The sequence below is a fragment of the Pantherophis guttatus genome, chromosome 5 (genome assembly GCF_059756535.1).
Source record: "Pantherophis guttatus breed Tessera chromosome 5, ASM5975653v1, whole genome shotgun sequence".
In the NCBI taxonomy this organism is placed as follows: Eukaryota; Metazoa; Chordata; class Lepidosauria; order Squamata; family Colubridae; genus Pantherophis; species Pantherophis guttatus.
The window spans coordinates 49094678-49238856 of NC_142067.1; positions in this window are offsets into that span (position 1 = coordinate 49094678).

The following is a 144179-nucleotide window of genomic DNA, read 5'->3' on the forward strand; positions in this document are numbered from 1 at the left end:
ATATAAGATAGGGTCTTATTTTGTGGGAAACACGGTACCTATTGAAAAATAAGAGTGTAGAATTTGATGACTTATGACAATCATGGCTGCTAATGCATGTTAAACTGAAATCAGATTTATTATATTGTTTTCTGAGAAAACTGTCTACAACACTGTATAAATATGATCCTGTTATAAGTATGAAGTAAAGAAATCAAACGTTTTTGGATTTCAACTTCATTAATGTATTAATGAAGTTTTTTGTTAATTAAATTTTAAATTACCAAATATTCTGAAGTATTTGCCTCAAAAATGCATAGGAATTTTGAAATGTGTGCTTGCAGTAGAAAATATAAATATTATTTCATAGAAAATATATTTTTAAGTGTCTGCTTTAAGAAAACTGCCTTAAACATTTAAATGATATTTAAATATAATTTTAAACTGCACATGGTGTAGAAACAGGATGAAAGTGATTTATGAGTACATGCATTTGACAAAGTAATGAACTGAATCTAGAATGGTTGCTAGTTAATGAATATTTAGATAATTGGAGTTGTTCACTAAACAATGAAAAGGAATAAATGGGGAATAAAAAAATAAAGAAAACTGGATAAAATCACTTTGGTAAAATGGAAATATAATTGTACATGCTTGACACTTTTTGCTTGGGACTAAGGACTGAATAGCAGTCACACTTGTACACAAAAGAATTGAAATTACATTTCTCATTTCCTCAAATAGACTATTTTGTGCATAGATTATTTCTTATATCCTAGTAAAGTACCCTAAGTGTCAGGTTCTGACCGATGTCCTAATTAAATAATGAGCCTTGAGCCAAGCTTCAAAAGAAATCCAGTTATTTATTAGGAGCTTCATGTTGGCAGGTTCCAAGTGAAGCCAACTCTGACCTCACTTAATTCAACTCTGACCTCACTCTGACCCGGCTCTGACCCTGTTCCCCCCTCCCCCAAAAGTGTGTCATTGGTCACAATCCCCCAATGAAGCAATTTCACAGGTTGTAGAAGTCCCTCCCTCTGGCCACTGTGGGTCTCTGTAGAGATGGCCTTGACATAGAGATGGCTGGAATGTGCTTTTGTTTTGACTGAAGTGCAATTCCCTCACTGGAGCTGCAAGGCTCAGTTCCCCATCCCCCTGCCCATGGCAACTCGAGAACAGGTCAGGAATGCTTTGCGAGTTGACAGTAAGTTTTTGAGGGAGGAGTCCTATGCCATTTCCCATTTGTAATTATAAATGTGTGAGATACACACACAGACAAACACACACACTTCACTACCTGCCCAGGCATGCATTAACTTTATCGTCTAGTTTGTCATGGTGATAGCAGCAAGTTCATACCATCGAAATAACCTCTACTGTGTTGTGAATGACGAGTACAGATTAGTCAAATCAATTTTACACTCTATTCTGAGACATATAATTGATATTCCTAAAGCTTCACAGAAATATAATTGTAGCCCAAACTCCTAACATTGAATTCTATCATCCATTCATGAGAGATAGGCAGTTGAAATACATTCAAATGGTAAGTATTGAATTCAGGTAGAAAATCCTTTCATTTCTCAACAATACATATTGTTGGGAAATTGTTTTCTCTTCCCTCTAAAAACCATTTTCCAGTGCGCTGCATTTCATAACAACTGTCAGAATGGACTACATTATTTATTATTAGTCCATTATCAAAACAAATTTGCAAAATGCATACATTTTGTTGCCCTTTGCTTGTTCAGATTAAATTTAGATTTCATTATGCAATGCATCTGTACTTTGTTGCTCTATCCATGTGACTGAAAATTGCCCTTTTATATTTAGAAGCCAGGTTTGGGATAAGAAAGGAGATTACACATGGATCTGCTTAATTTATTTTTATAACCTACCATATGTAATCTTGTTGAAGGACTAAATATTGGCCTCTAACAAGTGTGGGATGGCTAACATACCCAGTATTGCCTTATGTTCTTATTCCCTGTTTTGCTAATTATTTCTCCCTGTTCTCTGTAGTGAGTTTGAATGCTCTAAAGCCGTGATGGCAAACCTATGGCATGCGTGCCACAGGTGGCATGTGGAGCCATATCAGTGGGTACACGAGCTCAGCTCCAGCACACACGTGCGCACTGGCCAGCTGATTTTTGGACTTTCTGGGCCCACAAGAAGTGAGGAAACATGCTGTTTCTGGCCTCCAGAGAGCCTCCAGAGGGCTGGGGAAGGCCCGTTTTTCGCTCTCCCTAGACTCCAGAGCCTTTCTAGAAGCCCGGGGAGGCCAGAAATGGCCCGATTCCCAACTGGGGAGAGAGAAAAATGGGCATACCAGGCATACCAGGCCATTGTGTGCCAAAAGCAGGGGAAGTGCGGGGAGGTTGCATGCGCATTCACGGATGAGGACGCATAGAATTATGGATGTGGCCACGTGTGTTCGACCCCCCCTGCACTCCCTCCCCTTTTGGCACATGATGGCAAAAAGGTTAGCCATCACTGCTCTAAAGGCATCTGTAAAATTAGCATAATTAATAAAGTTTATGTAGAGATCCAGTTTGGTCTAGTGGTTAAAGCATCAGACTAGAAAACAGAATGGGAGTTCAACTCCCACATTAAACATTTGGAGTAGTCACACTCTTGCCATCCATGATGTCAATTCAATTCAATTCAATTCAGTGTATTGCTGTTGTGCACCAGTACAAGCAGCATGCTCTATTTGTGTGGTTATTTTTTTTTAAGACAAAGTTAAAATACATTTATAAAATGACCAAACTAAATGAATCCTGTATTAATTTTTAATGTAAATACAAAAAATATATTATATATGATAACATCTAAAATTACAACAAAACGGTTATATCTAAAATTTAAATGAATGACAGTTACATAGACTCCATTGTCTGGAGTCTATGTCACTGGCCTAAAAGAATTCAACAAATATTTCATGCTGCTGCAGGTACAGTAACAAAGTAGAATAGAATAACAGAGTTGGAAGGGGCCTTAGAGGTCTTCTAATCCAACCCCTGCTTAGGCAGGAAACCCTACATCACTTCAGACAAATGGTTATCTAATCTCTTCTTAAAAACTTCCAGTGTTGGAGCATTTACAACTTCTGGAGGCAAGTTGTTCCACTGATTAATTGTTCTAACTGTCAGGAAATTTCTCCTTAGTTCTAAGTTGCTCCTCTCCTTGATTAGTTTCCACCCATTGCTTCTTGTTCTACCCTCAGGTGTTTTGGAGAATAGTTTGACTCCCTCTTCTCTATGGTAACCCCTGAGATATTGGAACACTACTATCATGTCTCCCCTAGTCCTTCTCTTCATAAAACTACACGTATCCAGTTCCAGAAACCGTTCTTTATATGTTTTATCTTCGAGTCCCCTAATCATCTTTGTTGTTCTTCTATACACTCTTTCTAGAGTCTCCACATCTTTTTTACATTGTGGTGACCAAAACTGGATGCAGTATTCCAAGTGCGCCTTTACCAAGGCATTATAAAGTGGCATTAACACTTCATGTAATCTTGATTCTATCCCTCTGTTTATGGAGTCTAGCTTGCAGTCTGGCTTTTTGGCAGCTGCAGCACACTGCTGCCTCATATTTAAGTGATTGTCCACTAGGATTCAAAGATCCCTCTCACGGTCACCACTATTGAGCAAGGTACCACATATACTGTACCTGTGCATTTTGTTTTTCTTGCCTAAATGCAAAAAGTTACTATTTTCATCATTTAATTTCATTTTGTTAGGTAGCGCCCAATGTTCAAGTCTGTCAAGATCCTTCTGTATCTTAAGCCTATCTTCCAGAGTGTTGACTATTCCTGCTAACTTGGTGTTGTCTGAAAATTTGATGAGTTCCCCATCTATCCCCTTGTCCAAATCATTGAAGAATATGTTGAAGAGTACAGGGCCTACCCCACTGCATACCTCCCTCCATGTAGATGCAGTTCCATTGAGGACTACACATTGAGTGTGGTTGGTCAGCCAGTTACGAATCCATCTGGTGATGATGCTGTCTAACCCACATTTTTCTGTTTTATCAAGTAGTAGGTTATGGTCTACTATGTCAAATGCCTTACTGAAGTATGAAGTAAATTATATTGACAGCATTCCTCTGGTCCACTAGTTTTGTCACTTTGTCAAATAATGCAGTAAGATTAATCTGGCATGATCTGATTTTGACAAAGCCATGTTGGCTTTTGGTTATTACTTTCTTGCTTCAAGGTGTTCACTGATTCATTGCTTGATTATCTTTTCTAAAATATTCCGTGGTATTGAGGTCAGGCTGATAGGTCTGTAGTTTCCTGGATCTATTTTTCCCCCTTTTTTGAAGATGGGAACTACATCAACTTTTTTCCAGGATCTTTGAAAGATATAGTTCTGAGATATCATCTGCCAGTTCCTTCAGAACCTTGGGGTGTAATCCATCTGGTCCTGGTGATTTGAACTGTCTAGGGTAGACAGGTGCTCACTTACTATTTTCTTCCCTATTTTAACTTGTGTTTTTTTGTGGTGCTGTTTTTGACAGGTTGGACTGTTTTTTCCCTTTGTGTAAAGACGGATGCAAAAAATGAGTTAAGTAGTTCTGCTTTCTTCCTGTTGTTTGTCACTTTCTTGCCACTTTCTCCCAGCAATGAACCAATTGTTTCCTTGACTTTTTTCTTGTTTTTAACATGTTGGAAAAAGCTTTTTTTGTTATTTTTTACTTTACTTTTTGTCACAAGCCTTTGTTCGTTGTGAACCTCATCTTTCCTCATTTCATCTTGCAGGCTCGGGCTATTTGCTGATAGTCTGCCTTAGTTATGTGCCCCTCTTTCCACTTTTTATACTTGTCCTTTTTGTCATCTAATTTGTCAGAGAGTTCTTTATGCAGCCATGCTGGTTTCTTTTGAGAGCTGTTATTTTTCTTCTTCAAATATAGTTTGTATATGAAGGCATAAACTGAATCTGGATGACCAGGATGTTTACTAATCAGAGGTTGGATGAATCTGGTTCAGGTGTCTCTCTAAAAAGAGCAACAATGAAGAAGTTTCCAGCTCTCTGGAATCACAAGGGCAAAGCATTTCAGCCAATGGTACATTTTTCTATTTACCATTCAATGCTGCAGAAGGGAGAGCATAGCATTGGGCAAGAGAGAAAGAAGCTTTCCAATAGCTGGCTGTTTCTAAGTGTGTAAGATAGTTTGTAATAATGACAATATACCTTCTGTGTACTAGTGACAGGAAGGCTGGGGACTTCCCTCAATCTGCCTGCCTCTATGTATCCTTTATCCTTTGCTTCAGGGTTCATTTCGCCTGATCATATTCCATCTTAAGAAACGAGGAGGGAGAGTAACCTACATTTAAAGGATTAGATTTAACAGCCTTGATCCATGTGGATTGAAAATTATCTTGAAGAATTAATGGTGTTAGGCCTTGAGGATAGAAGCTAAGCTTTAACCAAAGGTTAATAGAAGCTAGACACACTCTTTATTCAACTTTTATCTTGCCTGTTTCCAGTCATAAATATGCATTTGAGACACTGCGAGTTATCCTGAGAGCTCACTCTGGTAAATTTAGATTGTATCCTCTCCAAGGAAGTGAAACAAGAAACTGGAGGGCCAACCAGAGACCCATGAGGAACTGAGTTAGTGGGTTATCCTGAAAGAGCTTAAGTGTAATTGGAACATAATATCATCCTTTGGATGCCCATGATATCAAACTGGGGTGACAAGGTTAGTCAGTTCTTATCACAACCAATGAATCAACACTCGGTTGATCTGAAAACAAAACAAAACAAAAACAATATAGTAAGATATCTACCTTGAATTGTCAAGTATACTGTAAACCTTGGTTTTAAGTCAAAAAATAAACTTTGTAAATAAGAACCTGCAGGTTAATCTTAAAGATAAATGTGAAAATATATATTTTGATTTAAATAATACTAACTGCAAAAAACCAAAGCACTCCATTTTCATGCATCTCATTTTCAGTCATTAAATCCATTAAAGGTAAAGGTAAAGGTTCCCTTCGCACATATGTGCTAGTCGTTCCCAACTCTAGGAGGCGGTGCTCATCTCTGTTTCAAAGCCGAAGAGCCAGCGCTTCCGAAGACATCTCTGTGGTCATGTGGCCAGCATGACTAAACACCAAAGGCACACGGAATACTGTTGGCTTCCTACCAAAGTTTTCCACTTGCATTTTTTATGTGCTTTTGAACTGCTAGGTTGGCAGAAGCTGGGACAAGTAACGGGAGCTCACCCCGTTACGCAGCACTAGGGATTCAAACCACTGAACTGCCAACCTTTCAATCGACAAGCTCAGCATCTTAGTCATTGAGCCACCACATCCATTAAGTCACTATTATTCACATTTGAATTGTGAATGACTTTTCAAATCATTGCTGAATTTCTTTTAAACTCATCAGTCTAAACATTGTTTTTATGCTTGTTTTCCTAGTTAAGTGCATTTTTGTCCCACTTTAAATAATTTATAAGTGTACCACTTCAATTAATGACATTCAAAATTAAAAATCAATTTAATAAGGGACCAGCAAAATGAATTTGACATTTACAGAAGTACATTTAAAGTGCTGCATTTCCTGGGTGATCTTGCTAAAATTATGAAGTTATAGTTTTAGAAATATGATGGATGAGATCACATCACTGTTTGAATAACTGTGGAGAATAACTCCAAATTCATACATACTGTTTTGTTTAAAGTTTTGAAATATTAATTGATATATTTATGGGCCAAGGGATAATAATCATGATATTTATTGTTATGTTCTGAGGAATTATTTGGCACATAAACATCCATCTTCTGCTTCAATAGTGGATCCAACTTGTAGCCACTTGGCTATCTTTCTTCAGTTGTTTGCTCTCTATAGCATACATATTATATTGCTTTGAAATTATTTTAAAGGGCATCTTCTTGATAAATAATAAACTGATTATTTTCCAATTGTTCAATCTCCTTAGTTCTGCTCAAGAATCTTCCTATACATAAATACCAAACTAATATATTATTCACTGGGTTATGATTATCATTTACATGTATAGAGCAAATGGCTCTTAGTGTATAGGAGTAAGACACATAAGATACAATGTGAAATAAACAAAGTATATAAAGAAGAGTTCCACAAACTAATAAAAAACAAATAAACAATGAATAAAATAAAATAAACCAAACAACATTAACCAAACCAAGATAAGATCAAGGGCCAAATGTACTCTGTCAGTTTCTGGAAGTAATCATAATGGGAGCCAATGAATATCCAGTGGGAGGCTACTCCAAGAAACACTGCGGCTACTGCTGACCTTTGACCCGCCTTTCACTTCCTTAAATTGGGGAATTTCTAAAAGTACTGGTACATCAAATGAACTCCCTTGATTCTAATGGGAGAATGTGGTCCTCTAGTTAAATAGGTGCCAAAGTATTTATGCATTTGTACCAATACTTTAAATTGCACCTGAAGCTTACTGATAACCAACAGGGGACTACAGTAATGTGCTTCTTCTGGCAAATGACAATCAGTACATGGACCAGTGCAACATCTTTGTTTTGTAATGAAAATATTTCAATAAAACAGTTTATAACTGGAATTGCTGCGTGAGCATCTTACTTGAGATCTGTATGGTCACTCAACACATGACAATTATTATTTTTCTGTTTATGTAATTAATGATAGTTGATCCTTACTTGTGGCTTCTTCCACCTCTAAAGAAGTTATCAGCAAGCAACATTATGGATCTCCTTTGCTTAAATGATTGCTAGGGTTGTTTCCCCCCTCCACCTTAAAATTTGACAACTCCCATCAATATATTGTATTTCATTGGGACCTGAATGCTATTAAGCATGGGATCCTTATTTACAGCAACATGGAATCCCTATTTTGTTAACTTAGATAATACTTATGTGCATAAATTTCTATCCAAACACAAAAATTTATTTCTTGTTCATTAGACTATTGCTTTTTTCCTTGTCCTTTCCTGTATAAATCCATGTTCACACATAGTTAAAATTGAAGATAGATAACCTTGTATCTATACAGTTCTTTAGAGTTTAGTCTAGGATTTAGACAGTGGTGGGATTCAAATAATTTAACAACCGGTTCTCTGCCCTAATGATTTCTTCCAGCAACCAGTTCACCAAATTGCTCAGAAAGTTAAAAACCAGTTCTCCTGAAGTGGTGTGAACTGGCTGAATCCCACCACTGGATTTAGACTAAAATCTAAGATTAGGATTTATTCATATACTATGTGCTAACACACCACACAACTTTCAAGATAGCCTTCAGGCAACAGAAAATATGTACTGTTGGTTTGGTGGAAGTTTCATCCTGTCCTTCCTATCATTCAATAGGCAGTCTATGGGAGGCAAAGTTACTCGCATCTGTGGAAACCCTTAAGCCATATGTGCCTCCTGGGTGGTGCTAAATGAGTAACAGACGGACTGGTAGCCAGACATCCATGAGGATCTCCAGGCTTCACACACAATCCCATGGTCCTTTTAAGGACCTTTTAAGTACCAAAAAAATAGTAGTAGTAATAGGCCGTCTATAACTTTTGTAAAAATATTTTCTTTAAAGGGTGATAGGAAGTATTTCAAAATTTGTATCCCAAAGCAAGAGTGTCATTTATTGGGAAAGCTTTTGTTTTATCAATCTTTCTAATTCACTGATCAGCATGAGGCTAAATTTCCAGAAGATATACTGAATAGTGATTATTGGTAAGCTACTATCTATTGCTGTGCTGTCTAAGTAGTCAGCGTAGTCCAGTCATGTATTGTTAATAGCAAGAAAGGATGAAAATATTTATATCTAATTTCTCTTGAAGTATTATAAAAAAAAGCCACCAACAATAACTGCCAGAGAATATTTTGAGTCCATTAAGAGTAACAAAAAAAAAAAAAAAAATCTATCGTCTGTTTATCTATATCTTCACTATAAATGAATTTAAAAAATCATATTTCTTCCTTTATTTTTCAGTACCTTGCCATTTCCTCTAAAGTTACAAAGGAAAAAAACAACTTCTTCCCATTTTTTATTTCACATCTTTAAATAAATGTTTTAAAACTCATCATTCAAACTTAATCAAGAAAAATTCCATTAGGAACTGACAGAAACAACATTTAAAAAAAACAACACCCAATTTTAATCTCTTCCAAAGATATCTCACAAATTAATTTCTTCTCATCTTCTCTTTATCTATAAATTTTAATACTATATCTTATCACATCCTCTAAAAGTGCAATAAAAACTCTCTTCTTCACATATTTTATCTATAAATAAATCTTTAAACCCTTATCATTCAGTCAAGAAAAACCCATTAAAACTGTCAGAAGAAAGAAGAATCATATACATTTTAAACTTAGTCACATAAGTTAACTATGAAGATTTGAATGCCTTGGTGTTTGTTTGTTTTAGGTAATGCTCTGAGAGCTTATTTTCTTTCTTCTCTCTTATCTTTTCTCAGAAATTTGGAATATAGCACATCTCTTTTGTAAGTCCAAAGTAAGAAAAATGTCCAGGTTTTCTGAATTGGAATCCACACATCCAAGTTGTTCTTTTGATTATTATTTTGTGTACCTTTTAGCTATTAAAACTCAGTTGATTTTATTTGTACCAGTATATTTTTGTCAGTATCATTCTTGTACTCTGTCAACAATCCATATACAAAACAGCCCTATTTTAAGTTATATTCTCCTGTAACCTACAAGCAAACAAGCTCAGAGAGCACCAAGGATCCCTCATTTCATCCCTAAGTTATAAATATTTTCCTTTATTGGTCTCCTCTGTCTCTTCTTTCAGGCCATTTTTATTGTATCAGATGATCTAAAGAGAAAGTTCTGGGATACTGTTGCCAACTATCCTTGAATTCTTCAAGAATTAAAATATTTTTTTCTCCATTCTGTATTAGTGGGTGTTCTCCTATAGTTATAAACCTTAATTACTTCAGGTTGCCTCCTGAGTCAATTCTTCATTTAGATTACTGCAATATGGCTTTAACATGGAGCTGCCCACTGAAAGTTACAACTGGTCCAGAATTCAGTGGTAATCACAGTATTCATATATTTATTCTTGTAACACCTGTATTGTGCAAGTTATACTGGCTCTAAGGTTCCAGGTACAATTCAAGAAAAAAGCATCTTTGAGACAGCCATGATTTGGATGACTGTGAATCTCCACAGACATTTGAAGTAGTCTTTAAAGACCTACACGGCACAGGATCTTCTTATTTGCAGATATACTTGCTTTTCTCTAAGAACATCTGCTCATCTAACTAGGTCACACAGTGTAGACATGCTCCAGGACTCTACCCTGAAATACTAACATGTAGTGGGTCCTTAGAAGCATGCTTTTTGCATTGCTGCCCCTACCTTATGGGACATCCTTCCTCTGAATATTCAGCAGGCCCCATCATTTCAGCTTTTAGAAAGTCATCAAGACCCGACTTTTTACTGAAGTGCTGAGACAGATTGCATAAATAGTATGGAATGATGCCAATTGGTGTTTGCTGTGGAACATTCTAAGGCGATGATTAAGGCACAGGATCCCCTTCCCTTTGCTTAAACATTTTATTTTGCATTGTTTTATGCTTATGTTTTATAGCTATAGTGAATGATCCAGAATTAAGATGGGCATCATATAAAAAAATAATAAAATAAAATAGTAATCACATGTCATTTTGGTTGATTACCGGTACTTAGGAAAAGATGCTATATATCATGTATATGTCTGCATGTCTGACAAAGTGAAGAGAATACAAGCTTAAAAGCAATATTTTATTTCAAGATACAAACCACAAAACTACATAAAAATTGATCAGTCTTGGATGTGGTTAGTCTTTTTTTCATTTTTTATTGACTTAATATTCCAAAAAAGCAATATAAAATTGATCTACAATGCAAGAAATTATCATAACTCATCTTTTTATATATTTTGCATAAGAGGAAAATGAATACTGTTGTAAGATATTAAGATGAATGAAGTGATATCATATACATTCCTGTTTTCCGAGATAAATTAAGACAATTACCAGAGTCTAGCTCTATTGCTTTATGAAAATTTCCTTTGTAAAATATTGTTTTTCTTTCTATCATACTATGCCAAAATGACCTTATTTATGTCTGCAGCAATAAATCCATATGTATATAAATGTTTAAAGATGTTAGTATGAAAAAAAATCTATACAATATAAATAATATCAATTCACCATTTTAACATCTCAAAAGAATCCAAAATATCTCCTAATACCTGCATTTGGTATGCTTTTAGTTTTCTAATATGCAGACTTTATGTTCATTTTTAAAATTAAGGACTGCAAAATTTGAAAGGTGTGAAAATTTGAGGAGTATAAATACAATGAATTTCTTCTGCCAGATAGGTGAATTTAATTAAAGTGCTTCACTGATTTCACATTATACAGTATTAAGAATCACTGTGACAGGACCCATATAATTTGGGGCAAGCTGGTATATGGCAGACTGTCATATTTTATTCAGAAGTAACTCTGTCTGGTTTTCCTTGAGACTACTACTGGAATTTTTATTCCTTCTAGCTTTATTTCCTACGATGTACTAATCAAAGCAACAATATTTATTTAATCATAAATATCTTGTTTATATCTTCCCTGAACATGGAATCATTTATATCCTCCTGAATCTACAGACTCAAATGGAACTATTAATTGCTTTGAACTGTGAGTTGCTTGATATTGAATTTAATGTATTGAAAGAAAATGCTGGATTTGAAGGTAGCTGGATTCCCATGGGACACACAGGGGCAGGTCACTTGGAGCAGAGGCAAGAGTTTATTCCCATAGCATGGTGTGTGGAGTATAGCAGTCAAAAAGTAGGCTACAGGATTAGGAAGCACAGGAAGGTAGGGTTTTTTTGTTTTGTTTATGTTGATGTTTTGGTAACAAATGGCTTTGATCATGGAATGTTTTAGTTGTACGCATTGAGATGTTCTTGCCTGGGGACATGTGAAATCTGGGAGAGGTAGATCTGTTCCTTGTCTTGTGGGACCTGAAAATCTCTTCCTAGATGTGGGATTTTATGGGCATCTGTCATCAAGGTGCAGTATTATGATGAAAGATATATCTTGAGGGGACTCCATTTTATGTCTGTTTGCCAGTGCCGGAGAGGAATGATTTATCAATTTCAGCCCAAGTGTCAACTTCATTTTGAAGCTTGCTGGCAGATCAGAGGTAGCCATGTGACCTAATTAAAAGGGGAAAGGGGCTTCTATCTTCCAACAAACAGAATAAGTTTTTTTTTCTGTAAATCTGAGTTATAAGTTTAATTTATTTCTATATTAATTCTATATTTACTTATCGGTTGAAATGTTTTAGAAATGAATTGTTTTACAATGTTCCTGTTATTTAAAAAAAACAAAAACAAAATCTTGATATGATCCTCAAAAATGAGTGATGTTTTATTAATGAAATAATAATTTATATTCTACTTAGAACTAACAGATTAAAAGTTATGAGCAAAGTCTCCCCCTGTTCTGACCCAGCCTTAGCAGAAGCAAGAAACAGACTCCTTGTCACTAAAACCCCCTCTTTATTTACCTCTCCTGAATTAATTGCATTCACCCACCGAAAAGTCCAGGCAATAGTCCTTCAAGGAGTTAACTGCAGTAACACTTATCACTTCCTTGCGATAATTGCAAGGCCATGAGCTCACAACCGAAAGGCTGCAAATTAAGTTCTGGCAAACAGTCTTTGTGGCATGAAACACAATGAGGAAAATCTTCAGAAATATGAACTGTTGTCTCCTACAACAACCATTCCCCTTTCCTTCTATTTATTCCCCAGCCAGGGAGGGGCCATTCAGCATCCATGTGTGCTTTGCTTCCCGAATCGACTCCTTGTCTTCTGTTGTTTACCTCTCCTAACTGCTCTGCACATACGTGCATCTGGAACAGGACCCAGCTGTTCTTCCTCCTAACTCATATCAGCCTCCAAAGGCAGCTGCCTCTCCGGCAGCTGGGAAATGTCAGACGCAGAGCATCCATCAGAGCCTTCCCCAGACTCCAGAACTGGTCCAAGTTTCTCAGTGGTGGGATTCAGCCAGTTCGTACCACTTCTGGAGAACCGGTTGTTAACTTTCTGAGCACTTTGGCAACCTAGTTGTTGGAAGAAATCATTAGGGCAGAGAACCGGTTGTTAAATTACTTGAATCCCACCACTGGAATTCCTCCCCAACCTCTTCATCATCTGAGTCTGCTGCCAGCAGAGCTGGCAGACCAAACACCCCCAACTTGGTGACTCTTCAGATGTTTAGGTGTCTCTAGCCTGTTGTCAGGTTTCAATGTCATCTCAAATAAGTTGCACTCCCAAACAATTAATCTTTGCTGAAATATTCCATTTATTGAGTACGACAGATCTGGCCCCGACTTCGTCGTAGTGGTACTAACCCTCTGACCCCCAAACCCTTCCCTTTCCATTCCCCAATTCTCATCTTCTCATTGGCCATCTTCCAAGTCAGTCTCCCCAGCTTCTGACCTAACCCCACAGGAATGTTCCCCCCTCCCATCCCATCTCCTAGGGGATATTATCTACAGAGAAAATAAGTAGGTGAAAAGTCAAGCCTCGTCTCCTCCTTTTTATGGCAGCATCAGAATGCTGACATCTGTATCATTGCTGAAAATTCTGAGAGTTGAGGTCACATGTTTGGAGAATATGTATGTTATAGAAGACTCTACTATATTGAACAAAGAAAGAACATGGAGGAAAAACTGCAAGATATTACTCATTTAAAAAATATATACTTCATAAAAATATATGCACAAGTACCTATAATTAAATTAAATTTGTTAAAAGTAACAGGAATAGGAAATCTTGTTTATTCTACTACAAATATCAAACATACGATCATAAAAATTTCTCAACTTATCTAATGTTTGGCATCCTGACATTTTATTGGTTTTCATGTTAAAGGCTTTCAGATCAGATTGTATAAATACTATAATTATAGTATTAACTAGAAAGATAATATAAACTTCTTTTAAGCTTGCTTTTTCTGTTAAAGTCAGCCCTCTGAAGCTAATCAATATCATGATGTATACCCATTGCTGCAGATCATAACTGCAACAATATAAAGTACTTTGTTATTTTTCAAGGTATATTCACATCCATCAGAAGCTGTACAAATAAACTGAACCATTACAGATTAATAGATAATTTGTAAAAAAAAAAAAAAAGTAGGGTTTAGTACATAGAATAGAGGGAAAAATAAAGAAGGCTAATCTTATGATTCCGTATCTGATATTATACAAAACAAATATTTTTTTAATAAACTACTTATCTACCATTTTCTTAACGTACATAAATTTCCTACAACTGAACTATACTTTTCATATGAATACACTATCTGGGTATTCAAATGACAACAATTATTGTATCATCAGTCCTCATTAGATATAACATAAGGATATCTAAGCAGTATAAAAAACGACTACAAAATTATCCTTACATTAAATACAAGATGTTCTGTATTTCCTAAACCTTTATAAATAATATTAATTCCTTATAAGTGGAGAACAGGGTGCTCAGAGAGTAGGTGTGGCCCTGGGAACCCGGACAGCAGTGGTGGTATTCAGCTGGTTCTCTCCGGTTTGGGCGAACCAGTAGAGGTGGCTGCAGGAGGCTCCGCTCACCCGCCAGACGTCATCACATCCGATTTTTGACACTCTGAGCATGCACGAAAGGTCCTGTGTGCATGCACTCACATTTGCGAACCGGTAGCAAAGGTAAGTGAATAGCACCCCTGCCAGACAGGCAACATGTAAGCTGGGGAGGTACTGCAGTATGGGTCTCAGCCTTCACTAGGGTTCCTAGAACTTACCCTATCCCTGAGGCACCCCATGCTCCACCTAATGACTGCAGCAGGCAGAACAGACATTGCAGTCATTAAGTGAGATCACATAGACTCCATTTTGGACATAAGTAAAGGACTAACTATATTATACTTTTGTTAAATTTAACTTCTATCTTCACGGCCTAGCACTATTAATTCTTCAGGACATTGTTCAATAAACATGGATCAAGATTATTGAATCTAACCTTTTAAATGCAAGTTACTATCCATCCTCAGTTCTTAAAATGGAATAAAATGAGGTGAAACAAACCATATATATATACACAGTATATTTAACAGCTTCCCCTGCCCCAGTCTTGCTTTCTACCTCATCATGGTCCATGTTCCTAGAAAGGATAAATTAAGCAATATTGAGACTACATACCAAAAGTATATATTGCCAACAGGGTCACCCAAGGCATAAAGGCAATCTCATGGTATCTTTACCATGGTAAAGGAAGCAAATACCTATATTGGACACCACCAATATAGGAAAATGTTGGAGGCAGATTATCACTTTAGTAACAATAGCAAAGACATTCATATTCTGTAGGAGAAGATAAACCACTCCTGTGTTTTTACCATGGAAACCACATGGATAAAAAATATAAAATAAATCTAACGATGTGGCAGTTAGGAGTAGAAAAAGACTTAATGGCACATAATCAATCAATCCTTAGTGTCTATCTTGACTCTTAGTTAATGCACTCTGTATATTTGCTTTGCAAGTGATTCAGAAGTAGTGCTTTGGAGTACACAGGACTATCTGAACCTGGAAGAAGATAGGTGATAAAGCCATGATGGCACAGTGGTTAGAGTGCAGTATTGCGGGCTAATTCTGACCTTAGACAGAAGTTTGATCCTGACTGGCTCAAGGTTGACTCAGCCTTCCATCCTTCTGAGATCAGTAAAATGAGGATCTAGATGTTGGCAATATTTTCTTAAGTAGCTGTATTTTTACTTCTTTTTGTATTTGTATATCCTTCTTTTGTATCTGAAGGTGCTTTATATGAATCCAGAGATACAAGCATTGTATATTAACATGAAATAAGATGGATTTTGAAGAAAAATAACCATTTTCCATAAGTCCAATTCAGTCATATGTATGGCATGAACAAAATGAAATTGTTTATAGGTTTTGTTTGCATCACCGATCAGGTGTCTTAAAAGCAAGGCAGTATGACTGAAAGGATTCCAGCTAATCATTACTGATTCTATCCACAGTAACAGCTGCATTACAAAAAGTGTTAAGAACAATATTTACAATTGATAGTAGTAAGGTGTATGACAAATAATAGAAAAATAAGAAACAACCTGGTGGAATAAAATGAAATAGAAGTCTTTATTATGAACATAACAAGACTCAGCTGTACATGTGCCTATGCATATTTCATTTTTAACAATTTGCCTATAGCAATAGCAATAGCATTTAGACTTAAATACTACTTCACAGCGCCTTACAGCCCTCTCTAAGTGGTTTACGAAGTCAGCATATTGCCCCCAACAATCCTGGTCTTCATTTTACTTACCACAGAAGAATGGAACACTAACAATATTGCATTCTAACCACTGCACCACCATGAGTCTATAGTTGCGTGTGCTACTACTTATTTTATTTTTTTATATTTATTTTTTATTTGATTTGTATACCGCCCTACTCCCGAAGGACTCAGGGCGGTGAACAGCCACAGGATAAAAAACATAAATACAAAATTTAAAACTGAATAAAATCGAATTAAACAATTTGGCCGAAGACAGATTTAAAACACCCCAATAAATTAAAAATGAATTAAAATTTACGTTTTAAAAAGGGAAAAAAGGGAAACAGTTAGGCCAGGCCAGCCTGATGGAATAAAAAGGTCTTGAGAGCGCGGTGGAAGGTGCGTAGATCCGGGATCCTCCGTATCTCCAGGGGGAGCTCATTCCAGATAGTAGGTGCCCCCACAGAGAAGGCTCTCCCTCTGGGGGCTGCCAGTCGACATTGTTTGGCCGATGGCACCCGGAGGAGCCCCTCTCTATGAGAGTGTACCCGCCGGTGGGAGGCTACCGGTGGCAGCAGTGCAGCTCGCGCAGGAGAGGTGTACTAAAAGTACATTAAAGTACATTACATTAAAAAAATTAATGTTTTTAAACAGATTTTAAAAGATATATAATTCAAAACAAAAATAAGAGGAAACAGTGAAATCTCAGTTGTTAAAAATAGCAGTTGTAATAATCATAATCATTATAATCAAATCATCATTAAATCATAATCAGGAAATCATTGTAGTAATGAAAGAAAGGAATATTTGCAATATTTATTAATGAAATGTATTTGAATATAAGTAGCTCGGGTTGGTAGTTAGGTTGTTGGGCTGATCTCTGAGCTTGGCAATTTGGTTACAAACATCTCATCATCATTTGAGGTGACATTGTCAGTCAGAGGTGACTTTGAATTGTGCTCCTCTGTCAGAGCACTGACCTTTAAGTACCTTTTTATATGATGCAAATTAGTGTGGCTCACACAGATGGTACTTAAAACCAAAGACTATGCCTCAGCAACAACACCCAGCCAATCAAACAGTTCGAAGTCAGATCATGACTCAGAAGTAGCTGAACAAACAACATCCATACTAATTTGCATCACATAAAAAGATATTTAACGGCCAGTGCTCTGACAGATGAGCACAATTCAAAGTGTACTGACAATGTCTTCTCAAATGGTGACAAAACATTTGCAACCAAATTGCCAAGCTTGGAGCTCAGACCAACAGCCCAAATAATTATTAATAGACAGAATAAATGCTGAAAACAAAAAAGTTGTACATGCTCAAGGACCCCAAATTATATCATAACTTTACTGATCACATGTCTAATTTGCACCAAATATTTTACAATTTAGCTATATTTTCACTCCATGTACACTTTAAAAATATATGTAACTAATTCCTGATTTTTCTTACCAAATAGTAATTGGCAGTGCCCTTACAATAATAAGGTACATGATAGATTATTGTTACATGGAATGCAAGCATCCCTTCATGAATCATTACTTAGTAGTGGTTACAATGCTTATTCATCCAAATAACGCTATGAGTTATATCTTCAGGAGCATGAAATCCCAGAAGCATCAGCCTTGATAAGCAGTTCGTAGTCAAGAACTGACATTACATATGAGTAAATGGAAAAGGAAAAGGCACACCACTGTATTACTTGGTTAAGAATACTAAATGGATGCTTGCAATTAGGCAATGTCAACAAAATCCTGGAAAGATCAGCATGTCAGGTCACGAAATATCCAAAGAGCTATTAAGGAAAAGCAGCTGTGAATAGCACTGATGTTTCTGAAGTGGCTAAATAAAATTGGAAGTTTAGCTGCCAATGTGTAGTCAGAGACAAAAAAGGTGTTTAATACCATAAATAAAGGTTAGTGAGGCAATAGATGTAGAAAGAATTAGCAGAGGAACTCTGTCTTCACTCTGTTTCCCTTCCTTACATATTTGAGTTGGTCCCATGTTTCTTATTTGCAAGTGAAAGAGTCTAATTTATATTGTAATCAGATTGCTTTTTTTTCTCCTTAACTAACAAGGTTCCACCATTTTTCCCCCATGAGTATGCAACTTATAGTGTATTAGATCTTCTGACTACTACTCTGGTTTCTCTTCAGATTGTGTAAATCTTTCGCCTTTTATTAAAATAGTAGCCTTAGCAACCAATTAACAGAAAGCATTCACCTGGACCGGACCAGGCTAAACTATTATAATTTTGGTAATTCTATTTAGCAGATAAAAGCCATCTACTTAGAGTATAATAACTATGGCATTGCTTTCAATATTAAATTGTATATCCAAAGAAGTTTAATGTGTTTTATAATTATGTTCAACCATGCAACCAGGCTATTTCAGCAGGCCTTTGGAACTAGGTAGTTGTAATGTTTTTCTTCTGGTATTAGACTTTAGTAATCCTCTTGGTGTGTATTTATGCTGATAAATGGTATTATGCTATAATATTTTTTTTGGTCTCTTCACCTTAATTTTCTTATTGATAGGTCCCAGTATGTGTGAGTTGGGACTAATATTTCTAACACATTTTCTTGAGCACGGGTTCTCCTCAGGGCTGTGTCCTAAGTCTGCTGTTTTTCATCCTGTTGACCCATATTGTGCAAGATTTGCCACCAACCATATTGAGAAATATGTGGATGATACCACAGTTGTGGACCTTATCCAGCATGATAAGCATGATATTCTTGCTTACCACAAGAAGGTAGTGGGTTTGGTGAACTGGTGTAATAAAAACAGCCTTAGCTTAAATGTAGGAAAAACTAGAGACCATTGTCAATTTTAGAAAAGGCAAGCCACACACCACAGTGTATTAATGATTCACCTATGGAGGTGGTTAGCAGCATCAAGTTTCTGGGTGTGCAGCTAATGAGTAGGCTAGCTTGGTCACTCAACAGTGAGACACTGGTGAAGCGGAAACAGCAGCGCCAGCATTTGCTGTGTTGTATGAGAAAAGTACATCTTCCTTCTCCTGTCCTTACCACTTTTTATAGAGGGACGATCGCAAGCATCCTGCCATATGGCATTACTATCTGGTTTGGAAGCATTACTTCTTTGGACAGGAAAGCTGTGCAGAGAGTGGTGAGGATGGCAGAAAAGATTACTGGTAGTTCACTTCCTTCTATCCAGGACATAGCATATAAACAGGGTCTGCAGTATTGTCTGGAATGCTACACATCCTCTTCATGACCTGTTTTCCTTGTTACCTTCTTGGAGAAAGCTTTGCGGTATCCGAAACATACATACATATGTTTGTGTATAGCATGTGTATATGTGTGTCATGTATGTGTATGGGTAGATATATATTTTCTTTTGAGAGCAGGCAACAGAATTTCATTTTTAATGTGTACCAGTGTGCTCACAGTAAAAAATGGCAATAAAGCTTATCTTATCATATCATCTAATCTCATATCATCTTATCTCATTCCATACCACAACCATTTTCATTCTCTCATTCCTCAAAAATAGTACATATTTCCTTTTGCTGATCTCAAAACATTGAAAATATAATGAGCCAACTCACTGTCTGACTCCTGAACAAAAATCAGGACTAGAGAATGCATGGGGAGTTTAACTATGTTGACTACTTGTAACACTTCCCAGGTGTTCAGAAGTCCAGACAAAATAATTCAAAAGAACAAAAAAAAAGTTTTATAGATATTTTTAATTTATTGCTTTATAATAATAAAATTTAATAATAATTAGTAATAAATTTTATACATTTTTGTGATAATTTTTGACATAAAATCAGAAATAAGACCATAAGAGAAAAAATTGACATAGAACCAATCTTATACTACGTACAAAATAAAGTGTTTGCTCACCTGGAGAGGATATCGTGGGATTCTATTTTGTACAAGGCATATACTAAAAGAGAAGAAAATCAAAGAACATGACCAGAAAAAGATGGTGAGACAACATCAAAGATACCCTACAACAACACCAGCAAGTAACAATGGTTGAGGCTGCCAAAAGAGCAAGAAATAGAAACTTGTATCTCCCTTGATACCCAAAGTGGTAAAGTAGAAGAAGTAGAAAGTAAAGAAGAAAAAGTATGAAGGTTCTACAAAAAAGTTCAGAAGCCAGAGAAGCAAGAGTTCCATCCAATGGGGAAACTGGACTTTCCATAAATTCAATGCTTCAACTCATTGCAAAAGAACACTAGCTTCTTTGTAGCTGAAACTTTGTAATTTCAAATATACTACAGTTGAACCAAAAATATTATTAGCTCAGCTTTTTTAATGCCTTTGATGTGGAATTGATGCAGACTTCTCATGCAGTAGTGCCTTGGGAAGAAGTTGAGAAAGAAATTTATGAGAAAACTCAGAAAGATTAGTTTTAAAAGATTAATAGTAAAATTTCTTTCATAAATGCTGAACCCTCAAGTTTGTCTGAATGGCCTAGGGCTCTCTATTTCTGCTCTTGTCATTATTATAACGTCAAGACAACTTTTCCATTTCCACAATGCTATTTTCTCATGTTGTTATCATTGTTTACCATCAGATGAGAGACAGGGAGGAAAATGTGCCTATTAAACATCAGTCACTGATCATTTGAAAAGGAGAGGACAATAAAAAAAGTAAAAACAGTAAAGGAATTCCTGTGGATATTACTCCACTAGTCATTGCCAGATGTTGGGCACAGTGCTCATCTCCGTTTCAAAGCCATTGAGCCAGTGCTGTCTGAAGATATTTCAGCAGCCATGTGGTTAGCATGACATCATGGAGCGCTGTTATCTTTAGACAGACATGATATCTATTTATGTACTTGCATTCATATGCTATTGAACTGCTAGGTTGGCAGGAGCTGGGGCAATGATGGGAGCTCACCCCATCGCATGTAGCTCAGGTCTCAAATCTGGGTTGCCTGCTTTCCAATCAACAAGCCCAGCATCTTAGCTGATGAGCCACTGAAGCACAAAAAAAATGTGGGTGGAAGGAACAAAATAGAGCTATTGGGTCAAGAGGACTATATGGAATTGCAGCTAAAGGAATGGAACAACCATATAAAAAAATGCAACACCAAAATTGCCAAAACAATAGAGGTAAAAGTATGAAAATAAAGGAAGTTGGGATGAAAGTAGGAAAAAAATATGTGTGTGAAAACAATTTACTGGAATATGAAAACTCCAGCATTAATAAAATATTTGGAGTTTGGGACTGTTATATTATTGTGGTAATGTTTTAGTTTGATTTTGAAAGTATGTGTATCTATTTAAGTCATCAGAATAGACCTAAATATAATTATAATGGTCTGTATTTAAATTTTCAGAAAGAAAACTGACATTTCTGTTGTGCTTCATAAAAGTAGTTTTCATAGGGAAAAAACATCTGACTTGCTGACTAGTAGTGGCTTTAATATGAGACAGGCCTATACTATGAAAAATGATACACTGAGTTAATAACAGATTAGAATTTTAAAATCAGGTTCTAATATATAATTGGCAATCATAAATTATGTACATAGTTGGGATACATTGGAAAACAATTAGATAAGTAGGTACAGATAAATATTGGTTTGAATTTTAGCCAGTAAAAAAATTCTCAGTTGCAAGTAAAGGAAATTGTGACAAACATCAAATGAAGGAAGGTAGGCGGTACCAGAACAGAAAAAAGATTGCTCTTGGAAAGTAGTCCATTAATTTAGTTAGTATAAAAAGGAAAGAAGAAAAGGATAAAGATAACTGTTTAAATGTTGACAAATGTTCAAAGAAATTCCCTGTTTAAAAGGAAGGGAAGTACCAACATTCTCAAACTCATATGGCATAGGACCCGGGTACCTCCAAGACTGTCTTCTGCCACCAATAGCCTCCCACCGACCAGTCCGTTCCCACAGGGAGGGTCTCGTCAGGGTGCCATCAGCCAAGTTATGTCGGCTGGCGACGCCCAGGGGAAGGGCCTTCTCTGTGGGAGCCCCAGCCCTGTGGAACGAACTGCCCCCGGAAATTCGTAAGATCTCCGACCTCTGGGTGTTTCGCTGCGCATTGAAGACCCTGTTGTTCCACCAGGCCGGACTATCAACACAATAGTTTTAAATTGGGGTATTTAAATTTATTGGGGTTTTAAATCTGAGCCAATTTATTTAATTATTTTAAATTTTATATTGTTGTTTTGTCTGTGTTTTTAAATAGGCTGTACACCGCCCTGAGTCCTTCGGGAAAAGGGCGGTATAGAAATAAAATTATTATTATTATTATTATATAGTAATATGAATTATTGGAATGTATTTATCTTTTGCATCATTGTGCTAGATGTAGATGAATAAGATTATTTTTATAAACCATCATGTACTGTGAATTCTGTTTAAAGGAAAAAGTTAAGAATCACTACCATGATTTTTTAAATGATACATATTTCAATTTAAAAGGCAGCAATATACAGTAATATATTATTACAACCATTAAATTCATTATGACAATTCACAAAAAATGTAGACATGGAACATATCTTTTATTACATACTTGTATCATGATTTTTTAAGTCATGAATTTGCATGATAATGTCATCATACATGTATCATTATTTGCTCCCTTTTGTGGATGTCCACTCCTTTATCATTGGTAAGAATCAGGTGGGCTGATTATAATTTGTTGGCAATACTCTAAGTTACATGTAAGGAAAGGTTGCAAAAGCAGTCTAAAATACTGATATACAGTGCATAAGGTAGGCCAAACATCACAGAAGAACCAGTACAACAATCTTGCCACTCATCCATATTTTTTGAGAAGTAAAAGTAAGGGCCAGTGCCTATATTATCCTTCTACCCATTCATTCTTTATCAAGAGATTTAAACTTCTCCAATTTAAAAGTACAAACAATCTTGAAACTATATTTTGATTATTGAGAGCTGAACTGAACTCTCAGCTGTCATAGCAGGACAGGCACAGAAGTATAACATTCTATTAGCTAGGTGGGTATACAGGAAAGGCTTGTTAAAGCTTATTAAACAAGATGAGAATGAAAAAATAAATAAATTAAGCCCAAAGTAATTTTAGGATTAAACTGATTGGTTGACTACTCCTGTATCATTCAGAGCCCCTCCTCCCAGCTCAAGGGAAATTAACATTATGACATGGTATATTATTAGTAACAACTACAGAAACTGCAGAAAAGCCCCTGAATCTTCAAAATGCTTCAAAGATATCTAATATGATATTTAATATGCTGACTCAGGTCCCCAATCTCCTTTAATGGGGTGATTTTTTTCTGAAGCTTTGTTGAAATGAAACTTTTTTTTTTTGAAGATTTGCATACCTTTTCATCCATCTTTCAGAAAGAACAAAAAACTAAGCAATAACAATTTATTGGGTTACCTTAAATCTTGCTGCTAGCAGTATATTTTTACATTTGTTCATCGTATTCTGTTGTTGCCTATCTCTCCTTGAAAGTCTTTTCTCTAATAAAAGTGAAATAAAAATCAAAGCAGTTCAGATTTGGTTACCACTTGTATACAGAATTAAAAGAAATTTCATAGAAGAGTTGAAACACATCCAGAAGTCAACAGCAAATTATTTCAATCTTATTTTGAAGAAATTAACATGGATGTGACAAATGAATTAGCAGGATTTGAAGAAGACTTCAAATTTACATTTTAGAAATTTATCAGGAGAACCAGGAAAAAGCTAATACAAAGTTACCCTGCTCAAGCTTAGCATAGTGAATACCCAAATATGAGAATTACAGATCCATTTTCTGAATCTCTTTTCTGACCCAGTACCTGTATTCATTATGTATGTATGTATGTATGTATGTATGTATGTATGTATGTATGTATGTATGTATGTATTGGAGTGGTGGCAATAGAGTGTTCCCCACCTCTGACATGTTGTGGTGATGTATCTATGTGTGCTGTCTAGTTATAATCTATATTTATAACTATATTTATGCTTGCATATCCTATTGATTAGGTAAATCATTATAACTGAGAGGCAAGAAACTGTAAATGTGCTGCTGTTCTTTTATATAATATTGATGTTAATTAAAGAAAATGGTGGTTATTTTTAAGAGTCATACTTATGTGAATGGAATAGCCATAAAACTTTTTACTTTTCAGCATTAACAAGATAATCAGAATAAGATAACAAAAGAATATTTTGCTGACAATGAGCTATTGATCAAATTCATGTTCACAGAAAGGAATATCAAAGTACTCATAACTGCATCATAAATTAGTTAACCATACAAGTAATTCATTTGGATTATTCTACCTTTATAGTGTTATAAGCAGATATTGTATTAAATTTATGTGTACAGTATTATGATCTAAATCTCAGACTTTGTGATTTAAACTTGAACTACCCAGATAAACATACTATTAGGCAAGACAAGAATATTTGCAATAGTGGTGAATATCTGTAACTCCGGTGTAGAGTGAGAGTGAAAGTTCATTCTCCAAACTTGTAGATTGGTTACCAGGCTAGATAAAATCCTCAGCAGAGTTTAGGGAATATCAGTGTCAGTGTTCTTCTGTTTATAAGGACTTCAGGTGTGGGTGTGTCAAGTGAGAGTCTTGTGATGGGTCTTGTGATGGGGAAATTACATCAGGTTTGCATGAGTTGGTTGAGAGTTAGTGCTTGGCTGTGTGGGTGTTGTGTGTCAGAACCCTAACCCTTTCTCCGTAATGGCTATCCAAAAAACTTTGTATTTGGACACACAGCACCCAAACCACACCACACCACATAGCCAACCACTATGCAAAAACTAACTCTACCATACACAAAAGGAAATGATAGCCAGAATTCTCCAATCCACAGCCACACTCCACTAGGAATTATCCAGAATCAAAGACAAAATACAGAAGGATGAAAGAAAGAATGTAATCTACAAAATCAACTGTAACCATTGCAACTGATTCTATGTGGGAGAAACATTACATCAATTAAAAACCAGGATCCACGAACACCAACTGGCAGTCAAACACCATGATCCCAAATCCTTAATCTCCACCCACACTGATACCAAACAGCACCAGTTCGATTGGAGCAACACAAAAATCATCGGCCATGCTATCACCCACCATGCTTGTGAGTTTATCGAAGCCTGGCACTCTACAAGCAATTCCATTGTCACATTGACATATAACCAGCCTATGAACCCTCAGAATCTGAATCAATTGCACAGTCAACCATCAACCCTCAACCAATCCACACAAGCCCCTCCAACCAGCATTTCACCTCCCAATGACCCTCACCTGATGTAACTTCCCCATCACAAGACTTTCATTGATAACACCTGACCCATCACAAAACCCATTTCAACACCCTCACTTGACACACCCACACCTGAAGCCTTTATAAACAGAAGAATACTGACACCCCTGATAACAAAATGTTCGGAAACCAACCCACAAGCTCAGAGAATGAATCTTCATCTTCACAATAATATTTTTTACATAGTACAGTGAACCCACTTGAGGCAATTGATTGCCTTCTGTTAATTACACTCCAATCTTAAATTAACAAGATCTTTTGCTTCTTTTTCCTATATTTTACACAATTTAATGGACACCTAGTTTTGAATTTCTCATGTTTAGTATTAGGCAATAATTGGTTGTTCTAATAGGCATTCCCAAAATTCTTAGTCTATCAAACAACCAAGGTTTTCATAAGCACAATAGGTAAGAACTCTTAATTTATTCCTCATTCTACATCTTGGGTCACGTCTGAAAATAGGAAAAAGCAAACATATTTATCCTTTTAACGCTGACCTATGAAATAAAACAATAATAGCCCCACTACTACCACCATCATCTGGTGAGATGTTCAGAAAACAAATCAATCAAACAAACAAAACAACCTATAATCTTGCTTAATTTTTGCTAGCATGTTAATATATAAACAATAGGTATCATATTGTGATGAAGTATAACAATATGGGGGAGGGGTAGCAACACAGAACTTTCCCAGAGAGAGGCCCAAATTACTATACAAACCCAAACTGGATGGGGGGAGAGGTTCTGGGTAGTCATACCCTAGAATCTTTCAAAATACTATATATATCTAGTAGGTTAGAAGGTTATAGCATTATTTTGATAAGATGATGCCCATTAGATGTAAGCAAAAACAAAATAAAAAATGGACTCATTTGGATCTCACTGTGCCATCTCTGGACTTGGTCCTGCCATGTATATACATATAGGAATATATAAAAACAATGGATATCATAATCATGAACAATACATTTCTTTTTCTTGCACAGATTCATCTTGTGTGCCAATTGTATTCTTTTCTGGTCTAAAGACTTATGATTACTCACACCTCGGTCACTTCCCATTTGTTTTACTATAACATGCATGAGGCTACCCTTGAAGATTACCTGAAAGCTAGAACTGGCCTAGAATGCCCAAAGTGTTTTGCATAACTAAGTTTGTTCATGTCACACTCCTGTTGTATCAACTGTACCTTCCAGTTTCATTCCAGGTACAATTCAAGTTGTTGATTATTAGTTTTTAAAGCCTCTATCACACAGGACCTGGTTATTACCCCTGCTGAAGGTATCTATCGAACTCCCTAGATTAAATAGGGTGGGATGCTCTAGGTCAGGGGTCACCAACCTTTCAGACCTCAGGGACCACTAAATTCATAATTTTAAATCCTGCGGACCACTAATATGATCTGCCTAATGACCGGCTAGGTGGGCATGTGACTGGGTGGGCATGGCCTGTTGTGGTCTGCCAGCAGCCTGAGGAGCTGGCAGCGGAGTCGGACAGCGATGAGGCTGAGGAAGAACGTGGGCCAATCCTGCAGGCTGGGGAAGGACCGGATGAGGGCTCTGCATCAGAGGCAGAGATGGGGCCAGGGCCATCGGGGAGTGAGGTGCAGACTCCAGAGCCTCCAGAGACTGATAGGAGTGAGGCGAGAACAGGAGGAGCCTATTCCTAATGAACACATGAGAAGAGCTGCCAGAAGGCAAGAGCAGCTCAAGCAAAGAGGACAACTCGGGAGTAGGGCCAAGAGATGATTGGCCCCTCCCATAAGGCTTAAAACAGACCAGCAATGGCATTTGGGCTTTGCCGGAAAACAACGTTGGTAGCTTCGTCTTCTTCTTAGTCTATGCCTTGTATTTATTTTTGTATCTGTGACTTCTGAATGTTTACCAAGAAATGCCTTTGGCAGTTAGCCTAATTGGACCAAGGTTTGCGATAGGACTGAGGAATTTGGTTTAATTTAGTTGAACGACGCTGGGAATGAAGTAATTCTCAGCTGTTTGAATAAAGTTTGTTTGTTTTTTCACTGACTGATTTTCCTACTACTTACTTGGGCCTGGGTCACAACATGATCAACTCAATGTCACTTGCGTCAAGGGGCGCCTCACTGGCCTCTCCTCACCCCTCCCCACCCAGCCATTCCTCGCCTGCCCGCCCAGGCTCCTTAGGGCCCCAACAGGAAGCAGTTGTTGGAGCTAAGCAGCACCGTGAGAAAGAGTTGGCAAAACAGCTGGCTCAGTTCAAATTGGATCTGGCCGAGAAGGAGGTTCAGCAGAAGCAGCTCACTGAGGACTATGAGCATAGGATTTCCAAGCAGAGGGAAGACCTGTGGGAGTACAAGGCCAGGTACCGGCGCCTGGAGGCTCAGCGGGCTGAGATGGTCAGCCAGTTCCAGGCCATGATGCAGTCCCAATGGAACAAGGTCCTCCGGCTCTTTGCCACCAGTGGCACTTCCCTTCAGCCTCCAGCCCTCACCCAAAGCCCCACACCAGGAGGCTGAAGCAGACCCCAAGTTGGAATTTCTGTCCCCTCTGACCGACACAAAAAGACCCCAAAGGGGGAGACTCTCTGCAGCCACACAAACATTCATTGCATGTATCCGGCCCAGAGGCTGTAGTTTGAGGACCTCTGATTTAGTGCAATATAAAAAATGCAAATAATTTTTCTATGGACCACCAAAATTTTCTCGCTGACCACCAGTGGTCCACGGACCACCAGTTGGTGACCACTGCTCTAGGTGCCTTCTCTAACATATTGCCATTTAGTGGAACCTAAAAGTGTGCCTTTTTCATGGCTACATATGGTTTTATTTTTATTTACATATAGCTTTATTTATTCTACATATTTTTATCTGTAAGACCACAAGCAAAATTTTGTGTCATGAGGAATTTGTTCAATAATTGGCAATATATATATATATATATATATATATATATATATATATATATATATATATATATATATATATATATATATATATATATATACACACACATATACATATACACACTATAGATTTATATACAATCTTTCACATTCACTAGGTCATCAAGTCTTGTTCCATTTGTAATGGAAATGTGTTGACACAGGCTATTAGCATCCTAACTGCTGCTTCACCTGATGCTTTAAATAATTCAGTAATATTATATCTGCAGTGGATGGAGCTGGTCTATTGCAGTTGGTCTATTGGCACTTAAACCTCACTTTTTACAGGTCAGCTCCAGAATATATTTTTTCTCTACAAATGGTTTTTCTATAATTCCATTCTAAGGGGTTGCAATATTATTAATGTCTTTTGCCTCTATTAAATTTCTTCTATAATTACCCTTGAATAGTCCTAGCTTAATTACAGCTTTTCTTGGGACTTTTCTGTTTTTCTATAACAATCCTTTCTTTGCCTTTTCTTCTATTTGTTGATAACTCTTTTATTGAGATACTGTGTTTTATTGTCTTTTCTGCATTCAGTCAGTGTACATTGTTCTTGTTGCCTAGGAATTTATTTTCTATCTTTCCCTCATTCACAATGATAGATTGTCATCTACTTAGGCTACTTAGATCTTTTACTCCTTGAAATTTTGGGTACAGGTGTACGTGTGTGTGTATATGTATGCAGGTTGCAATGTACTGTATATTTTCTCTGTCCATCACTCATCAGGTCCTGTTTCACATAAATTATTCTAATCATGTATCTGTAATTATATTGCTTGAAGCAGGTTTAGGGAGTTAACAAAGCATTCTCTTCATAACAAATTATTAATCTATCACCTGCATATTATTGCATGCAATCAATTCAAACTTTCCTGTAATACAAGATCCTTTATTTCTACAATTTTTGCTTTTCAATTGTTGTTGGATAGGAATACCTTACCATTCTTTTAGTGCAATTATAATTTCCTGCAACTTGGCTGAATTCTTTAGTGACTTCACTCCTGCTTCCGTGGCAGAGGATGCATAAACACGTATAACATTGGTGTTTAATGGATTTCCACTAATTTTAATAGAATCACAGAATACAAGGGAAAGAAAGGATTTGTAGTTCAACTAGTTTGACTTTCTTCCCATCTTGCCATGAATGGAGTTATAGATGAGCACATTCTTAGCAATATCTCTTAAATCTATTCTATTTTTATCACACCTTTATTATTATAAATAACAAGGCAGCAAACATACTAATTCTCCTTTCTCATCTTATTTTAATAACAAATACAATAACAAATCTGAGATATAGTGGCCTGAGCTGACAGAGTGACTGGCCCAAAGTCTCTCACTAACTTTCATGCCTAAAGTGAGACTAGAACTCACTCTCTCCTGGTTTCTAACTTTGTGCCTTGACCACTACTATTATACCTGCTCCATTATTGTAAAGAGTTTAACATCAGATTATAAAAGGTCATGAGATTTCTACCACCACACCTATGTGGTAGCTTCTTTTGAGAGTTCATTAACAAAGATATGATTTATACAACTCACAAAGGAGTATTGGAAACAAATCGGAATAAATTAATAAGGCAAAGTGTTGTACCAACTGACATTTTCTCATAGATGTGCTTGTAAATTACCAAATAACTAAGCTTAACACTACATCTGAATTACCCATATTGAAATTGGGGGTGGGGAGGAGAGAGACTCATTAGCCTTTGAAATGCAAGTAGTGCATTCTGACTTCAGAAGGACTATTATTTAGAGGCAGAAAAAGAGTTAGCTGTTGTTGGAAATAGCAATTAAGAGTCATAAAGGGGTTTACTGCTTTTTACTGCTTTCCAAACTGTTTATGACAGTTAACCAGAAGGAAAAGGGATCTGTAGATCTGTTTATTTGCTTTGCCCACATGCTGCTTACATAGCCATTTAGCTGCAATAGTAAAACTCCTACCAAATGCAATGTTAAAAATAAACAGTATTTTAATTCATTCACAACACCATTCTTGTGTGCTATGGTTTTGATTGTCCAATGCTGAGACCCTTCTGAAGTTCCCAAGACTTAGTGAAATCAAGGCTAATTAACTGCAACTGGATGGAAATTGCAGGGGTAACTTTGGTGTCAAATTTACCCTGAAGCTGTTTTGCCTGTTTGTATATAAATTCTTTGATTAGTCAACTAATTTATGACTATTCAGTTCATGGAATCTTGCATGGAAGGAGTATTTTGTAGTATAAATACAGATATATAGAAGTGTGCATGTGTGTATTTGTATGCACACATGCACATTCATTTTCTTGGGTTTATTGGATACATTTCTGTAAGTATTGTGTAAGACTAATTTAGTGGGTTATATTAGTACATTATATACATTAGTAACAGGATGGCAAACCTATGGCATGGGTGCCACAGGTGGCACACGGAGCCATATCTGTGGGCACCCAAGCATTGCCCTACCTCAGTCCAGCATGCATGTGTGCGCTGGCCAACTGATTTTCGGGCCTTCTGGGCCCACTGGAAGTCAGGAAACGGCCTGTTTCCAGCCCCCTGGAGGGCCTCTGGGGGGTGGGGAAGGCTGTTTTTGCCTTCCCCAGGCTCCTAGAAAGGCTCTGGAGCCTGGGGAGGACAAAAAATGGGCCTACCGGGCCCACTGTGCCAAAAGTGGGGGAGAGTGGGGGGTCACGCGTGCATGCGTGGGGGGACAGGGTGCATTGAATTATGGGTATGCATGTGCACAATCCCCCCCCCACTACCCCCGCTTTTGGCATGCAATGGCAAAAAGGTTACCCATCACTGCATTAATATATAACATTGCCTTATATCACGAGTGTCAAACTCAATCGCGTCACGGAGCGGATTGTGATGTATCGTGACTTTTTTTGCCTTTGTGGAGCCGGGATGGGCGTGGCCTGCACATGACATATCTGGCCCATGGGCAGCCAGTTTGACAGGCCTGCCTTATATTAAATGTATACCATAGAGTTCTCTTTTGAACAGAGAATATTCCATATATTTGTTTTTTTCTGACAGACTCGTGATCTTCAAATACTTAAGGAACCATAACAGGGGATATATTGTGATATATCCATATTTGTATTAAGCCAGGAATTTCCTGATTCAAAGCTATTAACTGAATGGAACTGAATGGAATAATGTCCCAATAGTGGAGATTTTGAAGCAAAGATTGGATCTGTTTATCTGGAGAGTTATGTGAGTTGGACTAGAAGGCTTACAATGTCCCTTTGAACTTTATTGTTTTGAATTATCAGTTTGGAAATCAGTGGTTAACTATTATATGCTATAAATCTGGAAAGTAATTCATTTTCCATTAATGACACATTTGACTGAAAATGTTAGCTCTCATCCCATTCCATTCTGATTGCCAACAGTGCAATTAGAAGACTTCATAGTAACTTCAAGGCTGTGCAAACCTTCATATGAACAAATCAATTTGAAAGTGATTTGATGAACCAAATCTAATTCTATGTTCCAAACAATTCTACAACTCTGAGTCAGGTCTCTTTAAAATTCTTTGCAGTTCTTTAAATTGAGTTTGAATAAATTGCAGGGTACAGTGAATCTATGGAACAATAAATAGATGAAAAACATAAATAATTTTGAAAAAAAAATAAGATGTTTTAACGTCCCTATTATAGCAAATGACCAAAGAATCTGGCTCAATTAATTTGATTGTTTTACATAATTTCTGAAAGTAAATAAGTCCACTACATTAAAAGGGTCACATTGCTTCTTTTCTCCCCTATTAAATTGATTGGCATATTTATTTCGTAACATCATGAGTAAGCCAAAGGACAAATCTGTCCTATAATAAAACATAATTAATGAATTACGCACAGTAGTAGCGTGATGAATACCTTAAATGATGTGAAAATGGATTTGGAGTCTGATTTAACAGAACTAAGGATTCCCAGAATATAGTACACTTGCTATTTTGCAGGAAAAAAAGTCACAAATTAATTGCATTTTTTTATTTATAGACACCTACATGGAGTTATAGACATTGTAAATATTTCTATGGTACAAGTTGTAGGAGCTTTTATTTACTTGATTCTCTCAAATCCTCCCTCCCTTCCTCCCTCCCAGAACACAGTATACCCTACTGTATATACAAAACAGTATATGATAGTGGTTCCCATCCTATGAAGTGATTTGCCCAGAAAAGCTTGCTTCCTACATCACTTTACCTGTAAAAAATCTAATGAAGATTTTCTTGACTTCTAATCTAGATCATCAATTATTAGAAGGCACAAAAATAATTTTTCATTGGTATGCTGTTCCACTCGAAGCCCAACATGTGTGTGTGGGGGGGTAGACATGGTCTATTCCACATGTTGGGGTAGATCAGGTGTCTTGATAGAAAAACACTTAATCTTTCCCCTGGCTCAAGCTGATGAAGGGAGGAGAACTTGTGACTCAGAAGGTTAATTCAACTGCCTAACATATATATATATATATATTTCTTCTAGCCAGGTTTTCCCTACGTAACCAAGGTTTTTTTGTAGCTCCAGCTCAGTAGAAAACCTGGCTAGAAGAAAAACACTCATAAACCCTACGAAGAAGTAAGAAAATTGATATATATGTATGTATATATATATATATATATATATATATATGCAAGTTTTGGTGTATTCGGGTCTCTTCCCGAATTGAGAGATTGAGAGTATCTTGGTGATGTTTCAATGAGGTCTCACTCATCATCTTCAGGCTGGTGTCTTCGGCTTCGTGCTTGTGCGAGGAAAGCGTGATTGGAACTGCCGTCTCTCCATAAATACTGGTGAGAGGTATGGGACGCTGGCCCTGTTGCTGTGAGAAGGTTGGTTGCCTGTGTTGTTACATCTTGATTGGTTGATGGAGTTAATGTTTGCAGATTAGTCAGCTGTTTCGTAACATCCTGTGTGGGTGAGGTCCTTGGTGTGTGCCCATTAGTCTTTTGTGTTTTAACGACCTAGGTAATGGGCTGTGTGTTAACATCCTGAGTTCTAGTGTTGTGATATCCTGAGTTTTTTGATGTAATGTCCTGAGCAGATGGCTGTGATGCCACATCCCGGGCTTTGGTTTGGCTCCGAGTTTGAGGTCTTGCCATGTGTTCATGGCATGTGTCAGTTTGCTTTGTGTGGGGATTGGAGGCGGGTGCAGCAGCTGGTGATGGCACCTTAGGACATACCATCTATCAAAAGAAGACACATACGAACCACTATCTCAATGCCAAATCACACCACCATCCAGCACAAATAAACTCTGTTGCCAAAACATTAACCACAAGAACTAAATGTCTGGCTGATGAAGCACATTTACAAACAGAATTATATACACTAACTAATGTACTGACATCAAATGGGTTCTGTAGAAATAAAATCATCAGTATGATCCAGCATGCAACACCTAAACAGAAGAAAAAACAACAAGAGGAACAAAACAATGGGAAAGCCATCTTGCCCTATATAAAAGGAACAACAGATAAAATTAGCAAAGTACTGCATAGACACAACATCAAAACCATATTTTGCACAGATAGAAAAATATCGTCCATTCTGAGAAACCCTAAAGACAAAATAGAATTAGAAGGTCAAGGCATACACGAAATCCCGTGTGCTTCCTGCCCATCAACATATATTGGACAGACCAACAGAAGAATGAGTGTGCGCATCGAGGAACACAAAAACTCAATACAAAAGCAAGAACACACATCATCATTAGTTCAACACATAAATACAACAGGACATAATATTAATTTTAATAACACAAAAACAGTTGCAAAAATAGAACATCTCTATGGCAGAATAATCAGAGAGGCCATTGAAATAGAGAAAAGACCATATTGCATGAATAAACGTGATGACACTTCCCGTCTGTCTACTATTTGGAAACCTGCTATCATAGATAGACGAATCTTAACACAAAATATAAAACATAGATCAAGGGTTCATCAAAAGGCCTGTATTGCCACAAGTTCCAGCCAAATCACATTCCAGCCAGCCACAAAGATGAAGCCCTGCCACTGGTGGAGAAAAACCGACCATACACCCGAAGCCAAGCCAATAAACACAGACTGGGACTCCCAACCAATCAGAATGAAAAGGTGGAGCCATCCCAGACTACTAGCACCAGATTTGAAATAGTAACGGCAGTTACTGCAAAAGACCCCTCACATAAGCCTGATGATGGCAGATGAGATTCTGTCGAAACGTCGCTTCTACCCTTTTAGGGATATGTTCACAATTACATGGGAAGAAACCTGAAATATTAACTGTACACACATATATACCCGTGAAAACTTACATAGACTTACACACACACAAACACACACACACACACGAGTTGAATTAAGTCTTTAAGTTCCTATTCCATTTTCTTTTCTTTCTATTTCACACTATTATCCATAACATAGAACAGTGATGATAATAGGAAGAATTGCCATTTAGGGCTGGATCAATTTTTTTTCTATGGGTTGATACTGTACATTTAATTAGAAGCATAAAGCAGCAGTAGCTAACCCATGGCTCCAGGGATGAATGTACTTTGTGGCTTAATTCTATAGATTTTTGGCTTACTTTCAAAATAGCTTTGCCAGTTACTAATCTATACCTTTGACAAGAGCTATCTCTTTTTTCCTTTCTTTGAAAGTTGCTCCTTGACATAAAAAATGTATTAGAAGGATAGGAGAGCTAGAAAAGTAAAAAGGATTATCAGAGAGTCATCAAGTGGTATTCCTTTTTAAGTAGTAATGAATGTTCCAGAGCTTTTAACTATTTCATATTTACCATCCAGTGATAGAGCTATTAGATGGAACAAGGAGTTCCTTGGGAAATTATTTAAACTAAATACCAAGGAACACCTTGAATTAGTTGAACCATAATTTGTTGCAGATAATAAATGAAATGCTTTCATTGTGATAATTATAGATTAATAGTTTCTGTTAAGCCTAAATATCTTGTTAGAGGCAGCAAGACCTTTACTGAACTTTGAATGGGTCAGATAAAAATGTATCACTTGTACACATTTCTTTGGGAGCAACAATGCTAAGATCCTCACATTCAAAACTGAAGCAACTTATAATACAGAACACTGATGCCCACTTTTCTGACTTTCCTTGCAGTATTATTCTTCAGAATTAACAAATATTTGCATTATTTATAATAATAGTGACAGAGCAGCCATATCAAATTGACAATTAAGCAAACAAGTTAAAATTATTTTTCATAATACAGAAACAAGATGCCCTTGTTACATGAAGATTCAGGTGCTGCAGTGCATGATAAGTCACTTAAAATATGGATAGTTTTTATTCATTATTTATTTATTTTGTTTGCCACCCATTTTGACACAAGGCAACAGTTGTGTGTGTGTATATGTGTGTTATACCTGCCACAAATTCTTCCACTCAAGTTCTAGTCTTTCACTGTATTTCTAACAAATAACCATTCACGCTTCTAATGAAGTATTCCCTAAATTTTCTTTGCTAGACAATAGGTACTTCTTATGGAGCATCACATTATCTTTTTTTGCATTTCTAACATTATGTTTACACCTTAGCTTTTTAGCATTGGAAAAACTGCTTCTTGACCTCCAGTGAAGACATGGTGACTTGAAGAAATCCCTAAAGAAGCAGGGATGACATTACAGTTGAAATTGATGGCTAGATATGGGATCCAGTCAGCAAAATCTCTCTGGAAAAAGGAGTGATCATGATATTACCCAGATATATTCCATATAGCAGCTCTTTAGGGATAGACAGCAGGAAGTGACATTTTTGAGAATTGTTTGTGAATCGCTTGGCTGGGAGTTAGGGGATTTTATCATATCCTCATAGTCACTGTGTAATATTTTTATTCAAGGTTTGACTGATTCTCATTTTTGAATGCTTTGGAATTAATTTTGTATTGCTTTTTAAACACTGAAAATCTTTGGAACAGCAAATTTTATGGTATACAATGGGTCAGTTTCCTTCAATTCTTTACAAAAAAAGGTGTAAGTACAAGTTTAGGGAAATTAATTATATATTTTGTAATTAAGAGCAAAGGATGGTAAGACTGTTAATTATAGAAAATTATAAATGGACTAAGAGTGTAGATGGATTTAATAACATTCTGAAATTAAGAATTCTTTCTATGGGAAATTATCCATCTTTTTGCATTCCGAAGAAAAATAACCTGATAAGATGGTACTTTAAATATACTAGAGGGTACCAGAAAGAAATAAAGACTATAAACTTGTATTACCTCCTCCATCTCCCTCAAATCTATTGTTTCACTCAGGTTTAAAGTCATTACATCTTCCACAGACAATGCTTTCATTGTGAAGAAGCCGATATGTAAACACCCGGTTGCTAACATATAGAAATCCTCTTGAAAGTTTCATTGGGTTACAATCTCATTCATTGCTCATTGCCTTGAATGGAAAATTTATTTTAATTACAATTTTAAGACATTTAGCCTTTAGGTAGTCTTTTGTGAACTTGTCCCAGGATGAAGGGATGTCTCAAAACCCTCAGAATAAGTTGTTTATAAGGGTGATGGTTTCTCTCTCTCTCTCCCTCTCCCTCTCCCTCCCTCCCACCCTCCCTCCCTCCCTCCCTCCCTCTCTCTCCCTCCATTTATTTCTTACACTTGAGGTAGTTTTTCAATGCCTGTTTTCTTCTTTGGCTTTCTGATTTTTCTCATTGAACTCCTGACTCCTAAAGCTAAGGTGTGTGTGCCAATTCAAAGCCAAAGAATAAAAGCATGTATATATTGAATCTTTCCCTTTTCTAACTGTAGATTCAGTCTCCTGATAGTCCTCAGAGATTATTAATGGCAAGGTTGTTCCCTTTCTTCATGAAGAAAAATTGTCTATGTGGTCGCTAACAATCACCCCCAATTTGATGGCAAATAATCAAACGATCCTCTCTTCTGTTTGAAATGTAATAACCCACTGAATTATATTTTACTTAGTAACTGCTACTTTTCTCTTCTTTTCCATTTTGCACTGATGTGTTTTCATTGTATTGTAAAATCAAACTTTTTTCCATAAGGTATATATATGGTCAATGTGAAATTTTTAAATAGCTGAAAATATGTCACTCACATATCAATCACTGTATAACAATCTCCACATTTCCCATTGTATCAATATACATAACAGTTGAATAAAAATAACCCTGATAGTTTTTCTTAGTAAAAGGAATTTGCCTACAGCCACACATAAAAAGCTGCCATGAAGAAAGAAACATAATCTAGTTTATATTTCAAATAGTCAGCTTGATTCAGCTCTAAAAATAGGAAGCTTATACCTGATTATGTCAAGACAATTATGATTAAACTTTTTTTCCTTCCACAGCAGATCATTTCCCTGTATTGTTCTCTGTTACATTTAAACCTTTTCCTGTAAATGTTTCAAGACACATATTAAAAATTATAGACAGGCATATCAACAGGCAACATTATTTTTGCCTCTGACTTATTGCTGTCATTATCTTGCAATAAAAAAGTCAGTGAAGATAAACTATATCCAATAAGGATAACTGCTTATTTTATACATATATAGTGATGTCATTTACTAATAGACTAGTATTAAAAATTCCAATTGCATCAGTTTTTAGCTTTCTCTCTATAAAGATCATGAAACATTCAGGGATTCTTCAATGAAATAAATCCCAGAAAAGAATAAAAACTATTGATGGAGATGTTGATCTCTTCCTTCCAGTGTAGAATTGATGAAAAAATGTAAATCATCATCATATCATCATCATAATTCTTTCAGGATGGCTCAATTATCACCTTATTTGTTGTTGCCATGATCCCACTTACAGTGATTTTGAATAAAATAAATCTTGGCTATTAAACAACAAAAATTAATTAAATCTCACACTTTTTTCATATTAATGATCTAAAGCTTAATAGAAAATCAGGAATCAAAATTCAGTCATTGACAAACAGTGTAAGAATTTTTAGCACAGATATAACAGTGGAATTTGGCCTAGACAAATGTACTATAGTAGCAATAAAGCAGAGTAAAATCATAAACAGTAATGGAATTAAAATGTCAAATGGCCAAACCATCAGGAACTCTCAGGAAGAAGCCTAGAAGTATCTGGGTATTTTACAGTTGAATAACATCAAGCATGGAAATGTTAAAAATATGATTAGTAAAGAATATACCAAAGAGTGAGAAAAATGCTAAAGACAAAATTCAATGGAGGAAACCCCAACAAAGGCATAAAAACCTGAGCCATACCTCTGATACAATATACTGCTGAAATTATTAACCAGCAACAAGCAGAATTGGACAGTTTGGACCAAACACAAAGGGGCAATAGCTTACAACTGGAACTTTAAAAATAAATAAAATGAAGGCTATTCAACAGCAATATATCCAAACTAATGCAATCAAGGTCAGAACTGAAAAATTATTAAATGGTTCAGCTAATTGAGCAAAGACACAGAAAAACATAACATAATAGACCAGTGACTGATGACTGAGAGTTCTAGTCCCACCTAAGGCACTAAAGCCAGGAGGGTGGCTTTAAGCCTCTCTCTCTCTCCCTCCCCCCCCCCCCTCTCTCTCTCTCTCTCTCTCTCTCGTAAGATTAGTAAGAGCGTAACCTGTTAGGATTGGCGAAAAAATGCTGGGAACTGGACATGACTAACAGATCTCATGTTTCCCATTCCTATCTTAAAATATTGCAACCAAAGAATGATGATATATATATATATATATATATATATATATATATATATATATATATATATATATATATATATATATATATATACACATATACATATACATATACATATACATATACATATACATATATATATATAAAACTTACACAGATATATATATATATATATATATATATATTCCTTTTTCGTAGGCTTTTATGTGCATATTCTTTCTAGCCAGGTTTTACCAGGGCTGTAGAACAACTTAGTTTACGTAGGTAAAACCTGGCTAGAAAGAATATGCATATATACACACACACACACACACACACACACACACACACACACACACACACCCTTCTCCGGATACTCAGGGCAGCTTACAACGTGTTAAGCAATAGCCTTCATACTTTTGTATATTTTATACAAAGTCAGCTTATTGCGTCCACAAACCGGGTCCTCGTTTTACCCACCTTAGAAAGGATGGAAGGCTGAGTCGAACTTGAGCCTGGTGAGAATTGAACTCGCAGTAATTGCAGGCAGCTGGATGTTAAATGCTGCCTTAGTAGGAGGCATTAGCCTCCTACGCCACTCAGGCTCATTATTATTATTATTATTATCATTATTATGATAATTTCAGATGTCTGTGGTTATTCTCCCCTTTCCCCAATGTTTCAGTTTTCATTTTGAAGTTATTGCACATTTTGCTGGAATCCAGATCATGCCAAGATGTTTCCCAATTTGTTGATTGGCATCAGGTGGTGATACAGTTTGAAGTTAATTATAAATAAAAGGCATGGGAAAGCATATATTTATTACTGGGGTATCATACAAATAACACAATCTTCTCCTTTAATTAAAATAATAGCATTTTAAGCCAAGCTCATGCAATTATTGCTTGTTTAAAAAGTAGAAAGAAGGAAGGATGACAACATAGTAATAGGAAATGAATGTTTCACAATGATAAAGCTAAATTTTTAATTAAAGCAATTGGCAGAACAATATAGTATACCTGAATGGAATAGTTGGTAGGAAGATCACCTGATGTATTTGTGAGTAGAAAATGATAAATTAAGTGTATGTCTAAAACAATTGCCATTTATAACTGAGACTTATAGTATCTCTTGAAAATTTATAGAAATATGCCACCAAGAATGGAAAATTGATTCTGATTATTACTTTTTTTAGTGTAATTCAAAAGACACATTAATAACCATAGTAGTAAAATGGTTAATTTTTGCTTCAGGGTAATCAAATTGATAAAGGGAGAGAGTAACAACTCTACTTGTAAAAGTAGCCAACATTAGTTATCACATGTAAAAGGATGCCAAAGACAAAGTAAGCAGCTGGATATGTCATTCATTCTGGCCCGGCCATTCTTATTCCAGTCTAGGTTTGTCATTTGTTTTCATGTTTTCTGTGAATATTGAAAAAGAATGCTCTTGAAACAACCATATTCAGCGATACATAATGAGACACACTATTTTAACGATGTAATTTAAAAAAAAAAAAGACTGCTATCTTTGCTTTGTATGGACATTCTGATTTTAGTGCTTGTCTTGGTTGATTTGGCAGTTATAAACCTCTATGACAGACAAAACGTTTAGGCTCATTTGCCTTCATAACAGAAGCTTTTACATAAGTTTGAGTCTGTTTGAGTTATAGAACTTCTTAGAGAAAACAAGGATCTGTCACACAGGTGAAATCCAGCCGGTTCTCACCGGTTTGCCCGAACCATTAGTAAATTGCTTAGGCAGTTCGGAGAACCGGTTAAAAATAAAGTGCAAGAGAGGTTTTTTTTCTCTCTCTTTCCCTTCAGTTAATAGCTCCACTTAACAGTTGCAGCTGGAATGCAGCTGATACAGCCTGAATAAAGTCAATAAACAACAGAAACTGACAGGATTAGAGCAGGGAAACCCATCAATCACCCATCTAGGGATGGGATTAACCTCTTCCCTTCAGGAAGAAGGAGAAGTTTAAAAATATTTTCATTATAAAGAGTATTAAATAACACTTCTGTGATCAGCTGATACTCCCTGGAGTTTCCCAAGACCTTTGATAGCTGTTGCAGTATTGGCTACTTCTTGTTTCTTCTTGGGAGGAAAGATATAGGAGGGGACAATGATGCAACTTGATAATAGAGGCTGTGAATTTAATGCATGTGTGGTCCAGCCAGCTGTATTACTTCTGCTGTAAAGCACCCAATTTAGAACATAGAGAACATAGAATAATAGAGTTGGAAGGGTTAATGGCTTTTGGCAGCACGTCCAGGGTTTCAATTATCCTGAACAGCTGCTCTTAGTTTTCCTCTCAGCTGCTGCATTTGCTTTGGGGTTGACTTTTTTAAAAAAGGGGAATGGCTGTTTTAAGTTTTCTGCATTGTTTTAGTGGTTCCTGGCACTGTCCTTTTGGGGTGTACTTCCCTCACTCTTTTTGAAAGCCTCTAATGATGGAGCACCCACAACTTCTGAAGGCAAGCTATTCCATTGGTTAATTGGTCTCACCCTTAGGAAATTTCTCCTTAGTCCTAGGTTGCTTCTCTCTTTGGTTAGTTTCCATCCATTGTTTCTTGTTGTGCCTTTTGGTGCTTTGGAAAATAGATTAACTTCCTCATTGTTGTAGGAGCCCTCAAATTTCCTGATGGAACAATTAATCAGTGGAACAACTTGCCTCCAGAAGTTGTAAATGCTCCAACACTGGAAGTTTTTAAGAAGAGATTGGATAATAATTTGTCTGAAGTGGTGTAGGGTTTCCTGCCTAAACAGGAGGTTGGACTAGAAGACCTCCAAGGTCCTTTCCAACTCTATTATTCTATTCTATTCTATTCTATTCTATTCTATTCTATTCTATTCTATTCTATTCTATTCTATTCTATTCTATTCTATTCTATTCTATTCTATTCTATTCTAAATATTGGAACAGTGATATTTTATTGTACTATTTTATTGTGAGTTGGACTAAGGAGAAATTTCCTAAGGGTGAGACCAATCAAGTTGGCACACCCACTTAGTCACATGACCCATTTCTCACAGAAAACACTGAGAGCCACAAAACCTGGGTAGGTGTGGCTGGGGGGGTGTCATGTGACTGGGTGGGAGTGACATTGAGTTGGACATACCCAGCCACTCACATGACCACCCAGCCATCCCCACCAAGCCACGCCCACAGAACCAGTAGTAAAAAAAACCAATTTCACCACTGATCTGTCTCCAAGTACCAGAAAAGTTAAATTCAAATTTACAGTACATACACTCCTTCCTTTTTCTCTATAGATCAAGGAATATTTCAGCAACCATTCTGAAACTGTTACCAAAGCAAATAGGACAAGAAGATTCCTCAAGTCCTGGGAAACAGATAACATTGAAAAAAACTCAAGGGGAAAGGGTGGGAAAAGCTCAATCAGATTGGCAAGATTCTGTTAGTTTAACCTAGTACTGTGATGGTGAACCTGTGGCACACATGCCACAGGTGGCACGCGGAGCCATCTCTGCGGGCAACAGAGCTGACGCCCAGGTCAGCTCCACCTGCATACCTGTGCACCTCCTGCCAGTCAGCTGATTTTCGGGTCTCTGCCAGGAGATGCGCATGCATGCATGGGGGGATCATATGTGCATGCGCAGAGGTGCCCCCACCCTGTTTTTGGTTCCAGGAGGCTTCAGGGAGGCCTGCTAGCACAAAATGGGGGTCACATGCACATGCGCAGGGGTGGGGGAGCATGGTGATCATGCATGCATGCGGGGGTGGCGCCTGTGGGGGGCATTGCATTATGGGTGCACGTGCTTTCTGCACCCGAGGAAAAAAAGGTTTGCCATCATTGACCTAGTGATGGCCAAGTTAGTATAGTTTACCAATAAATTATAGTACTAGTATCCCAGTGGAATGGATTTTCATGTCCTGTCTTGTAATGCTATTCTTCTGGACAGACTGGTTGATGGTTCTCCAGTAGACTTTCAGGTTCAATTGAAGGTTCTGAATGTTATCTTTAAAGCCTTAAATAGCATGAAGCAGGTTACTCATGGCCCTCCCTCCATGATGTTTTTGCTTGTCTCACTAGATTGGGCAGAGTGGACAATATGATATTGGTTTGATTAGTGAAGCAAAATTGTTTGGAAGTCTTTAGGAGCATGCTTTCTGTGTTAATGCATATGTCTTGTGGAACAGCCTCCTCGCTAAGATATTGATGACTCTGACCATGGCTATCTCCCTCCATAGTTCTAATGTCTGCATGTTGTTTGTGAGTTATTTTAGAGCCCTGGCTGATTTCCTTTTATGATATTTTTAAATCTTATGATTGTGATAGTTGCATTTATCTTGCTGTTACACAGAATGCCTTTGTTAGTGGGTGACTATATACACAGTTAATTCAGTAAATAATTGTTTATCTCTTCTTCTTGCATAGATATATGCAACGGTATTTAAATAAATGTGAAATACAACTATTCTGTCTCCTGAGCACCTGCTAAACTTTTCTTATGATAGCTTTAAAGTTGGTTTTCATAAATAAGATACAATATCACCACATATTTTTGGATCGGCAGAATGGTTATGGGTGATGAAACCTAACAGATTTTATCACATTAAGATTGTCATGGAATCATTGGAGTAAGGAATAAAGTGTTATTTTAAAAGTGATAAAGACAATCAAAGTTTGTCTCTGAACTATAGAGGAGATTAAGGAATATCTTAAGGAGGAAGCAGAAATACTAAGTTACCAGGTAATTTTTGAGCTTTAGTTAGATGCAAATATAGAATGACCCTACATTACCCACTAAATAGCATTGGTGAGTTTTCTTCTCTCCCCTCACCCCCAAAAAACTCCAACCCCTTTTCCAAGATCATTGTCTCTTAATTGTATCTTACTTCTCTCGTCTTTATCCAATGATGTATTTCACTAATCATACATGGCTGATAGCAGTAAGACATGACATCAATTCCATCAACACTTGTGTAGATAAATAATTATCTATACAATTTAGTTTGGATGGAAATATTAGTGACTCAAGTATAGAATCAGTGATCACAGACCAATGAAATGAAATAAATTCTTTCTAGAAGACTCTGACAGCTAATTTGATAGCTTCCTACTCCTTTACCTTAAAACTAGCCTGTGTAACTGTGACACAATATCAGAGGCAGAACAATGAAAGATGGCAAGATGCAGGGAGTTAATCATAAATTCCTTGTGTGGTTCTTAGATATGTTCTCTTGAAGCAATAAGGCTTCATAAAGTGGTTTAATTTGATATAAATCCAAGTTCAGAGTTTAAAAGAAAAATATCTTCATTATTATGCATGGCCTAAGCATTCTGTTCATAACACAGTTGTTTTACCCAACAAGCTGTTAGATTTTGAAATGCCCTATTGATTCTAATGATCAGAAGAAGTAAGGTAATAACTGCAGACAAAGTTTGATCAAAAAATTTTTAGAATGCAAAAAATACAATGTCTTATAAGAACATTTTATGTCTGTTTCCAGAATGAGTCATAAAATTATTTTCAATTAATCTTTTATTTATATGAAAGTCTGAATGAAAATAATGTGTCTATGTCTGTAACTTTAATTTTAAATAAGAATATTTTAACAAATAAATTATGAAAATAGTCATGGAAAATAGTTCTTCATTTACCTACATAATCACCACCATATGCCTACACACAACAGAAGAGCTTCTTAAAGCCAACACAAAAGAGCTAACTCTTTTGTGTTGGCTTTACTCTAACTCAAACAAGTCTTGGCAGTTCTTTCTACTTTTTCATTGGAGTCAAACAAATGCCCATGAGGATATTTCTTCAATATTGGGAAAAGTCAGAAGTTACATGGAGTCAAATTTGGACTACATAGCAGATGGGGTAAGACAGGAAGGCCCAACTTCACAATTGCTTCTTTGATGACTCTTGACATTTGAAGCCACAATTCAACTACTGAATGAAGAAAAATGTGGCACAGTAGACTGTGCTATCTTTAGACATTACTGATCTTACGTTCCCTAAAGAACTGTGATTTTTTAATGCATTAGATTAGCTGTATCATGAAAGGACATGTATTCATTTTATAGCACACTTCTGCATGTCTATGTTTCATCTATCTGTCTATCCATCTACCTTTTCTCAACCATCCATCCATCTATCCATCCATCTATCCACATATACAAAACTGAAAAAGTATTGGTTTAAGTGTGCTCTTCTATGGTAGACACCATTAAATCTAGGAGATAAATATTTTTGTATTCCTATCTAGCAGGCAGTTTGTCACTGCAACATCCTATTACAAATACAGTCAATATTAGGATTGCTTAGTTTAGCATATTATTATTAGCATTGCTTACTTTAGATTATTTTTACAGTATGGTAAAGACACAGGTTTGCTGTGATATAATTTATTCACTGAAGTAATCCCACACACAAAAAGATAGGTACTAAGACACGTATGAGTAATTGCTTTGCACTTCAGATTTTTCATTATCAATTCCACTTGCAGTAGCACTGTTTTGAAGAAAAAACATAACTTAAGGTATCTGAACCAGTATATTACAGAACAGAAGCAGCTAAAGTTCTTTAAACAAATTTTTGGGACAGATATTATTCACTGAGAATGAATACACACGTGCGCAGACACAAAATTAACTTGTGAGCAGACATCTAAGCTGTACATGAACATAGATTTAGGTATCTTCTGAATACCTTTTAAATGCTGGAAAAAATGCTAAATCTACAACCAAAAATTAGTCCAAATTGATAGGTCACATGTTAATTTAGGATGAAGAATGAGGGAGTTTTTGCAAGAGCCTATGCCTGCTTCATCTTATGCTTTTCCACCCTACATGAGACTTGTCCATTGGGCATAGGCTGAAATGGAAGGAAGAAATCAATAAATGCTATAAAGGGATGTCAGTGTCGGCAGCGAGTGGCTGCAACCAGGAAATCCTGGTTCTCCCATGTACCTGAGTTGAGCTAAAAGACAAGAAGAATTTTGTCAATTTCTTCAGAATTCAATAATAATCTATAAAGTCTAGAATTGATAATAAAACCATTGGTGAATAAAGCCAGATTAAATCCATATTCAGCAGAAAAAGCACAAAACTTGTAATGCTCTAATTTGATTTGTTGCCTGATAAAACAGACAACAAACAGGATAGTTGTTTGTTCAAAATTGTAACCCAATTTTCTTTCCTAATTTAAATCAACCACAGCACTTGACCTTCCCCACTTTTTAAAAACTGGTCGAGTGCACTTTAAAAAGAGCACTAAATATTTGTTGAAAAATAAGCAATTTACCAGAAAAGTGCTAAACCTATGCAATATATGTGAAAACCCCAGATAATGTTCATTCAGGCATTGCAGAGGCAGATTTATCTGCAGGAACTGAGTGTCTAGTTTATGTGACATCTCAAGCTAAATAAATAAATAATAAATAAATAAGTACCCAACAACATTTAAATGCCTAACAGGTGGATGGAAGGAGATGTGCCTATAATATTTTAAACAAGCATCTGCAGATCATTCATGTGGGTATAGCTTGTGTTGGGAAAATAGAGGGAAACACTGTTTTAAAACTGAAATAGATACTTGTACTTAGATTGCCCCTACAGTGGGCTGGGGATGATGTGAAGACAATATAATAAGATTGTGTCATCTAAAAAATGTTAGTGAGGTTTCTTCACACTGCAAAGGAGTCCTTTCTTTGAAGGAGAATATTTTTTTTCCAGAAAAACCCTCAGTATGCTATGTAAGAAAGTTACAGATAAAAATGAAATACTACGTTCAATATGGGCACCTAGAATTTATGCTTTTGACTAAAAATAATTTCTTTCTCTTCCTCTTCCTCTGTTTATGTGTATTAGGGATAATATTGCTGACAACAATGATATTGTGAAAAACAACAGTACTTCTCTGCTTCAAGGTTCTGCAATCTACATGCTTCATTTTTCTCTCTTCTTTCTGTCTTGGCCTTTATCACTCTTAGCCTTTGGCTGGTCTACTTACAGTAATTGGTTATTTTAGCATACCTCTCAGTTTTCAACTTGTTTCCTTGAAATGTAATATGAAGCAGTGATTTACTGCAATGTGGAGCAACTAATAATAAACATTATCACATAGCACTATTAATCCAAATGCTATTTTGCAATTTGCAAAGGGGCATATCCCTGATTCAAGAAATATGCAAATTACATTAAAAATAAAAACAATAGAGGAAGGGAACAAAGTGGAAAGAGGGATAAGCAGACAAGCAATATGAGGTTGGTTCATTTAAATGTGCCTAAGCTTAATTGAAACCAGAATCCAGTGAGAAGGATGTATTGGAGTGTTAATGAAAAAAGGTGAATTTTGAATTAACTTACCCATAGTTTATTCAAGCCAGTTTTCTGTGTTCTTACAATACAGTGAACCATAAATGAACCCACAGGTTTCCTTAAGGTTCAGACTAATGTGTGTATAGTTATTGTTCAGGTTACATAATGCCAATAGCCACTCTTTTGGGAGACTGTTTTAATCATATGAAATAGCAATAGAAAAGTCTTTTAGGGGAGATTGTCATTTTCAGACATTGCAAATTATTACATCTAGACAAGCAAAAAGCAGGGGAAAGCATGAACTGAGATTTGATAGCAGAGAGAAGAAGGAAGACAAAGTCTATATGGTTTTGAAGATAAAATAATAGTAATAATAAAATACAACCTGTGATAAAACCTTTACTATAATCAAACATCTACCTACCCAAGGTCCTTGGGAAGGGCTCAATAGGTGGATAAAAATGCCAAATCCAGTCTAAATATCTGGCTGACTGTGCAACAAACAGATTAAAAAGAAGAAAATGTGGATACTTGATATGGCAGCATCAAAAGATAGCAGAAGAAAAGAAAAGAATTGGAGAACATCACAAAGTATTGAGATCTGAAAATTGAAATTGAAAGTTTGTGCCATAAACCACCCATGGCAGTTCCAGTATTTATCATCTCACTATGTACCTACCAAAAAAATATTGGAAGGCACTTAGAAAATCTGTGCATTGAGAAAATTTTGATCTGCCATTTACAAAAGATTCAGTGGCTTGAATCACACATATACTATGCCAATACATTACAATATCCTAGATTTTTCAGAAGAACCTGATGCATATGAAGGCCAATACCAGCTAAAGCACGGGCAGCCGTGACTTCACACTATTGTGAACTGATTATAACTGAGAGTATTAAAATAGGTTGTGGGGATTGAAGGTTAAAATGGTTATCTATAGAGAGCAACAGGGATGACCTTGCAGAAGCTATGCAGTGACCATTATAAAAACATTTCCTACAAATGAGAAAGGGATAAGAAAAAAAAAATCAAGCTGGCTCTTCCATAAGTCCCTGGAGTATAGGAGAGAGGGAAAGGAAAATGCAATCTGTTTCAATACAATACAGTTGTAGGCAGACTTCTTCTTTCAGGATTGATTTCAACACCTTGAAGAAGTAAGCTTCATATGTTTCTTCCCCTTCCTCTTATATCCCACAGACTTAGGATAGAATCATTCTGTATTTCTTTCTATGCTTTTCTCATTTTCAGGGCATAAAGCATAGTTTTGTAATTGTTGCTATATAGTTTCTCCAAGGTTACTTCTGTGTCTCTCTACATTATCAAAAAGAGATAGTTCATAGTCCTATGAGGGAGTTTTTATAACAAACCCTTACTGATACTGAAATTCATTATATTACATTCCCTTAAGGCAGGAGTATCAAAGGCCCACAGGCTGGCTCTGGGCTGTTGAGTGCTTAGATCTGGCCCATGAAGCTGCCCTAGAAATAGTGAAGGATCAGCCCCCCGGTGCCTCTGCCAGTGAAAACAGAGCTCACAAGGGCCACGCACAGCCCTCCTGAGCTCCATTTTCTATGGCAGAGGATTGCAGGAAGCCATAGCAGCTGAAAACAGAGCTGGCAAAGTGCTTGGGCCAACATAGGCGCCCCTGACATAAGTGATGTCAGGCTGGCCATGCCCACCCTGGCCACACCCACTTTGTCCCCCGAGGTTAAACACAACCCTGATGCGGCCCTCAATGAAATTGAGTTTGACACCCCTGCATTAAGGTGATGTTTAAATATAGTATATTTTATATAATATTGTACCAATATATCTGTGCACTGTCACTTCTCTGTATATTTTATCTGCACTTTTTCTTAACAAACTAGCTAAAAAACAGGCCCAACAAATCTACATTAAAATGCATCTCTCTTCCCCTCCCCTGGTTCAGGAAATAAAAAAAATATTATCCCTTAATATTTCAAACCAGAGAGGGGAATGAAAAGAAAAATGAAATGAGCTTCTATTAATTTTTATGCTATAAACAAGTAACGGATTAACACTTTGGCAAGGCTGTTTGGAAGGCAGTCAACTTAACTCAACCATAATCATATAAGTGAAATAAGTATTTCCTGGACTAGCAGAAAGCAAAGTGTCTTGACCTATGCTGTTTCAATAATCAATATCCAGCCTGAGCTGACCACATTTTTATCTGAGTTTCAAAGTAGAAGAAAAATGGGTGTTGACTTCTATAGTCAAAGAAAGTGCCTTTTTTCCCCACATATATTTACTGTGCTATAGCAAGAATCACAGCTCCTTGCTTCCAACATTGATAAACTTATTTTACACTGTGTTATTTCTATCTATTTGTTTATTTTATTAGACATTTTCAAAATAGTCCAAGTTGACTCTATTAATTAATAGATGATATTAATTATCATCTACCTTCCAAATATTTTGCCTCAACACTATAGGTATTACTTGATAACATATAATAACAACACAAAACCTTTTAAAATATCTGAAAATAAAAATAGCATGGCAAGAGCTATGAAATAAATAATACAAAGTGATTTATTATTTAAATCCATGCAAATTGCAAAATATGCATAAAACTAAGGTCTTCTATTAAGGAATATATCAGTAAATTGGTTTCTGCTAAATTGTCAAGGTTGATCCATTTGCTTTGGGGTGTTTTTTTTTTTTTAATCAAACATGCATTTTAAACCACCAGTTTAATTAAAATCATTGTTTTGTACCTTGGAACTTTAATGATTTGAAAACTCTGCAAAACTTCAGGGAGTCCTATGGGATTGTGGCAGGGTATAAAGTTAAGGAATAAATTAATGAATAAATATTGAATTTCTATTTTTATCTATCTCTGATGCCAATATAGGTAAAATGCTTGGACTGGTAGAATCAGGAATGATAATATTATTTTATTTTGTCCTTTTCATTCCACTATAGAATTATCAGTACTAGAAATGGCAGATTTACTCACTTCCTTATCTTCTACAAATGTTTTCTGCTGAAGCAACTGGAAAGAGAAACTTATCAAAACCAATGGGGTCTCTATCTCAGTTTTAAAGTAACTAAATTCCCCCTCCCAACATTTATGATGATGGATCAGGTTGAAGAAAAAAAAAAAAAAACCAAAACATGCAGCAGAGATATCTTCAACAATATGGTCATTTGATACTCTTATTTAGATAATGAGAATACATTTAATGTTCATTTAGAAAAGTACAGTGACAAAAAAGCAATGAAAAGCTGTCTTTTAAAACAGTAATGCACATTAACTTGATTTTCAATTCACCCATGAGCCTGCTTCAGCATAAAGGATATATATGCAGAATCCCTGTATCATATCATTAACCCTTAACATCCTAGAATTTTAAAAAGTCCCATGCTGTTCTGCATTCATATGCTTGGTTTCCTCCATAATCACTGGAAATTTTATTCATATTAAAGAGAAAAATTATTTCAAGGACAGTAAATCAAAGAAGAATGAAAAGTATTTGTAAAAGAACACCTGGTAGATTCTCCTGCACTATCACTCCAGTTCATAAAATATATCTAGAATTTCTAAATTAGGAGACAGATTTATTACTACAAAGACACTCAATTGTATTACCTTTATGAAATGAAAGGTATATGTTGTTCAAATCTGTTTAAGTTTCAGTCTATTATATAGTCATTGAACATGTAATTACACTATCATTATAATTGCTTTGTCTTCTTAAGGCATGTGAATATAATTAATAAGACAGAGCAAAATAAAGTAGTTAACACATATTATACTAATGTATTATGATATCCTAGGTTCTTAGGAAGAACTCAATGTGTATGAAACTGACATCAGCTAAAGAACTAACAGCTGTGACTTCACATTATTGTGAACAGATAACAATAATAATAAGTAGTGGACTGGACCAAAGCAAAATTAAAAACCTTGACTAGGAAGACCAGAAAAATAAAGACAATAAATTATGCCCTTCATACAGTGACAGTGACAGAGTTTACGAATGCAAATATATATAGAATGTTGTTAAGTAAATCAGATAATTGAAGAAGAAAAAAGGGAATTGGAAAAATATATGAAGTACAGTAAAAATGATGCAGTGAATCTAGTACACCATAAAGGCTTACTGAATACTGAAGAGACCAAAACTGGCCTAAAAGAAAGATCAGCTGAAGAACAGAAAAGAGATATGGCAAGGCAAAATATTGCATTAGCATTGACAAAGTCATCAGATACAAAAGACAGCTTCACTTTGAACTGCTGACGTCTTGCAGTGATACTTTTAATACATCAAAGAACATCTGCCTATCCCAGGTCATTGGGAATATCTCAATAGATGGATAAAAGTACCAAATCTAGTTTAAACATCTGACTAATTGTGCGACCAACCATCGTAATAATTGCAAATGGAAGTAGAACAACTATGGAAACAAAAAGCAAAGATAGTACCAATAGTAATAAGCACCTTGGATGCAATCCCAAGAGCCATGGTGGCGCAGCAGACTAAAGTGCTGTTAAATAGCACTTAGCTGCCAGCTGCCTGCAATTACTGCAAGTTCAAATCTCACCAGGCTCAAGGTTGATTCAGCCTTCCATCCTTCCAAGGTAAGTAAAATGAGGACCCGGATTGTGGGGGCAATAAGCTGACTTTGTATAAAAAAGAACACCGCTTAGGAGGGGCCAAAAGCCCTACTAAGCAGGTATATACAAAAGTATGAAGGCTATTGCTTAACGCATTGTAAGCCGCTCTGAGTCTCCGGAGAAGGGCGGCATATAAAATAGAACCAACCAACAAACAAACAAACAAACAAACAAACAAACAAATAAATAAATAAATAAATAAATAAATAAATAAATATCTGGAGAACAACCTGAACACCATCAACATTGACAAAATCACCATCATTCAGTTGTAAAAGTTAGTTTTATTTGGAACAGCTCACATCCTGTGACAATACATTTAAAATCTTCAAATAAAAATATCTGCCTACACTAAGTTCTTGGAAGACTTGATAGGTGGATAAAAAGCCAAATCCAATATAAACATCTGACTGACGGTGCTACCAATTGTAATTGGTGGTCGTAGTCAGGTCCTTCTGCCCAAGTAAAGTTGCAATTAGCAGCACCAATTTGCATAAACTCCTGAGGGAAAACCTATCTGCTGCTTGAGCAGGGGCTGTAAATCTCAAAGGACCTCTAAATCATAAACCTGTTCCATGCTTTCATGTCAAGAAAGAATTCTACTGGTGACAAATAACCCTGATGGAACAGCAGCTCCATATTATTAGGGTTCAGCTTCACTTCTCCCATTCCGACCTGTTTACTGCACTTCACAAAACTAATACCTGCAATAATATCCTATGGGAAATTCTAATTATTCAGTCATTGGATGATGAAGGTTGTTTCTGAATATCCGAAAGAGTCTACAGCATAAAAATAAGCAAGCAAAATAACTGGAGGCAAACTAAAAGAGTTTCCATGTTTAAATTCTGTTCTTGTTCATCAGAAATTGTACAGGAAAATTGACCAATTATTGAGCTAATTCAAAATGTGCTTTCACAATTACTGTTTATGTCTTGACCTCAATTTTTGAAAGCCCAACTATATTTCCATAGGTTTATATTATGATCTAATACAGTTGTTTTATATACCTTAAGGACGGGAAAATAATTTTCATTCATGCTTTTCAATCTATTTGTATAATTTTCTTTCTTCCTAAATATGTAAAATAACTCTATTTGATTACAAGCCATGCCTTACATGAATAAATGAAAATATTACTGTTTTGCTCAACATTTTATAATGCTTAATATATATTTGATGAAATGTCACTGACCTTCACACATGGCCTATTTCATGCACTTCAGCTAGAAAGCAAAATGTCAAATAATAGTTCTTTCAGAATTACTTGTGGTGGAGAATATTAAATTGGATTGATTTATTTATTGAGTTTATGGGGCCCTAGTATGTTGCACAATTATACTTCTTTGAAACAGAAATTTCAGTAGAAACTTAATCTTAGAAACTACATTCACATAGCTGAACATAATTCAAATGTCATCTAGCTCAATTACAGAATATCTTTAATTTACAACCACAAAAGGGACTGGAAAAAAGTGTTGTAAAGCAGTGTGGTCATTAAATGAGGGGTTACATAACCATAGTTGATTTTGCAATCTTTATTGCCATGATCATTAAGCAAATCATCCATGGTCATTAAGCGAGACATTAATAGGTAAGACCTCAGATGACACAAAACTCAAAATGAACTTCAAAGAATAACAGAATGAAATTCATTGGAGTTAAAGTTACGTTTACTGCAGAAAAATGTGAAAAAAATGAACAGATATAGATTACTGTATATATGTGACTTGGTACTGTATTAGATATATAATTGATTACAGGCTGAATATGAATTAAGAACTGTGAGATTACTGAAAAAAATAAAAATGTAATTTAGGGCATATCAATAGACATACAGCCTCAAAATCATGGATGTTAATAGTTTCATTATTTCTTTCTTTCTTTCTTTTATTTTATTTATTTATTTAGTTTGTCAAACATGTATAGGATAACAGATATAAATATAAACAGGATTATGAATACAGGAAATGGGGACAGTAGGACAGGGATGGTAGGCACGTTGGTGCACTTATGCACGCCCCTTACAGACCTCTTAGGAATGGGGTGAGGTCAACAGTAGACAGTCTAAGGTTAAAGTTCTGGGGGTTTGGGGATGTAACCACAGAGTCAGGTAGTGCATTCCAGGCATTGACCACTGTTACTGAAGTTGTATTTTCTGCAATCAAGTTTGGAGTGGTTTACCTTAAGTTTGTATTTATTGTGTGTTCTTTTATTATTGCAGTTGAAGCTGAAGTAGTCATTAACAGGTAGGACATTGTAGCAGATAATTTTGTGTACTAAGCTTAGGTCAGACCGAAGGCGGCATAGTTCTAAATTGTCTAAGCCCAAAATTTCAAGTCTGGTGGCATAAGGTATTCTGTTGTGAGCAGAGGAGTGGAGTTACTCTTCTTGTGAAGTATCTCTAGACGCTCTCAATTGTATTAATGTCTGATATACAGTGCAGATTCCAGGCAGATGAGCTATATTTGAGAATTGGTCTAGCAAAGGTTTTGTATGCCCTAGTTTGCAGTACAATATTACCAGAGAAGAAGCTTCACTGGATTAGGTTAACAACTCTTAATGCCTCTTTGGCAGTACTGTTACAGTGGGCTCTGGCGCTTAGATCGTTTCAGATGAGTACTCCAAGGTCCTTGACAGAGTGAGGGTTGTCTATGAGGTCATATCCACCCAGCTTCTATTTGGTGTATTATATTCTGCACTGGTCAGACTCTACCTGGAAATGGCATTCAGAAAAATTGGAACACCTGAAGCAGTGAAGTGAGAACAATCAAATGACAATTAGTTTAGTATTAAAGATACAGAATGAAAATATTGTATAGGTAAAGGTAAAGGTTCCCCTCGCACATATGTGCTAGTCATTCCTGACTCTAGGGGACAGTGCTCATCTCCGTTTCAAAGCCAAAGAGCCAGCGCTGTCTGAAGACGTCTCCGTCTGTGGTGGGATTCAAAAAAATTTACTACCAGTCTGTGGCCGTGGCTTGGTGGGCATTGCATGGCTTAGTGGGTGTGGCTTGGTGGGCGTGGCAGGGGAAGAATACTGTAAAATCTCCATTCCCACCTCACTCCAGGGAAAATATACTGTAAAATCTCCATTCCCTCTCCACACCAAGGGAAGGTTACTGCAAAATACCCATTTTCTCCTGATCAGCTGGGACTCGGAAGGCGGAGAATAAATGGGGGTGGGGTCAGTCAGGGGTGGTATTTACTGGTTCTCTGAACTACTCAAAATTTCCACTACTGGTTCTCCAGAACTGGTCAGAACCTGCTGAATATCACCTCTGTTCTCCATAGTCATGTGGCCGGCATGACTAAATGCCAAAGGCACACGGAACGCTGTTACCTTCCCACCAAAGGTGGTCCCTATTTTTCTAATTGCATTTTTTATGTGCTTTCGAACTGCTAGGTTGGCAGAAGCTGGGACAAGTAACTGGAGCTCATCCCGTTACGCAGCACTAGGGATTCAAACTGCTGAACTGCCGACCTTTTGATCAACAAGCTCAGTGTCTTAGCCACTGAGCCACAACGTCGCCTTGTTTACCTAATATGTTTACCTAAATACAAAAAGACTACTGAGAAAAGATGGGATAAACATTTTCAAATCCTGAAAAGCACCACATTCAATGTCAAAACTCACTTTGTATCATCCAGATATTACGTATCTAGTCTTAAAATTTCAGGAAGGTAGATTTAGTTGCATAGTATATTTTTCCTTCAAATCTCTTAACTTTTGATCCTACAACAATAATATAATTTAGGAGTCATAGTAAAAAAAAAATATGGGAAAATTTCCCTTGAGTGAATGATACCACCCATTTTTCGTTAAAAAAAAAACATTTAATGGAAGAGTCATTAGACTGTCTAATGGCTCTTCCGGCAGCCATGTGAAATAAAAATGAAGATAGTGGTAAGGCTGATAAATTGAAAAATGTATTTATTTTATCCTATTAAAACTAATCAAGAAAATTAAATTAAATTAAATTAATAATAAAACAAATAATAATATAAAAGATGTGTCAACAATACTAAGCTTAACTTTAAGCCAAATCCTATGCAATTGTCAGCTTTGAAATATATGTTATATGGGTTTAAAGACCAACCCATTTTTACATCTGAATACTGTATTGTACAGTTTCTAGTTACGCTATTATTTTGCTGGATTTTTAAAAATCTTTGTACTTATTGAATTTTTTTTCATTTATATGAAAATGATAAAGAGAACATTTGCTATATTTTCAGGCCAATTGCTACTTGGCTTTCTTTGCTGTCATTATAATTGAGTTGGAAATGATCCAAGTAGTCCTTTATCATCTCTTGGGAATAGACAGCACTAGTATTACAGTCCAAAAGTCATATGAACATTTCTCCTAAGCTGTAAGACTGCTTGCTGGGAAGACGGTGCTCCAGTTTCTCCAACAGATGCAGTCTGCACATTATGGAAGCTGAATAATCAGTTGGCTCAGCGCTTCTATCATTAGCATGCCCAAACATGAGAATTTAAATGTGATTCTTCAGCATGCTATAATGCGCAACTAGCCAAATTGCTAAACTAATCTTATCAAAATTATTATGAATGAGAGAACATAGAATGCTTCCTTTACAGTATTAAAACAATAGAACATCCTGAAGAAATAGTTCCATCCATGTCAATTAAATGAAAAGAGAAGTAACTTTGAACCTCTTAGGCACACATATATATGGAAAATAATCAAGTACAAATCCCATTTCTGCAAAGATATAGATAGCCATTAAAAATAATAACACACATTTCATACAAATTTAGATTTTAATGTTCATGTCATCATGAAGTAACTTTCTTTACAGAGGGAGAATTTCTTAATTTTGATATGAATTTATTCAAATGGTATGTCTTAAACTGAATTTTAATTGTCTTCTCTGCAATCCTGCATCACATTATTTTTGAATAAATACTTGCAGTGTTTCTTTCACTAAAAGGAGAAATTGGAACTTCTTCAGAAATAATTTGGAATGATAAGCTAAATTCAGTTTCAGGTTTTCGCAAATTATGTTAGAATTCCATTGAAGGCCAATGGAACCCTTAATAGTAATCAAGATGTGAGATTTATGAAATGTGAGAAATTGTAATTAAGCTAATAGTAAGGTCAATTATTATGATACATGCTCACTAAATCCTTTTCAATCAAATCACCTTTTTGGGGGTAATCTATTCTTTTAACAAGTTATATTCATTCAGAACTTTTATCTTTACATGGAAAAAAATCTAAAAGTAAGCTAGTTATAGTTAATTTTGATTTCTTTATCTTTGGCAACTGCTTAAATTAATATTATTCATATGTTCAAAATTTGCAAACCAATATTGTGAGTTGATCCTGCAATCCTGAATTATTTTAAGTTTTCTGGATAGTTTGTATTAGGCTTAGCAAACTGTCAGGTGTCTGGAGATTCACATATCAATTGATAAATAATATAAAACTAGCATTTTAAGCAGCTAAGTAATATACATGTAAATCTTAACATGTTAACAAATATAATTAATAAAATGGTAGGGAGGTGTGATCATTTATATATCTTGTTAATAGGGAACTATTTTGAGAGTGAAGCTTGTGGGTTCGTTTCTGAATTTTTCATTACCAGGCTATATTACATCTTCAGCATAATTTAGGTGATGTCAGTAATTGTTTTTTTCCTTATAAGGGCTTTGTGTGGTCAGTGGTTCTTGGGATGGGGAGGTCACATCAGGTGAGGGTCACGTCAGGTGAGGGTCTTGTGATGGGTCTTGTGATGGAAAGGTCACATCAGATGAGGGTCATTGGGAGGTGAAGTGCTGGTTGGTGGAGGTTTCATGGGTTGGTTGAGGGTCGGTGCCATCACTGGCTGGCTTTGTGGCTGATTTCAATTCTGAGGGGTTCATAGGATAATTGTAGGTCAATGTGCCTATTGATGGAATTGCTTGTGGAGTACAAGACTTTGGTAAACTCATGAGTGTGATGGGTGGCAGTGTGGCCAATGAGTCTTGTATTCCTCCAATCAAATTGGTGTTGTTTGGTGTCAGTGTGGGTAGAGATTAGGGATTTTGAGTCATGGCGATCGACTACCCTCTGGTATTCATGGATTCTGGTTTACAATTGACATGATGTTTGTCCCATCTAGAATTGGTTGTAATTGTTACAGTTGATTTTGTAAATTATATTGTTTCTTTCATCCTTCTGTATCTTATATTTGGTTCTGGATAATTCCTGGTGGAGTGTGGCTATGGTTTTGTGGGCTATTGCTGTTCCTAAAGGTTGGAGGAATTCTAGTTGTCATTTCCAACATCCCTTTTTATATGGTAGACTTAGTTTTTCTGTAGTGGTTGACTGTGTGGTGCATTGGCTGTTTGGGTGCTGTGTGTTGGAATACAATGTTTTTTGGATAGCCGATGAGGAAAAAGATGTCAAAGAGTCATTTCTCTTCTGCTTTTCTTAGTGCTATAGTGTGTACTGGCCCTTTTGAAGAGGGAAACTATTTTGTTTTCAAAGAATCAATGTTAAATTTGAAATCATCTGCATAATTATTTTCTCTCTACCATAAAGCCTTCTCAAATATTTTTGTTACTAGACATTCCATAACATCAGCTTATATCACAAGCAGAAGAGATCACCTTCTACAAGTCAGTTATTTAATAAAGAAGATGAATTATTGTGTGAGTTTTTCTCAGGGTGAGTAAGCAATAATGCATGTGTTTCCATTTATTAACTACCCTATGTGGCTTTGGAAAACAAGTCAAAATCCTGTTTGAGAGCTTAAACAGAACATACTGCAGAGGAAAAATATGGGCTTCAATATATCAAAACAAATGTGGCAATAGAAGTTGGCTAGAAAGCCAATATAAGCTTATAAGTAATTGAAGTGCAATGTTGTTATATCCCAGAATGCCTTTTTTTTTGGATGCTGATGAGAGATAGAAATTGCTGGAGGACAAGGTTTAATTAGTACTGCAATTCTCATACTTTCATAGTTCTCCAATGTGGCACTTCTCCATAGTTCTCCAAAATAGCCACCCTCAACTCAAGCTTAATTCCTGATCACTGCATCTACACAGTTTAGAAGGTATAGGTGCTGACAGGGCTGAGGGCATTTTGCCTGTAAAAGGAACCAAATTCAATCATTGGAATTTATACTAATCACTTGCAATTACAACAGAGATGAAAAAGTAACTTGGTAATATAACTAATGACATTGCTAATAATTTCTAGAGCTTGTTTTCTTTTCAGTTTTATTTGCCCCTTCTTACAGAATTCTTCAGAACATTACAAGGTCACTTTTGTAAATCTAATCAGAAACTTACCCAAATTTCTCTTTCGATTTGCCATTTATATATCCCTTTTAATTATTAACACATCAGCCAGTTTCATTTATATATCTAGTGTGACATCTTTTTCCATAGCTTGTACCTTGTCATTTTTAAATACTGTATACTTTCATATCAGTCTTAATTTTGTCCATACAACTTGTTTCTCTCCCACAACTTCTTTTAAAGTCAATCTATCTATAATGGCAGACACTTTTAATATTAACTTCTGAATCAACTGCTCACAAATATCTTCCAATAAATCCAGCTTTAAAGCATTTTGCTGTATTCTGTGTTAGCAAGTCAAATTCAAGTGTTCTTCCCCTTTAATTGCAAGCTTTAGTTCTTTCTAGTTCCTCCATTGTTCAGAATTCAATTTCCCATCCTATCATTTTAAAAAATTTAAAACAACAGCATTTTCCCATGGTTGATCTTCATGATAATTTCAAAATCTTATTTCAAATCCATCTGAATCCTTCATCCATTTGTAAATTTCCAAAATCAAGGTTCTAATTATTCTTTTGCTATTTATTCTAAGGAAAAATAATTGTTTTAATGTCCTCAAAATTATATTTAAAATTTATTTTGCTAAGGATTAAAAAAACTCACCCAAGATATTATAAAATTTGTTGATCAAAGAGTTCTTAAAAGTTGAAAAGCAATTTAAAAACAATTTCCAAATGTGATTAAGAAATTAGAGTTGGTAGAACTTTGTTTCCATAAGGCTACATTGCGGCTTTGAGCTCAGTGAAAATCCCTTGACTTCTAACCTCTTGACTCTTGAGCTGACTGTAGAAATTTGAGATTCTGTAGAGCCATGGTGGCGCACTGGTTAGAATGCAGTATGCAGACTACTTTTGCTGTCTGCTGGCTGCCTGCAATTTGGCAGTTTGAATCTCACCAGACTCAAGATTGACTCAGCCTTCCATCCTTCTGAGGTTGGTAAAATTAGGACTCAGATTGTTGGGGCAATATGCTGACTCTGTAAACCACTTAGATAGGGTTGCAAAGTACTGTGAAGCAGTATAGAAGTCTAAATGCTATTGCTATTACTATTGCTCATGAGGAACAACTTTCCAGAGTGCAAGTGGGTGATCTCACAATGTCTTTTTAACCTGGAGACACTTGGCTGGACAAAAATCACTGTCTAGTTGCTAATCTCACTGCAATACTGTCTCTGGTCCTTTGAAGACATCTCAATTTCCATGGGTCCTCTGATTTATGATTATGATTTATGAACAACTCTTTTTTTAACACTTTAAACTGAACTATAATATTTTTGAGTTTTTATATGTAGATTTTTATAATTAAATGTAGCAATAGCAATAGCACTTAGACTTATATACTGCTTCACAGTGCTTTACAGCTCTCTCTAAGCAGTTTACAGAATCAGCATATTACCCCCAACAATCTGAGTCCTCATTTTACCGACCTCGGAAGAATGCAAGGCTGAGTTAACCTTGAGCCTGGTGAGATTCGAACTGCCAAATTGCAGGCAGCCAGCAGTCAGCAGAAGTAACTGCAGTACTGCATTTTAACCACTGCGCCACCATGGCTCAAATGTGTAACATTATATTTGTCTTTAAAAAGTTGTTTATGGCAGGGACTGTGATAATAGAATAATATAGACTAGATTATGAGAGGAACTAATAATGTAGAGGTGGATATACAGATTCTTTTAAACATGTGAATTTGGGCTGTTTTGGAAGCATGTGTAGTAGTATGTGGGAAAGTCCTTGAGGAATGATGGTAACAGATGCTGCTTAGGGAATGATCAGATGATTGATTGGGGAACCCCCAATGGCTTAAGTATCTAAGAAACTAAGGAAGGATCCACCCTTATAAATCAGGTGATTAAAAGCTGTGGTGGGAGATTTGAAGTTTTAGACTTGGAAGATTCTGTTAATGTAGCCTTACAATTCTACAGGTAGGATTAACTCATGTGGATATGTTTCCTGGCTGGGTCATCTGGGAGAGATGACAGCATGACATTAAGATATACATCTGTGCTTTTATTTGGTAACTTTTATATGTTGAATTTTTCAAGAACCTTGTTTTTTAGGGGAAGAGAAACAGATGATTTATAAAACTCTAGCAACTATTTTACCATTACCTATTTCAAAGTTTTAAGAATTTAATTAACATTTTTAACACTATATTATAAATTCATCTACTAAATACATACCTAACAGCTGCCAATCTATTTTTTTCAGTTCCACCAAAACTCTGGTTTCCTCTCCAGTACATGGTGTGAGTGAAGACTGCCATCTTCTGACACTTGGTGTAATGCTAAAAAGAGGACTACTTTTTTATTTTTATACCTGTCAAAACACTGTCAGATAAAAGTTTCTAGACCATATCATAGTTGTGTGCTTTGCAGTGATCAGTCTAAGAGAGCAGTATCCACATAAAGTCTTTTCACCTCACATGAATATTGCGGGCTTTTAGGAAATATATGTCTTCTTTTTTCTAGTTTTTATGTATAATAACATTTCTGGATAGTAGTATTAGCTATCATGGGAAAAAATATTTTTGGGAGGGAGGGTGGGAGAGAGGGAGGGAAGGAAGGAAGGAAGGAAGGAAGGAAGGAAGGAAGGAAGGAAGGAAGGAAGGAAGGAAGGAAGGAAGGCGAGGGAGAGAGAGAGAAAGAAAGAAAGAAAGAAAGAAAGAAAGAAAGAAAGAAAGAAAGAAAGAAAGAAAGAAAGAAAGAAATGAAAATTCAAATTCAAACTGCCCAGAAGTTAGTCAGATGGTTCAAGCTGAAGAGCCCAAAGTCAAATAGTAGAGCAGGAAACAAGGATGAAGGAATGTAAACCTGACATTGATAAGTAGTTGTTGGTGGCAACTGCAATCCTTGCTTCTCAAGGAGCTAAGCAGAGCACCTCTTCAAATCAGCTACTGCATCTTGAGGCTGGGTCTGAGGCATTGGGCCCTTATCCCATGATTACCTTTTCTGCTGTTTAAGTACTGACTCAGCCTCAGGTGAGTGATTTTCTGCTGACTTTTGAAGCTAGTAAATTGAAGCACCTCAAAATCAGGCCTGGCTCTAAGGGTCAGTCCATAATAGGCAGGAAGACTGCCAAGTGATGGAGAGAAATATAAAAAGAAAATAGATGTTAAAAGCATATTCTGCCACTACTAAATGACCTAAAAGAGGTGCCAACAATAATTCAGAAGTTGTATTTTTAAGACTGAAAATGAAATTACAAGAAAAGCTTTTCTGAGAAAGAATCTGACACATTTTGGCAGAGTATATTCATTTTTCTTCTTCCCAATGTCTTGCCAAGTATCGGTTTTGCCACACTGATTTACAAAAAAAGAACAAAAATTTGTATAACTAGGCTCACCGAAGGCTTAATCTGATGGATGAGTTATCTAGCTGTATTTTATTCATACTGCATCTTTCCTTGATTATTATTATTATTACATGATGCTTAGATTTTTGTTATTTTAAAATAGTATTGGCTGCATTTTTAAAAGATCATCCTTATCTTCCTTCAGGAAATGAAATTGATTGTAACTGGGGTACCAAATAATTTGATGGCTATCATTTGTTGGCTATTAGGTAGGAGTTTGATGTCACAGCTTGGCGCTTACAATATTCTTTTTCTGGTAATATTATTACAATGATTCAGTAAAGCTGTTAAGATGAGCTCTGAAGAAGATCAGGATTAAATGAACATAAGGAACCGCATTATCTTCTCAGAAGGTGATCTTTTCAGCCCATGGAGCAAGTCATAATATTGTAGAGTGTACCTTTTCACAATTTATCTAGGGAAAGCACTGTTCAAATTCATATGTTTAATAGAATTTGGATTTACTTTGCTTGATCACTTTAAATATTTCCAAGATAAAGGAATCATGAAATTAAATCAGTGAAAAGAGACCTTCCATCTGACATATTAGTTGAATGAGGTATTCATCGACTAAACTATTTCTTTATGTTCCAAAACACAACCTGTGTGGATCTAGATTTTTTTTCTCAATGTTTTCTCCCAAATTTCTAAATGGAGATTACTATAAAATTAATCCAATGTACCAGGTTAATACAGGCCAGAGACATGGTGGTGGAGGAGACAGGCAGCTAAGATAAAGTTTTATAAAAGAAGTGTTATCATATTTGTGTGTGTGTGTGTCCAGATTCAAAAGTAATTTTCCTTGAAAATTGTACTAAACAGATATTTTGCAGATATTAAAAACAATTGTTTCAATCTCAATATACCACAGTGAACATGCACTAAGTTCTTTTACTTTAATAGAATGTTCTTTCAAGCTGATGAAACTCTAGTCTAGGATTAGGGTCATAGCTTGTTTGAGATAAGTGCAGTTTCAAAAATAGGTTGGACTTTTTTTTTAAAAAAAAAAATCCGCATTGAAATTGACAATTCAGAGGGTGAACATAAGTTTTACTGAACTTAGAGCAGTTGAAATTTTTTTTGAAAAATTGAGGGTAGTGGTTGCTTATATATTCTTCTTCTCATCTGTATAAAATTATGGGTTAACTGCATATTTGCTGGAATTTCCATTGAAACCACAGATTTTTATGGACATTGCTGAAAATGTGATAAGGGTCACAAAGTACAGTGAACCACAAGGTTCATTTGCAGGGAACTCTAGCAAGTATAATAGTCTGAAAAGTGCCAGACTACAGAGTCTGCAGGAAACTATAAAGAGAAAGAGAAAGAAACTCAAATGGGAAATCTGTTGTCCATTTAAAATAGCATTAAAGTAAAAGAAAAACATGCTAATGATTAAGGAATCCAACACTTTGTTCCCCACAAATATGGCTCCATGTAAGCAGCTCAATATTGGCAACATTTCAAAATAGCTTCACATAATACTCAAAATGGAATGATACCAGTAGAAAGGGCAGTTCTTATTTCCATGATTTATCAAGTCAGAGAAATTACAGGAATTATAAGTTTCATGTAATAACTTTCTCCTTTCTATTCTTGACCTTCCATTTTGACTTGTGAAATATGCCAACAAGCTTAGCCTTCTAATTTGCAATTGTTATAGAAAATTCTGAATTTTTTTCTTTTTTTAATAAAATGTGTTTTTAATAAAGCAAAGTTTCATTGCTACAATATAGAATGAAAGAGGGGATGTGTAAAGAACCAAAGTTTAATATGTATGCAAATAGTCCAGACTTTAAATGAAGCATTAAATCTTGACAACACAAAATAGTATTAATGAGTAATATTGTTATAATAAAGAACACAATTTGAAAAATATTCATCAGATTTCAGAACCACTTTGAGAGAGTTGGAGAAATTTCATTCAAAAGAGCATTATAATAAATCTCGATCAACATAGTAATAGCAACAAAATAAATCTATATCTATTCAACAAAGGATTTTTAAAATGTTTTTATTTATATCCTTCCTTTCTTCCCCTTCCTTCCTTCCTTCCTTCCTTCCTTCCTTCCTTCCTTCCCTCCCTCCCTCCCTCCCTCTCTCCAAGTTGGTGTTCATGAATGCATTCTGTCAGTCTTCTGCCAGTTTGTCTTACATAGTGGTTGTTGCAGTTCTTACACTGTATATTGTAAATGACTCCTGTTTTTTCTTCTGGGGTCACCGGGGTTCTTTTGGTTTGCTTGGGTACCATTATGTAGGACAAACAGGCAGAAGACTGGTAGAATGCATCCATAAACACCAACTGGCAGTCAGAAGGCATGACAAAAATTCTTTAGTTTCACAACATACAGACAGATTTAACCATAGTTTCAATTGGGAAAATGTGACAATCCTACACCAGCCCAAATCCAAAAATGCCAGGGAATTTCTAGAAGCCTGGCACTCTGACAAATCAGCCATCAATAGACATATAGCCATTAACAACATCTATAGACTATGCAAAAGAGACAATTAGCCCAAAACAGAAAAAGACTCTCCACCAGTAATCAGCACTCAGATCAGATCAGATCATAGATTAACTCCGAGGTCAACTTCAGACCAACAATCAAGTAAGTAATACCCTAATCAAGAAACTGACAGAGAGCCATTAGTAAACAGCCCAACCAAAGAATCCCTAAGACTTCCCCCACCAACACAGGCAGGCAAGGCACCAGAATATAAACTGACAGCAAAGAGTACTCCTTACTAGCACTGATGATGTTACCCAGTTAGGGTAATGAAACGTCTGCAAGAAGACAAGCAAGCTCAGAGAGTACCAAAAAATTTCAACTCTGAGCTACAAATATTCTCTATTATTGATATCTTCACTTTAGCTCATACCATTTTATGGTCGCTTCCATTGTTAAAATAATTGCAGAATATGGTTCTATCACTTGATATTTATAAATTAATATAAATTAATAAAATTAATTAATAAACATAAACATAAACAATTCTAACATAACTGAGACTCCTAATATCATTTATTTTATTTATTTTATTTTATTAAATTTCTATACTGCCCTTCTCCCGAAGGACTCAGGGCGGTGAACAGCGACAAGATAAAAACACATAAATACAAAAATTTAAAATCAAATAAAAACGAATTAAATAATTTGGCTGAATTTAAAATACCCCATAATTTAAAACAAATTAAAATTTACATTTAAAAGGGGAGAGGATTTAGGCCAGGCCACCTTGATGAAATAAAAAAGTCTTAAGCGCGCGATGGAAGGTGTGCAGATCCAGGATCCTCCGTATCTCCGGGGGGAGCTCGTTCCAGATCGTAGGTGCCCCCACAGAGAAGGCTCTCCCCCTAGAGGCCGCCAGTTGACACTGTTTGGCCGACGGCGGAGCCCCTCTTTATGGAAGCGTACTGGCTGGTGGGAGGCTATTGGTGGTAGCAGGCGGTCCCGTAGATAACCAGGTCCTAAGCCATGGAGCGCTTTAAAGGTGATAACCAGCACCTTGAAGCGCACTCGGAAGACCACTAGGAGCCAGTGCAGCTCGTGCAGGAGAGGTGTTACATGGGAACTCCACATCGCTCCCATAATCACCCGCGCGGCTGCACTCTGCGCCAGCTGGAGCCTCTGAGTGCACCTCAAGGAGAGCGCCATGTAGAGAGCATTGCAATAGTCCAGACGAGAGGTGACGAGGGCATGAGTGACTGTGTGTAGAGAGTCCCGATCTAGAAAGGGACACAACTGGGGGATCAGGCGAACCTGATGAAAAATCCTCCCGGTCACGGCCGTCAAATGCTCTTCTAAAGACAGCCGTGAATCCAGGAGGATGCCCAAGTTGCGAGCCCTTTCCTTGGGGGCCAATGATTCACCCCCAATAGTCAGCGATGGCACCAGCTGACTATATCGGAACATCGGAAACCACAGCCACTCAGTCTTGGATAGGTTGAGCCTGAACCTGTTTCTCCCCATCCAGATCCGTACGGCCTCCAGGCACCAGGACATCACTTCAAGGGCATCGTTGGGGTGGTCCGGGGTGGAGATGTACAGCTGGGTGTCGTCAGCATACTGATGGTAGTTCACCCCGAAACCACGGATGATCTCACCCAGTGGCTTTACATAAATGTTGAACAAAAGGGGCGAGAGGACCGATCCCACATATGAGGGGCCTCGGGGTCGACCTCTGCCCCCCTGTCCACACAGACTGCGACCAGTCAGAGAGAAAGGAGGAGAAGTAGTATGGTGCCTCCCACCCCCAACTCTTCCAACCGATGCAGCATGATACCATGGTCGATGGTATCAAAAGCTGCTGAGAGATCTAACAGGACCAGGACAGAAGAGCAACCCCTGTCCCGAGCCCTCCAGAGATCATCAGCCAACATGACCAATGCTGTTTCCGTGCTGTACCCAGGCCTGAAACCCGACTGGAACGGATCCAGATATGATGTTTCATCCAGGTACTGGGGAAGCTGTCACACAACCACACTCTCAACAACCTTCGCAACAAAGCGAAGGTTGGAGACTGGACGATAATTAGCCAATACTGCCGGGTCCAGGGACGGCTTCTTGAGGAGAGGCCTCACCACCGCCTCCTTCAAGGCAGTGGGGAAGGCACCCTCACCCAATGAAGCATTTATAATCCCCTGGAGCCAGCCTCGCGTCACCTCCCGGGAAGCCAGCAGTAACCAGGAGGGACACAGGTCCAACAAACATGTGGTCACATTCAATCTACCCAGAATCCTGTCCACGTCATCTGGGGTCACAGGATCAAACTCATCCCAGATAACATTCTCAAGACCTGCCTCCGTCACCCTCGCCGGACCTACCCAGTCGGAGTCCAGACCTTCCCGAATCTGAGTGATTTTGTCATGCAGATATTGAACAAAATCCTCAGCTCTTCCCTCCAAGGGGTCCTCCCGTGCTTCCTGGTGGAGCAGGGAGCAGGTCACCCTAAACAGGGTGGCCGGGAGATTATCTGATGACACAATAAGGGCAGCAAATGGGTACATTTTGCTGCTTTTATCGCCACTAGGTAATTCTTAATATGAGATTTTACCAGTGTCCGGTCCGACACTGATTTTAGATTTCCTAATAATCTAACCAAAGTTATACAACAGTCTCAAGAAATGTCCTGGTTCAGTGCCTGGTAGAAAACCCTATCAAAGTTTAGCAGGATTAAGGCAATCTGAATCCATGGGGTGATGTTGTTCTATTTGGGAGGTGCTCTCAGAGATAATACACATCTTGTGAAACCCAACAAATGACATTGTTTCATAGAAGAAACCTGACACATGCCTATCCTACCAGAGTTTAGTTATTAATAGCAGAAGATGAATAAAATCTTAGACTGAATGAATATCAGATGAATAATACAGAAGATGAAATTAAAGAAGCATTTTAAAAAATGAAACCAAGTTCCAGGATCTGATGGTCAATGTCAAGAAATTGATTTATCATTGAAAGCTTTCATTTCTTTGATTTATGAGGAAAGAAATGGTCTAGAGTTGAATAGAACTATTTCTTTATTGAATGTACATTGCATGTTTTTGTGGCAAGGTTTGCAAAACTAAATAAATGTTTTCCAACTAAATTAATGTTTATTGCCCAGACCAGATTTGCCCAGATATATATATGAGGCAATATCCAGCATATTGTCATTTATAATATAAATTAAAAACAAACAAGAATGTGACCAAAGATATTTCTTGATCAGAGAAAATTTTTGATATTTCTTGCACTTAAATCTAAAAAAGATAAATTGTTTGATAGAGTGCTTATAGTAAACAAGATTATAGCAAAAGTTTACTTATCACAAAAATAGACCATGATGATCTATTATTGAAGTAAAAAGGATAAAACTCAAATCTTGTAATGGAATAAAATGTGGAAGAATCACAATATGTGGCCAATAATAGGGTTTAATTAATAAATTGGTTAAATAACTAGAATTTGACAAAATATAATGTTAAAATTAAAATATAACATATTTACAGATCTGAGGAAAAAAAATCATTTTTAAGATACTGAAAATAAAGCTATCTTGATTTAGAAGAACTGTAGTGAACATGCTATCAAGTTTTTTATTATCTTTTCCAAATGACTACAGTACAATAAAAATTAAAAACAAGATCTTACTTACTTACTTTATTTATTTATTTATTTATTTATTTATTTATTTATTTATTATCAACTGTGGGCAGCTTCCACATAAAAGTTAAAAGACATATAAACTCAAATTAAAATGATAAAATTCAACCTGTTAAAGCATTTAAACTTAATAATAATAACTAAAAAACCTGGCATCAATTGTGTTCTAATGTGCTTTCTAGAGAAAAAAAACCCAGACCCTCTAAGCATTACAGAAGGCTAAAAGGATGGAGGACTGTCAAATTTCAAGGGAAAGTTCCACGTGAAAGTGGCTGCCACAGAAAAGGCATGCTTCCTAGTTTCCATCACATGACGTTATTTAGGAAAAGGGAATAGGAGTGTGCCCACCCTGTTTCATCTAGGAGGAAGGGTTGTCTTTAAGGAAAAGCAGCCCTGCAGATAGCCCTGGCCAAGTGCCATATAGGTCTTTAAAAGTGATTACCAATACCTTAATTTTCACCCAGAATAAAACTGAAAGCCAATCCTGCAGTTGAAGTTTCAACTGGACCAGTTGAAATTTCTGAGGGCTTAAGAGCAACCTCACAAAAGCACATTGAAGTGATCCAGATGAGAAGTAAGCAAGGTAGGAGTTGCTGACCTAGGAAAGGGAGCAGAATTGGTGCACCAGACAAAGGTCATCTAGTCATGGTAAATGACTGGCTTAATTATAGTTGTAAGTTGAGGACTACCTGAACTATAAACTGTTGTTTTTATAGATGGAGGATTCACTGAATGATAATCAGTATCTTTAGCTCATTTTATGTGTGTGTTTTTACAATAATGAATTTGGTTTTGTAATTAGAATATATAAAAAAAGCTTTAGAAAGCAAAGATCAGAGCTATTATTGTAATCAAAGCACATTTTGATTCCAGCAGGCATCAGCTGTTAAATTTTGCCACACACTGAATCTTGGCACTCTAATCTTCATTGATTTTTATCTAAGTGCAAGTTCTGAAGAGATGAAGATGAAGGTAGCTTGATGATACAACAATTGTCATTTTGATTACTGCTTTTGTTGCCCAGATTCTTAATTAACATGGAATGAAAATTATTTCCTTCAGTTGCTGTCTCTAAAATGGACATTACAGAAACTTAGCCAAGAAAGATAAGTTTAGCACAAGTATTGTTACATTTAATTTTAATAATTAAAGTTAATGTTATATTTCTTTATGCCTCCAAAGGAAAACAAAAAAGAACACATTAACTCTTCTTTCATCTAAATTGCATAGAATTATGGGTAATGAAAATAGAAGTATGTTCTTAAACATGCACAATCTATATTTAAAAATAAATTTCCCTGTAGTATTTTTTTAATCTGGAAAGATTGATTGGCAAATAATCCCTTTGTAAAAAAAAAACTTAATTTAGGTTTACTAAGGTCCTTATTTTTGCTCAAAGACACCTCACCATCAAGATTACTAACATTCAAATAATGATTAATTGAACATTTAATTAAATGCTGTAGAATGCAGATGAAAATGTTAGTCTAAAGTTTCATGTCATGTTATCTGAAGAACTTTTTAACACTGATGATGCAGGAGCCTAATTAACATCAGTAAATCTGCTTTGAGAGTTTAAGATCTGGTTGCTATTTTAGGTCTGCATCCCGGAATATTCTAATTATGAATCCCTGTTAACAAGGATTTTGAAAATCACATTTGCAATGTTGTTTTGGAATTATACATCTGTCCTACTGTACCAGTAGTAGCTAAAGACACAATGTAGCTCATTGACTTTTTGTAATCTCTTTGAGCATTTTTTGAACAAATATACATATTCCTTCAAATATGTGCCCTTCAACCACATTTTCTGCCATATTCTCTGATATATCACAGCCTTTATCTAAGGCAGTTTAAAATTATTCTCAGCCTTCCACTTTTTTCCTCTTTTTGTAATACTGTTTTTTTCCCCATTTGGTTCTAATAAAGAGACTGGACTAAGCTGCAATGTACTTATAATTTGTACTCCAGTGATTGGACATGGATCTCTATTAACAAGGAGAATTGCAGTTTAGGTGGATGTTTGTCCACCCAATTATAAATAGTTATACTATCCTTTTGAGGGGTTCATACCATTGTAATTTTACTTTAGTGCCCGGTTTTAATGGCACTCATCACATAGATACAGTAGTTAATATGCATGGGACAACCACAATCAAACATTGTCCACAGCTATACACTTGCCAATTCTGGTGCAGTTGACCATGAGGCCAGACTAATTTTCTTAATCCCTGCAGCACCAGGACCTTTTATTTTACCCAATGCTTTCCTTTCAGAATTGGGCTAGATTTGTGTTCACAAACAAGCTGGTGAAAAAATAAAAGATTTCAAGGAAAGACTGCAAGGACCATTGACAGACCTTTCTGAATCTTACTTGCATTTCCCCTCCTCTACAACATACACCTATATTTTGGGTAACATAACAGATGGCTAAAACCACTATCCAAAATTTACACCATTATGGCACACCGACTTTAAAGTAAAGGGGTGTTGGTCCTACCTGATACGCTCCTTCTCGTTGGGTGGAGACAGCAGCCAGTGTGGGTAATCCTCATCCAATCAGCCTGAAGGACTGGGTCTATCCAAAGTTTAAATCCCGCTCTTGTTGCCGGGTAGACCAGCTTTTGGTGAAAAACTAAGGAAAGACTCGGCGTGTGGTCAAGATAAGAGAAATTTAGAGAGAGAGAAACGAGACCAGCCTGGCACAAAAAAACCGGGAGGGTCTGGCTGCTGTCTCCACCCAACGAGAAGGAGCGTATCAGGTAGGACCAACGCCCCTTCTCCATTGTGGGTGGAGACAGCAGCCAGTGTGGGACATACCCAAGTTCACTGTCCCGAGACCTGGGAGGGCCCAGGCTGGTCCGAAATAGCCTCCCCAGCAACAACCCTCTGCAACACCTGCCGACCAAACGCTGCCTCAGCAGAGGCAAATGAGTCAATTTTATAGTGTTTAATAAAGGGAGCCGGAGAGGTCCATGTGGCCGCACGGCAAATCTCCAGCAACGGGGCCTGCATAGCCCAGGCCGCCGACGTAGCTGCACTGCGTGTAGAGTGGGCAGTACATGAGGCGGTCGTGGCAGGGAGCGGAAGTCGTAGGCGGAGGCGATGGTTTGCCAGATCCAGTGACTGATAGTTGAAGAAGATACCTTGAGACCCAAAGAAAAGGGTAAGAAGGAGACGAACATGGCTTCTGAACGTCGAAAGGATGCAGTGCGTTTAATATAGATGCAAAGGGCACGGCGAACATCCAGAGTGTGCCAACGATGTTCGCGAGGGTGAGAAGGACGAGGGCAGAAATTCGGGAGGATGAGCTCTTGGGACCGATGGAAGACAGAGTTGATTTTTGGCACGAAGGTTGGATCCAGACAGAGGATGACACGATCCGAGTGGAACACGCAAAGGTCTGCCCTGGTGGAGAGAGCAGCCACTTCTGATATGCGACGAGCCGAAGTGATAGCCACCAAGAAGGTGACTTTACATGACAACAAGTGCAGAGACGCTGTTCGTAGGGATTCGTAGGGAGGCCCCATGAGAGACTCCAAGACCAAAGGTAGATCCCAAGTGGGATAGCGGTGTAAAACGGGGGGGGGACAAGTTAGTGGCCCCACGGAGAAAACGTCGAATTAGAGGATGCTGCGCCAAAGACGAGAGGGACCCGCAGGTAAGTACCGAAGAGATGGCTGCAATTTGGCGTCTTAGCGTGTTTGGAGAGAGGCCATCAGCAAAACCTCATTGTAGGAACACCAGAATGTCACTATCGAAGGCTGTAGTACAGGTACGCCATTCCTGTCACACCAAGAACAGAAAGACCGCCAGGTGGTAGAATAGATTCTGTTAGTAGAAGGGCGACAGGAGGCCTGAATTATATGTATAACATCGTTCGGAATATTAGCCGTGCTCAGAGAGAACCGCTCAACCGCCAAGCAGTCAGATTGAGCCACGGGAGGTCTGGGTGGTTCATTGCCCCTTGACTCAGAGTGTCTGTTGTGATCGGGATGCGCCAGGAGGGAGCGACAGAGAGGGAAACCAAGTCCGCAAACTATGCTCTGAATATTGTCGATGCCTGAGATGTGCTCCGCCCGAAGGGATCCGAGATGACATTCCGCCCAGAGACCGACTTTCAAAGCCACTGACAATAGGGACTTCGACCTGGTACCCCCAATTTGTTCAAATGAGCCTTGGCCGTTACATTGTCCATCAAGACAAGTACATGGGCTCCGGCTAGAAGTTGACGAAACGCCCTGAGGGCCAGGAAGATGGCTTGCAACTCTAGCCAGTTGATTGGACGGCGAGCATCCGTCTCGTTCCACACACCCTGGGCGAGCTGACCCTGACAATGTGCTGCCCAGCCGCGGAGACTGGCATCTGTTGTCACCACTACTCTCTGGGGCTCGAGAAAGAGAGAAACTGCTGAAAGGGCCAGGGACCGCCACCATCGAAAGGATCTGCGAACTGCCGGAGAGAGCAGGATCTGACTGGAAGAAGTGCCTCTGCCCGCCTTCTGAAAAGGTAAAAGAAACCATTGGAGCTCCCGGGCATGGAGCTGTGCCCAAGGAACAATGGCTATGGCAGAAATCATCTTCCCCAAAAGTTGGGAAAGAATATAAGGGGAGACCTTCCGAGATCCCTCGACTTTAACCACCAACTCCCACAGACTAACCTGACGCTCTGGGGAGAGAAAAACTTTACCCTGTAAGGAGTCAATTAGAGCCCCTAAATGAACCAGGGAAGTAGAAGGGATCAGATGGCTCTTTTCCAGGTTAATGGAAAAACCATGGGCAGCTAATGTCCTAAGAGTAAACGGAATATCCCGAGTAGCCTGGAGAGCGGAAGACGACAAAATTAAAATGTCATCTAAATAATAAAGGAGCCTGATCGACGAGAGCCTGAGGTAAGCGGCTAAAGCCGCCAACACCTTAGTAAAGGTGCGGGGGTCGGACGAAAGTCCGAAGGACAAAGCCCGATACTGATAATGAACCCCCCTGTAACAGAACCGCAAATAACGTCTGTGGGAAGGGAGAATGGGGATGTGTAAATAGGCCTCAGTCAGATCGATAGAAGAAAGGAGATCGCCCCTCCTAACACCGTCAAGAATAGATTTAAGAGTCTGCATCTTAAATTTCCGATACACCACGTACCGATTTAACCGTTTTAGGTCCAGAATGGGTCTCCACCCCCCCCCCCAAGAACTTAGGCACCAGAAAAACTCGAGAATAGAATCCCGTCCCAATTTCGTCAGCAGGGACCAGTTGGATAGCCCTGATGGAAAGGAGATGCTGAACAGCAGAGGCCATAAGAGACCTGCTTTCGGTGTCACGAGAAATCGGGCAGCAGACAAAGGTGCTCGGGAGAGGGGAAAGGAATTCAATGGCCAACCCTGATCTTAAGGTGGCCAGGACCCATTCATCTGAAATAGACTTCTCCCAAATGGCAGCGAAGAGGGCCAATCTGCCGCCAATGGGAGGGTCAGAGATGCGACTAGTGACGGCGCTGGTAAGAACGACCTCCTCCCCCTCGAAAGGGCCGTTTGGACATGAAGGGTTTTCCCCGGGACAGCCTATTCTGGGAACCCCGGGACCTCCCAAAATTGTGGAATGGCCGCGGAGGAGGGAAAAAGGCGGAAGAAGTAGAAGGACACCCACCGTCAGAAGCCCGAGATTGAGGCTGTGCAGGATAAGGTACATAACGGGAATCCCCCCTACGAAAAACAGGAGCCAAAACTTTCTTCTTGTCACGAGTCTCAGTCAAGAAGGGGTCCAGGGCATCCCCAAACAATCGGGCCCCTCCAAACGGAACAGCAGCCAACCACCACTTATGCCTGGCATCCGCCTGCCAGTGGCGGAGCCAGACCAAACAACGAGCAGCCACTGAAGAAGCCAGCAACTTTGCTGCAAAACAGGCGGCGCTCAAAGTCGAATCTGCTGAGAACTGGACAGCTGCAATAATCTTATTGAGGTCTTGCTTAATCCGCACGTCATCCGGAGAAAGCTTCTCCTGCAGCTGGCGGAGCCACAGCAAGGTGGTACGATTGAAGAATGAAGCCGTAGAAGATGCCTTGCTAGCCCATGCCGCCCCCTGATGGGCCCTCTGGAGGACCAGGTCAGAACGACGCTCCTCAGGCCGCAATCCTTCATCAGGGCCCCCAGGGACATTAGCATTAGGTAAGAGAGAAGCCACGGGCGCATCTACAGAAGGCAGTTGCAATAGCGAGTCCAGGTCAGAAGTAACGTTAAAGTTTTTTCTGTCAATAGACGAGGGCAGGGGAGCCGAGCCAGGAGAAGCCCACTACCACTTGACCGTGTCCAAAATTAAAGGCGGAGCAGGAATTGTGGTGACCTGTTTAGCCGGCTCTGCAAACATAGGATCTAGAGTCCCTGGAGGAACTGAAACAGGGGGCTGGACCACTGGAGATGATAGCTGGGCCGTGTTAATGGCCTTAAAGAGCAAGGATTTAAATAAGGCCTGCAGGAACAAGCCAGACACCACTGGTTGGTCCGGCGGAAGATCCTCGTCATCAGACAAACTGGAATCCTCAGCATCATCAACGTCGGACAAAGTAGACGGTTGAGTGGCCTGAGAGACAGGCGGAGAAGAAGGCTCTCCGGAAGCCATCTGCTCTGTAGAGTGATGTCGCTCAGGAGAGGCAGACCTTACCGAACCGGCTCTGCTAGGAAGGAGGGATTTCGCAGCCAAGGATTTCTGCACCACAGCTTCGATGAGCTGTTGCAACAGGTCAGTAGATAACATGTCAGGTAAGGCAGGAGAAGCAGCAGGCACAGTGATGGTTGCTTCCTGTGTCGTGGTTGGAACTGGAACGACGGTCAGAGTAGAAGATTCAGCACCCCACAGGCCAGAAGTGGAAATTGCCACTGGACAATCTCGAAGTGATAGCTGGTAAGGAGTCGCAGGACGGTCATCCTGGTCAATCCCCATATCCGCCACCGCCACTGGTGCCACCCTCGTGGAAGAAGTCCGGTCAGCACATGCCTTATCACAAAGTTTAGTAAGCACTTTATCTCGGTGCTTTTCCACTTTAGAGGAAGTACCGCCATGTTTTTTATGCCCTGTATAATGCCTCTGGGGCGGAGCTGGAGCCACAATAGGGGCCTGGGCAGGCACAGGAGGGGTAACAGATGGGTCATCTGATTGGCCAGCAAAGGAAGCTACGGCCTTGCTGCCGTGCTTTGATTTGGAGGCTGCTTTGGGCATGGTGAATTAGATCAGAATAGAGAACGAGGGTGATCAAATGCCAATGGGGGAGCACAGAAACTCCACAGGGACCCTCAGCACCCAACAGTTCAGTCTAGCAATTGAAAGGGGAGCGCGGAAACTCCACAAAATGGCCGCTGTGTCAGTATATGAAAAACAAAATGGCGGCCGTCAATAAATGAATTAGGCTGGATAGGGTCCAATTGGATTAGCTTGCCCAAATATACAGCGTTGAATTAAAGGCTTCTCCCAGCAATTTAAAAGCAGGCCTCAGAGGTTTCTCCCAGTGATTTAAGGCAGGGAAGAGTTAAGTCATTAAAAGTGAAAAATATTGCTCCCAGCTGACAGGCGGTGATAGAGAGGCCCGCCGCGCGGCCACGCAATCGTGCAGGCTATAGGGGAACACAGGCAGGTCACTGTGGCAGTATCCAGTCTTTAGAGGCAAGGAGGTGGGCGATCTAGGCAGCAATTAACAAAATGAAGCCAGGCAGTCAGAAAACGAAGCTGCGCTGCACCCCCAACAAAAACAAAATGGCCGCCACCGTTCAAACGGCGCAAAAAACGGCCAAAATCGAAGGACCAGGGTGCTGGGGCTGATTGAGCCAGGCAGAGTTCCAAAGGGCCCCCAACGATCCCCCTTTAAGCAGGAAAGGATCAAATCAATAGTCCAGAGAGGCTTCCCACCCCCTTTGCAGAGGAAATACCTTGAGGCAAAGGGGAAACCCCCAGCCACAAGAAACACTCACTGCACAGTCCAAATTCACCAAAATCCAAAGGAATGTCCAAATTCGTAGTCACAGAATAGTCCAGAGAAGTCACACCAACAAAACAGATCCAACAGCAATCAGAATCAGCTAAAATTCAGCTAAAAGAGAGACAGCTAAAGACCACACGCCAGTCCTGACTGAAGGACTGAGTCAAAAGCTGGTCTGCCCGGCAACAAGGGCGGGATTTAAACTTTGGATAGACCCAGTCCTTCAGGCTGATTGGATGAGGATTACCCACACTGGCTGCTGTCTCCACCCACAATAGATAATGATTGGGATTGATTTTGCATTTGTAGATCATGTTTGGTGAAAGAAGAAACAAGGAGAATTCACAAGGCCTTCCTTTATGCTGGCAAAATAAATAACTAAGGAAAGTGTCATTTACTAGCACCATTACTACAGCAGCATAGTGAATGGCAATATAGGTAGCACAATTTATGCTGCCATACATTTCTGCTAACTCAATGATAACAAGGATAACACTTTAACTCGCTGTTTTGCTAAGTGTAATTTGTGGACAGCAAATAAGCAAAACACTTAGAAATAGGAAAATGTAGAAAGGAAAAATGGATTTTATGTCCCTTCAGCTCTAAGAACTTTTTTCTACAGTAGTTAAACAATAATGATGGATGAAATCTCACGGGGCACTATCTGAGGATCCAGTCTAAACTGAAGAAAGTTCCTAACCTTTTAATAGCATACCAATTTACAATAATAATTAGGCATTTCTGCATTTTGCATTTGGTTATCAGTCAGCTATCAAAAACATCTCCCTGGTGCAAGCTTCACACATTAACACTTTCCCTCTTCTTTCCAATTGGCTGGCCTTGAAATATATCTTAGGTAAACAGCATGGATGGAAAATGAAAAATAACTTGTAAATAGCTAGCTAATGAGAACATGGAGAATATGCAGGTCATTTTAACAAGTCTAACACTTAAAAAGCAGCTTTATGCATGGAGGAATATGAGAAAAAATGGTGCACATCTATAAATTTTCTCAGCCTGTCAGACTCCTTCCAAAAGAGAGAGAGAGAGAGAGAGAGAGAGAGGGAGGGATGGAGGGAGGGAGAGAGGGAGGGAGGGAGGGAGGGAGAGAGAGAGAGAGAGAGAGAGAGAGAGAGAGAGAGAGAGAGAGAGAGAGAGAGAGAGAGAGAGAGAGAGAGAGAAGAATTGGGATTTATCCTCCCTCCTATTTTTCAAAACCATGTTTTTGCCTCTTCAAGATTAAGAGAAAAACTATTCAGCTCAACTGTAATGGTGCAAACTCTGTGGAACACCCTTCCCCTGCAAATAACAGCAGCATATGTCAAAATATAATACTCACTTCTTCTTTTTGTAAAGACCATTTTAAGTTTGTTTTTCACAGAAAGAAGTCATTAGAGGCTGCTGTTGTATAGTTGTTTGTGAAAACATTCATTTCGACAGCCATAAAAGTCTCTTTTGACACTTAACAGACAACACACAGAGAAGACTGCATTCTCAGTAGTTTCATTATTCTTAGTTCACTGAAATCCTCACTGCTTTGCTTTCAAATAATTCTTTAAATGGGGAACTGTAAAGAGAAAAGCACATGATAAGAATAAAGTATAATAATAACAACAATAAAGAAAGAGACATAGGGGCTAATTCTGGCTGCACAAGACCAAACCTTACGAACAAATGCAAAGAAAGGCAGAACTGAAAAAGACAGCAACAGATAGCAAGTGTCACTTCTGCAAAAAAAAATCTGAAGAAACAGTAAACCACCCAGTTATCTGCTGCAAGAAGATTACACAAACTACAAGCAATGGCTTGGCAAAGTAGCAAAAGTTGTTCATTGGAAGATCTGCAACAAATACCATTTGCCTGCAAGCAATAACTGGTGGCACTATAAAATAGACAAGAAAGAAAGAAAGAAAGAAAGAAAGAAAGAAAGAAAGAAAGAAAGAAAGAAAGAAAGAAAGAAAGAAAGAAAGAAAGAGGGAGGGAGGGAGGGAGGGAGGGAGGGAGGGCAGGCTTCAACGACCCTTTAAAAGGATGCAAATGACTAGCTATCTGCAAGGAATATAAATCCTTCCATTCCCCACCATCCAGTCAGAGCTGAAGAAGCTTCTTAGCTGAAAAGTGAAATGTCTTCAAAGAAAAAACAAGAAAGTCCAGTTGCCTCCTGAAAAAGCACCTTTGGGTTATTCCCCGAAGCAAAAAATTTTGCTCTTAGGGGTAGACTACAGAGAACATGGGATAAAGAGACTTTGTTTTGTAGGGGAACTCGTCCTTAGTGTGGACTTGAGGGCATATTTTGTGTACGTCTTGGTTCTAGTGTGTGACTTTGTCAAAAGATAATTGTCCTTCCTGCTTAGATGCGCAGATTGAGCTGCTCCTATCCTGGGCTTTGAACTGAGGTGGGAATTTAGATGTTGCTCTGAGGTAGTGTGAAATCTGGAAAGGAAGATCACCCTCAGATATGTAGATTCCTCCCTAGGTGTGATTTATTATGAGGGAATCTGGCATTTTCCCTTATCCTGACGGCGTTCTTGCTTTCCTGATGGAGCCAGTGAGACACCAGTCTTAAGTGCTAGGATTGCAGATCCACCCTGAAGCTATGTGGAAGCTCAGAGGGCTGGGGGCAGATCAGAGGCTCTTTTTTAAAACTTTTAGCAAAACCATGAGAATTTTATCAGAATATTAAATGGCAATAGAAATTCTAAGTATGCAAAACCAAGAGAGGGGGGGGAGGGAGAGATATCAAATGTTTGGAAACAACTAGTACCACATTTGCTTTATATGGATGATCTGAAATTTTATGGAAAATCAGAAATTGAAATTCAGTTGACAATTGACAAACACTGCTAGAATTTTTACCTCCGATATAGCAATGGAATTTGATTTAAAGAAATATGCTGCAATAGAAGTACTTTACAGATATGTGAACATTCTGAACATAGCATTTGGGATTTAGATCTACAAAATGAGAAGGTGCAAATAATCCATCCTATTATGGGTAATTTCAGGTTCTCCTAGTTAAAGAGGTAATATCTTACATGGATTGTAACATTTGAACAATATTTATTACAGATGGTAAATGGCAAAACAGAATCAAAGGTACTAAGAAAGAGAAGGTGAGAGGAAGGAGGAAGTGACAATAAGATTGCCACTCAAGAGGCTGATTTAGTTAACATTATTCATTTTATTGAGGAGCCAGTTGTTAGCAATTAAAGGACTAAGAATACTTGAAAATGTAAAAGAATGGACAACTCAAGTCCTTGTTTAGTTTGAGGAAACACTATATTTTAGGTATAGAAACTTAACACCAAACGTGTTCCATATATATTGTAGCTCTTGAAAGGCTGGCATTTCTCCTGAAGAAACCAGTGTCCAAATATATCATATTTTTCGGAGTATAAAACACACTTCCCCTCCCAAAAAGAGGGTGAAAATTTGGATGCGTCTTATACACTGAATGTAGCCCCGCCCACCCACTGGCCCCCACCCTTTGGCCTCTGCCTCCCAGCAAGTTTGCAGCAAACAGCAAATAGCCTATTTCAGTTTCAGCTTCAGCACAGCCTGATTAGCAAAAGCAGCTGATTGTCGGTTGGATTGATCTCCCGACCATCAGCTGTTTCAGGCTGCAGGAATTGCCATTGCCTATTGCTGCCTCCGTGTGCCCCATTTTTGGTCTCTGCATCCCATTTTTGGCCTCTGTGCACCCCATTTTCTGCCCATTCTGATCCCCGCCACCCAGAACGGGTGGAAAATGGGGCACACAGAGCCTGAAAATGGGGCATGCGGAGGCTGAAAATGGGATGCAGAAGCCAAAAATAGGGCACACAGAGGCAGCAATAGGCAATGGCAATCCCTGCAGCCTAAAACAGCTGATGGTTGGGAGGCCAATCCAACCAACAATTAGCTGCTTGTGCTAATCAGACTGTTCTGAAACTGAAACTGAAACAGGCTATTTGTTGTTTGTTGCAAGGAGGCAAATTGCTGGAAGGCAGAGGCAGATTTTTTCCCCTTGTTTTCCTCCCCAAAAGCTAGATGCGTCTTATACTTTGGAGCATTTTATACTCCGAAAAATAGGTAAATGGGAAGTTCTGTGCACTCATGAAGAACCTTTTACTACCTTTAGCAAGTCTGCCAGTTGCAACCTTTTCGGGAGCAGGAGACAATTAAGTCATTCCTTGTGATGTCCCAATTAGATTATTGTAATTAGCTTTACATACTACTTTGAAAATGACCTGGTGTAAGAAGCTGACTTAGAATATGACTGTCTGCTTGCTGATTGGTGTTAGGCTAATTCAGGAGAATAACATTTATTCTGCCATGTTTATTTACCAGTAGTTTTATGGTCCTAATTCAAGGTGCTGGTGATACCTATTAAAACCTTAATGGGTCAGGCCCTTATTACTTTCTCTCAGTATTTTTTTTTTAAACTTTTAAATAGAATTAGACTACTCTAATAGGTCTAGAAGGAGAACAATGCTCCAGATGATCACCTGAAAATAGATCAAGGGAGCTAGAACCAGGAAAATAATTTTGCTTTCACAAGCTGCTTACACTCTCTGAAAAAGCCTACCCTTGGAGACACGTATGTCCTCACCCTTATGCCTTTTAGAAAAATTGAGACAACAGTCTTTAAGACAGCATTTGAGCAGGAAAATCTTATTTAATGATAACAGTTTTTGTAAATATAATTTAAAAACATTATTATAAATTCTTTTATAATGATTTGTGGATGTTTTAGTTTCATATGTTGTAAACTGTGTACCTAGGGTTACTAACATACAAATGTATGTGCCAGCATGTTTATAAATAAATAAACATTATGGAAATCATCTTAAGAGATTCTTAATTCTTAACCTCCAATAACATTTTATTTATATAGTTAAGCAGTACGCGTGCACACACACACGCATACATGTAAATACATATATATGCATTACTGAAACATCATTCGTTATGATTCTGAAGCTGAGTAACTTGTATTTTAATAAGTTACAGAAGACTAGAATTCATTTTCTGAGTTGATATAGGCTTTTTGAACATTAAAATGGGCAAAGTGTCCTTAGATAATTTGATTAGGATACAGTGATCATATATACTAATAGCATTCTCAGAATACCTTTTCTTGCAGCCTAATTATTTCCCAACATCTTTTAATGCATTTTTCAATAACATTTTGCTGGTATCAATTTCTGATTTGGCCCAGAGCAAAATCTAATTAAAAAGTAGGCCTTATAAATCCTATTACAAAGTGCATATTTAATGAAGAGTAAAAGGGGAGAAAAACCTGCAGAAAATGTACCACTGATTACAATATTAAAGATGTTCTACAGAATATGCTAGGTAAGATAAATTACTTTTCAAATCTCCAAGGAATTTTTCCAGCAGAAATTGTGATTGATCTATTGGAAATAATTGTCAGGTTCCACAGAAAAAAACCCCAGCCAAATGATGTTTAGGTTTGAAGCTTTTATCTCTCTGGCACTCACTAACCATCCAAGCAATAAACAATGCAAAGAAAGGATTGACAGAGGTAACATCCAGTGTTTCCTACCACCTTTAAACAGTTCCTATCACCACACCCTCTCTCCTACGTGCCTGCCCCATCACCCAGTGCTCCCGTAACTGCTGAGTCACTCTGAGTTGTCTCGCAGTTGTAAGTTGTGCTTTTGAGGCTTGCCTGCCACTGGAGAGATTCTGAGACAGTTCTGGAGGCCCTGTAAGGGGCTTGACAATGTCCGGATGTTTGCAGCAAGGCTGCCTCCCTTGGGATCGGCCCCTGAAGGTTTTTTCTCCCTCTTCCCGAATGGCAGCTCCGAGCTGAGCATGCCAAAGCTGATATGAATCATACATTTTAAATAACAAATTATTATTTCCGGGCTTCCGGTTTGACTTCCGTCGCTGTCAGACGGTCTACTGGGACCGCCAGCCCCGTCGCCCGTAAAGAGCCACCTTCACAGCTGAAAGGCGGCTCGAAAAACTCCATTTCCTTAAGGAAATGTGAGACAGAGCTGGCGAGGGCAGGTAGAGCCCTCTGCGAGGTCCCCAGAGTTTTTGTTTTACTCTTGGGGACGAAGAAGGATGAGGCTCCCTATTTTCCTCGCCGCCGCTCTGGGCTTCAGAAGAACTCTGCTCCTTGCAGAGCTAGGCGACGGGATCAAGCCTTCTAATGAAAATTAACATATTGTTCAAACCAAGAGGATGAGATCTGGACTTTGGACCCTAAATTGCAAGTATTTTTAACAATTTTATAAGCGATTTTAAAAGTGAAGGAAAAAAAGTTTAAAATGGCGACTGCTGAGGCTTGAGAAGAAGAAAGCTGAAAGTGAAAGTCCTTCCGTCTGAATAGCTTAACAAGCTACAAAGTAGCAGAAATAATAGCACTGGCTAGAATTACAAAGTATCTAACAAAAATGCTGGTTAGAAGTGAAGAGAAAAAATTCTTATTTCATGCTTCTTCCTTCTTAGAGACTTGTTATTGATATTGTTTGGAGAGAAGACTTTTTATTTAAAAGGAAAAAGGGGAAAAAAATCTGTTGTGTGGCAGGATGGCGCTAAAACTGACAAAGCCAGATAACCAAGCTATGGGGGGGGGGTTTCCTCCCATTTATAAATCACATGAACAAGTTGAGAGCCTGCAGATGCAGAAGAATGGCTTCACAGACCGAAAGAAATTTTTACTGGAGGAGATGGCAAGACATGATAAGACTGTGAATCTGAATCTTGAAAATTTTAGACAGGAAATTAAAGAGTTGGTTCAACAAAAGTATGATATTCTGAAGCAACATATGAAAAGTTTCTTAGAACTAATTATGAAGATGGATGAAGTTATAAACTCAAAAATAGACTCTAAAATGAAGGAAGTTGATGATAAGGTTTATAATTTGGATAATAAAATACAAGGAATTGAAAATGATTTAATAAGGATTCAAGAAAAAAGCCCAGAAGTAGAGTTTAAAAAAATAAAGGAAGCTGACTATAAGACTTACAATGTAGATAATATAAAACAAAGGATTGAAAATGAAGCCACAATAATGCAATTCAGATTCATGGAATTTGCAGTTAGAATTAGGGGAATACAGGAAGATAAAAGACAAGATTTAAGAAAGATGTCTGCTGAAGTTCTGGCTGGGATTTTAAAGGTTAGCCCTGAAGAGGTATCCTGCAAGATTGATAAGGCCTACAGAGTTAATTCTTGGGTGGCAAAGCAAAGGCAGCTGCCTAGAGATGTGGTGATTTACTTTACTGATAAAGAAATAAGAAATGATATTGTGCAAAAGTCTTTCAACTCCACTCTTGAAATGCATGGAAGGAAGATCTGGATATTTAAAGAGCTACTGCCCAAGATGTTAAAAGATAGAAAGGATTTTGGATTTTTGGTGACTGAACTAAAGAAACAAAACATCCCATTCAGGTGGGATGTTCCAGTTGGTATAATATTGAGATATCAAGGAGAAAGATATCAATTAAATACTGTTGAAAAAGCGGAAGAATTTTACTATAAGGTTTTTAAAATGGGTCTAACATCTCCACGTATAATACACAAGGGGAATAAAGAAAAGCAAAATCAACAAGAGATTGAAATTCAGGCTAAGCAGATGGAGGTGGAGGTAACGGAAAAACAACAAGCTACAGAGGCTTTTGTGGACGAGCCGCTTCTGGATTCTCCTTCAGAGGCTACAGTTGGATTACCTATAACTACAAGAGAGGCGGCTTTGGATTCTAATGTGATGACTTATCAAGCCATAGACCAGCATGGAAACCAAACAGCTGATATACAACTCATAGAAAGGAAACCAGGATGGAGATCTACACAAAAAGTTAAGAAAAGAAGAAGCAGGTCCTACAAAAATAAAATTTTTTTAGACCAAACAACAGTGTAATGCCAGTTACTTAAGAGCTGATTGGATATATAGAAATATAATCGAGGCAAAGTATTGGTTTATATTATCTTGAGGAGAGTGACAGATGTCTGCAGTGCTGTACTCTTGGGATGTGGAAGATGGCCTTAAATTGAGTGGATTGGAATTTTCTATTTTGGATTCTTTGACAAATGGATTACATTTATGTTGAGCTATAAGGCAAGAGAACTAAGGGATTGGGGCATGCAGAAGATCTGGCTATTACCCTAACACGGTGGTTGGAATTAATAATCTTGATGGAAGACATTATAGAAGACACTATATGGAATATAAATATAAAGTCACTCGGGTGGTTTTTTATATATGAAAACATTTATTATTGATGGGGGCAGATGGTAATTGAAGATACCGAATATACTGTTGGAATTAGGATGTGATGTTACCCTAACATGGGTAATGGAATTCACAATCCAGTTGAGAGACATTACAGAAGATATCATATGGATTACAAATTTAAAGCCAATTGAGGATTTTATATATATATGTAAATAATTTTTTTAGTGGAATGGGCAGAAGAATGAAGATATTGAAAATACTATGTATGTAGACCTGTAGGAAAGTGGGTCGAGATAGGTTAGCTTACTGATTGTTTAGCTTAGGAAAAGGGATGTTATGTTATATCAATATACGTAAAAGATTTGAATTAAGAGATATATGTATGGGGGAGGAGAAAATGGATAGACTATGAACTGAAATTGCTAAATTAGGATTTATTATATAGTCTTATAGCTGAATGTTGCTTTGAATGTTGCCTTGAAATGTATAGTATAAGGGAGACATAATGATATTGTTAGAAGGATTTATTATATAATTTTACAGTTGAATGTTGCTTTGAAATGTATAGTATAAGGGGGATATAATAATATTGTTAGAAAGAAAGGGTCAGTATATGGGGGGTGGAATAAAAGGATGGTAAAGTATTATATAATCTGTTATTAACTTGGGTTTTATTTTGGAGAAGCCACAGGGGGAGGGGAGGGGGAGGGGGGTTAGGGAAGGGAGGGGAAAGGGGGAAAAATTTGTATTTGAAAAACTTTTTCAATAAAAACAAATTATTATTTCCAAAAAAAAAAGTGGAATCTATTTTTTCCCTTTTTTTTGTGCTACTAAGTTATATTTGTTAAGGATATTGTTGAGTTACACCCGAAGTTGTGTATGTTTATAAAGCAGAGTACCGTTAGAGTTTTACACACAGAAACATTTAGAGAGTAATTGTGAATAACATACAGACAAACTGGGTTTTATAGTATTTTACTTTTAGGGAAAAGCAAAAATCATAGTCCTTTAACAATCCAAGTCTTAGCCATATAAAGTGCAATATAAGATCAATCCAGGGATATAAAATCTTCTTACCAGTTTGTAGAAAAATACAAGGAACAATCAGGAACAATATAAAAACAGTTCGATAAATATCAGAAAGCAGTAAATAAATAATCATGATCAAACAATTGACCATACAGAGAGGTCAAAAAGTGTTACAGTGTAGCAGCAGGTAAAAATGGTGTAGTGTCTACACTAACCATAATTTAGCTCTCCTTAAATATATTGGCTACAGAGCTCAGCCAATCAGGATGCAGAAAGACTCAGCATAGTTCTTAAAGCTACATAATACATTCACATAATACAAACATACAATGTTGGCTTATATATTTCCTAGCCAACCAATTAGGCAATAACCATTTCCTAATAATATTCACCCAAAATGATAAATATGTCAAGCTCCTTTTAATGAACACAACACTACTCTTCTACTCTACTATTCCATGTGATCCTATTCAAGGTATAATATTTTTATTTAAAATACTTTTCTGATGTCAAAAAAAGGGAATCACCTGAACACTATTATTATATGGCAATTGCTGAACATTTTGCTTATTATATATTTGTTACCTTACATACACACTATTATGGGAAATAATAGTGTAATAGAATTCAACAATATAATACATAAAAATGAGAATACCATTTTTTAAAACCAACCATTTCACTTCTCCCTTCACAAATCCTTCTTTATCTTATTGCTTAGCTTTTACTACTTAAGTAGTTTTGGATTGGTAACAAGGATTTAATTTAATCTTTTTGAAATGTCTTCTTTCTCCAACACAGCTTGTCCCAGTGCGTGCAGAATCAATATAATATTTTTAAGCATTTGCAGCATAGCAAAACTGGATTATTCTGCTTCAATTCTGCAGAACAGATATCTCTTCTGATTTCAGTTGTTTAGTTTCTTGCTCTCAGAATGATGCTTTTTCTCTGTATGTTGACTAAGTCAGTTATGCCATATGATTGCTTCATATATACTTCTGGAAAGTTCAGGTATTGTACTTAGACTTCTTCAGTTCCAAAGGCAATTTTGGAACTGAAGGCGCAATGCTATTTAAAGATAGTGGTTTTGCTTTCTAAATCTTGAATTTTATGCATTTATTCCTTCTGACTAGTATCAAAGTTGGTATGCCCTTACTTAGTACACATTCTCTTTCCTGGACATTCTTTGAATAGCAGATATAGTTAAATGTGATTCTTTAGGTGAAAAACCAATAATATATATTCCTATCATTATCATACCTTTTTAAATCTCTTTGGCAATATTCTTTTCTTACAAATATAATATTTTTAATTTTTTTACATAGAATTATACAGACAATCCAGACTTTAAAATTGATTTCCAAAATATGTTTAATAGAAATCTTGAACTGATGCTCAGATTCACTTTAGTTCAATTAAAGAAAAAGATGGCTTTTTATCATTTTCAGTATCATTTTTTGATAAAATGAAATAAATATTCAATAAAAATGAATATTGTTTGTCCATTTATCAATGTTTCAGTTTGAACCACAGTCCATTTTTTATTTTGGACATTGCACAACCTGAATTGTCTGGGGGGGAGGGCTCACAGAATAAAAACAAACAACAATGTTCAACCCATTTTTTTAAAAAAATGAAGAAGATAGTGAGGGTGGCCAAAAGAAATATATACATATTCTCCAAGGGACTCTAACCATCCTAGCCTAAAGTGAGGAAGAAGAGCCAGATCTTTAAGTCCCTCCATCATGTCATCATGGTGAGAGCTACTTGGATCTCAGGGAAGACCTGGTTTCAGAGAGAAGGCACCACAACAAAGACTTCTAGGGTCCTAACCAATAGCACTCCATAATCAAAGGAACCGAGAATGTGTTAACACTGTTGGAGTGAACCAAATGTGCTGATAATAGATAAATAATAGGGACCCAGGCCATTTAGGGGTTTATAAGCCACCATCTTGGAAGAACACTGGTAACCAGTTCAGCTTGACCATCACTGCACACTGTGTTACATTCTGCACCACTTTAAGTTTCCAACTGTTCTTCAAGGGCAGGCCCAAGAGCAGTAACTGAGCAATGAAGTGATTAAAGCATGAAGAGTGTCTGATCTAAGAAAAGTCATAACTGATAAATTAGGTGGAACTGTGCAAAGACCTTTGTGGGCACAGGTGACATCTATTGATTAAGCAGAAGTTGTAAGACCAGGAAGATCCCCAATTGACTACCAGTTTTGAAAAGGAAAGCATCATCCAATTCTATTAATGACGGAATATTCCCAGAATTTGTTATGTTTAATTACATGTTAATTTTGTAGGTGGCTTAGTTTTTCAAAATTTCTGTCAGCTGCTTTCTTCTCCAAGTTACATAAATTTTGGTATGTACAGGTGTTTCTATGTTATTTATATTTTAATCCAATATATTTAACAGAACACCAATCTTTACTCAGAAGGAAGCATAGTTATCAAGCTGAACAATCTTAAAAATATATATATCTAACAATCAAAAACTTGCCCCCCCCCAACCTATAGTTTTCAAAAGAAAAGGATATTTTATGCAGAGGAAATGTTTGTTACAGGTGTTATAATTTTAATTAACAATTTCTCAACATTTATGGTAACATCAGAAATAAAGTGATTCAGGATCTTGTCTAATATCGGTGATTAAGGATTTTAATAAGCATACTGTATTTTCTAATTAGCTGCTAAAGTCCTGTGGGATTGTGATGGGATGTAAATATATTAAATAAACATATAACAAATGAAATAGTCCTTCCAAAGATTGTGCAGTTATATTATATACATATTTTGGCTGTGAATTTTGGCTGGATATTTAATCATTCTAAATTCTTTATTAGACAGTACACAATTCCACATAAATTTAATTCTTGTAAATAATGAGTAATATAAATTAATAGGATGGATGCAAGTTAATCTGGTGATATATATATATTTTATCATTACTATTCTTTGTTGAGAAGTTACTTTTTTCCATTTTCTCATTGGAATTGTTCTAGATTGAACATTGGAGCTTACCTGAATGTTTGATCTATGTGCGCTGCAGGAGAGTCCAAGCAATGGGTTCAAGTTTAGCCTGGTTGGCCAGAGACTGAGTTGAATTTGCCTAGCCACGCCTCTTTCTCCCATGAGCTTTCAGTGTTTTGACGAAGAGGTCTATAGAAGACGTAGCAAGATGATAGAAGAATGTCCACTATAAGTAAGTGTTGGATGCTGGACCGCTACAGTAGGGCGGGGTTGGACTCTCCTGCAGCGCACATAGATTGAACATTCAGGTAAACTCCAATGTTCAATCTCCTGTGCGCTGCTTGGAGAGTCCAAGCAATGGGATATACCCAAGCTAAGTATCCCTAGGGCAGGAGTCCGAGCGGTCCAGGTGTTGTTCTTCTGGTAGAACCTGCTGCAGGACTCTTCTGCCAAACGAAGCCTCGGCTGAGGCAAAAACGTCCAACTTGTAATTTCTGATAAAGGTAGCGGGAGAAGCCCAAGTTGCAGCCCTGCAGATTGCCAATATGGAAGCCTGAGTAGCCCAGGCTGCCATGGTAGCAGCGCTACGAGTTGAATGCGCAGTGATGTTTCTAGGCACTGGAGTAGATTGGTGTTCGTAAACCATTGCGATGCAAGCTTTGATCCATCTTGCAATTGTACATGGGGTAACTTTCTTCCCCATGGCAGTAGGCTGGAATGATACAAATAGTGATTCAGACTGCCTGAATGATGTGGTCCTGTCAATATATTTGCGGTGTGCCCTACGAACGTCGAGCATGTGCCAACGTCGTTCTCTAGGATGTGCTGGGTCAGGGCAAAAGTTAGGTAAAACCACCTCCTGTGCCCTGTGAAACCAAGAGTTGACTTTTGGCATGAAAGTCGGGTCCAACCTGAGGACCATCCTGTCGGAGTAAAAGATGCATAGATCTCCACATACCGACAGTGCCGCCAGTTTGGAGATCCTTCTCGCAAATGTGATTGCTATCAAGAAGGCGACCTTGAAGGTAAGTATTCTGAGGCTGGAGGATCCTAAGGGCTCGAACGGAGCAGATGTAAGTGCTTGCAGAACAAGAGGCAAGTCCCAGGAAGGATACCTATGGACTGGAGGAGGCCGTAAGTTAGCAACTCCCCGAAGAAAACTCCTCACCTTGGGGTGTTGAGAGAGAGAGAGATAGGACCCTCTCCCTGTAGAATAGTCGCTAAGGCAGCCACCTGTCTGCGGAGCGTGTTGGCAGTAAGTCCCCGTTTGAATCCTGAGTGTAGGAAATTCAGGACGTCCGGAAGAGAAGCTGCCCTGGGAGGAATGTGCGATTTTCGGCACCAGCTAGAGAAGGTTGACCAAGTGGTGTCATAAATCCTGGTGGTAGACGGACGACGAGATGCCTGGATGACGGAAACGACCTCGCTTGAGAATCTGGAGTCCCTCAGGATTTCCCGCTCAATCGCCAGACGGCCAGTTGGAGCCACTGGGGCTCGGGATGTTGAACTGCTCCCTGGCTTAGGACAATCCTGTCTGGCGGAATCCTCCATGGGTGGGACACTGACAGTGACACCAGGTCCGCAAACCAAACCCTTCTGGGCCAGTGCGGAGCCACTAACAGAATTTCTGCCTGCTTGTCCAGAAGCTTCCGGATGACCCTTGGTAGTAGAGGTGTCGGAGGAAATGCATATAGAAGGCCTTGAGGCCAGGGCGCCCGAAGGGCGTCTGTCGCTTCTGCCCCCGGCATCGGAAATCTGAAAAAGAACCGTGGTAGGTGAGTGTTCTTTGGTGTTGCAAACAGATCCACACATGGTTGGCCGAAACTGGTCATCAGTTGGTGAAACAGGTCTGGATGGAGACACCATTTGGAGTGGTCGATGGTTGTTTGACTCAACCAGTCCACCTGTTCATTGTGTCTGCCTGAAATATGTTCCGCTTGGAGGGAGAGCAGGTGTGATTCCGCCCAGAGGCCGAGGCTCTCTGCTTCGGACATCAGGTCCTTGGACCAGGTGCCTCCCTGCCTGTTCACGTGTGCCTTGGTGGTCATATTGTCGGTTAACAGCAACACGTGACGGTTGGTTAGCGAGAGGTGGAAATGACGGAGAGCTAGGTGGGCAGCTCTGAGTTCCAACCAATTTATGTCGTGTAACAGATCCTGTGGAGACCATCTGCCCTGTGCCATCTGGGAACCCAGGTGAGCCCCCCAGCCGAATAGACTGGCATCTGAAGTTAGTGTTAGATGTGGCAGTTCCTTGAAAAGACAGGTCATCGGAAAAGACTCTTAGACAAAAAATCAAAGGTAATCAAAAAGATGGCCAAATAGAAAATAATGTAGCTAGACACAAACATCACTTAAAGAAACTCAAAGAATATGACAGCCAATATTGATGACACAGAAAATCATAAGGAATCAGAAGTGACTAATAACAAAGAGATTCTATATCATGTAAAGCTGCAAATTCATTAGAATATCACTTGGTTACACACTTGGCCCAGATGCATTAACAGTGGTTGATGATCCTTAATTACTGTCAGTATCAAATGTCTATTATATAATCCTAATTATCGCATGCTATTTATAAATAATGAAATACAATCAGTAAGGTGAATATTACATTTTGAAAGAATTTGAATAAACAGATAGAATATTTCACTATATCAGTGTCTAAAATTAAGAAGTATGTTGATAATAAAGTTTCTTCTCATTTTAAATTGAGTCTGAGTCAATACACACTTGGATTACATAAATATGTAACACAATTGTTTAATTTTGTATACAAAAGTTTACAAAAATCATTTCAATTTAAAGATGTGAGTGTACTTTTGAACTGTATAATATAAATTTGGAATGTATCACTTCCTAAATCACGAAAGGTTTTCTGACCATGTGAATCAGCAAGAAAGATGACTGTTAAATATTGGAAAACCAAAGTGATCCTGGATACACACTTTTTGAATACTGAAATATATTCATTTTCCATTTATGCACTGGTTATTTTTATTCAAAGAACTTTCCAGAATTATTCTATTTCTTCAATATATAATGCTTAAAAAGCTGAATGACTTCTATATAATTTGTTTTTATTTTATTTTCTCCTGGCTTTTCTTTTCTTTTCTTTTATTATTAAATTAATGTATTTGTTTGAGGATACTAAATGCTGGTCAAATTTCCTTGAAAAGATTAATCAGTAAGCAGACTAATAAACATGTTTTTCTCCTCTATAAGCTAAATTATTTAGATAAAACTTATAAGGACATAAATTTCAAATGCCAAAATAGAAACATCATTCTTTTGTACATATCTCTTTCTATTTTAGTTGTGCTTTTAAATTCATTGTCTAAAATAAACAAGTCAATATTGTTTAAGGTGTGTGTGTGTGTGTGTGTGTGTGTGTGTGTGTGTGTGTGTGTGTGTGTGTGTTAGAGGATAGCTAGATGATAGATAGATAGATAGATAGATAGATAGATAGATAGATAGATAGATAGATAGATAGATAGATAGATAGATGATAGTTTTGGCTCCACATCACAGAAATATAGTGTTATGAAGTGGGGTTGAGGGGTACCCCGGACTGTGAACCAGCTCATGAGCAAACACACTAGGACTGAAATAAATCTGACAGAGGCGTCTTGTGTAAAAATATAATTTACTTTAAAACATTTAAAAAGCACTATGTCTTTAAAAAAGCACATTAGTAACAAAGTCTTATCTTGGTTATATGAAGCCAGGCTATCTCCCTAGATTCCTCTCCACAATACCGAAACAGTTCACAAGAAAAAAAGGTTAACATGACAATAAGCAGCTTTGGTGTCGATACATCATCGAAGTAGTAGAAGGGCAGCAGCATAAACTTCACAGCTAAAAAAGTCACCTGAAGAAAAAACAATTTCAATCAGCAAACGTAGCTTGAAGCTTGTGGGAGGAAGAGTGTCCAGCAGCAGCAGTTCTGATGATGGCTTGCATGCTTCAAAACAGCAAAGGGCAAGCATCCGTAGGAGTATCTCTGCAACAGTGTCTGGAGTCCTTATCTGTGTTCTCCTCCCTTCTGTAACGTTGCACTGAGCTCTGCATCCAGCTTCCAGCAGGAGCTCTGCATCTAGGCCTAAACAGCGTTTAGGCCCAAGTAGCAAGCGGAAAAGGTCCTTGCTTATAGGGGGAGTTAACCTGCAATTAACTAGGGCGGGGAAGGCTTGCAGGTAATTGCAAACAGGAGATGGCTTGATTGAAACCATACTGTTTGTGACTGATCAAGTAGCCACAGCAATCCTGAAAACACTCGTGACAATCCCCTTCTCTGCGGCTATTTGATTTGTTAACAAAACATACATTCATCATTGGGTACATGTACACATCAATGGTAAGTACATTCACATAGCCATCGATATTTTACCCAGGAGATAGTGGTGTTGGTCATGGGTCAGCGGTTTGGTAAACACATCCACTACCTGTTCCTTAGTTTCACAATATACAGTTTTAATGAAACCTGTTTTCACCAATTGCCTCACATGTTTGTTTTTGATATCAATATGGCGCGATCTCTGGCCTACAGCATCGGCTTCCGATATGTTAATGGCATCCATGTTGTCCTCATAGATATTTATAGGATGCATGGGCTGCCTCCATAAGCTTACCAAAAGATCATCAAACCAAACTAGGTTATTGGAAGCTTTGGACAAACTCACATACTCAGCTTCCACTGTGGAAGTTGCAATTAGCTTCTGCTTCCCAGAGTACCAATACACAGGGCTACCATTCAGGTATACGATGTACCCTGAGGTACTTTTTCTAGTTCTAACATCCCCTGCCCAATCGGCATCCGAAAAACAACTCAATCTTAGTTCTCTAGTTGTTTCTGGTTCCAACAACAATGAATAGTTCACAGTACCCTTTAAGTATCTCAGGAGTCGTTTGATTCCACTCCAATGGTACTGTGTGGGAGTTCCGAATGTTTAGATAACACATTTACACTTAGACTGATATCCGGTCTAGTCCAATTTGCAATGTACAACAGTGACCCAATCACGGACTAGTAAAGGGTCTTATCCTCAAACTCCATGCTCTCAGTGTACATATTCTTAAGGAAGTCTGTTGCCAAAGGGGTATCACATGGTTTCGACTCTACCATGCTACATTTTTTAAGCAATTCCAGAATCTTATCTTCCTGAGACAGCCGAAACCCCTTCTCGGTTTTTATGAATCGCACCCCTAGAAATTTGTTAATGCGACCTAATGGTTTTAAAGCAAAACTTTTGCTTAGGTCCTCAGAGAACTTCTTATACTTGTTCTCTGATTTGCAAATATATAAGATGTCATCAACGTACAACAGTACCGTTTCCCTAATGCCCTGATCTTCCTTGACAAAAACACACTCATCAGCCGACGATGGTGAGAAGCCCATCTCTCTCAAGCTTTTAGTGAGACACTCATACCATCGCTTACCAGATTGTTTTAAGCCATATAGGCTCTTGTTCAACAACCAAACATTGTCTTCCCGATGGCTTACTCCCTGAGGAATCCTCACATACAGCTCTTTATCTAGTTGGGCATGCAAATACGCGGTCTGAATATCGAACTGATGTACATATTCACTGGCATGGTAGCAATAGTGAGATCCGTTCTCACATTCTCAGGGCACACCGTGGGCGAGAAGGTGTCCTCGTAATCATCAGGGAATCTCTGCGAGAATCCCTGTGCTACTAATCTCGCCTTATAGACAAAACCTCCATCTTCAATGGGCTTTTTCTTAAAAAGCCACCTGGTGCCGATCACCCTCTTATCCTTGGACAATCTTGTTGGCATGAATACATCTAGCCTTTTCAAACTGTCTAATTCCGTATCCATAGCGGCAAGCCACTTCTGTCGCTCATAGTTAGGTAAGGCCAGCACATCCTCATATTTCTGAGGTGTGGCCGAAACCTGGTTGACTGAGGTAACAAAATCGTCATACCTCCTAGGTTTATTGCCTCTGGTAGTTCTAACTGGTCTGTCTCTAGGCGTGTCACTCACATCAGAGTCATCTGATGAGTCATCTTCCTCGTGACCCTTGCTATGCATCTCAAAAGCTGGGTGCCTATCCTTCCCGACAACCCCCATCTTACGCTTTAATATCCCTTTCAAGGGTACCTGGGATGCACGCTTCCCAGAACCAGATGTATCCCTATCATCAGGTAGGTTCTCTGATATATCCTCCATTTGTTTACAACAACTACAGGAAGGGTTCTGAGTAAGAATTTCATTGGCATGGATCTTACTCCAATTGGCCCCTTCATGAAAGGTAGCAGACCTTGATATAACCAGTTTCCCATTAGGGTAGGCAAACCTAAATGCCTTGGAGCCCTGCTCATAACCAATGAACCTCAGCTTAACTGAGATTCGGTCTCCTTTCCTCCTGAGCTCCTTTGGGACATGAACATCGGCCATCACCCCGAAAACGTGGAGGTGTGCCAAGCTGGGTTTATGGCCGTATAGCACCTCTTATGGGGTCTTCTGCACCACGCTAGACCACACTCGGTTCAAGGTGTAATTCGCGTATCTAACTGCTTCCACCCAGTATGCGAAGTTTAATTCAGCTTTCTCTAGGGCGCACCGCATCATCGTTTGTAATACGCCATTGCGTCATTTTACGATGCCATTTTGAAACGCGGAATAAGGCACGGTGCGTAGGTGGACTATGCCCTTACTCCTCAACCAGCTAGAGAACTGACTCGAATTAAATTCAGTTCCTCTGTCAGTAAAGATCTTCTTAACCCTGACCTTATGCTGGTTCTCAACTAAGTTACAAAATTCTTTAAACTTAGTCAACGTTTCGTTTTTGGATATCAAGGGGAAAACGAACCCAAATATGCTATGGTCATCAACTCTCTTACCAACGGAAGGTGCGAATGGACCCACCAAATCTATATGGACGAGCTGAAATGGGTGTTCGGAGTACCTCTGAGACCTCTTGGGCGCAGATTTCACTTTCAACTTTGCACTCCTACAAATTGAACAATCTAGAAATGTGTTACAATCATTGATCTTGGTTCCCCATGAGTGTTCGGTTACCTTTTTCACTATAGGAAAACTCACATGACCTAACCTGCGATGCATCAAGTGAACACATTCATTGTGCAATGGCTCACCTATAGAAATTGCATTAGCATTTTCAGGTTCCCTATTATCTGACTCTAAATTAAAACTTGTAAACTTTTTATTAACTTTACATTCATCATTGCAAGGCTTCCTCTGTTGAAAGTCTTGATCCTCATCATCTAGTTCTAACTGTGATTCATTGTTACTACCAGATGAGATAGTATAATTGCTAGCACTAAATGTCTCAGCATTCGTATTGGGGAAATAATAAGGCAAACCACCTATCTTCAAAACCTCCCCAATCACACATTCGTTAATTTTGATCACAGCTGTTCCTCCTGAGAACAGAATCTCCATTCTGGGGTTCTCACATATCCTCATTAAGCTTAGCAAATTATGATCTATCTCAGGTACATACAATGCTCCATTAATCTCTCCTATCCCAGGGATATAAACATCCCAATGCCAACAACATTCACCTTTTTACCGTTTGCAACTTTGACCATGGATTGATGCCTTCTCATATTAACAAACAACCTTCGGTCACTGACAACATGGTTACTGGCCCCACTATCCATTAACCATAGTTGCTCTCGCTGTTCCTTCATAAGCTCTGACTCAGTAGTTTCCACTATGCCTACAGAATCATCATTAAACCTAAGATTGTTCCCTTTGTTGCCTCTATTTGGCTTTTTACCCCTTCTGTGGTTAGGAACAACTCCACTTGGCTTTCTGCCTGGGGGAAATGACCTCTTTTTACATTTACTATCAGAAGGTGTCTTTAAACTTGCCTTAGCGGTCATGTTTTGTGGGCAATCCCTTCTATAATGTTCTCTTGAACCACAATTGAAGCATTCTCCGATAGTATATGCTCTATCTGAACTATCAGGCCTTCTTAAAGGTTTTTCCTTTTTGTGGAAAGCCGCCCTGCATTTTCACAAGTTATCTTCTGCTATTAATTTGCCAGATAACACTTCTAAAGATAAGTTATTACAATCAACATTATCCAGTCGCGATATAAAATTATCCCAGCTAGAATCAAGGGAATTGAGTTTAACAGTAATGAGGGTTTGTTCAGACACTGTTTCCCCCCTCAACATCAATTCCTGCCTTAACCTGTTTAACTCACATAAGTGTTCATTAATATCTACTCCCGCCTTCAACCTCACGGAATAGAACTCCCTATGAACTCGGTTTGTAGCATGGGAGCTTTTAGAACAAAATAGCTTATGCAGTTTTACCCAGACTTCCATTACGGTCAGGTTACCAGGTATACTGGGATATAGTGCAGGGTTAATAGACATCAATAAGATACAAAAGGCCTTATGATGTAAAAGGTCAACTTCCAAAGACCATGGCCTAGGTGGGGGTTTTAACAACAACGATAAAACGTTCTCTTTCATTAAAATTACTTGAATACTCTTAACCCATTCCTTAAAATTTCCTCCACTCACACTTAAACTTTTAAAATTAGGAGGAAGAACCTGTACATTATTAAACATGGAAACAGACATTAATTGATGTTCAGGGTGTGGTCCATCCTGGAACGGGCAATAAGGCATTGGAATAGAAGCACACAACACAGTGTCTTCCATCTGGCATTCTGATGGTCGTTCCTCCCCAATGGGAGGGATTAAAACCTCACGTTGTGCAGATGCAAAGCTTGTCCTGGTTTGACTACAAGAGTTTGAGGGTCATCTCTGGTGCACATCTCTAGGAATTTTCGGACGTGCTCCTAAATTCCTATCTTCAGTTGAGGCAGCCTCTGGAGCCACCCTGGATGTTGATGTAGTCATGGATGGATATGTCCCACTCGTGGCGTGCGCTGAATTAGTTGCAGACATCAGGGGTACTTTGGTACGTGCAGCTACTATTCGTTGAGCCGATGGCACCTGCAAACCATCGTCCAAAATGGTTGCTAAAGTTTCTATCACATTTGCAACCTTACACTCAACATAAGAAGCTCTTAAGTTTTTAGCAGAAGTCATTGACGTCATCAAGGGAGCTAAAGTTTTTATGGCCTGATCTATAATGGCTTCGACAGCAGGTGGCGCAGTATCAACTTGGCCATGTTGGTTTAACAAAGAAGCAGGAACATTTGAATCAGGCAGTCTATTATCCCCCATTCTCCACTTATCATCTGAAATGGGGGTTTTAGGAAGGGATTGAAAGTCTCTTACCGATCCGGTGTTTTCTAAGGTTTCGATCTTCTTTCCTTTAGCTGCCGTTACGACTGGATTCTTTAATGATTCACTAAAGTCAGCAATCGGATTCTGACTTGTTATGGGCAATCCTAAAAATTGAAGGATTGCCTTCCTAAATTCATCATCCACCTCTAATTTTGTTTTCAAGACCTGAAGTGGCGTTCTTCCAGTCTCTACTTCTTTTGGTGATGATGGTTTACTCACTGCCTTAGGCCCTTCAGAAGTTGAGGCCTCTGCTCCAAAACTTACAGCTCCACTATTCTCTAAATCAATTAGAGTTTGGGGTTTTTCAGCCAAAGCATTTTTGGCCTGAGCCCCAGACAGTCCACTTTGTGACTTCATGCTTTTTGCTGCTGCTGCCCTAGTCAACATCTATTCAACTGCAGACATTTCAGTCTAGCGCATTACCACATGAGTGTAGGTTCATTAAACCATCCTCTGCTACCAACTGTTATGAAGTGGGGTTGAGGGGTACCCCAGACCATGAACCAGCTCATGAGCAAACACACTAGGACTGAAATAAATCTGACAGAGGCGTCTTGTGTAAAAATATAATTTACTTTAAAACATTTAAAAAGCACTATGTCTTTAAAAAAGCACATTATTAACAAAGTCTTATCTTGGTTATGTGAAGCCAGGCTATCTCCCTAGATTCCTCTCCACAATACCGAAACAGTTCACAAGAAAAAAAGCTTAACATGACAATAAGCAGCTTCGGTGTCGATACATCATCAAGGTAGTAGAAGGGCGGCAGCATAAACTTCACAGCTAAAAAAGTCTCCTGAAGAAAAAACAATTTCAATCAGCAAACGTAGCTTGAAGCTTGTGGGAGGAAGAGTGTCCAGCAGCAGCAGTTCTGATGATGGCTTGCATGCTTCAAAACAGCAAAGGGCAAGCATCCGTGGGAGTATCTCTGCAACAGTGTCTGGAGTCCTTATCTGTGTTCTCCTCCCTTCTGTAACGTTGCACTGAGCTCTGCATCCAGCTTCCAGCAGGAGCTCTGCATCTAGGCCTAAACAGCGTTTAGGCCCAAGTAGCAAGCGGAAAAGGTCCTTGCTTATATGGGGAGTTAACCTGCAATTAACTAGGGCGAGGAAGGCTTGCAGGTAATTGCAAACAGGAGATGGCTTGATTGAAACCATACTGTTTGTGATTGATCAAGTAGCCACAGCAATCCTGAAAACACTTGTGACATATAGCATGACTGTAATCCCCAATGCTGAATGCATTGGTATAGCTTTTTGATTCATGGTGCTATAATTGAAGCAGATAAATAAAACAATTTGATATGAAGCTAGCTACACAAAAACAATGTTCAGTATGTTCAAGGTACTGACATCAATGAAAAACTAATACTATTTGCTTTGGGCTATTAGGAAAAATGGTATATATATTTAGAGAAAAATCATTACAAAAATAATAAAACATCGCATATGACATTAAATACATAACTCAAATATTGCAAAAAAATTGAAATGTGAATTTGCCCGATTTTCCTTTCAATAAATTATTAAGGCCAAAATAATTCATACTAATTATTTCTCATGTCAAGCTTAATATTCCATAAACTTTACAGAACATAGCAATAGTTATAAATGCATTTTTCTCTTACAGCAGATCCAGTAAGAGGGTTATATCTCATTGTTTGGGGACTGTGGCCTTGATTCAGGAGCTACTCAACTCTAGAAATCTTCCATCATTAGAACTGGATAAAGGGACATTATATAAAATTGATGTATACTTTGGGATCAGGAGTTGCTATTAATCATTATTGTCTTTGTCACTTTCCTGGATTATTGCAATGCTGTATGTAAGACAAACCTTGAAGACCACTCAGAAGCTATAGTTGGCATTAAGGTTACAACCTGTGATTGGTTGCCCCCGGTTCGTACCAGTTCTATAGAACCATTAGTAAAACTGGTGGGAGGCTCCGCCCACCGGCCCCGACATCATAAAAATGCTTCTGTGCATGAGCAGGAGCTTCTGCGCATGCGTGTGCGTGTATGTGAGCACACGTGGCCCAACTGCAAACCAGTAGTAACCACCCCTGGTTACAACTCAATACATCATATAATACTATTATTGCATAAACTCTCCTGGTTATTAGTGGATTTCCATGTGCAATTTAAAGTATTGCTGGCCAGCTACAGTATGTGTGTGTGTGTGTGTGTGTGTATACATACATACATACATACATACATACATACATACTGATTTTCCAAAGGGGAAGTTTCATTATTATATTCATATTTACATGTTTATAGCTATTTTACATATTAATTGATGCATACATATTCCAAGTACTAACTCCAATGTACTGTATGTCACAGGAATGCATAGTTAATACTGGAAAATATTCAATAGTGCAAGATCATTTTTCAGCCAGACAAACTGCTGTTTCTAAACAGAATTTCAGGACAGCTGATTTATGGAACCAGCCATCCAGATATTTGAGAAGAACAATTTCTGTGTCAACTAATTCTATTAACTTGCAATAGTATCTTATTACTATATTTCAAAATATGACAGACTCAAAGTAAAACTATGTTTTACCTGATAGGAAAAAAGACTCTTTATATAAAAAAATACAGTTACTGGCCACAAGATAAAATATATATAATCAAGATCAGTTTTTAACAGGGAATAGCATATTACTTGAAAGAAATAGCTTGAAATTCTGTTACATTGTTTAAATGATAGAAATATAGAAATGACAGTTCACTAAGAAATTAGTAGAACTGTTTCTGTTATCACTACCATCAATTTATGATAGAAAACATTGAAACTTTTACTTGATCAGATTATTTGGTAATTTGAGCACAATAGATCTAGTAGGAAAGCTGTATGACTAAAGTTGTCCAATCTTGTGCAGCCAGAAAAAAATAAATCATTTATCTGCATATCAGTTTCTCTCTCTAGTTGTTTTGTTTGGTTTAGAACATTACTGACTTAAAAAAAAATGTAAAGGAGTCCCTGTGGATTTTACTCCGCTAGTTGTACATTTCAAAGTAAGTTTCCTGATTGCATTATGTTTAAATAAAAGGGTTTTTTTGTAGAAACTTTATCATTTCATAAGTGGTTTATACTTTTATTTATTACATTTAATGTTTGTTCAATGAGTGCACTTATTTATTCTGGAAACAAACATAAGGAAACATGGTTGATTCAAAGATAAACTTTGAATACTTTGAATACTATTCAATGGTACTATTAAAACAGCAGCCTTGTATATCTTCCTCCTCATTGTGCCACTTGTTTGACATTATGCTGGCCCTGGCCATGGAGAGAAGAGTAGACAATGGGAATATCACTTACCTAGAACATTCATATTATGTACTGCACATTTACATTTTTTAAAAAGTTTCTGTTCTATAAATAATATATCATTTGTGCAGGGTTTTGAGGATGGGTTTAGTGAAAAGAATACCAGAAAGCTTACCTGCTCTTTAACCTGCTTTAATCAGACTTTAAAATGAGTATTTTAAAAATATTTTATTACTCATTGCATTTGATTATTTTTCTTTTACCTTTTAAAGGTTTTATCTATTATTGAGAAAGTAAAAAAGAGTGGCTGCATTTATTACAATATCATGAATTTTGTGAGCTCTCCAGTCCATGGTAGCTGATTACCGTGGTGGCGCAGTGGTTTGAATGCAGTTCTGCAGGCTACTTCTGCTGACTGCCAGCAGTTCAGCTGTTCGAGTCTCACAAGGTCAAGGTTGACTCAGCCTTCCATCCTTCCGAGGTTGGTAAAATGAGTACCCAGATTGTTGAGTGCAATATGCTGATACTGTAAACCACATAGAAGGGGCTGTAAAGCACTATGAAGTGGTATATAATGCTATTGCTACTTTGTCATAATTTGGGTTCTAAAGCAGCGGTTCTCAACCTGGGGGTTGCGACCCCTTTGGGGGTCGAACGGCCATTTCACAGGGGTCGCCAAAGCCCTCTCTGCCCCCCCATGCCTTCACTCACACTCACTCTCTGCTCTGTTGGATCGCCGGCCGTTCATTTACCCCACCCACTCCCAATCTATTGCTGCCTCCGGAGTCCCAGCTGATGGCTAGAGGAAAAAAAACTGTTTAAATTCTTGCCGCGGGGCTTCAAAGGGCTGCCCTATAGCCAGTGGTGCAGCTGAACCGTTTGTTAAATTGCTGGCTTGCCCCGCCCCTCCGCACCACTATTTATTGCCAATAAATTTTATTGGCCCACGGAGCTTCAGCATAGGTTAATTAGTCCTGGATTAGATCGGCTCCCGACCCTCAGCTGATTTGCTCTCAGCTGTTTTGCTCAGGGCTCTGGTGCTTGCTTGCAAAGAGTGCTGATTTTTTTCCCCCTAGCTATGCTGAAAAACGAAACTGAAAGCAAAGCAGTTTGCTGTTGCTGCAAAGTTGGAAAATTAGGCAGGCAGATTTCTTTTCTTTTTCTTCACCAAAAAAGGTAGGTGCAAACAATGGGAAATTTAGGGCAAAAGAGGAGAGTTCAAGATTTTAAAACACAAAAGAAAAAAAGCTCTATTTAACTAGGGAATTGTAATAATTGAGATACTATTAATTGTATATTGTGTTGAAAGCAGAAATAGTTAAGTTGTGGTTTGGAGGAATATATGGGGGAAATTATTTGGTTTATTATTATTGGTAAATATAATTAATTGATTTGTAAGAAATTGGATTGCATGGAAATAATTGAAATATTCATGTTCATATTGATTAATATACAAAAAAGGTAGTTATATAACTAATTGATTTATATTAAAATGTTGAATTTATATTAAACAACTGTAATATTACATAATCAACCAATGTGAGGATGGATATAAAAATAGATGACAATGGGAAGGGGTATAATATAGAATAGAAGGGAAAAATTGAATTTGATTAAGATTAGAGATGAGGATGAAGGGTAATATTGGTTTTTTAAAAAAATAGATGAGGAATAAATATGGCAAAAAGGAAATATAGAAATTGTAAATTTAATTGAAATGATTAAACACTGTTTAAATTTGTGAACCGGCCAAATACTCTGTTCAAAGAAAATACATTGTATGTTTGTATGTGTGTTTCTAATTATTGTTATTTATTCATATTTGTTCTCTTTTATTCTTTAAAGTTTAACAATTCATTCTTTATCTTAATATCTTTATATTTGTTTGGGGTTGGCTTTCTTCCCTTTCATCTTTTTTATTGTACAGCAATCTTTCTCCTCAAATCTACCACCTTTCTCTTTTCTTTCCTTCTTACTTTCTCTTCCTCCCCCTTCTCTTCTCCTCCCTACTTCCTCTTCCTTTCTCCTTCTCCTCCTCTCTTCCTCCCTCTCTTACCCTCACTCCTACTCTAATTTCCCTTCCCTTCCTTCATCTCTCTCTATTGCTGTATCCTTTTATGCATATGGACTACTCAGAGGGCTGAAAAAGTTATTTCTGACTGGTCCTCGCACTTTTGACCAGTCCTCGAACTTACGACTGTCCTCACATTTTAGTTTTTACCCTATCTTGTCACCATGGTGAAGAGAAGCAGTTGTGAAATGAGTGACACGGTTGTTAAGAATGCTACAATGGGCATAAATGATGACCAGTCATAAGTGCAAAACCGGTCAAAAGTGCGAGGACCTGTCAAAAATCACATTTTTCAACCCTCTGGGTAATCCTTTTGTGTATATGGACTACTCAGAGGGCTGAAAAAGTTATTTTTGACTAGTCCTCACACTTTTGACCAGTCCTCGAACTTACAACTGTCCTCACATTTTACGTCTTTGCCCTATCTTGTCACCATGGTGAAGAGAAGCAGTTGTGAAATGAGTGACACGGTTGTTAAGAATGCTACAATGGGCATAAATGATGACCAGTCATAAGTGCAAAGACTGGTCAAAAGTGCGAGGACCTGTCAGAAATCACTTTTTTCAGCCCTCTGGGTAGTCCTTTTGTGCACATGGACTACTCAGAGGGCTGAAAAAGTTATTTTTTACTGGTCCTCGCACTTTTGACCAGTCCTCGAACTTACGACTGTCCTCACATTTTACGTTTTTGCCCTATCTTGTCACCATGGTGAAAAGAAGCAGTTGTGAAATGAGTGACATGGTTGTTAAGAATGCTGCACTGGCATAAATGTGAGGATTGTCATAAGCGTGAGGACCAGTCAAAAGTGCGAGGACCTGTCAGAAATGACTTTTTTCAGACCTCTGAGTAGTCCCTAGACACATAGCCATGGCCACCCGGTCACATGACCAGCTAGCCATGCCCACCCAGTCACATGATCTCCAAGCCACGCCCACAAAATAAGCCATGCTCACAGAACCGGTAGTAAAAAAATTTAGAACCCACCCCTGGTTGGGGGTCACCACAACATGAGGAACTGTATTAAAGGGTCGCGGCATTAGGAAGGTTGAGAACCACTGTTCTAAAGGAAGATGCTACTTACAGAATAGGAATTGTTGAAGCATTTTTATCATAAATAATATAGAAGTGGAAGGAATCATTATTAAAAAGTTTGACAATTTAACAAAAATTGTCAGATTACTTAAAATATGTAATATAGTCCTAGTGTTTCACTTTTCTTTTTTCTTGGGAAATAAATAGAGGCAGAATTATCAACATTAGTATGGATATCCAAGGATTGTAGCCAGATTGTATTAATTAATATTTATCCCAAAATAAATCTTAATTTATATATATTTGGAAATTATTCTTACTTCAATTGCATTGGGTATTTATTTAAAGTATTTTTAATTTTCTACCACTTCAAAGAAAATCTGGACAAAGCAGGATCTAGGATTTTTTTGCCTATTTGTTTTCTCCAGATCATTTTTTTCCGAAAACAATTCAACTACGATTTTGTTTTGTTTTTCTTATTGATGAAGAAATTTCTATTCTTCTATATCTTTAGTAGTAAACATTAATTCCAATTTTAGCTAGTTTCAAATAAAACTTGAGTTATAAAATATTATTTTAAGAATATGTACAGTATACATTAGTGTAACCCAAGGATATACTTATATGCACTATTAAATTGTCTTTATTTTTCTAATTTTTAGTTTTTCATCTCGAGTTTGATATCATATAACAATCTGAACTTTAATAAATTGAATTTTAATTATTCTATTCATTTTTTATTTTTACAATTTGTTTCATTTTTGGTTTATCTTTCTCATTGTCTCTTTAAAGTTTCAGCAGCAAAGATCCTCCTAGCCTAAGGTTTTGTGACTGAATGTTGGGCCTTATTGAAATAAGGCTAGGTGCATATCTGGAGAACATGTTATGGAGGTTCTCACAAAACATCTGCATGTCATTAGAAGCTGCTATGATTTTTCAGCAAACATTGTGATAACATTCTGATTTCTTCCTATATTCTTCCTACAGCAAATAGACACATTTTCAAGCAATCATACTTTGGTTTTATTTTCAAAGAATGAATTACGTAGGTCCCTTAGGCATTCTTGTAAATAATTATGGAGATTGGGATTTTGCTCTGCAGAATGTCAGCTTCCTGTTTGTTTATTTTGTTTAATTGAAAAATAAACTCAAGTGACGGAAGTAAAATAAATGCAGGCAAATAATTGGTTCATTCTGACCTTAGAGATAAATACTTAATAGATTTTAGCTTGTTCAGTTCTTATATGCCTAACAAACCATGCTTCCTGATATATAGCATTACACAGTGTGAGGATGTGGAGTAAACATTTCTATATGATATTATTTATAGCACCTAATAGATAAAACCTTCTGTAGAATCAAGTGTTCAAGATTATAAATGGCCATTAGAAGCTGCATTGTTGCCGATTTGCTTCCGGGTGCAATTCAAGGTGCAGGTTGTCACCTTTAAAGCCTTTCATGGCTTGGGACCAGGTTATCTGAGGGACTGTCTCTTGCTGGTCATATCTACCCAACACACTAGAGTGGGGAGGCAAGGAATGTTGTGGGTCCCATCCCCTAGGGAGATACCTGGTGGAACCCAGAAGAAGGGCCTTCTCCATGGTGGCTCCCTCTCTCTGGAACATCATTCTCCCACTCTAACACTCTTCCAGAAGGTGCTGAAGACCTGGTTGTGCCAGCAGGCCTTGGGATCGAGCCCGTTGGATGGCTCATGTGATGTGTTGTCACTGGGGTGGGGGGGTATTTTATTATATTATTTTATTAATTTATTAATAAAACTTTTACTAGTTTTATTGTTTTTATATGAGGTTTTACTTTCTTGTAAACTTGAGTTGCCATGTGTGAATAGGCGGCAATATAAATTTCCAAATCAATCAATCAATCAATCAATAAAATTATGAATGATATGGAAAATTATAATGAAATCATTCTTGACCCCAAATAATTCACCTCCCGAGATCCAAAGATTTCACCTTCCAGAAAGTCATGAAAATTCAACTCTTCTCCTACACACTGGGTCAGAATATAAATTGAGCCCAGCACTTATGAAGTTGGTGTGAAGTTGTTATATTGTCTTAGTTGAAAGAGTCTTTGTAGGCTTTTGATTTTGTGGAGGTTTGATGTTAGTTACCTAGGGCTACATTGTATAAGATGATATAAATTGCATAAGTAAGAAAGCAGGATGGACAAATGATAGATAGATAGATAGATAGATAGATAGATAGATAGATAGATAGATAGATAGATAGATAGATAGATAGATAGATAGATAGATAAGAGAGAGGGAGAGGGAGAGAGGAGAGAGAGAGAAAATGAGACCGTGATTGATAGATGACAGACGTAGATAGTTTTTAGATAATTTTCTGTCACGATTGCACCCAGTGGTGGGATTCAACCCATTTAACAACCGGTTCACCAAAAATGTGAATGTGTGCACATGCACGCATTGCTTCTGTGCATGCATACGTGCATGGCTTTTACACATGCATGGGTACACGGCTTCCATGCATGCATACATGCACAGTTTCCATGTATGTGTCTGCGCACAGCTTCCACTCAAGTGCGCATGCACAGCTTCCACGCATGCATGGCTTCCACCGCGTGGCACAGGTAGACCAAGCAGCCTTTCAGGGCCTGCTCCACTCCATCTCTACTCTCTGGGGCAGTGGCTGCTTCTCTCTGCTGCTGCTCTTGCTGTGAGAGACAGCATCTCTTGTGCAATTTAGCAGCTGTGAGCTGGCACTTTCCTCTAAGTCCCATCTGGAAAGCACTGTGGCAGAGAGAAACACCATTCAACATGGCTGCTGCTTCTCTGTCCTGCACACTTTCCGGATGGGACTTAGAGGAAAGCTGGCCCACAGCTGCTAAATTGCACGAGAGATGCTCTCTCTCCCAGCAAGAGCAGAAGTGGAGAGAAGAAGCTGTTGACCCGGAAAGCACATAGAGCGTCTCTGTGAGCGACCAAGCCTCGGCAAGGGACTTCTGCAAGATCTCCGCTACACCCAGCTAAGAAGAACCATTTGATAGTTTGAGGCTAGAGGGGGACAGTGGCATGCGGGCGGAGGCCTGGGGTAAGGCCAGAGCTGGGGAATGGCATGTCCCCTGGCCCTGTCCCAGGAAAAGTGGGCAGCATGCTTACCTTTGCATGGCCCCGAACCAAGGCGAGCAGGGCGGGCAAGGCATGGAGGCGAGGCACAGAGATTAGCTGGACCGTGTGAAGGAAAGATAATATATAGGGCAGGGCGGGGTGGGGTATGCAGGTCCAGCCAGTGGTCGATTTTACTGGTTGTCCGAACTGTGCAAAGTCATAACAACCAGTTCGCCCGAACCGGTCCGAACTGGCTGAATCTTACCCCTGATTGCACTATATGCAAATCTTACATTTAGTAGAATAACAGCAAATTTAATAAATTTAATAAAGAAGGAACTAAATTATTTCTTTGTTTCTTCCTTATGTTTGAAACTATATATGTCTGGGTTACTATTTTTTTAAGTTGTATGAAAGCAAAGATGTAAAAGATGGAGACAATTCATCCTAAATTATTCACCGAAACTTTCCTGACTCCAGAAATGGTATGTTAAATGGCTGTTTAAACACATGCATCACTGCACACAGGTGTTCACAGATTGTAATTCTTAGCTAACTAGAGAGAAATGAATTGTCATGGAAGCAAGAGAAGTTAGGCCACCGACTGTGAATAAATTTAGTCATACCTGCTGTTATGTAGGTTATAATTTAGAAAGCTAACTGTATAATCCATTAAAGTTGCTACTGTAAATGAGACTTTCAGTGCTATCTGAATGTAGCTATCTTCGTGCATTAGTGCTTTTAGTCCTTAGTTTGAGGATCATAGGTACAAACAGTGTTTCTGAACAAGGCTCACATTTGGGTTATGAGTTATTTGCCAAGTGTCACATTCCAACAAGTAAACTGGATGAGGAAAGAAGGAAGAGAGTGATAAAACAAATATGCTTCAATTAAAGGTGACTTAAATTACAGAAATGAATTAAATACAATGCATAGGAACTCTACCTGTATATTTAAGTTTTGTCTTTTTGCAACATCAAAAATTATACTTTCACAACTTTTGGAGTGACTTTCAAAATACATTCAAGATTTTGGGAGCCAAATGGTTCTGTTCTGCATCACAGTGTGAAATAATGTTATATGATCCAAGGTTTTAAGGATCTTTTGAAAAATCTTTGAACAACACATGGGATTTATCTTTCCCACTTTTCTCATCATATAGTGCTTTTATTCTAAGATCCTGATAAATATTCAACATGTTTCCTATGTTAATCAGAATGGTATTAAATATATGAAGATATTGAAACACTGTGTGTCTGGATATCTATATCTATGTCTGTTTGTGTGTGTGTGTCTGTGTCTGTGTGGCTTGATAAATGTTTCTTTAAAAAACTACTTTCAATATTATCAGGTAGAATAACTATAGAATAATAACATAGGCAATGATACAATAATAATAGTAAGAAGAGAACAATTAAAAATCTTCCTAGGAAATAGAGAATTTTAACACTTATATTTTAAAAACTTTATCCAGTCATTATGACTGTCCGGAAAAAAAGAAGAAAAAGAAAAAAAGATAAAATAATTTAACACTTTTCTAAAATCTTAGACATTAACCTAAAGGATACTGATACTTTGTGATAAATTATAACTAGCTTCAACTTAATCTTCAGAAATAGAACATATAAACTAAAATGATAAAAAATAATAAATTTGTCTGATAAGCTGATTGGGTAGTTCCAATAGCAAGAAAAAGACAAATACCACATCAAAGGGGCAATAAGAAGCTCCAGTATATCTAATCTGGATTCTTCCTCTTCCTCTTCCTCCTTCTCCTCCTCCTCCTCTTCTTCTTCCATTCAAATACTCCTTGTCTTGTTCTTTTTCCACTTAAAATCCTGGATAATGACACAGCTATTAGCATGATACTAAATATTGCCAGATGTACATTTTCATACAAGTCCAAAAATTTAAGAATACCCATGGTACAGCATCTTTTTCATTCTTAAACTCTTAATAATATGGAATACACACTGCCACATTATTAGAATATGTTTGACTTTATGCTGCCAAACAAATATTTGTGATTGTAGGAATGTGAATGTTTGTCAGTGATGTCAATATGAATCTGATTTCAAATTAATGGAGAAAAAGACGAAAGAAGAGAAATACTTATGGAGAATTACTTAAGAAAATTATGATGGTCTTTCACCTTGTTGCCAGAGGCAAGATCCATCCCCACCCTCCTGACCTTCTGGAAGAGTCTCAAAACCTGGCTCTACTGATTGGCTTGGGGGCATTTTATGATGAAGGTGACTGGTCTGGTAATAGAGAATATTACAGCCCCATACCTCTCGTGTATTTTGCTCCTAGTTTTAGCTAATCCTCGCAAATTATAATGTATTTCATTGTATTGTAAACTCCCCAGAGTCTCTTTGGGTAGTGAGATGTGTAGCATATTGATTGATTGATTGATTGATTGATTGATTGATTGATTGATTGAATGAATGAATGAATGAACGAATGAATGTTAGTGTGTTCAAGAACTTTTGAATGTTTACACTTTTGCTGAATTATTGAATTTAATACAGTGATAATCACAGAAAATTTGCAAGTTTTAATACAATACTAAAGAGTTTGGCACTTTCAAATTTTCATATGACTCACAATATATAACCAAGGATGGTACCTTATTTGGTGGCTCTACATCTTCCTTGCATTCCTTCTACCTCACAGAGAAATAGATTGATAGTGAAGTGGGTTTTTTAACATATGCAATTTACATTTCCTTGTGCCACGTGTTCTGTACTTTGCCATGTGTTCTATATTCTGTCTTCCTTATTTTTCAAATTCTTTTTCTAGAGACTTTGCTAAGTAAAAACAGTCACAATATGATAGTTCTTATAGATTCTAGGCTTCTTATGGTAAAATGTTAACAAGATGTATTCCATAAAGTGAATCTCACTGGCAGGTGCTTAAAATAATACAAAGGAAATTATTCAGTTAACTTCCAAAAGGCTAGTAATAGGTTCCTAAATAGCTCTTCTGCAGAGGCAAATAATTATAAATTTGGAAAAGCATACTGTTAATTTGACACAGTTGTAATGATATCTCTGTAGGTGGCACATATCATGCCCCGTTTTATAAGCTTCTTAAGAACCTAATAGCAGCATTTACTCAATAGGATACAGGAGGATGAGGTAGCATAATTGCAGCATCACTGAAGCATGACTACATGCTAATTAACAAAATTGGAGTTGCTCCACTCGTGCTCCCATTTCATCTATCTTATTTCATTTACTTGTACATGCTGTTATGGTCAAAAAATTGCTGTATGTGTTGTCTGAATATTACAGCAGTGATTATCCACTGGATGTTCCATTCTGCTATAGTATGGAAGGCAGCTTCTATTGACTAATTTTTGCTCTGAGTGCCTTGTTTAGATAAAAGCCTTCCAATCTTGTGTTTCCACAATCATGTTAAATGTTCTCCCGTGGATAGCATAATGTAAGTTAGCAAGGCTGAAAAAGTCAAAGGCTACCAGTTTATATGAAGAGAAAACCTGTAGAAACTGTCTTCAATTCTGTTGCTTAGGTGTGTTTCTTTTTTATGCCCTCCTGTGGACAATGCAAGCAGGGAAAGAAGATTGTTCAGTTTCTTCTGAAATAAATTATTTATTTATTGGTCACCTTGGAGCATGAGTTAGCTTATCACTAGAAGATAAACATAAATATATTTTTTTCAAATCACTTACATTCTGGTGATTATATGGATATGTGAATGTATTTTCCTTGGTTATGATATAGAAATAATGATATATCATAGATCTCCCGGGGTGTGTGTGTGTCTTGCTTATCTTTTTAAGATCAAATGTGGCATATATTCATATCCAAATTGTCCTAGTACATGCCATCTACCTTTTCTAGTTTTCAGGAATTGTTTGATTTTGTTTTATGATGCATGTTTCAATTAGTGAGATGAGCGGCTATAAATTCATATAATATTCCTCCCACTCCTAGCCCATCACATAATAGTCTCACCTGTATTTACAGCTATGATTCAAAATTATTGTTTTTTCTGCCCAAGCTGCTTTAAGCTCTTCAGAGCAGATAATTTCAAGCACTCTTTCAATTTAATTAAATGACACAGCTATGTTTGGCTGAATGGTCTTCCATGACCTATTGCTGCCCTTGGCTGGTCATTGTCTTATATAGCCATTTCTTCCTGGGCTACTGGACATCTACACTCCCTTTTCTTTATATTTAAAAACAACTGAAACAAATATAAAGATATGTTTAAATCTAGCAGCTCTTGCAGGTGTACTATGATTGCTGGTGATTTCCTAGCCTTTGTAAAAGTTGCTGCTACACTCATTCATCATTAATTCTAGAAAGCAGCTTTTCCATTTTCTCCCCTTCTCTTTCCTCCCACTGACTGTAATTATTGTTGTCAACTTTGAACAGTTGCTGAATAAATGGACATTGAGCAAGGTTTCCTATAGTTCCAGAAAATCTTGATCTTGATCACTTAGGAATGGCTACTTATTAATTCTACTAAGAGCCTATTGATTGCAACTATCCAAATTCTTCATAGTTTCAAATTCTTAACCAGGACCTTTGGAAATGAAATCTCTCACACCCTCTAGAGTGTGGGGAAAGCCTTCATCCCTTAACCATAAGGCTACCCTCTGATATATTCCAGAGCAGGGAAACTGTGCAGCTCTTGAGTTGCATTACTCAGCTAGAGGTAAGGAGGAGGTCCAGCATACAATGTATTCCCTTCCCCTGCAGTAGATGCTATGAGGAGAGGCCATACTCTCTCTACAGAATGCCAAGAAACTGTTCTGCTATTGTTTTGAATATGTCATACCAGCTTTTTAACTCTTGTTTTGAGTAATTCCAACTTAAGAGAAAAATCCTTTGCAGTTAGTTGATGAAACAGTTTGTAACTTTATGCAAGATAAAAGGAACAGAAAGGAATAGGCTTTAGTTTTTACTATACAAATATACAAATAAGCCTGTGAGTTTAATATAATGTTATTATGTAATTATTCTTATTATCCTATTAGCCTGGACTTGTAAAAAAAACACACAGACACAAAATAGTAAAACGGAATTGTTTCTTTTCATTTCCATTTTAAAGCTCTTTTTGTGAACAAAATAATGACATTTGTGCAGCATGCGTCAGCCTTCTGATATAAGACAAAGAAAGAAAATGTCATTGAGTAACAATAGAAATTTAGCAACAACTCCAGTATGGAATGAACAAAATATGACAAGAACAATTTGATTGTTATTTCATTTTGAACCTTATAAAAACACTTTAGCTTCTTAACAACAGATCCTGCATATCTCCACCATCTTCCTTGCTCTCTACAATGCCACTAAAATATACTTCTGAGTAGACATAGTTAAGAGTGAAATTTAAATGACCATGTATTTTGATACAAATGCCTCTTCGGTGCACAATAGAAGTTTCTTTCTTGGTAGATTCCAGTGGTGAATCCAATTTTTTTTTACTACCAGTTCTGTGGGCATGGCTTGGTGGGTGTGGTGTGGTTTGGTGGGCATGGCTTGGTGGCATGGCAGGGGAAGGATACTGCAAAATCTCCATTCCCACCCTACTCCAGGGGAAGGATACTGCAAAATCCTCATTCCCACCCCACTCTGGGATCAGTTATAGGTGGTATTTGAGTGGTTCTCTGAATTACTCAAAATTTCCACTACCAGTTCTCCAGAAACTGTCAGAACCTGCTGGATTTCACCCCTGGTAGATTCAGCTCTTTTAAAATAATTCTAATGACATTGTTTTCTACTCCTACAAAAACTCTTCTGATCAATGTTGGAAGACAGAGAGGATAGGAGTATTTTCCTTTCTTGTTCCTTATTTTCTTTATCCTACAGTCCCTGTGTACCATCCCTTATTACCTTCTTTTTTTGCAATAGAAATAATATATTTTAAAACAGCAACACTTTTCTTTCCATTAACTACCTATATAATGCAACTCTTACATATTTATGTAAGCTTCCTTAAAGTCAATGGGATTTGCTGCACAAAAATTACACAATGAACTGCAACTAAACCCAAAGTCATTTCTATTAGAAAGCAAGTCTGTAGAAAACTAACATTTCTCTCCTGGGGCTAATTATACAGCTGTATTTTTTATAGATATTTACCCATACTTATTAATATCTCCTCTGATATGAAAGAAACATAATAAATTCTATTAGTAATTTAATCTAGACTATGTAGGTCAAACTATTTTAGTAATTTAATTCACAGAGAAACATCATGAAGAAGGATTAGTATTGGCTATAAACGAGTACCAGATGAGACCTAATCCCTGTAATTAGTTCACAGAGCAAAATAGATTAGCAAAAGCAACAAGAAAAACAAATAAAAAAATATCTATTAAACATAATTTTTAATTTGTTATCTGAATTTTTGGCAATCAGGAGCAAGCCTGCTGGAAACACAACTGCACGTCCTGCAAAATACAGTACTCAACAAACTGACTGTTACAATGAAGTAAACAAATTGTAGATAAGATATACAATGAAGTTATGGCTTGTACTTTTATTGTAGATGGCTTTGGTTTGGATGCTGCCTATAGTCAAGTATGAAATCATTCTTCCTTCATTCTATGTCTAGTATTGATCCTTAAATATCGCCATAAGAGTCCATGTTAATGTTGCCATTATTCAAATGCATTATTCCTTCAAATATATAGAACCAAGAAAAATTATTATTATCTTTATTCATTAAATATGAAACTCAGTCAACTGAACATTCAAAAATACATCACAAATACCATTGACTGGTGCTAATGGTTGATACAGGTTGCTGCCAGCATCCTAAGTATCAACCAAGTACCTTCTTAAGATGTATGATGTTCCAAGTAGTGCAGTTTTTTGTAGTTCCGCTGATGTTATTGCAGGAAGCTGCAATTTGCTGATGTAAGTTATAAAATTCTTGGACATGGTACAAAGTGCCCCAATGACAATGGGTATCACTGTTACATGTTTCATCCATAGCCGTGTAGTTTCGATGGCCAGATCACGATATTTCATGATTTTTTCCAGTTCTTTTTCTTCGACTCTGGCATCTCCTGGTACCACAATATCAATAAATTATACATTTCGGTTTTTGAAAACTGTGATATCTGGCATGTTGTGTTCCAAATGATGATCCGTCTGTATTTGAAAGTCCCACAAGATCTTCTTCACTTTCTCATTTTCTATAACTTTTTCCACTTTATGTTCCCATGACTTTTTGGATACAGGAAAGTCATATTTTTTACACAATGACCAGTGGACTAATTTAGCAACTCGGTCATGTCTAGCTTTGTAATCAGTTTGTGCAATTTTGCTGCATTCACATATTAAATGTGAAACAGTTTCAACTTTGTTGTTGCAAAGTTGGCAGTATGGACTATCAGTGGATTTTTGTATCTTTGCTTTCATGGCATTAGTTTGCAGTGCTTGTTCTTGAGCAGCCAGTATTAAACCTTCCGTTTTCTCCGATCACTCGTCCTCACTTATGCTGGCCTGTCATACAAAACTTGATTGAGCTGTGAGGTTATTGAATGCAGGTTTATTTCAGCTACAAGCCGGTTCAAGATGAACGGAGTTTTACAGTATCAAAATCGGTGCTGAGAGCATCCGCCCCCAGTGCCCGTATTTAAAGCTAAACCACACCCACAGTTACTCAAACCTAATCAGTGTAGCTGTTTGGGAGGAAGCACATACACGGCTGAGACTCGCCTCCTTCCCTTCCGCGTTCACATCATCCTCATGCTGTCGCCACGCCAGTCGGCAATACCGTCAGCTGCAGACCACCCAGTGCCACCTTCATCACCTGCCTACAGCCTATCCTATCACACCCGCGTGCCCGTTAGAGTCCCCAGCCCCCCATCTTCGTTCCGCAGGTTCATGTAGTCACCGCCTGGATCCTCATTAGTTGGGGTCTGTGTGGCGAGCGGCGGATGTGGCAGACGCGGCTCAACACGTTTCTTTCTTGATGGTTCCCATCTTAAGCTATGCCCATGTAAAGTTGTCATCACATTTTCCTTCAATGTTTTTCAAGTGCTGTCCATGCAAAGCTTTGGTTTTCCATCTATTCAATCTGTCATCCAGCTGTTTTTCCTTATATTCTGCCTTTGTTTCTGTTGTTTTTATAATGTTCTCCATTTTCACAGCCTGCAGCAATTTTTCTGTACTTTGGTTCACATAATTATTCAAACTTCATTTTTCTTCTTCTACAGTTTGATGGATTTGCAATAGTCCTCTACTCCCTATTTTTCTTGGCAGGTACAACCTATCAATGTCACTTAGTGGATGTAAAGTGTGGTACATATTCAAAAGTTTGCACATTTTCCAGTCCAAGTTTTCCAGTTCAGCCAAAGTCCAGTTGATGATTCCAGCTGAGTAGCATATCACTGGAACAGCCCATGTATTAATGGCTTTAATTATGTTTCCAGCATTCAGCTTTGATTTTAATATTTTGCGGACCCTCCTGATGTATGCCTTTGGCGTTGACTCTTGGACTTTTCCATTCAAGATGTTATCTGCTTCCAATATGCCTAGATATTTGTAACCATCATCCTTTGCTAATGTTTTCACTATGTTTCCATTTCCCAGTTCTATTCCTTCTATTTTTTCCATTTTTCCTTATGCATGAATAATATAGCATATTTTTCAAGTCTAAAGTTCATTTTGATATCATTTTGATTATTATTGTTGTTGTTAGAATTTTTTCCAGGTAGTGAATTCTTGGTTCTACTTTTTCTTTTTTAAAGCTTGGCTTAGCTCTTCTCAAATCTTCTGGTACTTCACGTGTACTCCACAAATTCTCAATTATTAAAATTCTTGAACACAACCACCAGTTCCTTCGGCAACCTTGCTATGTAATCCTAATTGAGAGAGAGGTATGCAAATTTTCCCAACAAATTGAATATGCCACATGACAACATCAATGAAACAAGGATGGAAGGAAATTATTTTCACCAGCCTTGCCCTACTAACTCTGAGATCTATGTTTATGTTGGTTTTGGCTAAAATCCAAAAAAATAAATATTGGAATTTGTTTCTGCCAAATTGTAGGCAAGCCAGAATGCTTCAGCAGATGTTCAGGAATGTAATGTGTTTGTTTCAGGTTCAAATCAAAACACATTTTCTGTTTTGTATGCTCCCTTACTAGTGAAAATATGGTATTTAGTTTTTCTTACATTTTTCTTCATTTCTTCACAGAGATAAGATGAATGGAAAATATCACTTGTTTACAGCCATTTGAAATTATATAACTTGATTTGATTTTAGAAAACATTTGATTTTAGATAAATGCTTAAATACTTCTGACTTCAATAAAGTATGATTAAGTGCTTGATTGCTTTCTTCTAGAAAGAATCTGTTCTGATTAAGGGCTAAGCATATTGATGGACTATAAATACTAGGGTATTTTTGATAGAATGCTATGTACAATATTTTTCACACTTTGCTGTATTATAGATTTACATTTTAGAAAACATCAGCATATAGGGAATGAAATGCAATGTTTTATAGGTCTTACAGAATATTAAAATATGTTACAAATTAATTATTTGTGTTTACTGTTTATGCTAACAAAGAGGCAAAACTAAAAATATTTTAAAGTTTCAACACATTAAATTAACTTCACTTTTGTGTATCTTAGTTCTAATAATTCAGGTGTGTGTCAAAGTTCCTAACAGACTGAAAAAATGCAGGTTCTAAATTTCCAGTAATTATCAAGCAACAAATCAGTGAACACCTAGAGGCAAACAAAGTCATAACCAAAAGCCAACATGGGTTTGTCATTGGTCTGCCAATATTGCCAGACCAATATTATTGCATTCTTTGACAAGCTGTCAAAATTAGTGGACCAGAGGAATGCTGTGGATATAATTTACTTGGATTTCAGCAAGGCATTTGACAAAGTAGACCACAATGTACTACTTGATAAGATAGAAAAATGTGGGTTAGACAACATCACCACCAGATGGATTCATAACTGGCTGACCAACCACGCTCAATGAGTAGTCCTCAATGGAACTGTATCTACAGTACATGGAGGGAAGAATGCAGTGGGGTACCCCAAAGCTCTGTTTTAGGCCCAGTACTCTTCAACATCTTCATCAATTATTTTGATGAGGGGATAAATGGGGAACTCATTAAATTTGCAGACGATACCAAGATGTCAGGAATAGCCAACAAAAACCGATACAGCTCTAGGCTGCATTAACAGACTGATAGAATCAAGATCACATGAAGTATTAATACCACTTTATAATGCCTTGGTATGGCCACACTTGGAATACTGCATCCAGTTCTGGTCACCACAATGTAAAAAAGATGTTGAGACTCTAGAAAGAGTGCAGAGAAGAGCAACAAAGATGATTAGGGAACTAGAGTCTAAAACATATAAAGAACGGATGCTGGAATTGGATATGTCTAGTTTAATGAAAAGAAAGACTAGGGGTGACATGATATCAGTGTTCCAATATCTCAGAGGTTGCTACAAAGAAGAGGAAGTCAAGCTATTCTCCAAACACCTGAGGGCAGGACAAGAAGCAATGGAGACATGCAATCTATAATTAAGAAGAAATTTCCTGACAGTTAGAACAATTAATCAGTGGAACAATTTGCCTCCAGAAGTTGTGAATTCTCCAACAGTGGAAGTTTTTAAGAAGATCTTGGATAACCATTTGTCTGAAGTGGTGCAGGGTTTCCTGCTTGAGTAGGGGGTTGGACTAGAAGACCTCCAAGGTCCCTTCCAACACTGTTTATTCTATTCTAGTCTAGTCTATTCTAGTCTATTCTAGTCTATTCTAGTCTATTCTAGTCTAGTCTAGTCTAGTCTAGTCTAGTCTAGTCTAGTCTATTTCTAAATGTTAAATATATTGACTTCAGTTAATATAATTTTTATTATTATTTTACTTTTATTTTAATCTGAAATACTAAAAGCTACACCATCATCAGAACAAAAAGATAATCTTCATCAAATATGGATGGATGGGTAGATAGATAGATAGATATAGATATGGTTTAATTGTGTTAATTGTGTTAAAAAATTAAAACTAAGTTTTGTGTGTGTGTGTGTGTGTGTGTGTGTGTGTTTGGTTATTCGGGTTTTCTCCCGCATAAAATTGGAGGTACCTTGGCGACGTTTCGACGAAGTCTCATTCATCATCTTCAGGCTGGTGTCTTCGCCCTTGTGCTTCTAGGAGCAATGTGTGATCATGGTTGTTTCTTCTTTTTAACTGCCAGTGGGGGTATGAACTGATTGGGTGGGAGCATGGCTGTGTTCTCATTGGGTGGAGACGTGTTCTGATTGGGAGGGGGCTTGGCTGTGCTCTGATTGGGTGGGGGCTTGGCTGTGCTCTGATTGGCTGGGGGGCTGTTCTGATAGGGTGGGGGCTTGGCTGTGCTCAGGTTGGTCTGAGTTGCAGGGGGATTTGAACTCGTGGCCTGTGTTGCTTTTGTTTGGCTCCGCGTTCATGGTCATGCTACATCTTCATGGTGTGTGTCAGTTTGCTTCATGTATGGATTGGAGGGGTTTAAAGTGGTTAATGATGCAGCTGTGATCTGGCTTCTGGTTTGTGGTCGTGCCTCATCATAGTTGTGGGTTTGGGCTTGCTTTTTCCGTGATTGTGTGAAGGTGATGTCCTGTGTGGTTTTCATGAGTGTGGGTCTGGTGTTATTCTTTATGTTTGGGATTCGTTTGTCAATAAGGGCGGGTTTCCAAATAGCTGGTAGGCTGGAGGTATCATCTCTTTTATTCATGCTGTGGGGACGTTTTTCTATCTTGATGGCTTTTCTGATTATTCTGTTGTTAAAGTGTTCAGTTTTGGTGATAGTTCTGGTTTTTTTTAAATCAATTTCATGTCCTGTGGCTTTAAGGTGTTGGACTAGGGAAGAAGTTGGTTCCTCTTTTCTGACTGAGTGTATGTATGTACGTACGTATGTATGTATGTATGTATGTATGTATGTATGTATGTATGTATATATATATATAAAGAAAAGAGACCATATAATAAAAATAGTTTAAGTTTTTAGCTTATAATTAAATCTATATCTTATAGAAACATATTACTTATTTTGAACACAGTTCAAGCTGCATTCATTCCAATGCTGACACACACAGAGGTTTCTCAAAAATAGATAATAAACACACATCCTGAATCTGTTCCTACAAATCACATGAATTTCTTTCCAGTTATGTAAAATTATCCTTCTTGACCTGTCCCAGAATTGATAGGTCCCAAACTCTTCATGAAATAACATAATCTGTGTTTTAGGAATGTAGTTCAACATCAAATTAAGATCCTTAACTTTTTGCAGCATTTTTTTTACTGGAAAGATTATTTGCAATAGAAAGGATTGAATTCCATCATTATTTCATTGCATAGCAAAATATCCATTTCTACTGTTTTCCTCCTTTGGAAAATGTATATTTCAATTAGATTGCAATTTCTATATTAATTTTGTTTTCAGATGGACAAACTTTGAGATGGACAGGTATTATGAAATCACTACTGATTTGAGATTTAAGTTTTGAAGACATTGAATAGTCTATATATAACACCAATTTTTGTTCAGTTATTTCTTTTTTCAAGATCTGAGGGATATTAGTTCACGTCTGTCAATAACAGTTATTTGAGTCCCTGTAAACTCAAGCTTGTATCCCAGTGATACTGTCTAGTCATCTTGTCTTCTGTCAATCTCTAATGCTTTCAGTATTTATAGGAATCAGGATCTATGCTCAAATTGCTCTTACTTTTCATATTATATAGTCCAAATATTAAACATTACCCTCATCGTTAGCTTTCTGTGAACAATGCAGTTTTACTTCATTTGGTGCTGAACCATAGTTTAAAAATGTACTTTTTTCCTAATTCAGGCTTTCTGACAATTTTTACAGCCATATGACTTAGAAAATAATAGCCTTGATACTTTATATTTTACCAAACTTATCATAGAGTTTCTCTCAAGTAGAAAATTTACCACCCCTATGGATTATTGACCCTATAAGCCAATGTCTATTACTCACAATGCATGAAGTTAGACAATGTCTATTATACAATGTAATTTATATAGTATTTTTTAAAAACCCACCAGAAAAGCTTTTGTACCTTCTTTCATTTTCAATAAGCAATTTCTTAAGTCATGCTTGTTCTAGCCTTTAAGGCAGAAATGTAAATATATCTAGTGTTCTTTCCAGAAATTTTCATTCTAGTTTCTCATTTCCCATGAACTTTCCTGTTCCTAACAAATAAATAAAATCTCTTCCCATTTTTCTTATTTTTTGTTAAGAGCTCTGGCCTATCATGCAAGAACAGCAAGATATTACCAATTACTCTTATTTTTTTCCTCCTTCAATCTGCTTTTTTCCCCCTTCTTTCCTTTTAAGAAATATTGGAATTATTTAGAAATACATATCTCCATCATTAATTTACTGTATTTCTAATATAATCAAGATTATGAATTTACAAGAAGAATTAAGCTGTCAGAATGCATTTAAACTGTATTTTAAAAGTCTCAGAAACTTTCAATGTCAGAAACATTCAATGTCACAGGAAAAAAATATTGATGTTGATCGCTTCCTCTCTCTTAAAATGTTGACATTCTCATGGGAAGGTGTGAACTTCATGCACTCATGACCCAAATTAGGCAATTTTCTCTCTTGTAGTCTTCATACCAATGGGACTTTTTCAGATCATACCCTTGGGTAGCTGAGGATGTGCACATTAATGGATAGAAGCAAAATAGTGACAGTATCGGGATGCATCACTGTGCAGCAATGTCAATAACAGTTATTTAGTTAGCTCCAAACACCATGAAAAATAGTTTAAGCACACAAGAGAATGGGAAAAGAAGAAAGCAGATTCTTTCTTGAGAAAAGAAACCTATTGGGAAAATCTGAATATTAATTTTGACACTTTATTAGTCTGTCATGCTAATTTCAAATCAAAGGCACTATAACAGAGGCTACAATTCAGTAATGTTTCTTGCTTTAGGAATGCAGATGGATCAACAGAATGTCTATATGTACTATTTATCCATATCTATGGGTAGGAATAGGTTACTAGCATGTTCTTGGGAGGGGGATGGAAATTATTAGCAGTGGCTCACTTTAGACATCTATTACAAGGCTTTGGCCTAATAGTAAATGAAGATGCCTGCTGTGCCAGGGATTACAATGAGTACCTTATTATTTCAGTTCTGACCTTCACAGATAAGGGAAAATTCTTGTGCAAGCCTTCCAGAGAAGACTGAGTGATTTGTAAACATTAACAAATGAGAACTGACTACTACCAAGACTGGAGATAAGCAATACAAAGCATTACATGAATGTTACAAGACTGTCATAATTCCTTTTAAATGAAAATCCAAACATGATTAGAGAAATTAATTTTTAGAAAACCCAAGATACATACCCCACATGAGCTAATTATAAAATTAACCATCTAAGAGCTAGTGCCTGATTCTGATGTATGACAATGATTTACTCAGACTAAAACTGGGAAGAACTGGAATTTATGGTTTGGGACAGATGTGAACAAGCCCAACCTTTATTCATAATAGCCCAGAATTGGGTCAATAGTTTAGTGAAGGGAGAAAAAGTTACGATATGTCACAGTGCCGTGATGATGCGAGTTTGACACTCCTGTGATAGATCATCAGTAATCCTTGACATCTCAGTAAGTAGTTCATGATGGTTCAGGATACTGTGAGGACTAAAATTAAAATAAACAATCTTAAAGCTTTAAAATATTATAGCTTTATAGCTCTCGCTACCTTAAGAAAGTTCAAAACATTCTTAAAGATCCATCTCATCCTGGGCACCCTTTTTTGGAACTATTACCATCTGGCAGATGGTACAAGATAATAAAAACAAGGACAAATAGGCTGAAAAACAGCTTCCATCCCAGGGCAATAACCATATTGAATTCTACAGTATAGGTGCAATACTGGGTTTTCAATTTCAATTATATAGAATGTAAAGGATGTATGTTTGTGTTTTTATTTTTATAGTTATAAAAATAATATAAATTTCACATTTAATTCCATTGTACTATGTGCAATGACAATAAAGTAAAGTAAAGTAAACTAAAATTGTAGTTTACCAAATATCATTATGTAGTTTTATACGGTCTTATTCTAAAACTTCCAATATTTTCCATGAGAACATTGAAATTTGGCAGTCTAAAAGGGTTCCAAATTTTTCTAAAAAATTAAATACTTATGGAGCAATATATAATTTTATATCAGCAGTGTAGAGAAGGCAACAGCATAGTAAAATGAAACAATCCTTGTGAGATGAAATGACCCAGGCCTTTTCTTTAATTTTACACTCTGTGCTTACTGCAATTTACCTGGTTTCAATTATGAGATAAAAGCTAATTCTAATTATCCAGACTGGTAGCAAATGATAGCAAATGCCAGCATTTAAGGCCTTGAAATTGTCCACAATCTTCAAAAGGTGCTAAAATCACACCCTTTTAAAATAAGAAAAAATTCTTAGGAAAGATGGTAGTAGTATCTACTATCTCAAAAGTCCAGAGTTTATGGCCTTCCAGTTATTGTTGAATTCTAATGCATCACACTGCTATACAACAAGTTTGTCAAAGATTGCAAATGAATGCTCTAATCAGTGAATTGTAGTTGCCAAATATTCAGAACAGCCCTAATCTTAGTAAAATGTAATGCCACCCCAATCTTCTTGAGAAGAAAATACAAAGTTTCCAAGTGAACAAACTTTGCTCTGCGGTTAAAAAATTCCTGAAACATTAAACCACATCTTTTTACAGGTAGTCCTCAATTTACGATTGGTCATTTAGCAATCAGTTGAAGTTATGATGGAACTCCCAAAAGGTACTTACAATCAAGTTCTGAACTTCCAAGAGCTGCTCGCCCCCCACAATTCAGGTTCTCAACAACCAGCTTGCATTTACACTTAACGACTGTGGATTGCTTAATAAACAGGTGATTCACTTAAAAAAAACACAACAAAAATACATAAAATTGGGTCAGCCAAATGATGACCCATTTTATAACCATCACAATTTACAACCCTAATGGGTAGGATCCATTACAGTCAGATGCCTGTATATTGCTGTCATCACAAAGATGCCAAATTGCAATTAAAACACTCTATTAAGTCACATTTCCAGGCCACTCAGATTTATTTTATTTCTGTTTGCTTCTATCCAAATAATATGATTGAAATTTTCTTACCATGGGTAATTTACCATTTGTGAATTAAGTCACACTTGGCAGCACAATTTTATAATTATTGATCTTTATTCTGTTTCTTACCATCTTTTACTTTATTCTGCCTTGTTTTCAACCGTCTCACTTAGATTGTGGTTATCCAGGATTCATACTGGTCTTTGCTCTTAACAATTTGATGTATTAAAATATTTATTATTTTGTTTACTAGCTGTAGTGTCCTTTAATAATCTTTACTTTTGCTTTTTTCTGAAAAAAGTTGTGGTGTGGATATGCTTTAAACGTCATTTCTAATTCAGATGAAATTGTTATTTGCCATAATTTGAATCACATATTCTATTATCTAAAGAGACTAAAGCTGTAAAGAAGCTCAGTCAGCACCTGTGCTCTATTTAAATTGGTAGAATATCTTGCAGGCAGGAAGAATGCCATCATAACAGATGGTTATAATGTGTATTCACAGCCAAATGACCATGTATGTACATCACTTGCATGTGTTAAAGACAGCAGCTCCTCAGTAAGGTTAAGTGACAGTCTATTGAGTACTTTAATCATGCAGGCAATTATAAGATATGGTTTATGTTTCAATATGCTTAGTATTACATTCCTTTAATGTAATGTAGTGAAGCATGTATTTAGAATATACTATTGCATTGTAGCAGCAAACACACAGAAATGCATATGGAAAAAATATTTATATTAAAACTAAAATAATTTATTCACAATTCAGATGACAAAGGGTTCAATATTAATTTTAAAAACCTGTTGTAGCTCCTACTTTTAAGGCACATGCAGTAGAATATGATTTTTAAAAAGCCCCCCAAAAATTGAGACCTTTAAGCTTTTCCTTAATACTTTCCTCCTGGGGTATATATTACAATGAAAACACCTGAATCACATTTAATTTCTTTGATCAATAAGTAAAGACTATAAGGAAATGGATAACACTCACTCATTTGAAGTGGAATGATTTATCCAGAATATTGTATCTGGGACAATTAGACCTATTTAAATTTTGGAGAGGAATTATTTTAGGAAACTTCTGCCTGCAGAATAGCATGGCTCTGAAAGAGGACTGAGGGAGGATTACAAAGTTCTGTAGAATGTTCCTTTTGTCAATTTGATCATTATTATTTTTTTACATTCCTAGAAAGTAACTAAAACAGTGCATGTGTCAGGCTCAAAGCCGAACTGGAAGCACCCATTTCTGATACAGCGAAGGGGGGTAGTGACAGAAGGGTTTGTAGACAAAACAAAATAACTCTTTGGTGAGTCAGAGACATTCCAACAGCTGGCTGGCCAGAGGGGGAGGAGAGTTGTAGCCAAGCAACTAGCTAGCATTCAGATTGGACAATGTGATTTATTGTTTTGAGAAGACTAAAAATATTTTCTTTAAAGATGGTGGAAAGCCCGGGAAGATTTAGAACTAGCTTTCCAGTTTGTGCCAAGTTGCTAATTCCAATAATAATAATAATTTTATTGTCATTGTACATGTATACACAGTATACCCATACAACGAAAATCACTTAACACCCGAAGACCAGGTCCAATGCACATAACAATCCCCAAACACATCCCCACCTACCATAAATCCCCCACCCCTAAACCACCCAAACATCCACACAACAGACCAAGTAATGCTGTCCCACAGCTCACTGATGGTGGCTTTTTAGTTCATTGTTGAGTGCAATTATAGCTCTGGGATAAAAACTATTCAGAAAACATGTGGTCCGAGTTTTAATTGTTCTGTATCTCTGCCAGAAGGCAACAGTCCAAAAAGATTGTAAGCAGAATAGGAAGAGTCTCGGAGAATGTTATGCAACTTCCTCAAACTGTTCCTCAAATAAAGACTGTTCTTTGAGGATTTAACCTACCTTGGGATTCTGCTTTGAAATGGAGGCATTACTTGGAACGCTGACAGCATGCTACTGAGTTATGTGGCAAAGCTGCACACATATTTGATTTTCAGGGCAGCTTTGCTCTAAAATATGCAGTTGGGGGGAAAAAAACAGGTGCATTTTCACAATGCTTGTTCAGATAATTCTGATTTACAACCTCTGCTTCACTGCATTTTTGAAATTTCAAATAACTTGTTTTTTTCCTTCACCTGATCTAATTGAGATCATGGAGTACCTACTGTATGTCAATGTCTTCATTAATTGGTTATGGGAAGTGAATTATCTATGTTATTTTCATCCTGAATAATGTAAACTCATTGTTAACTGAGCAGTTTTAAACAATGTCACATTTTATCTTAAACTAGTTCTACAGTAGTAATGTTTTTCTTTTTGTGATTATTTCATGTGCAATGGATAAAATCAGACATGCTCAAATAGTTTCAAACTTTTTAATGAAATTTTGGGCTTTCTGCTGTATCTTGTGTGGAAATATAACTTTTTCCTCAAACTTCTTTTGAAAGTCAGTCTATTGTGGATGCCTGATTTGTATTCATTCACAGACTACATGAGTAGCATTATAAGTCAATATTGTTGGATTTTGTTTTTGTTGATAGTCAGCTAGGTAACTTTGAGTCAATCACTCACTCTCTCAATCCAATCTGCCCCACAGAGATGTGGGGAAAATAGGAGGAGGAAGGCATACTACGAATATTCACCACCTTGAGTTACGTATAAAATAATAAAGGAATAAAAACAAACATTAAAAACTGTGTAATCACTACCATTTTTATATCTTCTTAATATATCTTCTACACCTACAAACACACATTCACTTTAAATAAAATATCACACACAGTTAAAACTGAATAGCTTATTTCTGCTTTTTTGAGAATGTATCAAAATCAGATGTGATTTAAACTAAATAGAAGAATGTCCCATTTCAGTTGAGGAATTTTTCCCATGTGAACAGTAATCTTCATTTAGCCAATTCATTCAGAAACAGCTGAATGATTCCACTAGTTTTACACTTAAGAGTTTTAATTAGTTTACTGGTTTTTTTTCTGTCTTACTGATATTTTTAATTACTTTAATTATTTTTTAATTATTTTTTATTTTATTCTTATTAACTCTAGCCAAATTCTATATGGAAAAGTAGAGATAAAAGAAATAATTTGAAATTAATCAAAAATAAATCTGTTTACATCCCATGAGATTCTTATGCTAAGATGTTATCTTTTGTTCCACGTTTTTTTAACAAACATACCTTGTATAAGTTTCAGAAAGTAAAATAAAAAGGAGAAACCTAAAAGTATTGCCATGTGTGATGCAAAAGTTGTGGGATATGTGTGAGTGTGTATGGTTTTATAAATATGTGCATACACATGTTTATGCACCAAGAAAACTATATACAGTTATCTTTAAGAAAAAAGTATTTTCAAATAAATGGGAAAGGCAGTATCTTGATAGTTATGCTGCCTCGCTCTTTTATCTTTTGAGTATTTAAGTGTGTTCATGGGAAGAGTAATATTTGATTCCATTGTGCTCTCCCAGTCCCATAAAGTAGGGTTCAAAGGAATAAAAATTGGGTTATCTTTGGTTTATCTATATTTCCTTATTGCTTCTCACGTCTTACTTTTTTTCCACCTGTTAAAAATTGAATCAATAACCAATTAGAATAACCTCACAAAATAGCAGCATAATGGGTTTATCACTCCAGCAATAAGAAATGTGTACTTTAAAAAGAAATGCTCCAAAGAGAAATACAAAGGCTGTGTGACTCATTAAAGCTAATTCAGATGCATCAGTGAAAAGTACAAGACAAAGGTGTAACAGTTCATTAAGTTCTGTGTGAAATTAAATTTTTGTGACTTTTAAAAACTCTTACTAAACACATTATAGAATTCCTGAAAATGAGGAAGGCATGTATACACATTTAATCAAGGTTATATCTCTTGGCCCAATTCAAATTAGCAAAGTTATCTGATCACAAAACTTGAAATGAACTTGGAATACATTTTAGGCCTAGTTGGAGTGTATCTGTTCTACTTCTAGTACCGTGGTTATTGTTTCCATTCAAACATACTAGGCAATAGCTATAATACTATTAAAGCTATTAAAGCCTATAGATAGGATCTAATCTAGAAGACATAGGACCTAGATAGTATTAATTTCAATTGTATCTCAACACAGAAACTCTGCAAAATGAAGTTCCCCAGTATACCTCATATAGTTTAAAATAGTATTATTAAGCATTGTTAAAGGGTAAAAAAACTTCCTAAAAGGCTAGATATTTTAAGCATATGAGCCTTAGGAAATATAGTTCTCAAGGTTTATGTAAGGATATCAGGTGGATATATTCTTCTCTCAGAGGTGATGGTCTTCCACTTGTGAGAGATTTATTTTGGCCCCATCCCAAGAACTCTTCTTTCAGACTTACAGTAATGATACTGCTTCAGACAGTATTTGCATTCACTTTTCTATTTCTCTTGTTTCTTTCCTAATAAACTCTAAGGTTTTCACATTATGAAGATGTATACCATGATACTTATGAAAACTAATGTTTTTGCTGAAATGCATAAATGCCTTGTATTTCTTCAATGCCTTGCTTTTATAGTTATATATATTTACATCTAGAGCAGGTGTCCTATCAGACTGAGACAGAAGAATTTTTATTCTTTTGTGCTGGCTACACCCATACCCAGTTTAGCGAAGGGGGAAAAGTCTCAATATGTCACGTTATGTCACCGGAACAATGTGAGTTTGATACCCCTGACCTACACAAACATATACTGTTCATTTGATTTTTGTTAGTTTTAATTCTCAATTAGCAATAAACCAAAGTTTACATAGATGTTTGAGGATAACAAAGACTTTCTATCAGTCTACTCCATTGCTTCTTTACTCATAAGGTGACCTGCTTCAAGTACCTGGGGTAGTTTTTTAAGCTTCTAAATATTAAAGAGTAAACATCAAATGTGCAGCAAATGTGGCCCAGAGAAATACAGTAGCTACTTTAAGGAGTAATAGAGGGTGTTTTATACCTACAATTTTATACTTACAACACTATGGTATGCAACTGCAGCCTTATATAAACTTTCATCATATAAAAGAATTCAGTCATGTTTTCAGAATTCAGCTATTTTTTCTATGCCAAGATGTGTCCCTAACACTTTATTTAGATTGGAAATCAAACTACTTAGCATAGGAAATGGAGTCTGGCAATTAATAACATCTCAGTGGTTCAAAATCTTATTTAGAGCTCCCCTCCTTTTAATGTGGGACATTTTCCAATCCAAATGCTACAGAACTATAGCCAGCAAGCTGTGCCATTTGGGTCCTGATTTTTAACCATGAGATTAGATGAAGCAAAGAAGACTATTAAACAAAAAATTGGAGATAATGAATTCAAAAATAAAATTATAGCAGTCTCAAAGCTATATCAACTCTAAAACTAAACAATGAATCTGACCTATTCTTATATCATTTATCCTATTCCAAATATCACTGAGTTTCAATGCCTCTTCAATGCCTTCAATGCCTAGTAGATACAATCAGATATAATTTTCACAAAGAAAATGCCCCTATGACTCTGATAAAATTGAAATCTTAGAATATGTTTTAGTACATATTGGAAATCTGTTGTTTATTCCCAACTAATTCAACCCTTCGTAGATAAACCGCTGTTCAGACCAATGACATTTAAAATGTTTCCTAAAAGATAAACAACTGAAATTATCTAAGGAATAGTTAAATTTTCCATAGCGCTGCCCAGTCAATTCATCTGTTGGGCTTTCGCTGTCTGCTTGTCAGAAGACTTAGCATGGTGTTTCTTTAAATTCTTTTGACCACGCCTCCCTTCTCCTCAGGAATCGCAGATACTTCGCTCAGTCTTGCTGTCAAGACTGTTTTTGATCTGCTCTGGCAGTTATTGGTTTTTTTGCTCTGCTCTGGCAGTTATTGATCTTTTCTTAGTTTAGTCTAATATTTATGAACTTGTCTTGGACTTTGCAATAATACAGTTGGCAAGTTGCAAAAATGCCATCCCAATCCAGCGATGTGACTGAATCCATAGATTTAAAAATTATTGTTAAATGCATATAGCCACTTGAGTAGAGAGAATATATATAAATTAAATAAATAAATAAAAATGGTTTTCTTTGCAGAGGTTTTTTAACTTTGATACAGAAATTTATGTCGTGATCTAACATGTCTTTTCAAAAACAATAGAAAGGGAAGCAAGAAGAAACCTGGTCAATAAAAACAAGGAAAACTTGTTCCATGAGTGTAGAGGTTCATGAAGAAATAATCCAGAATACAAATAGGAGAAGATATACAGTAATTGTATTCAAGTTTGCTTTCATGGAAATGGAGTAGATGGAGAAGATCCAGAAACAGGATTGTTTGTTGTTTGTTTAGAATGATTCTCATTTAATGTAATTCTGTTTCTATAGACCAGAGGTCTTCAAACTTGGCAGCTTTAAGACTTGTAGACTTCAACTCCCAGAATTCTCCAGCCAGCTATGCTATGCTGGCTTGAGAATTCTGGGAGCTGAAGTCCACAAGTCTTAAAGCTGCCAAGTTTGAAGACCTCTGCTATAGACAGTTCCATCTGTCATAAACCTGGGTTTGAAATTTAAGAGTTTCAAATGTGAATGGGTCAGAATATGAGAACTTTATACATACACAGAAGTTTGTGTGGGTCTCAGATGATGATTCCACATTTATAACCTTCCTATCTTTTTCCAAAAGTACTCCATTGGTTCTTTAAAACATTACACTGTATTGTATTATCATACAATAATGTATTAAAGAGGAAAAGACAGAATAAACAAAAATGATTTATCATCATAGCTATACTTCACAAAAACATATAATCTATAACAGACTGTAGCAAATAAATCCCAGGGATTTCCTGGAAGCTTGGCATTCAGACAAACCACCCACCAACAGACAAAAAATAACCCAAGCCATATTACATATCATTTCAAAGAGACAACAAAAAACTAAAAAGGAAAGAAAAAGACCAAAAAAGACCAGAACACATCCTCTCCAGCAGCCAACCCAAGAGCCAGCTAAATAGAGATTACATACATATACATGTGTGTTTGTGTGTATATATACACACACACACACACACACACACATCAGAAACAATATTCAAGGAACAAAGAAAATAATAACCAAGGAGAAAACCATATCCCCACGTACGCTGGCAGGGCAAACTACTGTATATAAATAGGAACAAACCACACACACACTAGCACTGACCCTCTATAAAATCTGAAATCATAGTTCTGTAATTACAGTTTTTGCAGAGACCTCCAAAGGTACATATATTTCTGCTCAACAGCAGAAATCTGAGAGAGTGCCTATGACATGGCACACTATTAATAGTGAAACACTTGACCCACATATTTATTTTACCTATTCTATGCACATCTGAAAAACTAACATGCTTACTGTATCATACTGCACATGTGAGAAGTGATCAATGCTCAAAAATTCTACATTTATTTATGTAAGAACCATTATTAGCTCTGTTTTTAAACAGGCAAGCATGAGATTGCTAAGGAATTAAGATGTTTGTATATCAAAGGAATCCACAGGATCTGATGATTTCAGCAAAATGATAAAAACAGTATTACATAGTCACAATGTATATCCTCTGTAATGTCACAACACACATTCCAAAGATGATGCCGATATTATAATTTGCTTTTTCTCAATCCAGATTTAATTGCACTAGTCATCCATAATACCATATCTTTTCATAAATGCAAATTAAGCGTTTAGAAAATAATTTCATTTTTTCCCTCTGTAAGGTTCAGTTTGGAGTGATTTAAGCAGACTGAAATAGAGTAAAAAGTGACAGCATTAAGATTTATGTATCTTTCCCTTAAATAGTTCCAAAAACAATACTAAGATGTCACCTAGCTTCTGAAAATTTGCCAATATAACATGCTATTTTTCATCATAATTAAGCAAACATATACACCAATAATATTTACACCATTTTTGTCAATTTGAAATTAATTTTCTTCTATTTATTTAGTTATAATGCAGTTAAAAGATAAAGACTGATTACATCTAAGACCATGTTTGTTGCAATGGTCTGGAAAGTTATTCAATTCCTGTTTGTGCTTATAGTAAATATTTGAGCTTTATTCGCTTAGGAAATAATCACAATTAATATTCATGTTGAAAAACTGGTAATCTCATTGGCAAGCTTCACTTTTGTTAAATACAACTATCTAGAAAGTCACTTTGTCAGTCTCCCCAGAAAACAGTGTCCTCCATATTGTTTATTAAACACTTTACAAACTTGTCTAAAAATAAAATTAACCAGATAAACTTAGCCTCTATATCTTATTAATACGGTAAACAACTCTCCCTGAGTATTAGAGACAAATGGCAATAGAATATTTACAGTATTTGTTGTTCATCAGCTATCAAAATCATACATAGCAGAAATGCTATGTTTTCAGTAAGGCCTTTATTCAATGTCCCATTGTTTGAAGAATTTGAAGCATGCCAACAAATGAGCCAAAATTAGAGACATTAGAGACTTCTAATTTAAGTGTTATTACCCTTGGTAAAGTATGAACCTGGCAATAAGATGCCCTGTTAGTTCCACACAATGCTTATTGACTATAAAATGTTCTGGGGGAAGGGCAGGGGAGTCATAATTTTATGATCAAGAATACTTGATAGAAAAATAGGCATGATTGCAAAATAATGATAAAAAAATATAGATATATGTAGCCTCTGCCTTCAGTTTGATGGTAATTATAGATTATCCAAGAATAAACATTTCTTATTTGTGGAACTATTTAGAAAATTAGAATTTCTTCTCTGCTTTAGGTAAGAGAGAAAAAGTGTATCCTAACTTATTATGAAAATAATTTAAAAAGTCTCAGATATTATTACAATCATTTTCACTTTTCATTTTCATTTTCATTTTATTAAATTTGTATACCGCCCTACTCCCGAAGGACTCAGGGCGGTGAACAGGCACGAAATAAAACATATAAATACAAAAGTTAAGACATGATTAAAACCCAATTAGATAATTTTTGCCCGAGACAATTTAAAACTCCCAATAATTTAAAACGAATTAAAATTTGAGTTTAAAAATTTAAAAGAAGGGGAAAAAATTAGGCCAGGCCGGCCTGCTGGAATAGGAGTGTCTTCAAAGCATGGCGGAAAGTGCACAGATCTGGGATCCTCTGTATCTCCGGGGGGAGCTCGTTCCAGATAGTAGGTGCCCCCACAGAGAAGGCCCTCCCCCTAGGGGCCGCCAGTCGACATTGTTTGGCTGATGGCACCTGGAGGAGCCCCTCTCTATGAGAGCGTACCGGCCGGTGGGAGGCTGTTTGTGGTAGTAGGCAGTCCCGTAAGTAGCCAGGTCCTAAGCCATGGAGCGCTCTAAAGGTGGTAACCAAAACCTTGAAGCGCACCCGGAAGACCACCGGGAGCCAGTGCAGCTTGCGCAGGAGAGGTGTCACACGGGAGCGCCATGTTGCTCCCATAACCACCCGCGCGGCCACACTCTGCGCCAGTTGGAGCCTCCGGGTGCTCCTCAAGGGGAGCCCCATGTAGAGAGTGTTACAATAGTCCAGGCGGGAGGTAACGAGGGCATGAGTGACTGTGTGTAGGGAGTCCCGATCCAGAAAGGGACGCAACTGGTGAATCAGGCGAACCTGATGAAAGATCCTCCCGGTCACGGCCGTCACTTGCCACCACTTTTCCTTCAGCTATAGTATACACCAAACTATCTTCTTTTCCCATTTCTTTCCCGAAAAGCTTAATCATCTTCATTATTCCCTAGAGTCTTTTATATGGACATTTCACTGTGCTTAACAAATGATCCCTGTATCCCATAAGGAGTGCCCATTCCTTTGGTTAAAATAGGATTTTAAGCAAGCTCAAATGAAAAACAACAGCAGCTGGGAACATAGTGGAAATACTTTTGTATCTATATTTTAATACAGTTGATTTTCTTATTTATGATCTAAAAGATTTTATTCACTAAATAGAGAATAACAAACTATATATTTAATGTTACATGTATTGGCAGCAACAAGAATTGTATTTGCACAATATTGGAAAAATGAGAACACCCCATCAGATGAAAATATAATTCGGAAAATATTGGATTGCGCAGAGATGGATAGATTGACATTGAAAATAAAAGATAATGGAAATAGAGAGTATTATTTAATGTGGAATAAGTTTTATCAATGGTTAGAGATAAGAGGTGGAAATCAGATGAAGAAAGAGTTGTTAGGGTTCCAAGTAACACCCCCAACAAAAGAAAACTTGGAGACGTGAGTTTCCTCAAAGTTATATTTTATTAGAGATGTCATATTGGCACATCTGGGAAAACACAAATCTGAAAGCTTCCAGGTTATCCCCACCCAAAGGAAAGTTCAAGTCCCTGCCCAACACCCACAAGTCCATCACAAAATCCAATTAAAGCACCATCCCAACTGGAGATGCTTCCCAGTTCCAGTCTTCCAGGTGCAGGATAAGATGTCCTTGAGCCTCTGAGAAAGGAATGTTATTATGACTATATATTACCCATGCTCCATACAATCCCCCCTCCCAATTTCCCACAGTAGTAAATGTTGCAGGTCTGAAGGCCCAATACAAAAGATGGCTTCCAGGCCTGAGAAGCATTGTTATGTTCAAGTAAAATATAAATGTTGTTTATTACTATAAGTATACTAATATAATCAATAGGATTTTAAATAAGCTAATATAATTATAAATGTAATTAGAATTATTCTATAGTAATATCACTATTACTATCAGTACATGTTACCTTTTCTTTTTTTTTTTCTTTTGTAAAATGGTATGCCCGGACAACAATGTATTCAAAATACTTATATATAAATTTTAAAAAAGCTTGACTTAAAAAAAGAGAGAATAACAATCTACAGACACATTCCCTTTCTTTATACCAGTAGTTTATTTCCCACAACATTATTGTTTCACTCTTCCCTGCCTCCCTGCCTCCTATACAATGTCGACTTTCTGTCACATCAAACCCGTCTTAACCCATTTTTCCGATGCCTTTTGAGACAAGCCTTCAATACTTGCAATTGCACACATACTGTACATGCACACATTGTCACTAAAGTCATTATTATGGGGTTCTGTCTATTATTCCCTTTCCAATATCTATAAGGGAAACTAGATTATTCTCTTGTGTATTTCAGTGATTGAAAATGTATGTATATTTACCAGAAAATAAGCTTCACTGATCTCACTGTGATGTACGTTTGAGTGGACATATATGCAGTTGCACTGAACACTACAGTTAACACTACATTTTGGAGCATATTACTTTCTAATACAGCATTCTGTCCTCTGGCGGACCAGAACTGGGACTGCAATGCAATTACATACATGAGTTATTTCTTTTTAGGACAACGTAGTCCTTCAGCACCGAACAATAATACATATTTAGGTATCACTAACAAGCCATTTTGATGTTACATTATTTAGAAGTGTTTTGAAAAGTTTCAGTTCTCCCCCCCCACACACACACACACAAAAGAAGGGGAGAAAGGAAGGGGGAGGGAAAGAGAAAGACAGAGAATAAAAATCCTGTTCAAATACACTGCTATATGTATCTGTCATTAGGAATTGCCATGGCAGATGTCCATGGAGGTATAGGGGAAGTACAAATAACAGTAGAACAAATAAATCTTCCTACTCCATTATGATATAGTTAGCATGATAGTTCATCTTTAGGAATGGTCCTTTTGCCTTGAAATGCAAAGTATAACTTTACATAGTTCTAATAAGATTTCAAGTAATTTATCTTTCTCCCCTTTCTACCAGATTGTTTAGTTATGGAATTATTGGTTGACGAGCATGGCATTTTGGAGCACATTGCTTTGGTTTTCTTTTTTATTTGTATGAGGAACAAAGCATTACAATATACATTCATAACTAGAAGCTTTCTAGAGCTTAGTTTTTCTTTTTTTGAGATTTTCCTATATTTCGCTTGTAGATATTTATTTATGTAAATCACTTATAAGACCCACTGGTGAGTCTGATCCTCATTTCCTACTGCAGTCCCTGGAATTTCTTCTCAATAGTAGATATTTGGAGTGAGAAGAGCAGTTCCAGCATTGAGAAGAATGAATAGTTTTATTTTGGAAGTGCAGGGATGTTCAGAGATCTCTGGTTGAAGTTGATGTTTTTGATGTGTTACTGCAGGAGAAAACCTGCTGGTGTCAGTATAAAGTAAAGTACAATGAAAAGCTAAAAGAGATGGAAACTAATCAAGGAGAGAAGCAGTGGTGGGATTCTGCCGGTTCTAGGTGGTTCAGCCGAAGCGTTTGTTAAATTGCTGGCTCGCCCCACCCCTTACCCCACCCCTCCGCACCACTGGGCGAGGGGTGGGTGAGCCAGCAATTTAACAAACGGTTCGGTGTTTTTTTATAATTTTATTGGCCTCGCAGTTGCCGCGGGGCTTCAAAGAGCCGCCCTACAGCTGATCAGTGTTAAAAGAAAAGAAATGAGTAGACCGACGCCTGCAAAAATAAATGGGTAGACCTAGTGGTGGGATTCTACTTTGGTAGAAGCGGTTGTTAAGTAGTTAAGTCAGTGGTTGCCAAAGTGGGCGGTACCGCCCCCTGGGGGGCGGTGGAATGCCTTAGGGAGTGGTAAGAGGCAAGGGGGGCGGCAGGAGGGGCTAAATGGCAAGGAGGGTGGCCCTCACCCTTTGCCCTGTGCCTCACAGCACTTACCTCCTTGCAAGCAAACAGCAAGAAAAAACAGCCCTTCAGCTTCAGCATCGGTTAATTAGCACAAGTTGATTAGATCGGCCTCCCGCCTCTCAGCTGATTTGCTCTCAGCTGTTTTGCCAGGCCTCTATTGCTCTCTGCAAAGAGTGCTCGAGCAGATTTTTTCCCCCCTAGCTTAGCTATGCTGAAAAAGCGAAACCGAAAGTAAAGCAGGGTCTTTGCTGCAACGTGACAAAATGAGGCAGAGAGAGATTTCTTTTTCTTTTTCCTCACCAAAAAAGGTAGGTGCAAACAATGGGAAATTTAGGGCAAAAGAGGAGAGTTCAAGATTTTAAAACACAAAAGAAAAAAAGCTCTATTTAACTAGGGAATTGTAATAATTGAGATACTATTAATTGTATATTGTGTTGAAAGCAGAAATGGTTAAGTTGTGGTTTGGAGGAATATATGGGGGAAATTATTTGGTTTATTATTATTGGTAAATATAATTAATTGATTTGTAAGAAATTGAATTGCATGAAAATAATTGGAATATTCATGTTCATATTGATTAATATACAAAAAAGATAGTTATATAACTAATCGATTTATATTAAAATGTTGAATTTGTATTAAACAACTGTAATATTACATAATTAACCAATGTGAGGATGGATATAAAAATAGATGACAATGGGAAGGGGTATAATATAGAATAGAAGGGAAAAATTGAATTTGATTAAGATTAGAGATGAGGATGAAGGGTAATATTGGTTTTTTAAAAAAATAGATGAGGAATAAATATGGCAAAAAGGAAATATAGAAATTGTAAATTTAATTGAAATGACTAAATGCTGTTTAAATTTGTGAACCAGCCAAATAGTCTGTTCAAAGAAAATACATTGTATGTTTGTATGTGTGTTTCTAATTATTGTTATTTATTCATATTTGTTCTCTTTTTTTCTTTAAAGTTTAACAATTCATTCTTTATCTTAATAGCTTTATATTTGTTTGGGGTTGGCTTTCTTCCCTTTCATCTTTTTTATTGTACAGCAATCTTTCTCCTCAAACCTACTACCCCTCTCTTTTCTTTCCTTCTTACTTTCTCTTCCCCGCCCCTCTTCTTCTCCTCCCTACTTCCTCTTCCTTTCTCCTTCTCCTCCTCTCTTCCTCCCTCTCTTACCCTCACTCCTACTCTAATTTCCCTTCCCTTCCTTCATCCCTCTCTATTGCTGTATCCTTTTATGCATATGGACTACTCAGAGGGCTGAAAAAGTTATTTCTGACTGGTCCTCGCACTTTTGACCAGTCCTCGAACTTACGACTGTCCTAACATTTTATGTTTTTGCCCTATCTTGTCACCATGGTGAAGAGAAGCAGTTGTGAAATGAGTGACATGGTTGTTAAGAATGCTACAATGGGCATAAATGATGACCAGTCATAAGTGCGAAGACCGGTCAAAAGTGCGAGGACCTGTCAGAAATCACTTTTTTCAGCCCCCTGGGTAGTCCTTTTGTGCATATGGACTACTCAGAGGGCTGAAAAAGTTATTTTTGATTGGTCCTCGCACTTTTGACCAGTTCTCGAACTTACGACTGTCCTCACATTTTACGTTTTTGCTCTATCTTGTCACCATGATGAAGAGAAGCAGTTGTAAAATGAGTGACATGGTTGTTAAGAATGCCGCAACGGGCATAAATGTGAGGAGGGTCATAAGTGCGAGGACCGGTCAAAAGTACGAGGACCAGTCAGAAATGACTTTTTTTAGCCCTCTGAGTAGTCCCTATGCAGATAGCCACATCCACCCGGTCACATGACCAGCTAGCCACGCCCACCCGGTCACATGACCAGCTAGCCACGCCCACCCGGTCACATGACCACCAAGCCACACCCCCAACTAAGCCACGCCCACAGAACCGGTTGTTAAAAAAATTGAATCCCACCACTGGAGAGAAGCAACCTAGAACTAAGGAGAAATTTCCTGACAGAACAATTAATCAATGGAATGCGTTGCCTCCAGAAGTTGTGGGGGCTCCAACACTGGAAATTTTTAAGAAGAGATTGACAACCATTTATCTGAAATGGTATTGGGCTTTCTGTCTGAGCAGGGGTTTGAGTAGAAAACCTCCAAGGTCCCTTCCAATTCTGTTATTCTGTTACTTGCACGTGTTATTATTTTGGGAACCTATAGTTCATAGAAGTCTGAAGACAGAAGTTCCATCTCTCACTGACCCAACAAGAGCCCTTCCAGGAGGGATTTCTGCAGGCAATGCAGCTGCCTGCACAATGCAGCTGAAAAGAACAGAGAGAGACAAGTAAATACTGGTATTGCAGCTGCAAACTGGCATGCTTTCATAGACTTTGTTGCTCTTTTATGAAGAACATGATTCATTTATGATTTGCTTCCGCAGGCACTTACAGTATGTCTGTAGCTGTATCTTATTGTGCAACAAAATCATGGGTGCAACATTATGATACATAAATCATGACTTATATCGCTATGCTAGATGTCAATATGTAACGGCAGCATTTGCATAATTATCCCACAGTGCAAATGTTACCAACTTTGTGTCCTTATTGAACTTATTAACAAAGTGTGGCCAAGCTCTAGACACGTTAAATTGAAAATGCATTAATCTGGTTTTCAGCCAGAAAATAGTCTGATAGGTCTTTCATTTTTCTAGATTCATTTACAACTTGCAGGAATATTTCAGTGTTTGACTTCTGTTTCCACAACTCAGCTGAATATTATGTCACATTACCCAAATTCTCCTACCTTAACAGAAGTTTAGTGTCATCATTCTTATTCTAAATTGTCGCATTATGCCACATTTGCTGCATTCTGATTAAATTTAGACTGAGATATCTAAACTCAAATATCTGTCATCTAATTTTTCAATGAATTTCATTTAATAACACTGTTTCAGAACTATTTTACAAAAGTTAACATAGCTCACTGGGTTTTAATTAAGTTATCTGCATGCCTTTTCTGAATCAAATGAATATCTATATTTCATTTTACTTTTAATTAAAGTGTAACCCTTATTTCAATAAGTTGTTCTCTTTTACAAGATAATAAAAGGCAGACACTTTGTAACACATGTTCAAATTTATTTGGGTTGAGAACATTACTGTGACCGAATCACCTTAATATTCTCCATGCTTTTTTTGTGGGAAAAGAAATTGGAAAGACAATTTCAGCAAATGGCTCAGTAATTATTTGAGAAATGCACAGGGCATTCCGAAGGGAGAAGGAGTCAAAAGAGTCAATATGGCAGTTGTAACCACGGGATTAAAACCCATTTTAATGGGTTCATTTTTTCAATGCATGTAAAAAAAAAAGGATGGGTTTAAGATTGTATGGTTAAGGCTATCTTGGCACGATAAAGAAGGAACCTGTATAAATACTACCTAAGAAAAGCATAGGAAGATTAAATATGTATGGGCACTCTGATACGAAGATATAAAGTTGGAGATCTAAAGTATTGTTGCCCAGAACTGACAAATTGTGGCAGGATTGATGTCTGAAAACTGCAGAGTGGGTAAAATTGTTCCATGTAGCCTAGATAATGTGTTTATATGATGAGGATGATATAAATATCTCTAGTACATATCCTGTTGTTTCTACATGCCCAGAGTTGTAAGGGCAATGCAAAGGGGATCTTCACATATTGTTCATAAAATCCTTGTTGTGATAAAAAATTTCCTTTTGTGTTAGACACACTATAGGAGAAACAGAACACCTGTGACCTGTAACCTTCACTGATGAGGGTGCTCAGACTGGTGTTCAATATTTTTATGTGCTGTTTGATGAGAACTTTAACCTTATCATAAACTACATCAGGTAGGAAAGGTGGAGAAAAATAACAGATGGATTTTTTAGTCAAAACTGCCAATTTCTAATCAGATTGGAAATCATAGCTCATGGTTAGGAAGGCAAGACTGGTAACATAAGCCAATAATTTAATATAGCCAACTTTACCCAAGCTTCCACTTTCAGGACATCTGTCTCTAGTTGCAGGTTGGCACATTCAGTGATTCATTCATTCGTTCATTTCTACAGAGCTAGGATTTGAAGGCCACTCTTGAGAATGTTGATTATACAAGTTCTAATGGGGCAAAACTGGAAAAGGGAATCAACTCAGCATTATAAAAAAGCTGTCCAAGTGGCTTGCCTTCAAACAGTAGAAGAGCTGTAGGTATGTAATACTCAGTTCTTGTTTTACAGTATTTAAAGCTTTAGATGAGTATCTGCATTTTAAATAATGCAGTCACCATGTGTGTTTTTATTGTCAATGGAACGGGGGAAAAACTGGTCCATTTTTGTGGCCATTAATAATGCACATAAAAAGGTGGCAGGTTTTTGATCAAGAGCGAATAATACATCAATTCTCATGAAATAGAATAAGTTCAAACTCAATTCGAACAATACTTTTGTCCAATGTCCCAGAATTAACTACTAACAGCCAATTTTCATCTCAGCTGTGGAATGATTAATTACTGTACAATCAATCCCTTTATCTCAATATTGTTTTGAAATATATTCCCAACACAGTATAGAATGCTGAAATAGTTTCTGGCTACCACCTTTCCTATAATGTATCTTTATCATTCTGACCCCAAATATTTTATTAGGGAAGGTCAGATAGCAAGGGATCCTTTATTTTATTTTTTTCACCATTAGTGAGCCATTTTATCTCAATGCAATGATATATTTTTATTCACTTATATCATGCCTCCTCTTCAAAATTGCCTATTAACATAAATAATCTGCTTTAGGTTAATATTTTCAAACAGGATGAATTTAAAGATTCAAATTCTTCCAAACTTTACTGTTCTTTCTTTCTTTCCTACAAGAATAGATTTCCTTTCCTTTAAGAAGTTAAAAAAATCAGAACCTACCCTTTATTTTGTTAAAAAAAAACAACTTACATTTTCCTCAGCAATTTGACTTCAGTATTAAATACATTATAATTTTATGAAAATGAAGTTCATAGAGAGTTTAGAAGCAAGACAAGATAAATGACAAGATTCTAAAATAATGTAATCAAACAGGCAAATTCCTCCATAATGTCATTGCAGGTGCTACAGCTATGTACCTAATAAATAAAACACCCAGTAAGTGCCTATAAAATGCTCCAATTTTGCTATTTTTCTGAGTTTTTATTTACAATTCTTACTTTTCTATTATTTTATGTTTTATCTGTTGTTGAAGTTTAATAATCTTTATAAAAAAGAGTTCTATTATCTTTAGTGCCTAGCTACAAAAGGCAATTTGTTTCTTCTAGTCAGGTAATTTGAACTCCACACAAATTTTAGATGTAGAATTATCTATATACACTATGATTTTTGTTTGATCTCTTATCAAAAAGTATATTTTTGATAATACATTCCTAATAGAGTACTCTAATTTCTGGAAAATTATCTTCTCTTATAAAAGAGAATCCTATTTTTGATTACTACCATAAATCTATTTCAATCTTATTTAGGGGCAGCTTGAATGATAAGGTAGGTTCTCTTTTATTATTTATTCAGAATATTTATATATTTGGCCAATTGGCAGACTCTGGAAAGTGTAAATTATAAATATAACTCCATCCATCCACATTAAAGTCATAAACTGAACTATTGACTAAAATTTTTCATTTTGGGCCAAATAACTTTTTTTTAAAAAGTTTTCAAAGAGTCAGAAAGGAGCCAATGTCCTTATACCTGTAAGGACAGTGTCTTCCACAATCCAGAGCTTTTAGTTATGTCTCTTGTCACACACCTTCAGATTTTTCAAAAGGCACGTAGGAGGCAAAGCCCTCCAAAAATTCTAAACTGTAGCAGTACAAGTGGTCTAGCTGCATAGCTCTCAGTAAAGTGGCCTAGCTCAGGATATCAAGGACTATGTAGTAGAGAAATATCCAATTAACTTATGGAGGTATAAGTTATGGCAGAAGAGCAGATGAGCTGTTCAGAAAGGTTTGATGACTTTTAATTATATAATAGGAGAAAGGTTGTATTGGCATGTGGAAGGAATAGACCATAATCTGCCACACTGGTCCAATGCAGGTTGGCAGATGTAATCAGTGATAGTCTGGGGTATCGATCATGGCCTGTTTGCCTTGGGAGACCTTTCTGGATATGTACATGTCCAATGATTTAGCCCATGGTTTCATTTACCCATACAAGCCCATTTGCCTCACCAAGGCCCTGATAATGGAAGGTATAATGGATGTTCTGACCAAGCTCCCCAAATATGACAAACCCTCTAATGTGAACTCAAAAGATTCCTTTATTAGGAATGCCGGCAGCCCCGGCAAAAAGTTTACCTCACAGGCTAACAAGTCCAGCTGGCTGGAAGATGAATACTTATCTTTCACACCTATTCATCTCCACTCCCTGCCTTTTATCCCCAGAGCTAGGGTGGGGCCTCGCTAGCAGTGGTGGCTCTTCCTTCCCCAGGATCGTCCCATGGCTTTCCACTGCTCTCCTCTTCTCTGCCTTCTGCACAGCCGCGTGTCAGGCACTGGACCCAGCTGTTCCTCCTCTTCTTCATCAACCATCTCCAGATATGGGGGCTGTTGACTCTCCATCTGAGGGCTGATGGATGCCCCAGGCTCCACCTCTGTCTCCCTCTCTGCCAGCTCCATTCCCTCTTCCCCGTTGGAGCTCCAGGTTGCTCTGATGCTGACCCTGACTCCCACCTCCTCCTCTGATTGGGCTGCTGGAGGGGCTAGCAGCTGACAGGCCACAACAATGGAAATCAACATAGAATGAGATGTATGACAAGACAATATAATATCTCCTATCCTTTTCTCAGCTTGCCCTGAAGAAGTATTTCGCAAACTAGACTGGGCAAAAGATGGAATAAAAATCAGTGGTGTCTATTTAAATCACTTAAGATTTGCAGATGAAGTTGTCTCTTCTCACAAGACCCAGAAGAGCTACAAAGACACATATAAGAGCTGCACAAAGCAGGAGAACCATGTGGCTTTAAAATAAACCTGAAAAAGAGCCAGATTGTGTTTAATAAATTCACAAAAGAAAGAAAAAAAAACATCTCTGGAGAAGAATTAGATGTAGTAAACCACCATACGTACAGTATATACCTTGGCCAACGGATCTTAATGGAAGGTGATACAATAAAGGAAATTGGCATGTTAAATGTGGTTGGCAGGCATTCGGAAAGCTAAGCATAATTTTCAAGAACATCCTCCCCTATGCCTGAAGAGAAAAGTTTTCAATCATATTTGGTAGAAATAATTTTCTAGTTTAGTTGTTGGTTGTCATATTATTTTTCTATTATGTTACTGTTAAATCCTTCATCTGCTTGACTGCACTTCTGGAATTTCCTTTTACTCTGAGGTTTTGATTTGTTTTTGAGGTAGTCCTGACTTGCTATTGAATGTATTTCTACTACTGTCTACCGTGGACCTTTCATGTTTCTTAAGAGGTCCCTAAGGGGGTGTGCATAAGCACACCACCCTGCCTACCGTCCCTGTCCTACTGTTCCCAATTATATGTAATCATTCTATGTATTTATGGCTATGTTTTTGCCAATTTATATTTGCCTGACTA